Here is a 138,429-nt window from a genome sequence, read left to right as displayed (position 1 = left end):
AATTCGCGGCGCTTTGCGACGAAACCTGCGTCAAGGGCGGAAGATAAACATGCACCTTCCGTTCAGCATGCTGACACGAAGGAGCTCGCAGTACATCAAAATCCAGGTTTGGGCGAGTTCGTGTATTCATAAGGCCTTCCAACACCAGTTATCATCAGTCAGTCCACACTCGTGCCGTCTTTGTTTTCGTTGCTCCGATCTTTTCGCGCTGCGTTTAGAAAGCCTGCTAGTGGCAAGTAGTCCTCTCTCATTCTGTGGCCATATACAGCAACTGCGCAGGCCGAATTGCAGGGCTGGCCGTATACTACCACTCTACATACACGCAGATGCACCAACAAAGGAATGCGGGGTCGATCGAAGCAGATTACGATGGCACGCACGCAGAAACAAGCACGGTCAGGCACGGACGTGGAGGCTGCGAAGGAATGGAACACTAGTGTTGACGTCACAACAGCGCGGTTTCCGGTCTCCGCTCGCATCGTCAGCATCAGCAGCAGCGCGCGGCATTCGACGGGGGGCGGAGCTACAGCACAATTTTAACCGACGATTATGTCGCTCCTAATTAAAAAAAAGAACTCCCAAATTTTACCTACATGGTTTATAAGGTTCCCGCATCCGTATCTGAGCGTCTTATTGAATTCGACAGACTCTTCAGCTTCCCTTTATAGAGGTACTGTAAGAGCTTATCTCATAGTTCTTGTTTATTTATTTATTTTTTTTTTTGCCTTATTGGTACTAGTTAGTGGCCACAATTGTAGCCCCATATGAGGCATAAATTTCTCAGATTTAAAAGAAAGCATAAATTACACAAACTTTTAATGCAATTAACTTAAAGTGCAACCTAAGTGGAACACTGCTTCTCGCCACAGACTGTGTTTACGACGGTTCCTTCCCATACGAAAATGAGGGAATGTGGTCATGTGATCTCACTCATTTACAGGCGGGTGTGGAGATCAAAGCAGCAATTGATCACCTCATCAAAAGCGCTATATGATAATAGAGGAGCTAAAAGAGGAGCTAATAGAGGAGAGAAGATCGCGGTGCGTTCCGGGACAAGCAACAGCAGATGACTGGCCCATGCTCACCGCGTCGTATTTCGAGAAGCGCAAAGTAAAAGCAGAAACAATGACAGATGCGCTGCTCATCCAGCTTTCGGTGACACAGTCACTGTGTGACTCGCAACAATTGTATACCAGGCTGACCAATAAGTGTGTCAGCAGTATGTGACCCTCTTCCTCCCCTTATTTTTGTGACCATGCAAAGGAACCCTTGTAACTGCCCCCTACGCCTAGAAGCCAAGCTGCATTTGGCGACAGCTAGGATGGCTAGTTAGATAGGATGGATGATGACAATCTTGTGTCAAATAAACTTGGATGACTGACTGATTGATCTTTGTGTCTCATCATTCCTATGCTCTAGTTTTTTTTCTTTTCTCCTGCATTAGGCGCATGTATTGAACTGGTTGCATCAGAAAAGTACATAGTTAACTAATGATTTGTCATATGTTGAAGAAAATCTAGCACCATCCTGTTGCTACGTGGCCAGAAATTATCGTATAAAGCAATAAAATACTAATGTTATAAACTCTCAGAAGGCCAATTATAGCGCTTCAAACAGATTTTTCATTCATTACTTCCTGTCGTTACAAGTTTGAAAACAATTGAAAGCAAAATGCAGAGCGTAGTAGTCGCAATTTGTTGTTTTATTAAAGGAGGGCCAAAGAGGGAATGAAAATGCCGGAGACATAGCAACTTCCTCACTTTTCTCCGAATACTTCAGGTATCTGGTGACTACGAAAAAAATGCAGTGCAAAGAAATGGAAAGGCAAGTTAAGATAGTAGCAATATTGTAAAAAAAGGGAAATAACTACAGAGACAGTACAAAAACGTAATAAACAATGAAAATGCCAAAAATGTTTGAGATTATTGCCGGCTTGAAAAGAAGCAGAAAAAATCTATGTGTATGGTACTTTTTGCAATGGGTGAGCATACAGGATGCCACTTCTTTAAATTAGACAAAATTTTTAGAAACCACCTGTGGCAACAGCATACTTCTAGTTATTGAGCTGCGTTGCTTGCGGTGAACATTACGTGTACGAAACACTGAGATGCATAAATGACCAATTAAAAACCGTCACCACTTTTGAACGAATTACATTACGGCAAATTGCAATTTACGAATGGTAGCGCGATTGCAAGGCATATCCGCTAGGAAATAATTCTGAGGATATGGCACTGGTTTAGATACATGTGCCATCGCACTTGCAGTAAAAATGCACTGCTGTCCCACTTACCTCAAAGAAAATGCCACCTATGCATTGAAGCACAAAAATAAATGGGACGCTCATGTATTTCGTTGCATTCTTTAGGGAATTTATATCTCGACACTGGCCGAAAATTTGTTCCTAGTGGATACGCTTTGGAAACTCACTTGCTACAATTCGTAAATTGAAATACGTGCCCTGAAGTAATTAGATAAAAACCTAATTAGTGAAATTTGCTTAACTGATCACTCATTTTGACTTCTCGTGCAAGTAATTTTTCAGAGAAAGTAATTTCTCTAAGTAGTCTATCTCAAGGAATAGAATTACGTTATCTGCCACAGTTGATTAGAAAAAATTCTGTACATCATAAAAAACATGTACCCGGTAGTCTGTACCAGGAATTCAACGTACAGCATAAAAAGTTCACCAGCATTCGATCTGTCCAAAGTACCCTATATTTACTTCATTTTAAAGCACACTTTTCTCAGAAAAATTAGCAAGAAGGTGTGCGTTCAAATCTAGCACAAACAAAAACTGCAATGCGTAATGTCCAAATCTCAAAGCTTACCTCAAACAGTGTTAAGCCCACCTCAAACAGCCTTGACCAAGGGTGCCTGTGATAAAGATGAAATAAAAGTTATTTTCTTGAGTGCAAACAAATCAAAATAATTCTCTCTTACCATGAAAATATATTGTGAGGGAACAATATAAGGGTATTACAGTTTGTGCTTTTTTTAGTATATGAAAATCTGTGTGCCCATTACGATCAAGAGCACAATGCATATTCTGTGTCAGTCTGAAAACTTAAGGTGCACATCATAATCGAAGGCTCGTTATAATCAAGTAAACATGCAAATTTTTCTCTCAACTATAGGTACTTAGGGCACTGCAATGATCAAAGCAAATTCACAATAAATAAATCCATTTAACACACAGACATATGCACACATACGGGAGCCACAGAGAGGAGAAATACAAAACGACCACGCAGGAAGGACCTGATGGCAAATTAGACGAGACGACACTTCTGCTACAAATTGGGGTATGTCCGAAGAAAGTGAACCAAAGGTCGACTGCAGGAAGTTGGAAGCTTTCACACGGCGAAACTATATCTACATAACTTCACAAAGAAATACATCTCAACCAGGTACTTCTGCTATGATCCTAACTGAATCCAATGGGAATTAGGCAAGATAATTTCATAAAAGCCATTCAAGTTCCAATTATAGTTGCCCTACTATATAATGCATGCATACATGCGTTTTTTCTTTTTGATTCGAAAGCACTGAATGACCCATTGAGTGAAAACAGCCGGCGTCTGTCATCTGGACAAGCGAAAACATTTGGGGTGCGCTTCAGTTCGAAGAGTGGAATGCAATAACATTCAAAGATCCCCGGCTGCTTGTCGCGCTTCCCAGCAACCACAGCTTTCTTGCAGATGCGTGAACGGAAGTACCATCTGGATGTTATTATTGCAAGAAACCAGGCGGGCCGCACCGTTCTATGAGTAATAGAAACGCTGGAAATGGGGTTTGTGTTTGAGGTTACGCATAATAGAATTATTTTGGTTGTGGTATGTAATGATTTTTCTCGAAATGACGACAGACGCCAACGCCGAATTTTTTCCGACACAGGGCCTTTAACGCGATATTGCGTAAGAACGGCACCTAAATTTCTATTGGCAAAGACACCACATCACGAGCGCACCTCGACGGAGCAGAGCGGGCAGGGGAACACCTGCTGCCGCATTAGCGCGCCGGGTGTTGCGTGAGGGGAAAGGGCACCGCCGGGACCACAAGTCACCCTTGCTCTCGGAAGCCTTTGTTATCTGCGTGTTCATTCTCCACGCAGGCTATTCGCAACTTTCACGGCCTATAGGGGGGCACCACCTTAAATCCAACGTGGCTGTCCGAAAGATTAAGAACTAGAGCAGGCAGTGCCGTCCTGCGGTCATCTTGCTCAGTGACATGTTTCGCGTAGTCGAGTTCAAATGTCTCCTCAGTTTACGTGCCCGCAGTCGTCAGCCTGCGTAATAGCTCACATTGGGCGAGCAGAACGCAGCATTCGAAGCCTACTTGAAGGCGAGAAGTCCTAAACGCTGGTCATCTTGTGTGCACGTCAACGTCCGTGACTGTTGAAGGCCTTTGCATGCAAACTTCGCGGCTTCGAAGCAAACCACACGAGCTGTGGTTTCAGTTTTACCGCGACGGTGCTATAAAGACAAGTGACCGTGCTTTTTCTTTGCTATTCTATTAATTCGACCTCTTTGAACTGGTACCATGACCTGAACTTGGATCGCGCTGTTGCGCGATCCAAGTTCTTTACGTCGACGGCATGAAAAGCAGCCTCAGAGCAGCGGTCCGTGAGCGAAAATTTCTTGTCTAGTTATCCCTGCCTGTGTTCACAAAGCTGGATGTTGAACACAAGAAGCAAACAAAAACCCATATATGACCGGTTTTGCGAGCTAATATGATAACCGTTCACCCTTGTACTTTATTTATTGCGCTTTATGCGTGCTGTGCAATCTACAGTCTTGTGGTAGTTTTACAGCCTGCGTATGTTTTACCGCGTCTTGCCTACAGACAGATCAAGCGATACATAGCCTATATTTATCGGTCCGCGGCAATGCTCGCTTCATTCTTCCAGTTAACTTTATCTAAACATATACATGCAAATCAGTTGAGGGTTCGCTACTCGAACACTGCACAGTAGTTTAACGTTTGTTGGACTAGGATTTGTTACCTTACGAGTGCAGTCATGTGCACCTGTGCACACGTTGCAGCCGCGCATCGAAGTGGAAGACGAAGACAAGTACGAGTTCTAGGTCCCTCTACGCCTGCATCACTTTGCTTCGATGCACAAATGAGAAACTCATCTCACTGTTCGAAAATGGTGGAAAGTCAAGCCGGCGTTGCAGAGCACGAACGCATGAGCGAGAACAAGAAATTTTGAAGCAGGTACAAGGCTTCACAGAAAATGTTTGCGCTCCAACATAGCCGCAAAGGCATGAGTGGCAAGAACACAAGCATCAATCATCGTACAACACATTTAAGTTAGGATTGCGCATGATTTCTTTCTCTGCACCTAATATAGTGCTATGCCTGCGTCTTTATAGCGGTACGTCTATTCGAGATTTCAACTGCTCGGAATCGTCACTCATCTGTCATATTCCAAAAAAAGTCCTCCGGCATGAAGTGTGCACTGCAAACCTTGCTTCTGCGATAGCTTTGCCGATCCGCAGCTTAATAATCAATTTCTTCCTCATGGACGCAGCCAGTGGGAATGAGTGAGGGCTCACATCACCTACCGCATAACTTTTGCATTGCAGCACGCAGAAAATACGGTTACTTCTATGTTTGCTCATTCTATGTTAAGCGTCCTTCAGGATCCCACGGGAGCTTCGAACGCGTTAAAACCAACCAAAAATGAAGGAAAAGCGTAGAGAACACCAATATGTTACGCGAACAGGCGGCAGAAAGCAGTGAGTATAATCTTTCGATTGTTTCAGGCCGCTGCCGCACGACGGTGCCACCGTCTGTGAAAGTTGCGAATCGCCTGCGTTGTAACCGTGCCTCGGCATGGCCTCAGTCTATGAGGCCAAATCAAAACTCACCAAGCGTCCCTATTACATTCTACGGCAGTCGGGCAAGTTAGCATTACGTCACGGATCAAAGTGCACCGGCCTTGTGCAAGCTAGGAGGCGTTGGCCAAGCGACTCAACGCGCTCGCTTGACCGCAAGGAGTTCATAAGTTGAAAGACTGCTCAGCGGCGTTCAATTGGACATGAATGCTTTCGCATTCACATCTCCGTCAGAAGTGCTTAGGTGGCCCCGATGGGATTTGTTTTTGTTTTTTTTCCCCAGAAGATATGCATGTAAATTTTAAGTGACCAGTAACGCCAGAAGACGACAACGATGAAGTGCGCACTTGCTTTTGAAAGGCGAACGACTATCGCAATAAAAAAAATAAAGAAAAGAAAAAAAGTGCGTGCGCGAATTAATAGGCACTGGCACTTTTGGCACTCCTCAACTACTTACTATATGTTAATATTTTCCTGCTTCCTTGAGTTTGATATATCGTCGGCAGTTAACCACGGCTGTAGAGACGCGCGACAGACACATACGTTCGATAGGTGTTGCGTCTGTTTAAATTCCACCCCAGTCACATATGCGGCACTTTCGAGCGCGTTCAAATTTCTCGATAGCAATGGCTCGAGTTTGCGAGGAGGACATATCGAGACAGATATGGAATACCGATCGTGCTCGATCGCAATGGCGCACAATCCAGCATCAAGAAAGAAAATACACTGTCTGAGGCTCCATTTTTTTTTTTTTTTGTCGCATACGCAAAAGGGTCGGGAGAATAGAGAAAGAAGCTCTTGAGATCGTGCTCGAAAGCGCGTACGCTACCTTTAGAAACGCGTTCCAGTGCAAAGCTATCCAGGTAATGTTGGGATTTTTTTTTTTTTTTTTTTTCAGAACGCGGTGACGATTTAGTGCCAGCTAGGCGTCTTGGAATGCCTAATAAAACACTTCCGAGCATTGATGCGACGTCCAATAGCGACTAAAACTTCTCGCAGACAGTTTACACCTTAACAAAGAGCGCGTGCATGGACAGCGCACGCACACTAAGACCACGGCGTCAGAGACGCCACGAAACCACGCATTCCCCAGGAGATTACATTTACGTGCGTTCGCGAACAGTTATACTCACTGAATGACGCCATCTAGATATGTAAATATACGGCAAAAGCGATCACCTGGACGATACTTCAGCGTGGCACCGGTGATGGAACACGGAAGGAACACATTATCAAAACTGTCACTGCTTCCATAAAATCAAGTTTCGCGGTAATACCAGAACTTCCTAGATGAATTTTATGGAGCGGGGGAGAGCTGCACCATTGTAAGTACGACAGTCGTGTGAAATAAAAGAACAGCTTACCAAGATATGAATGTTCCTCGATGGTGGACACAGCTCCGAAATGGCGTTCGAACACCAGCAGGGTTACTGCGGCACGGAATGCGTGGGCCCAGGTTCGGTCGAAGCGCGTGCGTCCGTGCGCGTGCATGTTGCGAAGCGACGATGCCGATTGGTTCTTTGCGGCGCGTACAGGTTTCGGTTTTAAAACCTAAGGTTTTTCTTTTTAACAAGTGGCATCTGTTTTCCAAGAAAAATGAAAGCGGTCTTCTGGCGGAGACTAGAGACAAATACGAAGACACTAACACTTTACTAGACTCTTTAAAAAGTTTGCATTCTCTGGGGCTGATCTTGTCTCACAACGATAACCGTCATCTGTCTTTCTTGCGTTGACTTCCTTGAAAACGCTGCGCTCGCTACTTTTCTGTCGAGAATGCTACGTCACGATGATAACGATGCGCTAAACTTGAACAAACACGAACAAAGTCAGCGATGAGCCCTTGAGCTCTGGCGGCTTCCTCGGCCCGCTTGGCGGCCCAGAGTTGGTCTTTGGGGGCATAGCTTAGCATCTCCCAGCGCGTGTGGTTTGAGGCTGCGCCACCGACGCCCCCCCCCCCCCCCCCTCTATCTCTCCAAAGCTATTCATAGCTTGTTCACAGGAGGTATTCAGAGACCTGGATGGGGAAGAGTTGGGGATAAGAGTTAATGGAGAATACTTTAGTAACTTGCGATTCGCTGATGATATATTGCTTTGCTTAGTAACTCAGGGTACCAATGGGCCTCTTGCATTGCCCAGGGATGCTGCGAATGGATGTATGGAAGGTAGGAGCGTCCCCTTTGAAACGGTGTGATGGCAGTTGCCACCATTCTCAGATTTTATTGCGAAAGCAATACTGCTCGAGGTTTCCGCTCTTGGCCGTCGTCCCGGAGAATCCACCATTGACCTTTAGCGTGACCTATGTGTGACGTCATACCAGCTGTGGAAAAGCAGGGCCCCAACTCGGCTCGTCGCGATCGTCCCAGCGATCCTATCCTCCATGTTGCAGCTGCGCGCCGCTGCCGCGAGGGGCGCTCGCTGTACGTGACGTCATGCCAGCTGTGAAAAAGCGCCCCCCCCCCCCCCCTACTCGGCTCGTCGCGATCGTCCCAGCGAATCCTCCACGCGCCGCTGCCGTGGGGGAGGCGCTCGCTCTACGTGACGCAGTTCGTTAGCAGATAGCCGGGAAGATTTGCAAACTCTGGTTAATTACTGTGGAGACGAAGGAGACAGTTTAGGTTTCAGTTTTAATGCAGCTAAGTCCGGTGGGATGTTTTTCAACGATACCACTGATCAGGAGCTTACAATACAAGGCCAAGAAATACCCCGAGTGGCCGAATACAAATATCTCGGGATATGGATAAACAAAGGGCAGATGTACACGGAAAAGCACGAACAGTCTCTAATAGCAAAAGGGCGAAGAGATGCCGGGATAATGAAACATAGGGCATTGTGGGGGTACAACAGGTATGAGGTACTGAGAGGTATTTGGAATGGAGTAATGGTGCCGGGGCTTACTTTCGGGAATGCGGTCCTGTGTTTAAGGGCAGAGGTTCAGTCGAGACTAGAAGTAAATCAGAGAGCTGTGGGAAGGTTAGCACTAGGTGCTCACGGGAAAACCACAAACGAAGGAGTACAGGGGGACATGGGCTGGGCATCGTTCGAAGCACGGGAAGGTCAGAGTAAAATCCTATACGAAAAACATCTGAAGAAATTGGACGATAACAGGTGGGCAGCTAAGGTGTTTAAATACCTATACAGAAAGAGCGTTGACTCACAATGGCGGAAAAGAACTAGGAAGCTAACCAGTAAGCATGCGAGACACGAGGACGAAGAAAGACAGAGCATTAAACGACAGGTTAATAACGCGGAAGGTAAAAATTGGATAAATTCAATGGAAAAGAAACGTAGTGTGGAACTATATCGATACTGGAAACAGCCGATCAGGAAGGAAGCGTTTTATGATAACTCAAGAGGCAGTGCCCTACTCTTTGAAGCTAGATCAGGATGTCTTAGAACGCGGAGCTATAAAAAGAAATATAACGAAGAAGAAGACACATGTACTGTGTGAGGTAAATATGTAGAAACAATGGAACACCTCATACTAAAATGTGATCGAACTATATCGATACTGGAAACAGCCGATCAGGAAGGAAGCGTTTTATGATAACTCAAGAGGCAGTGCCCTACTCTTTGAAGCTAGATCAGGATGTCTTAGAACGCGGAGCTATAAAAAGAAATATAACGAAGAAGAAGACACATGTACTGTGTGAGGTAAATATGTAGAAACAATGGAACACCTCATACTAAAATGTGATCGAACTATATCGATACTGGAAACAGCCGATCAGGAAGGAAGCGTTTTATGATAACTCAAGAGGCAGTGCCCTACTCTTTGAAGCTAGATCAGGATGTCTTAGAACGCGGAGCTATAAAAAGAAATATAACGAAGAAGAAGACACATGTACTGTGTGAGGTAAATATGTAGAAACAATGGAACACCTCATACTAAAATGTGATGGTATCAAGCCCGATGTCGATGCGGCCACAGTCACCCTTCCTGAGGCACTAGGGTTCAGAGATAATAATAGTCATGTAAATAAATATGCGGTGGAAATTAGCAAAAGGCGATTGGAGGATTGGTGGCACAAAAGCAGAGAGGTGACATAAGGTTAAAAGGGTAGGAAGACGTATTTAAAGAAAATCGAGAAATTCAATAACACACAACACAGATAAAAATAAAAGGCAAAATAAAACTCTGAGCATGGTGGCAACTGCCATCGCCCCGTTTTAAAGGGGACACTCCTACCTTCCACCCACCCATCGTCATGCCAGCTGTGGAAAAGCGGCCCCCCAACTCGGCTCGTCGCAGTCATGTCGCAGTCGTCCCAGCGAATCCTCCACGGTATGTCGGATGATGTGTATACAGTGAATCTCCAACGATGTGCTCCAGCTAAGAAGCGGCGGCGTGCGGAAGAACCGGATGAAGAGCGGGAACAACGTTTAGCTAAACGGCGTGCATATTATGCAGCCAGGCGAATGCGTTCAACATCTCTTGATCTGGGTGCATCTACAAGTATCATGCATGCTGACGCGACTGTGGCGACACCTGATCGTTCGACAGCAAGCCTTATGGATGCTTTAAATGGCGACGAGACTGCATCTACACGTTCGATGAGCAGTATGAAACTCTACAACTTGAACAGAAGATTGTTTTCGCAATCCACTAGGCTTAGCTAAGCTAATTTAATTAGCATCTGCCAATTTTTTTATTTTGCCTTTTATGTTTATTTTTATCTGTGTTGTGTGTTATTGAATTTTTCAAATTTCTTTAAATACGTCTTCCTACCCTTTTAACCTTATGTCACCTCTCTGCTTTTGAGCCACCAATCCTCCAATCGCCTTTTGCTAATTTCCACCGCATATTTATTTACATAACTATAATTATCTCTGAACCCTAGGGCCTCAGGAAGGGTGACTGTGGCCGCATCGACATCGGGCTTGATACCATCACATTTTAGTATGAGGTGTTCCATTGTTTCTACATATTTACCTCACACAGTACATGTGTCTTCTTCTTCGTTATATTTCTTTTTATAGCTCCGCGTTCCAAGACATCCTGATCTAGCTTAAAAGAGTAGGGCACTGCCTCTTGAGTTATCATAAAACGCTTCCTTCCTGATCTGCTGTTTCCAGTATCGATATAGTTCCACAGTATGCTTCTTTTCCATTGAATTTATCCAACTTTTAGCTTCCGCGTTTTTAACCTGTCGTTTAATGCTCTGTCTTTCTTCGTCCTCGTGTCTGGCATACTTACTGGTTAGCTTCCTAGTTCTTTTCCGCCATTGTGAGTCAACGCTCTTTCTGTATAGGTATTTAAATACCTTAGCTGCCCACCTGTTATCGTCCAATTTCCTCAGACGTTTTTCGTATAGGATTTTACTCTGCGCTTCCCGTGCTTCGAACGATGCCCAGCCCATATCTCCCTGTACTGCTTCGTTTGTGGCTTTCCCGTGGGCACCTAGTGCTAACCTTCCCACAGCTCTCTGATTTACTTCTAGTCTCGACAGAACCTCTGCCCTTAAACACAGAACCGCATTCCCGAAAGCAAGCGAAAATGGTGCTAAAAACCGCCCTCTGTCTTGAACTGGGTAGTACCAAGCTCGGTCGTCTGCTTCGGAAAGCACGTTTACAATATGTAGCCGCCACTTTCGGTTTTGTTGTACCACGGCTTCCATCTAATATCGGGCGCCAAATATTTTTTTCGGGGGTGGCACTCTGCGTAAAGGCAATAAATAATGCAACGCCGCATACGTGTACGCCGTTCAAGAAATAAGCGGCGAAGTTTTAGCGCGGTGTCAATCGCAAGTGAAGCGAGTCGCCTACGAAGTTGAACTTGAGGTGAGGTTTGCACGCTCCTAGATTCAGGCGCACAAACGCGAGGAAATGCCTGCTATAAATGAATTCACCGCAGCGATTCGCAGACATCATGGGTACGGAACTGCTCGAGCGAACGACGGTACGTCCCGCGACGGCAACAGTCTTTCAGCACGCCGCGATGTACGAATTGCTCGAGCGCACAATCCTACGCGCCGCGACGGCAGCGGTCTTTCGACATGCCGCGAAACGGCGGGCCTCCTGCAATCTTTGTTGACTGCATGCCGCTAGACAAGTGGTTATGCCTGCACTGTAGTAGCGGTCATCTGTCCCTTTAGCAAGTGATAAATAACTGATGCAATGCATACAAGCTCGCAGTAAAGTACGTGCGAATCGCGCTGCAGCGCGAGCTGGTGCGCTGGTCGCTTGATGTAGCTTTTAATGACAGCGATCGAACATCGATGTGCTGCAATCTATACTACCTTGCTGCGCTGCCTCAGCGTGCTGGCTTGAGGTCAAGGATGAGCACATTTAACTCTCTAACCTGTGCTGCTCGTAGTGGGGCAGAAAATTGTCACCGAATAAGCCCGACCATTTGTGTTCATTTGCACGCACCTGGTTACTTCACCACTTCGCACCGATCGAATTGTTAATTGTCGCTGTGGCCGGGTCTCGAATCGTGAATCACCAGCCATGCCTGCTGCTATGTCGGTCTGCTGTCGGGACTGTAGGTGCAAAAGACCGAATTTTAGAACGCAGATAATCAAGCAAGCTTCAAGACAGGCGAAACAGTCAGCATGGCGCGAAGTTTCGCTTACCCAACGCGACGAACTGCAGCTATCCAGCGCGCCCTACGCCCCGCTTCGTGAGGCCTTGAAGGAAAACGGCAGAATCTGATGTTGGGATTCGGTTAGGCTTTCTTGTTCATGGCTGCCTACGACGCAGAAGTAACGACGGTGACGCTTTTTCCAGACTGAGCTAGGTCGCCGATTCCTTCTGCTTCCAGCTTTAAATACGTCCCACGGCACACGAAGAGTCCGTTTTCGTTAAACTATAGGGTGCGGCGAGCTCGCAGCGTGGTCGGCGTGGTCAGTGAGAAGCGACGAGCCTTTTCGCACTCGCAACAGGGCAGTAAAAAGCGCGAATCGACGCAAAGCTCGGGCCAGAAACGTGCTTCTCCACAGCCAGGGCTCAGTACTACCCAAGCTGGTGCTACCCAGATAACGTTTAGCGCGCCGCCACCAGGCGCCGCTACTATACCTCAAACTCCAGCGCAAGACGCCCACATTGCAACGCATGCTCACTGACTTGGAGAGGCAAGGTCGGTCTAAAAATTAATCCGCAGAAAACTAATGTTTAACGGTCTCGGAAGAGAACAGCAGTTTACGATAGGTAGCGAGGCACTGGAAGTGGTAAAGGAATACATCTACTTAGGGCAGGTATAGTGACCGCGGATCCGGATCATGAGACTGAAATAATCAGAAGAATAAGAATGGGATGAGGTGCGTTTGGCAGGCATTCTCAGATCATGAACAGCCCCCCCCCCCCCCATGTTGCCCTTATCCCTCAAAAGAAAAGTGTATAACAGCTGTGTCTTACCAGTACCCACCTACGGGACAGAAACCTGGAGGCTTACGAAAAGGGTTCTACTTAAATTGAGGATGACGCAGCAAGCTATGGAAAAAAGAATGATGGCTGTAACGTTAATGGATAAGAAAAGAGCAGATTGGGTGAGGGAACAAATGCGAGTTAATGATATCTTAGTTGAAATCAAGAAAAAGAAATGGCATGGGCAGGACATGTAATGGGAAGGGAAGATAACCGATGCTCATTAAGGGTTACGGACTGGATTCCAAGAGAAGGGAAGCGTAGCAGGGGGCGGCAGAAAGTTAGGTGGGCGGATGAGATTAAGAAGTTTGCAGGGACAACATGGCCACAATTAGCACATGACCGGGGTAGTTGGAGAAGTATGGGAGAGACCTTCGCCCTGCAGTGGGCGTAGCCAGGCTGATGATGATGACGCCGTGGATGGATGGATGGATATTATGAGCGTCCCCTTTGGAACGGGGCAGTGGGTTGCGCCATCAAGCTCTTGCTACTATACTGCCTAATATCCTACCTAGGTTAAATAATGAAAAAAGAAAAAAAAACACTATGAACTACCACGCCCAAATTTTCTGATCCCCTATTGCGAACTGTGTTTTTGTACGTCTCCGTCTTTTGTCGTTTCCCTACTTTTCTTCCACCAATCCTCCAGTCGCCTCTTACTAATTTATATTGCGAACATGTTTGTTTTAGCACTGCTCCCTCTGAACCCAAGGACAGTGTTGGTCGCGAGCGCCACATGTGACAGGCGGAACCACTGGGCATTACCTCGAGTGGCTTCCCAAATCTTCATCAGGCGTGCGCGCGAATCTCAAAGGCCATTAACCTTAAAGGAGTACTGACACAAACATTTGAAGTCGAGATAACTTGCGAGATCGATTTAGTTGGTCACACACACATCGTCTATAAAATGTCAGCGGCGAATATCGCTTAGAAAATATTTAAAATCAATTTTAAAGTACGTGCGCGCAGCCAACCTCAAGATATAGAGCACCTCGCGAGATTGACATCACGCGGGATTGTAAATAGCCAAGAAAACGCTACGTCATGTGGCTACGTCACGAATTTTCGTTGGCTGCCATGCGGCTTACATGTGCTCTTCTTTGTTGTTGCTTGTTCTAGCTGTTGTACTTGCAGTGGGACGCTCTCCGTGTCGTTGCAACTGCAGTTTTTGTCGTGTCCATCGGGATATTTCCCACACTATCAGCTTGACTGCGCAGCCACAACGTTCAACGCCGATTTGTTGTGTCTTGCCATTGATCGTGGCCGATGCGAGGGTTTTGTTTAGGTTCGTCCTCGCCATCGCCGGCCGCAATATCTGAGTCGCTAAGTGATTGGCCACGTCTAAAGCGCAAGACACATGGTGCGATTTTCCGTGCGATCTGGCGTACGGCGCATCGTGTGCGATTTGCCGCATGCGGCGAGTAGCTCCGCTCAGAACCGGCGCCCCTACGTGGAAGTTCGGAATGTTGCGTAACTTCGAACAGAAAGTGAAAGGAACCGTATTTGCACAGCTATCTTGTTTGAAACAAACGATAACCATATAAACACGTATATGCGAGCACTGTAGACGTGTTTCCGCAAGGCCGCGTTAGCAGTATCGCATCCGTTGACAGCCGCCGATGGCCAGGAGCCGGCAGGCATAGCTCGCAGGGCCATCGAATCCGACACCGGTTGCGCTTGTGACACGATCGCTTGCAGCTCGTATAACGAAGCGCCTATGTTAATCGGTACAACGTGTACACAGTTATGTCACGCTTAAATTGCAGCACATTTGATTTCATTGGCGCCGACAGAAGCGAACGAGCATGCCAGGCGAGCTTGTGATCGCTGGGAGACGATGTAGGCCTAGCGTAAGCCTAACTCGCCGGCCGTCTATCCGGGGCCGAGGGTCCTTGCGATGCGTCCGCAGCTCGTAAAAAATCGCCTAAATTCATCAGCACAATCAATGCCTGAGCATTTATGTTTCTCTTAAGTGAAAATACGGTTAGTTTTCCTGGTGCCGTTAGTAGCGATGAGTAAACACGCCAGTCAGGCGAGCCGCTTCGTGTACAGACGATTGCTGGCACGTCTGCGCTTACCGCGCCCGAGTAGAAATCACGCCAACGATTTACAATTTCGCACGACGTTTTATAACTCGCACTCTTTCGAGGTCACTTTATTCTAGAAGTTATTTCGTTTCAGAAACAAATTGTAGCCGATTTATGTGCAGCCGTCAGCGGCGAAAGAGGCCCGCGTTTCGACCAGGGAGAGAAAAAACAAGACATGATCAGAGCGGCGATGCGCCCGCTCGCCGGCCCGCCCCGCCGGGTGTACCACGTGGCGATGACGTTCACGCTACCGGCGTTGACATTGGCTGCGGTCGTCCGACCGATGCGGCAGTCGCAGGACAATATTCAGCAAGTTGGTCGCGCACGCTGGCTGCGCGTCAGAGCATACGTCATGGCTTTTTGCTAACACGTAACCACATTGTTTACATTCCCGTTTCTCCCGTCTCGTTGCTCTCTGGAACCGAAACTTCGACTCGTCACTACAAAAAAGACTGCAAATAATTACCTGTCGCGCTCTGAAGTAAATGAGGTTTCGTGCCGTGATTACTCGGTCATTAGCAACTTATTAAAGCAGAAAAAAAACACGTGAATTTTTTTTTTTCTATGTCCGTACTCCTTTAATCATAGCTCAGCGTACGTTTCCAGGCACATCTATTCTAGGGACAGGCAATCAGCCTTTAAAATGTGCACCCGAAGGATTGTGCCGACCGCGGTTTCACCGCGGTACCGACCACGTAAACACCCTGCGTTGAGTCACGAGCCGTTGGCACCACATGTCACCCATGATTATAGTGTCGGTGGCGAACGCCACCACTCGATGCTTGTTCACAATTGAGGGCAGGACCATATTGCTCTGAGAGCTCGAGCCATGCCGCAGGAATCTAGTAAAGGAGGCAATATGGTAGATCTCATTCAAGCCAATGCCAAGTGTTGATGAATTTATGCTTCTGTTTTTAGTGCTTTCTCAATCTGTCAAATATTGTAAACTTAATTTTATGTGACTAATTCTTTTCCACTTTCCTAGTTTTGACACGAGTCAGTTTAGTGTGATTACTGGTATTAAAGATTTGTACAGTCATTTCTGCGGTCCTCTGTTGCTTGCGAGAGCTTGCCCGTTCCATGACTTGGTGCCTTACCCCTAACTTCAACAGATGCCTCTGAAATTATTTTCGTTAGGGTCTTATATTCTTTATCTCTACGTTAACATCCTCCTGTTCTGAAGACTCATATTTGGTTAGCACTGGCCTGAATTTTCTTGTTTTATTAGCTCCTACCTGGTCGGCCTGTTTTCATATTGTTCCCTTCTTTCTACCAATCGAGGACAACCCTACACCTAACTACGATCACTGCCCTTTACGCAATCCAACACCTTTACATCCTGCGCAATGTTTCAGTTCAGTAATAAAGATACAGTGTATTTCTTGTTTCCTCATTCTATCCGTTTTATCATGTGAATGCACATCCCTCCTGAATGTTTGTTCTGAATTCAATTCACTGCAAATTATTACACAGCCAAACTGATGTACTTTGTGAAAAGCTACCGTGCTTGACCTTGTATTGACCGCCTGCGCTGGATTCACTAATATTCCTAAACTTGCTCCCACATATAAACCTGCTTACAAATAACTAGTCCGCCTGATACTGGAATACACTTCAACTGTTTGGTTCCCTCACTGCGCATGTGACATTAACCTTTTGGAATCAGTTCAGAAAAAAGAAATCAGATTCACCTACGGTCGCTTTGATCGCAGATTTTCACCTTCATCACATGCTCAAATATTATCATTGCAGACTTTGAAACAAAGGCGCACACGGGAACAAATCATCATTCTTTACAGATCATTCACACGTCATCGGCATTCAGGTACCCTTTCTTTTATATCTCCTAGAGCATGTGCAACACCACAAAGCCATGCACTAAACATTGTTCCTTTCAGGAAACGTATAGATTGTTTTAAATTTTCTTTTTTTTTTAGAGCTCAGCTTTTTTGGCGCCCGTTCCTGCGTTTCGTGTGGCCTTCGCCATTGTGCCTCACTGTTGTCCCTCGCCGTAACCAGCTCTGTAGCTGGGACCAGCGCACTGCTCCAGCTGCGCGCGCTCCTGACGCCATCTCTCGCGCACGGCGCGAGCCTTGCTCTCTTCGCTCCTCCTCCAATGTCAGCCCTGTGACGAGACGTTCATTTGAGGGATCGCCAGTCGTTTGTGCGCAGGCGCGAGTAAGAGCGGGCGCGAGAGAGAAAATCTGGGGGCTTCTGCACCTTGAATACATGACTCTGCCTAGGTACTACGGAGGAGGTTTCTTAGCGCGTATTGCAGGCGTTCGTCCCTAGGAGTTCCGGCATTGCGGAGTGGGGTTGAGTTTGTTTACGCAACGACGCTGGCTGCCGGCGCGGTAAAATGGTGAAGCAGTAGGCACTGACGCCCGATATGGCGACCGCTTTGTCGGGAACACTGTCTCGCCCCTGCTGCACTCGTGCTAGGTCAACCGTGGCGGATCATTGCTTTCTCGCGCCTTACGGCGATGTACCTTGCAAATAACATCACAGATGTTTCTGTGGGAGCAGTAGCGACCGTAGTAGAGCCGGGCCGCATAGATTGAAAATCTAGAAGGCCTTAGCAATCACGGTTGAACGCAAGTAGCTTAACGGTCGCCGGTAACGATCAGTGACTCAGCACCAGCGCCGCAGTCGCGAGAAAGTCTGTCTGACGTACCTTCTGACTGGTGTTGCAGAAGTCGCGTGGCGCGATACTGCTGAACTTAGCGTCACAAGTTGGCGGCTGCAGACGTAATTATATTTATTCAATCGTATTTTTTAAATTGTGACAACGTGTCATTATTTCGCATTATTGGTGGCGCCTCCAGGACACCAAAGCGGTAACGGGGACACCAAAGCTGGAAATTAGGCAGGGCGGCCCTTGGGTTGGGGCCGCGGAGGCCGAACCGTGCCAGGGGGTGTTCGCATAAAAAATTGGCTGTCCGCGATAGCGGGCAGCCGATCTTATACATCCCTGGCATGCGCAGGCCTCGGCGAGCGCCAACCCCGGACCAGTTCGGGTTGGCCTCCCGCTACCCCTTGGGTGCCCTGGAGATCCTGCGCCGCCTGCCTTACTATAATAGGTGCCCTCCTGAGGCCTCCGTTTCCCGGTTACGTGCCCTCCTGGAGCAGTGATTGTAAAAAATCAAAAAAAAAAAACTAAAAAAAAAACTAAACTAAAATAGTCGCAATGACCTTTCGTAACAAAAAGCCACCGCCACATTTTTACAGTGCTAATGGTAGTTACCTGTCCCACGTTAATGACTTCAAATACCTGGGTGTTATTTTTTTTCACATAACTTAAAACGACATGCATGTAATAGGCAAGATACAATGGCACTTGTATTGACATTAAACCAATCTCTTTCTTTTTCTTAGGTTTAGGCAGCCAGCACACTTTGAACAGCCACCTTGACTGCAGATGTGTCACACAAGTCGCCAAGGAAGCATTTGAGGGAAAGCCACAGGGAATGAAAACAGTCACTTCTCCATGTAAATGATGCTCTCTCTCAGATGACTCCTACACCTCACCACGCCAGCGCACCTGCACAAACTCCACCAACAAAGATGCCACAGAGGAATGTGCAGGTCAGAGGCAAGAAGCAATGGCACTGGTGTTGACATTCACGCAACTTCTTTTCCTTAGGCTTAGGCAGCCAGCACACCTCGAACATCCACCTTGACTGCGGGTGTGTCGGCAGATTCCTGGTTGTACATATGCTGATAATAAACTTCAATAAACTTGAGCTTGATAATAAACGTGAAGGCAAATAGGACATTAATGCATTGCTTTCTTTGAATATTTAGTGTACACATACAATGTTACTTTGCACCACTACAGAGCGTATTTTGAAGCTTCCCTCTATGTTTTTCACCTTTATGTACGTGTTCTGTGGCCCTCAATGCCACAGTTCATGTCATAGCAGCTGCCTTGTCTGTGTAGTGCACACTGGATTAAGCTTGCGATATCCACATGTGCAAGAGGCCTATGCTTCTCTGACAAATACAAAATGAGGTTTTACGCACAGTTCTCAGTCTTACTATAACAAATAACACTAAACAATCTCATTGTGGCATTGTTTATTACAGTAATGCATATGACTTATTTTTTATTGACAAGTTGACAACTTCAACTGGTTAATCCGTCATGGGAAGGGATTATATGTACACATATAGAAAAGAAAAAAGAAGGGTGGGTGCGCGCGTGGGGGAGGGGGGATAGGAGTAGATGCGGCAGGAACAAACGTACCAAATGCATGCAATATTAACTTCCTCTAGACCCATTCCTTTAGGGTACCGTAACAAAGCATATTAGGCATACGGTTCATACAACTAACTCTGGTATTATTACATACCTCTGGCAACGCGAGCTATATATGCCATCAATCGCATTCACGACTGCCCCGGATGCCCTCCATATTCTTCTGGTTAATCATGCTCACTGCACCGAGACAAAAGAAAGATCATGGGCACAGGTACCTTTAAAGTATCTCCACCTTGCGAGACACTGCTGTGCATGCCTAGGGAGCTGCCCGTGCAAACATTCCCTGGCACGCACCGGCCTTGGCGACCCCAACCTACGGACTACCATGCTTGGACTTTGATCCACCCACTGTCCCTTTGGTGCCCTGGAGATCCTGCGCAGCCTGCTTTATTATAATCTCAGTTGCCCTCCTGATACTTCCGTTTGTCGGTTACACGTGGTCTCCAGCTAGATCAGTACTTGTAAAGAAACCAACCTACAGTCATGAGAACAAAAGCACACTGCAACAAAACAACCACCCCGCGGGTTCTGCAACATACCGCACCCGTGCGAGGAGAATTATGGAATGCCCAACGAGGGATCTGCCGACCACAACTTCCAACTCCAACGAAGAATCAGCCGAGCAGAGCTCCGGGCTCCTCACACATAACCTCGTTGAGCGACACTTGCAACAGCTGACAGTGCGTGACCGTTGAAAACCACACCGCCGGAAACTTTAACAGGATCATCCTCTGAATGCATAACTGCCACCCGCACAGCCAACACCCGCACCATAGAATAAAGCCCACACACCCCACACACACAGCTGCACGCACACCACATTGCACCATTACAAGCAAGTTGCTATCAGTTGCCAGATTAAATCTGACTACTGTGTTTATCGTCACTCTCAGCCCTTGTCCTTCATGCTGTACGTCGTTTTTACCTTGAATTAGCAAGCAACCACCCTTGTTGATTACTGTCAAGTCTAGCAATTGTCTCGGGAGCTGGCAACGACAACGTAGCAACATGGCGGCGCTCTTGCGCTTCCAGATTTCTATGCATGAACCCACGGAGGAATGAAACAAAATAGGAGAGGCCCTGAAGTAGAGTTTTTGAAGTCGGAAATGCAGCCATGTTAGTGTGCCATCTCGCTTTGCGCCTCCAATCAGCTCGCCGGGAGCAGATAGGCACGAGTTTTGAATTTGCATTGCTACGAGCCGCCGGAAGGGTGTGCTGCCGACGCACGTCAGAAAGCCTACGAAACTTCTGTAAGAGCTTTAGTGAAGCAGACTCGTTCCTGTGTTTTTCCGTGGCATGTTGAAGACTGCGTACACTCGTGCCGTGATTGCTTGAGTGTCTCTGTTGCCGGTTCACATTCACACACACAGACCCAAAACAAAACTGTCTATGTCCAAATGTCCAATGTCCAATGCTCCAAAGTCAGCTTGTATTGCGAACATGATGTGCTGAGAGAAAGGCATGGGAAGAAAGAACTTAGCTCCCTTTTCAGAGGCCTAGAGCAGCAGCAAGAGCTTCAGGAGCATGGTGGCTATGGCAACACTGACATTTGGAGTAAGCAGTCTGTGGTATTTTCGAAGGTTGAAGTCAGGCTGCAGCCGTCCCGATGTAAAAAGCCGTTTTTTCAACATATACAATCATATATATAACGAGGAACAGAAGCCCCTCGTGGCAAATAAAGAAATGAAATGAATAACGAAACTGAATACAACATACTCCCCCCCCTTATCTTTAGTGATTAGTTTTTAGTAAGTATTAGTAAGGAAACCCCAAGGCATGCACACTGTACTTATTTACACATACCGTATTTACTCGATTCTAAGCAACCCCTTTTTTTTACGATCGCGATGCCCAAAGTGAGTGCTTAGATTCGAAAAATCTATAATGACCCCCCCTCCCTCTTTTCGCTGCGATATCACGAGGAGATGGGTGCGAGAAACAACATTTTAATTTGCAAGCATTAAAAAAAAAAAAATCGGTGCAGACAGTAAACCCACCACATGTGTAGGATGCTCAGTCACTATCACTGCCACTCGAGTTCGTCGCACCGCTTGAACCGCTGCTCTCAGTATCCCACAGTAGGTCGTCTTCCGATCCATCGAAGTTGTTTGTGATCGAGCACTTCTTAAATGATTTGACCACAACGTCCACTTGGACCCTCTTCCACGCGTCCGAGATCCACTTTGCGATGGTTTATAGGGACGCTTTCTGCAGCTTTCCCGTCGGCGTCTTCTTCCAGTCAGGGTTTCGCACCCACTCTTCGTACTCCTGTCGGAGATTGGCTTTGAAGGCCTTGTTGACTGAAACGTCGAGGGGTTGCAGCACTGGCGTCATGCCACACGGAATCCCAACCACGTCACTATTGATGTTCCGAAGCTTTGTCTTTACCTCCGGGGTCAGATGGCCGCGAAACGCGTCCAACAGAAGCATCGACCACGTGCCTGCAGGTCCGCCCAGCACTGATTCCAGAGTGAGCAAGCGCGTTTGGCGGCCTTGGCTACGCGCTCTTCCTAACAAATAGGGGGGTGCTTAGATTCGCATGCAAACTTTTTTCCTAACTTTTTCGCGAAAATAGAGGGGGGGTGCTTAGAATCGGGAAAATACGGTATTTACAGAGTATGTATACAACTTCAGACGGCCAACTAGTTGGTCTGGTAGTCTTGGAGCCAGGCCAGTGGCCGGCGCTCTTGGGTCGGCCGCTTTCGACGTCGCCCTGGCGACGATGGCGACGGGCTCGTAGAATGCTGCTGCAGTATGCCAGGAGGCCGTACCTGCATCCTGGGGGAACGCGGCTGTAGCACAGCAGGCTGCAGCACATCAGGGGACCGAGGCTGTGGCGTGGCGAGCTGCAGCGCATCAGGAGATCGCGGCTGTAGATTGGCAGGCTGGCCTGGTTCCCAGGTGCCCCTCTCCGGAACCCTGGAAAGCTTGGACGCATTACATGTACGGCCATCTCCAAGTCGGAAAGAGGCTGCTCCCCTCCTCTTGATCACCTTAGTAGGTCAAGAAAAGGTGCAGTCTCCCTTGAAACGAACAGAAGGTTTTTTGATACGGACAAAGTCACCTACGGCTATCTTCGTCTTCTTGGCGGCTCTCCTTGTGTCCGTGTAGTGCTTGCTGCTCTGCTGTTGACGCCGAACCCTTTGACGAAGTCGCGCCAACTCCTTGGCTGGGTCTTCCGCAAATGCTGGAGCTGAGAAACCCACGGCATCCAGCCTGGTTCGGGGCATTCTACCATGCAGCAGAACTGCTGAGGCGACCCCGGTGGTGGCGTGCAGAGTACAGCGGTAAATGGCAAGGTATTCTGTGGCAGCTTGCTGGAGTAGTCGTCTTTCGAGGAGTGCGACTTGAATGAAGTTTTTCAATGTGCGATTGAAACATTCTATTTGCCCATTGACTTGGGTGTAGTAGACCGAAGAATGTGAAAGACTGATGCTTCCGTTTTGCAGGAAAGTGATGAAATCACGCGAAGTGAACTGAGGTCCATTGTCACAAACGTCTCTTATGGGTAGCCTTCACGGGCAAAAACACTTGTTGAAACGTCTTTCACGGTGCTTGTGGACACTTCGCTGCAAAAATATACCTTCGGCCATTTAGAACGGTAGTCAACAAGTGTTACAGCAAATCTGCTGTTGTAAGCTGCATGCTCCAAAGGCCCAACAATGTCTAGGCCAAGCTTATGCCACGGTCGCTCAGGGCATTCAACAGGTTGCAACGGTGCTGGTGATGTGTTGGCTGACTTATCTGCCTCCAGGCAAATGTGGCAGTTTTTTACTGCCGTTTCCACTTGCTTATCCATTCGTGGCCACCAGAACCGCTCACGCAGTCGCGCCTTCGTGCACGTGATACCCGGATATGCCTCGTGCGTGATGCCAATGATCTGAGCCGTGAGGGAGGACGGAAGGACGAGGCGCTCTGCATGCAGCAGCACGTTATGGACAACAGAAAGTTCTTCCCGAATGGGGTAGAATAGTTTCACCTCTTCTGGTATGGACTTCTTTGGCGGCCAGGACCTCAGCACGAATGACTTGATGGTTTCCAGGCAACTGACGTCGAGGGCAGCCTGCCTGAACTTCTCCTTTGTCACGTAGGCTGGCTGAATGAACGAGAATTTCTTCCTCCTCAACAATCTCTGCCTCCGAGGTAGGTGCTGGCAGCCGAGAAAGTGCATCTACTACAGTGTTTGTGGATCCCCTTGCGGTATTCAACGGTGAAATTGTAGCAAAGCAGTCGTGCACTGCAGCGTGCGATTTGCAGTGGGCGTCTTTCATGTCCTTGTGACGACAGCAAGGACACCAGTGCCTGGTGGTCTGTTCGAATTGTGAAATGGCGACCCCAAAGGTCGTGTGCCATCGCTCACATGCCCAAATACATGCAAGAGCTTCTTGTACACCGACTGAGTATTTTCTCTCCGCAGGCGACAGTGTACGATATGCGAAAGTGACTGTGCAGAGCTCGTGGCCACTTTGTTGCTGCAGGACTGCTCCCAGCCCACAGTCGGACGCGTCGGTCGACACAATAACTGGAAGTGACGGATCAAACATATGGAGGACTGTACTCGACGAACGCATTTCCTTGACCTTCCTGAAACTGCTGTGTGCTTCGACTGACCAGATGAACGGCTCATTTTTGCAAAGTAAGACTATCATAGGCTCGACCACTTGTGTCAAGTGTGGAACAAACTTGGAGTAATATTCTACGAGACCCAGGAATGAACGAAGTGTGCCAGCATCAGTTGGCACTGGTGTGTTAACTATAGAGTCTACCTTCTATGGATGTGGCGAAATACCATGTGCGGTGACCTTGTGCCCTAGAAACGCAAGTTCTGGAACATTGAAGAGGCATTTGTGGTTCAGTTTCAGAACTGCGTTCTTGATATTTTGCAGCACGGTCTTCCAAGTTTGAAAGGTGTTCTTCTGCAGTCTTGCCAAAAATGATGACATCATCACTGTAGAACACGCCAGGGCAGCGGTCAAGGATCGTCACCATCTTCTGAAATGCCCCTGGGGCGGAAACCAACCCAAAGCAAACTTTTCCGTTTTAAAAAACGGAAAAGGCCGTCACAAGTGATGAAAGCTGTCAGATTCCTGCTGTCAGGGTGCAAGAGAACCTGATTTTAAGAGGAAGCCAAGTCAAGTTTTGAGAAGTGTGTAGCGCCTACCAAAGCGTGAAGCAGTTCCTCTGTGTGGGGCCACGGGAAACTGTCTGGAACAATAGCTTAGTTCGGCTCTCGAATATCTACACATATCCTGATGCTACCATCTTTCTTGTCAACAACAACAATGGGGGACACCCATTCAGAAGCATCGATGCATTCAATAATGTCAAGGCTCAGCAACCTCTGAATCTCATTTGATACTGGTGACCGGAAAGAATATGGCAGACGGCGAAGCTTCAAAGTTACAGGCTACCCACCTTGCTGCGTCTTGATGCGATGCGTGAACCCCTTAGCAAGACTCAACTTGGGACTGAAAAGTGAACTGAATTCATGTGCCAAGGCAGGTGGAAGATCTTTGCCACGGGGCTGCGCGCTTGACGGTGTGGAAATGGAACAGGATAGCGGGTCAACGATAGTCGGCAGCGGAGCAACGTACGTGTACAAGCACTTGAGAGCAGAACCCTCAATGCGAAGATTCAAGCCTTTAATGCCGTCAACACCGATCAGACAAGTTCCTCGGTGAACATAAAAACGTAGTGACGCTGTGCAGCCTTTGAACCCAATGTCTGCCTGGAAACAACCTAGCATGGAAATCGGCCGTTGAGATTAGTCAAACAGAGTAACATGCGGAGCATGCAGGAGCGGAACGCTCTGAAAATATTGACTCAACTCTTGCTCTGACATGATTGAAACAGACGACCCTGAATCGACAAGGAATGTCACAGTGAAATTCGCTACTTGCATTTGAATATGAATTCCATTAAGCGCGGAACGTTGCACAGTCAAACCTTGCTCAGCACTGCTAGATGACGAAACATCTTCATGAAATTAAACCTCACGAACCCGGCCTTGCATTTGAGTTCGTTTGCGCTTGCATACCCTTTGAAAGTGGCCCTTGCGACCACAAAACGAACAAGTCTTGCCATGCGCTGGGCACTGCGGCACTGACGCGATGTGGTTTCGCAAGCTGCATCGGAAACAATGTGGTGAACTGCAGCGGCTACTCTGTTCTCGGTTCCATTCAGGAGGTGGTTCCGATGCGGCGCATGTGAGCCGCCCGCACTCCTCGTTAACTTCTGCTGAAAGGTGACTGCCGGCTGTGAATTTCTTTTTTGCGAAGAATGCGAAGATGATTTATGACGCTGCCGCAATGAAATTGCCTCGACCGAAGCGGGAAGTTCCTTTAGCTCTTCAACCGCCTGCTCAAACTGAAGTGCAATTCGAACGGAATTCCGGAATGAAAGTGGAACCCTCGAGCAGTAACCGCTCACGTACGCGAGTGGAAGCTACGCCGACAACGAATTGATCCCGCAGAGTATCATCTTGCGAGGCAAACGAACAATGTGACGCTAGCTCTCGCAGAGCAGCAAGAAAGTCATGAACGGACTCGCCTGTGTTTTGGCTGCGGCGGTGAAAGCGATGACGCTCGATGATAACGTTGCACGACGTCGAAAATTGGTGCCGCAATGCAGCGAGTGCAGAGTCGTATTGCTCAGGAGGGGCCAGGACAGACTTGTCATCGGCGAGTGCTGCGGCACTTGGCGTTGCCGGTGCTGCGGCGCTGGTCCCTGCATGCAGCGTCTGATAAATATGCTGGCCCTCCGCCCCCAAACAATGCAAAAAAATAGCCTTGCGTTGCCCCCACTTGAGTGTGGCGGCTCCGGATAGCAGCAAGTACACGTTGAACATCTGCTCCCACTGCTCCCATGTCAATGACGAGCGTCCGGGTGTCGGAAGGAAAAACGGTGGCGGAGCAAGCCCGGTGAAACTCAAAGTGGGCGGATCCGGATGGTGCAGCGGGGCTGGGGGTATGTTCACGACATCCTCGTCGCCAATGTGGTACTTTCGAAGGTCAAAGTCAGGCTCCAGCCGTCCCGATGTAAAAAGCCGTTTATTCAACATATACAACCATATATATAAAATGAAGAACAGAAGCGCTCCCTGGGGAATAAAGAACTCAAACGAATAACAAAATTGAATACAAAACAGTCCCAGTGTTCCTTTGCGAGAAACAGAAGGTCACTTGGGATGTAGAGGTTGCAGTGGAAGTAGCGGCCAAACGAAGACGCTGCCGAGGTTGATCCCGCAAGCGTTCATTTTGCCGCGCTCCCAACTTTACTGAGGCTGTAGAAGCTTAATTTGGCCCTTCTGCGCCGCTACTACGGCACAATAGAAGGCATCGGCCTATTGCTTGTGGATCATTTAGACTATGTTGACGACATCACGGTTAAGCATGTGGCTGCCAATAAGCAGCAGGCTACACTGCTGCAGTACTTACAGCCAAAGAAATAGATACTTTGTACGAAGTTCATTGATTTGTACAAGCCCTTTACGTGTTTTTTACATGATTTTATTTATCGAATTTGACTACATGGAACTATTTCGCAGGATTCCGGGTTGAGTTCGCTCAAGACCGTCCTGCCATCCCTGTAGAAGCTGTCCAAAGTGACCGTCACCTCCCAGATAGTCTGCCCCTCCCTGGCTTCCACCATGGTGGAAGAGTCAAGGACTTGCATTACTCCTTTCTGCCCGAGAAGATGCAGACTGTAGGCTCCAGAGGGGGGTGGCCAGCTGCAGTGGATTTCCAGTTTATGGTAGCCTGCAAAACATGCGTTTCTATTTTGGCACACATGGAACAGGAACCATGAAATAAGACTAACCGTGAAGAAAAACAATCAGTTTTAAATGGCAGCTTTATATGCCTCTTTCTTCCACACTGCAGATGCTTTCTTGCCAAGTAGAACTCTTCGGTTACTGGATATGTGCCATGGGGTGTGTTGCCCATTCTTCGCCAATCCCCCAGAATGGACATGTGCCACAGTGACGCAAGGGGCGTAGAAGCCTTAAATGCATTTACACATCTGTCACATTCCTCCGTGCGTCCAACCCTCATCAATGTATGCTTTGACGCAAAGAGCCAACAGCTACAGGCATTGAGGCTGTGCATGTGTCATTCACTACCACTGCTACTTTGCCAACTTGAACAAGCTTTGCGACATTTAGGTTCACACACGCGATTGGATGTGCAAATTTTCTTTGAAGACAGATGTGTATGTTCACCTTTTCTCTACGACGCTCCTTTCCGTGGTGCCACCAGTCCAGCTCACCTCTGCTATGCTGGCATGCTGTACTACTGAGGTTCACTGTTCTGCCGAACCACTTGCATAGCTGGATGTGACATTTGTAACAACGTACTACGGTTTTGTACCTACGTACTGCATATCGATCTGGACTAGGTACCAGTCGTGACTTAAGGTACTGACCAATGAGAGTCTAAACACGCTTTAATAACCCTTCCTCCCCTCCCAAAAATAGTCGTAGCACGATCCAAACATGGTTCTCACTGTTACGATATGAAATATGCGAAACAGTATGAAAATATCACAGATCAGGCAATATTGCTCTTATCAATATTGCTCATGTCAATATTGTCTCATTGTTTAGCATCTATTACACCATAGCAAAGTATGAGCATAGTGGCAAGTGGTCATACATGGCTCTCAGCCTCCCCCTTCAGAAAGCAGATACAAAGGGAACATGTGTCTTTCATGCATGGCTTACACCATAGCTTCCCAACACAATTTGAACATGCAAATCTTGCTGTGCAGTTGAAATCACCGTACCTAAGACTTGGAAAGAATGAGATTCGATCAAAATAGGAGCAATGTTCCGAAACAAGGTTCAAAAGTCTATTAGTACCAATGACTTTTCTCGTGTTTTAAAGTGCACATACATGCTTAAAAATCAGCTACAGCTCTATGCAGTGATGCATAACACACATAGTGATCGGGGTTTTCCCATTTCAATTTGTGCTGATAGCAAGAAAATTAAATTCTACTTTCTTTTTCATTAATAATAACCAATTGTGAAATAACAGCTCCATCATAAAAGCCTTGCAGTAAATCAATCGGTAGTAATCACTCTTAACCATTAGACTCTTTTTAGTGCCAAAACAAACATTTTTAAACATTCATTATTGACTCACGCCATGTAAACTTTCTGTGATACTTGAAACTAGGCTAGTTGGTGAGGTTCCATGAATCTCACGCAAGCGTAAGAACAGCAACACAAACACAAAGAAACAAGACTGAACACTTATTTTTGTTCCTCCTTATTCCAAATAATTTTTTTTCATCAGTATGCACTACAACATAAATTCATGTTTTTTCGTGTCCATGTCCTTGTTATCACATGTTACTTCACGAATCATGCACGCTGCCAATGTGTCTTTCTAGCATCGCAATCTCTGACATATAAAAATTCCAGTGTACACTCTTATTCCATTTTGGTGTACTGACTGTCCTCCCCTGCCTGTTTTACAAACCATCTGTATGTTGTAAAATAACATAGTGTGACCAGAAGTCACAAGTGACCTGTCTTATATCACTTACATTGCTGGTGGCAGGACCCAAGGGTAGTGACGGGACGGTTACTAAAACGTAAAAAAATATTAGTGACTGCATGAGGACAGGCAAAGAGGTACGTTCCTTTGCCATGGACACCATAACTTCCTCAGATCAAAAGACAACTAAGCTGTTTAATTGCTTTACAAGTTCAGTTCTCATTACTGACTTGCTATGTTACCAACATGAAAAACCCATTTTTTTGTTTAGTTGAATTACCACACTTAGACGCTGAGCGCATCAGTTCATTTCATTTTTATTCCTTAAAGACCCTGTGACGGAGTACTACATAGGGGGTTCCATCTCCATGCACATGGTGAAAGAAACTGTCAATTCATGTTCTTGTCGTAAAAGCTGCTTTTCTCTGCTTAAACACAGATTTAACATCATGGCTTCTCTCGTCAACTTGCGGTAACCGAAACTTTCTTCACGGGCGCTTTTTATCATCTGTACCCACGCAATGGTCTAGGTAAAGTTAGTCCCAATTCTCAGGAAAACTGATGGCACAAATGACTTAAACCACTTTCACACAGCTCCAGAAGCATCAGACTTTATATCCTGGATGAATATTCCACATAACCTCTTCCGAGCTAATTTTGATTCGAGGTAATGTGCATTAGAAACTACAAGGGGGCTCATGAGGATATCCAAAATCAAGCCGTTCATATTATTCACAATCAATCCTACACTGTCTGTTTCTATACACATCACTGTCTATATGTTACCGTAGTACCTTGTAATTTTATAACGAATTCAACAATAATTCCAATTCTGCAAAAAATGTGGAACAGTGCATGCACTCTCGAAGTTAGCGCTCTTTGGGGCTTATCTTCTCCCAAACCAATAAACACCACCTACCTTGCTTGGCTATTCTTGATGTGTGCCCTTTACTTTCAGATCACAAACGTCAAGCGCCTATTAACAAGCGATAGCATTCTTGAAAGGATAGTAAGCACAGTGTTTAAAGAGCGGAAATCCATGTAAGATGGGTGAGGATTATTGCTTGGGGACAAGATAAGTGCCAGAGAATAGTGAATGGAATAATTGGTATCGATTTATAGTTACTAAAGTGTAAAATACGAACGTAAAGGGAAGACACGAAGCAACATGACTATGCACTGATTATCAACTGATGTTTCTTTATTGGAAAGCGCATTTTATATTGATCGAGGCATGTTTGTTTGACAGTGGCATGATAGCGTGTTATTATGGTGAGCATGTGTGAGAAGAAGCTTGGCATCTCTATAAAATGCTTCTTCCACTAAAGAATCAGCCGAGAGTCAGCGCAAAGTCCTGTCGCTTCTTTTCTTCCCTTCATCTTCGTATTTTGCGCTGTAATAATTATGAAGCCCCAGATGGCATAAATATTTTTGATGTACCACCACGGCATCTAAGTCAGAACATATGCCAAGCTCACCATCTTGCTTGACAGCCAGTATCTTTCAAAGCGAATCTGCTGACGGCCATTTGGAGCAACCGGGTTCTGGAGGCAGACTGCTAGTTCTCGATTTCTGGACGTCGGGAAAGTTGCAGCTTGGAGCACTGCTTGGCCCTCCTTGTCAACTGCCGTGAGACTGTTGTTGACCGTGCAGAGCTATGGCCCAAATAAAAAAATATGCGTTGGAGATAGCTGCTTGTGGTTGTGCAGACAGATATGTATGTAAAGGTGCAACTTTATTGATTTCATTTGATTAATTCTACACCTGTGGGCCTGCTGTGCTGATCGATTGCAGATGTTAATAAAAGGAGGGAAAGGGGGATCTGCAAAAAGGTGACACCACACAAGCAAAGCCTCTATCCATGTTTCAAAAATCAATGTGACAATACCTCGAGGCTGATTCGGCTTTAGAGAAAGAAGCCGAATTGTCATCACAACATTAGGACTCTCATTTTCAAACTTGGATTGAGATATTTCTGTCTTGCCAAGTGTCTCACTCAAATGGGTCCTGTCTCTCAGATTCACAGCTCATTTAAGAAACAGCAAACATATTCACCGACAGATTCAGATTTCCCAGACAGATTTCGGTCAAGGATGTTTACATATATTAAACAAGGACACCAAAACGTTAGGCCTGTATTAAGGTGCCCACACCAGAGGACCTGCCTCACAGGCCATATTATCCAACACAGCTAAAGCTCTCTGATGACTGCAGTTCATCCAGTCATGTAACCTGTCTATACATGGTGTGAAGGGCCAAGGTACAACATGTGGAGACTACTCTAGGCATTTTCATGTCAGATGCTAATGATAGAAAGGAAATGTTAATGTTCACTATGCTGTGTTCACAGTGAGCAGGCAACGCCGAGGTTGCCATGCAAGTAGTCCAGCTATGGGAATTTCACTCAGCTTTACAAGTTACCTTTTACTTTGCAATGCTTTCTATGGAACAACCTACTCCACATCACAACTGCAACATGTGGCCATAAGGTTATCAGTGCACCCTTGTGCTTCCAGCATGCATCATACGTCTTGTTGCAAGCTTAAGCAAAAACTCTGGGCTGCGGCCACTGGTCTCAGAAACGTGCCACTTCATTAGTACGGTGCTAAAGAGGTTCCGATCTACGATGCCTCCCATGTTGCATGAGGCCTAATGTTACATTCAATTAATAGATACCGTACCTTTTCTTCTATATGTGACACACTATTTTTTAGTCGCAAATAGAGCAGTGAGACAACTCGCTCTAGCCTTCATAGCATTCACCTGCTATGTGTGAAATGTGCTGTGTTGTGCAAAGAATTCAGTCGTGGTGTGTGCAAGTAGACTAGGTTCACTCTGTAAAACTTAAAATGGCAACAGAAACGTAGTTTGAACCAAACATTAAACCTTTCCAAAACTTACGCTAGTGTGCCGAGCTTGCCAGGCACTGCAGGGATGTCTTGCTGTGCTGCCCTGGCCTTCAGCAGCAGGCAGAACTCTGAAGGACTCATTTGGTGCGCATTTGAAGGCCTTTCCCCGTGCCGCACAAGGCGGCTGCACACCTCTATCCTCCCTCCAACCATTCCGACCATGTAGTCAATCCGAATGATGTCATTTTCTCTGAGAATGGGAAGTGCAGGGACGTGCTCGGGACATTCACCATTCCACATGAGCGTCGCTAACCATATGTCGTGTTCTGCTTCGATGCCGTCTATAAAGGCATCTAAATCTTCTAGGACAGCACTGTCTTTCAACAGTTTGCTGAATGTCCTGATATTCCTTCTGTTGCAATACGTCATAGGACCATGACGTTGGGTTCAACAGTGGATACATGACCCCTAATCTTGGAGTTGGGGAAGAATGAGCCTTTGATGCCGGACAGTTTCCTTCGTGCAGAGAACTCCTTTGGGTCAAGCAGAAGCTCAGCGATGTCGTTGTCAGACAGAAAGAGCGAGAGAGAGAATGAACATTTTTAATGGGTGAATGCAGCTTTGGAGAGGCGTCCTCATTGCAGAATGCCTTGAGCTCGGGCCGCGTCATAGGCCCTCGCAATCAGCCGTTGCTCATCCTCGAGGTTGGAGCTGGCCAAGGCTCTCTCTTAAAGCTTGTCAGTGGGGTAAGGGTTCGGAGGATTTAATGGTGCCGGTCTGCAACCCCCTACTATGTACCTGAGGGACCTGGGTTCTGTGCAGAAGCGGCATTGCGGAGAGAATTGTGTAGGGGCTATGAGGTGATTTCTGGTTGGGTGGGCGATAGAAAAGCTTCGTCTCCGCTGGAAGTGCTCGGGACGTTCACCATTCCACATGAGCGTCGCTAATCATATGTTGTGTTTTGCTTCGATGGCATCTATAAAGGCATCTAAATCTTCTAGGACAGCACTGCCTTTCAACAGCTCGCTGAATGTCCTGATCTTCCTTCTGTTGCAATATGTCACTGTGTCTGGAACTGGGACCATGGCGTTGGGTTACACAGTGGATACAAGACCCCTAATCTTGGAGCTTGGGAAGAATGAGCCTTTGATGCCGGACAGTTTCCTTCGTGCAGAGAACTCCTTTGGGTCAAGCAGAAGCTCAGCGATATCGTTGTCGGATAGAAAAGCTTCGTCTCCGCTGTGGTTGGCCTGGGAAAGTTAAGCATGTTGCGTTTTGTTGACATTGGTGTCCCACCACTTGGCGTAGCTAGTTGGCTTTGGATTTGGTTGGGCATCAAAGAGAACCTTGTCCCGGACGCTAAATGTCATTCAAACTCTTTTCCGCTGAAGCAGGGACTTTCAATAGAAAAGTAGGAACACTCTATTGTCTTCACCGAATAATATAAATGCGTGGCTTGGATTGACAGTTTCCTTCGTGCAGAGAACTCCTTTGGGTCATGCAAAATCTCAGCGATATTGTTGTCGGATAGAAAAGCTTCGTCTCCGCTGTCGTTGGCCTGGGAAAGTTAAGCACGTTGCGTTTTGTTGACATTGGTGGCCCACCACTTGGCGTAGCTAGTCGGCTTTGGATTTGGTTGGGCATCAAAGAGAACCTTGTCCCGGACGCTAAATGTCATTCAAACTCTTTTCCGGCTGAAGCAGGGACTTTCAATAGAAAAGTAGGAACACTCTATTGTCTTCACCGAATAATATAAATGCGTGGCTTGGATTGACAGTTTCCTTCGTGCAGAGAACTCCTTTGAGTCATGCAGAAGCTCAGCGATATCGTTGTCGGATAGAAAAGCTTCGTCTCCGCTGTCGTTGGCCTGGGAAAGTTGAGCACTTTGCGATTTGATGACATTGGTGGCCCACCACTTGGCGTAGCTAGTCGGCTTTGGATTTGGTTGGGCATCAAAGAGAACCTTGTCCCGGACGCTAAATGTCATTCAAACTCTTTTCCGGCTGAAGCAGGGACTTTCAATAGAAAAGTAGGAACACTCTATTGTCTTCACCGAATAATATAAATGCGTGGCTTGGATTGACAGTTTCCTTCGTGCAGAGAACTCCTTTGAGTCATGCAGAAGCTCAGCAATATCGTTGTCGGATAGAAAAGCTTCGTCTCCGCTGTCGTTGGCCTGGGAAAGTTGAGCACTTTGCGATTTGATGACATTGGTGGCCCACCACTTGGCGTAGCTAGTCGACTTTGGATTCGGTTGGGCATCAAAGAGAACCTTGTCCCCGAGGCTAAATATGTTATTCAAACTCTTTTCTGGCTGAAGCAGGGACTTGCCAATGTTATCAATAGAAAAGTAGGCACACACTATATTGTCTTCACCGAATAATATAAATGCGTGGCTTGGATTGACGGCTTGGATTGAGCCAGGAAGTCCACTTCCGATGCCATCACTACCTGGTTGGTACGCTGCCTGCTTTGTTGCGGGGCTGCTCGTATGTGCAATTTTTCTTAGAAGTTCTATATGAGTGGCCTGATTTGTAGCTCTGTGGCTTGGTGGACCTTTTACTGCATCTAATATGACTACATTGCCTAGCTTGAACCACAACTTTGTTAGGTCATGGTGCCTACTTTTCTTGAAGAATCTCTTGTCAAAAGAAACACTAGCCCGAAGTGGATGTACCAAATTGACAAAACCATAAAGCATTAACAACTTTGAGATGGTGCCTGTGACATTACAGAGCTGAATGGGTCCGTAAGTCACGTCGAGATGTTTCTTGTCAGCCGGACTGTGGCTCTTTGCTTCACTGTTTCTGGTAGATGCGAGAGGTTGTGTGGATGTGTAAACTCTGTTGTCCGAACCGACAACAATCTTGCTGGGAAAATGTCTCGCCACCAACCGTATGGTTTCAGTTTTTGCACCGAACCGGCCCCGGATTGATGGTGGAAGTTGTGATAGGATGCCTTGGAGCCTGGAGAGAGGCATGCCTTTGTCGGCTGTCATGGCATCGTTAAGGTGCTCCAACGTATTGCCCAGCAGTGTCATCATCCTGCGTGGACTTAGCAGCTGGCAGGAGGTTTCAGGTGTGCACTGCAGCAGGAAGAATTGTTTACAATCATGCAACCAATGCCAACAAAAAAGAACATGCATCGAGAAGATCAACTAGGCAGTATATTCCTTAAAAGTTTCATTACCTTCAGCTGTAGCTATCACAGTCAGAATAATTTATTCGTGGTCGCTGAGCCTTAAAGGGAAGCTGAAAGGTTTTCCAGAAAAAATGAGTGAACATCTGTACATAATGGTTTTCAACCCTCCGTATACGAATATCGTATCGAAATTGAGCGAAAGAAAGCGCAAATATATTTTATTTCGACGAAAAGTGCAGCAGCGGACACGCCCAGCTCGCGCATCTCGTTTCCGCCCGTGATTGGTCGGGCGCCTCGTGACGTCAACACTAGTGTTCGTCTGAACCGACCGCTGCCGCTACACATGAAGCGCGACGCCAGGTAGTTTGGTGCTGTTTTTCTGAGACGGTAACGGAAAATTTAGAGAGACTGCGTTTTTCTGAGGAGTTCGGCGTTACTCCCTACACGTACGAGCCGATTGCGAAGAGCCGGCCTCTCGAAGAAGCAAACGATGCTGGTGCGAGCAGTGCTTTCGACGTGAACGAAAGCAAAGTCTTGGGATCTCCTCGTGTTGGAAATGCTCTTTGGTGAGTATGTTTTTTGCAAAGCGATCTAGTGATCTCGCCGATCTTTCGCCGATCTAGTGAGCTCGTTTCCGGTCAAACAACTGTAGTGTTGTGTTCCTACATGCCTCATTGTGGAACGTAAACGGGGATGCGATCGTCGGCATTTGTGCGCTGTCCAAAGCTGTCAGCAATCTACAAAGACTGTTTAAACGCGTGAAAAGCTTCCCGGTTCATGCAGTACGTGTAGTGACCATCTGTGCGCCATCCGCACAATACTCGTCACCGAAGTCGTAAAGGCGGCAAATTCCGTCGGCTACGTGAGACGGTCGGTTTCTCGCTGTGCGCCGGCTTTCCAGCACATGCAAACTCTACATTTGCACTGCGTTATGGTAGCTGCATGCAGGCTGTTTTACAACACACGTGCAAATAGCAAATTCGCGGCGCTTTGCGACGAAACCTGCGTCAAGGGCGGAAGATAAACATGCACCTTCCGTTCAGCATGCTGACACGAAGGAGCTCGCAGTACATCAAAATCCAGGTTTGGGCGAGTTCGTGTATTCATAAGGCCTTCCAACACCAGTTATCATCAGTCAGTCCACACTCGTGCCGTCTTTGTTTTCGTTGCTCCGATCTTTTCGCGCTGCGTTTAGAAAGCCTGCTAGTGGCAAGTAGTCCTCTCTCATTCTGTGGCCATATACAGCAACTGCGCAGGCCGAATTGCAGGGCTGGCCGTATACTACCACTCTACATACACGCAGACGCACCAACAAAGGAATGCGGGGTCGATCGAAGCAGATTACGATGGCACGCACGCAGAAACAAGCACGGTCAGGCACGGACGTGGAGGCTGCGAAGGAATGGAACACTAGTGTTGACGTCACAACAGCGCGGTTTCCGGTCTCCGCTCGCATCGTCAGCATCAGCAGCAGCGCGCGGCATTCGACGGGGGGCGGAGCTACAGCACAATTTTAACCGACGATTATGTCGCTCCTAATTAAAAAAAAGAACTCCCAAATTTTACCTACATGGTTTATAAGGTTCCCGCATCCGTATCTGAGCGTCTTATTGAATTCGACAGACTCTTCAGCTTCCCTTTATAGAGGTACTGTAAGAGCTTATCTCATAGTTCTTGTTTATTTATTTTTTTTTTTTGCCTTATTGGTACTAGTTAGTGGCCACAATTGTAGCCCCATATGAGGCATAAATTTCTCAGATTTAAAAGAAAGCATAAATTACACAAACTTTTAATGCAATTAACTTAAAGTGCAACCTAAGTGGAACACTGCTTCTCGCCACAGACTGTGTTTACGACGGTTCCTTCCCATACGAAAATGAGGGAATGTGGTCATGTGATCTCACTCATTTACAGGCGGGTGTGGAGATCAAAGCAGCAATTGATCACCTCATCAAAAGCGCTATATGATAATAGAGGAGCTAAAAGAGGAGCTAATAGAGGAGAGAAGATCGCGGTGCGTTCCGGGACAAGCAACAGCAGATGACTGGCCCATGCTCACCGCGTCGTATTTCGAGAAGCGCAAAGTAAAAGCAGAAACAATGACAGATGCGCTGCTCATCCAGCTTTCGGTGACACAGTCACTGTGTGACTCGCAACAATTGTATACCAGGCTGACCAATAAGTGTGTCAGCAGTATGTGACCCTCTTCCTCCCCTTATTTTTGTGACCATGCAAAGGAACCCTTGTAACTGCCCCCTACGCCTAGAAGCCAAGCTGCATTTGGCGACAGCTAGGATGGCTAGTTAGATAGGATGGATGATGACAATCTTGTGTCAAATAAACTTGGATGACTGACTGATTGATCTTTGTGTCTCATCATTCCTATGCTCTAGTTTTTTTTCTTTTCTCCTGCATTAGGCGCATGTATTGAACTGGTTGCATCAGAAAAGTACATAGTTAACTAATGATTTGTCATATGTTGAAGGAAATCTAGCACCATCCTGTTGCTACGTGGCCAGAAATTATCGTATAAAGCAATAAAATACTACTGTTATAAACTCTCAGAAGGCCAATTATAGCGCTTCAAACAGATTTTTCATTCATTTCTTCCTGTCGTTACAAGTTTGAAAAGAATTGAAAGCAAAATGCAGAGCGTAGTAGTCGCAATTTGTTGTTTTATTAAAGGAGGGCCAAAGAGGGAATGAAAATGCCGGAGACATAGCAACTTCCTCACTTTTCTCCGAATACTTCAGGTATCTGGTGACTACGAAAAAAATGCAGTGCAAAGAAATGGAAAGGCAAGTTAAGATAGTAGCAATATTGTAAAAAAAGGGAAATAACTACAGAGACAGTACAAAAACGTAATAAACAATGAAAATGCCAAAAATGTTTGAGATTATTGCCGGCTTGAAAAGAAGCAGAAAAAATCTATGTGTATGGTACTTTTTGCAATGGGTGAGCATACAGGATGCCACTTCTTTAAATTAGACAAAATTTTTAGAAACCACCTGTGGCAACAGCATACTTCTAGTTATTGAGCTGCGTTGCTTGCGGTGAACATTACGTGTACGAAACACTGAGATGCATAAATGACCAATTAAAAACCGTCACCACTTTTGAACGAATTACATTACGGCAAATTGCAATTTACGAATGGTAGCGCGATTGCAAGGCATATCCGCTAGGAAATAATTCTGAGGATATGGCACTGGTTTAGATACATGTGCCATCGCACTTGCAGTAAAAATGCACTGCTGTCCCACTTACCTCAAAGAAAATGCCACCTATGCATTGAAGCACAAAAATAAATGGGACGCTCATGTATTTCGTTGCATTCTTTAGGGAATTTATATCTCGACACTGGCCGAAAATTTGTTCCTAGTGGATACGCTTTGGAAACTCACTTGCTACAATTCGTAAATTGAAATACGTGCCCTGAAGTAATTAGATAAAAACCTAATTAGTGAAATTTGCTTAACTGATCACTCATTTTGACTTCTCGTGCAAGTAATTTTTCAGAGAAAGTAATTTCTCTAAGTAGTCTATCTCAAGGAATAGAATTACGTTATCTGCCACAGTTGATTAGAAAAAATTCTGTACATCATAAAAAACATGTACCCGGTAGTCTGTACCAGGAATTCAACGTACAGCATAAAAAGTTCACCAGCATTCGATCTGTCCAAAGTACCCTATATTTACTTCATTTTAAAGCACACTTTTCTCAGAAAAATTAGCAAGAAGGTGTGCGTTCAAATCTAGCACAAACAAAAACTGCAATGCGTAATGTCCAAATCTCAAAGCTTACCTCAAACAGTGTTAAGCCCACCTCAAACAGCCTTGACCAAGGGTGCCTGTGATAAAGATGAAATAAAAGTTATTTTCTTGAGTGCAAACAAATCAAAATAATTCTCTCTTACCATGAAAATATATTGTGAGGGAACAATATAAGGGTATTACAGTTTGTGCTTTTTTTAGTATATGAAAATCTGTGTGCCCATTACGATCAAGAGCACAATGCATATTCTGTGTCAGTCTGAAAACTTAAGGTGCACATCATAATCGAAGGCTCGTTATAATCAAGTAAACATGCAAATTTTTCTCTCAACTATAGGTACTTAGGGCACTGCAATGATCAAAGCAAATTCACAATAAATAAATCCATTTAACACACAGACATATACACACATACGGGAGCCACAGAGAGGAGAAATACAAAACGACCACGCAGGAAGGACCTGATGGCAAATTAGACGAGACGACACTTCTGCTACAAATTGGGGTATGTCCGAAGAAAGTGAACCAAAGGTTGACTGCAGGAAGTTGGAAGCTTTCACACGGCGAAACTATATCTACATAACTTCACAAAGAAATACATCTCAACCAGGTACTTCTGCTATGATCCTAACTGAATCCAATGGGAATTAGGCAAGATAATTTCATAAAAGCCATTCAAGTTCCAATTATAGTTGCCCTACTATATAATGCATGCATACATGCGTTTTTTCTTTTTGATTCGAAAGCACTGAATGACCCATTGAGTGAAAACAGCCGGCGTCTGTCATCTGGACAAGCGAAAACATTTGGGGTGCGCTTCAGTTCGAAGAGTGGAATGCAATAACATTCAAAGATCCCCGGCTGCTTGTCGCGCTTCCCAGCAACCACAGCTTTCTTGCAGATGCGTGAACGGAAGTACCATCTGGATGTTATTATTGCAAGAAACCAGGCGGGCCGCACCGTTCTATGAGTAATAGAAACGCTGGAAATGGGGTTTGTGTTTGAGGTTACGCATAATAGAATTATTTTGGTTGTGGTATGTAATGATTTTTCTCGAAATGACGACCGACGCCAACGCCGAATTTTTTCCGACACAGGGCCTTTAACGCGATATTGCGTAAGAACGGCACCTAAATTTCTATTGGCAAAGACACCACATCACGAGCGCACCTCGACGGAGCAGAGCGGGCAGGGGAACACCTGCTGCCGCATTAGCGCGCCGGGTGTTGCGTGAGGGGAAAGGGCACCGCCGGGACCACAAGTCACCCTTGCTCTCGGAAGCCTTTGTTATCTGCGTGTTCATTCTCCACGCAGGCTATTCGCAACTTTCACGGCCTATAGGGGGGCACCACCTTAAATCCAACGTGGCTGTCCGAAAGATTAAGAACTAGAGCAGGCAGTGCAGTCCTGCGGTCATCTTGCTCAGTGACATGTTTCGCGTAGTCGAGTTCAAATGTCTCCTCAGTTTACGTGCCCGCAGTCGTCAGCCTGCGTAATAGCTCACATTGGGCGAGCAGAACGCAGCATTCGAAGCCTACTTGAAGGCGAGAAGTCCTAAACGCTGGTCATCTTGTGTGCACGTCAACGTCCGTGACTGTTGAAGGCCTTTGCATGCAAACTTCGCGGCTTCGAAGCAAACCACACGAGCTGTGGTTTCAGTTTTACCGCGACGGTGCTATAAAGACAAGTGACCGTGCTTTTTCTTTGCTATTCTATTAATTCGACCTCTTTGAACTGGTACCATGACCTGAACTTGGATCGCGCTGTTGCGCGATCCAAGTTCTTTACGTCGACGGCATGAAAAGCAGCCTCAGAGCAGCGGTCCGTGAGCGAAAATTTCTTGTCTAGTTATCCCTGCCTGTGTTCACAAAGCTGGATGTTGAACACAAGAAGCAAACAAAAACCCATATATGACCGGTTTTGCGAGCTAATATGATAACCGTTCACCCTTGTACTTTATTTATTGCCCTTTATGCGTGCTGTGCAATCTACAGTCTTGTGGTAGTTTTACAGCCTGCGTATGTTTTACCGCGTCTTGCCTACAGACAGATCAAGCGATACATAGCCTATATTTATCGGTCCGCGGCAATGCTCGCTTCATTCTTCCAGTTAACTTTATCTAAACATATACATGCAAATCAGTTGAGGGTTCGCTACTCGAACACTGCACAGTAGTTTAACGTTTGTTGGACTAGGATTTGTTACCTTACGAGTGCAGTCATGTGCACCTGTGCACACGTTGCAGCCGCGCATCGAAGTGGAAGACGACGACAAGTACGAGTTCTAGGTCCCTCTACGCCTGCATCACTTTGCTTCGATGCACAAATGAGAAACTCATCTCACTGTTCGAAAATGGTGGAAAGTCAAGCCGGCGTTGCAGAGCACGAACGCATGAGCGAGAACAAGAAATTTTGAAGCAGGTACAAGGCTTCACAGAAAATGTTTGCGCTCCAACATAGCCGCAAAGGCATGAGTGGCAAGAACACAAGCATCAATCATCGTACAACACATTTAAGTTAGGATTGCGCATGATTTCTTTCTCTGCACCTAATATAGTGCTATGCCTGCGTCTTTATAGCGGTACGTCTATTCGAGATTTCAACTGCTCGGAATCGTCACTCATCTGTCATATTCCAAAAAAAGTCCTCCGGCATGAAGTGTGCACTGCAAACCTTGCTTCTGTGATAGCTTTGCCGATCCGCAGCTTAATAATCAATTTCTTCCTCATGGACGCAGCCAGTGGGAATGAGTGAGGGCTCACATCACCTACCGCATAACTTTTGCATTGCAGCACGCAGAAAATACGGTTACTTCTATGTTTGCTCATTCTATGTTAAGCGTCCTTCAGGATCCCACAGGAGCTTCGAACGCGTTAAAACCAACCAAAAATGAAGGAAAAGCGTAGAGAACACCAATATGTTACGCGAACAGGCGGCAGAAAGCAGTGAGTATAATCTTTCGATTGTTTCAGGCCGCTGCCGCACGACGGTGCCACCGTCTGTGAAAGTTGCGAATCGCCTGCGTTGTAACCGTGCCTCAGCATGGCCTCAGTCTATGAGGCCAAATCAAAACTCACCAAGCGTCCCTATTACATTCTACGGCAGTCGGGCAAGTTAGCATTACGTCACGGATCAAAGTGCACCGGCCTTGTGCAAGCTAGGAGGCGTTGGCCAAGCGACTCAACGCGCTCGCTTGACCGCAAGGAGTTCATAAGTTGAAAGACTGCTCAGCGGCGTTCAATTGGACATGAATGCTTTCGCATTCACATCTCCGTCAGAAGTGCTTAGGTGGCCCCGATGGGATTTGTTTTTGTTTTTTTTCCCCAGAAGATATGCATGTAAATTTTAAGTGACCAGTAACGCCAGAAGACGACAACGATGAAGTGCGCACTTGCTTTTGAAAGGCGAACGACTATCGCAATAAAAAAAATAAAGAAAAGAAAAAAAGTGCGTGCGCGAATTAATAGGCACTGGCACTTTTGGCACTCCTCAACTACTTACTATATGTTAATATTTTCCTGCTTCCTTGAGTTTGATATATCGTCGGCAGTTAACCACGGCTGTAGAGACGCGCGACAGACACATACGTTCGATAGGTGTTGCGTCTGTTTAAATTCCACCCCAGTCACATATGCGGCACTTTCGAGCGCGTTCAAATTTCTCGATAGCAATGGCTCGAGTTTGCGAGGAGGACATATCGAGACAGATATGGAATACCGATCGTGCTCGATCGCAATGGCGCACAATCCAGCATCAAGAAAGAAAATACACTGTCTGAGGCTCCATTTTTTTTTTTTTGTCGCATACGCAAAAGGGTCGGGAGAATAGAGAAAGAAGCTCTTGAGATCGTGCTCGAAAGCGCGTACGCTACCTTTAGAAACGCGTTCCAGTGCAAAGCTATCCAGGTAATGTTGGGATTCTTTTTTTTTTTTTCAGAACGCGGTGACGATTTAGTGCCAGCTAGGCGTCTTGGAATGCCTAATAAAACACTTCCGAGCATTGATGCGACGTCCAATAGCGACTAAAACTTCTCGCAGACAGTTTACACCTTAACAAAGAGCGCGTGCATGGACAGCGCACGCACACTAAGACCACGGCGTCAGAGACGCCACGAAACCACGCATTCCCCAGGAGATTACATTTACGTGCGTTCGCGAACAGTTATACTCACTGAATGACGCCATCTAGATATGTAAATATACGGCAAAAGCGATCACCTGGACGATACTTCAGCGTGGCACCGGTGATGGAACACGGAAGGAACACATTATCAAAACTGTCACTGCTTCCATAAAATCAAGTTTCGCGGTAATACCAGAACTTCCTAGATGAATTTTATGGAGCGGGGGAGAGCTGCACCATTGTAAGTACGACAGTCGTGTGAAATAAAAGAACAGCTTACCAAGATATGAATGTTCCTCGATGGTGGACACAGCTCCGAAATGGCGTTCGAACACCAGCAGGGTTATTGCGGCACGGAATGCGTGGGCCCAGGTTCGGTCGAAGCGCGTGCGTCCGTGCGCGTGCATGTTGCGAAGCGACGATGCCGATTGGTTCTTTGCGGCGCGTACAGGTTTCGGTTTTAAAACCTAAGGTTTTTCTTTTTAACAAGTGGCATCTGTTTTCCAAGAAAAATGAAAGCGGTCTTCTGGCGGAGACTAGAGACAAATACGAAGACACTAACACTTTACTAGACTCTTTAAAAAGTTTGCATTCTCTGGGGCTGATCTTGTCTCACAACGATAACCGTCATCTGTCTTTCTTGCGTTGACTTCCTTGAAAACGCTGCGCTCGCTACTTTTCTGTCGAGAATGCTACGTCACGATGATAACGATGCGCTAAACTTGAACAAACACGAACAAAGTCAGCGATGAGCCCTTGAGCTCTGGCGGCTTCCTCGGCCCGCTTGGCGGCCCAGAGTTGGTCTTTGGGGGCATAGCTTAGCATCTCCCAGCGCGTGTGGTTTGAGGCTGCGCCACCGACGCCCCCCCCCCCCCCCCTCTATCTCTCCAAAGCTATTCATAGCTTGTTTACAGGAGGTATTCAGAGACCTGGATGGGGAAGAGTTGGGGATAAGAGTTAATGGAGAATACTTTAGTAACTTGCGATTCGCTGATGATATTGCTTTGCTTAGTAACTCAGGGTACCAATGGGCCTCTTGCATTGCCCAGGGATGCTGCGAATGGATGTATGGAAGGTAGGAGCGTCCCCTTTGAAACGGTGTGATGGCAGTTGCCACCATTCTCAGATTTTATTGCGAAAGCAATACTGCTCGAGGTTTCCGCTCTTGGCCGTCGTCCGGGAGAATCCACCATTGACCTTTAGCGTGACCTATGTGTGACGTCATACCAGCTGTGGAAAAGCAGGGCCCCAACTCGGCTCGTCGCGATCGTCCCAGCGATCCTATCCTCCATGTTGCAGCTGCGCGCCGCTGCCGCGAGGGGCGCTCGCTGTACGTGACGTCATGCCAGCTGTGAAAAAGCGCCCCCGCCCCCCCTACTCGGCTCGTCGCGATCGTCCCAGCGAATCCTCCACGCGCCGCTGCCGTGGGGGAGGCGCTCGCTCTACGTGACGCAGTTCGTTAGCAGATAGCCGGGAAGATTTGCAAACTCTGGTTAATTACTGTGGAGACGAAGGAGACAGTTTAGGTTTCAGTTTTAATGCAGCTAAGTCCGGTGGGATGTTTTTCAACGATACCACTGATCAGGAGCTTACAATACAAGGCCAAGAAATACCCCGAGTGGCCGAATACAAATATCTCGGGATATGGATAAACAAAGGGCAGATGTACACGGAAAAGCACGAACAGTCTCTAATAGCAAAAGGGCGAAGAGATGCCGGAATAATGAAACATAGGGCATTGTGGGGGTACAACAGGTATGAGGTACTGAGAGGTATTTGGAATGGAGTAATGGTGCCGGGGCTTACTTTCGGGAATGCGGTCCTGTGTTTAAGGGCAGAGGTTCAGTCGAGACTAGAAGTAAATCAGAGAGCTGTGGGAAGGTTAGCACTAGGTGCTCACGGGAAAACCACAAACGAAGGAGTACAGGGGGACATGGGCTGGGCATCGTTCGAAGCACGGGAAGGTCAGAGTAAAATCCTATACGAAAAACATCTGAAGAAATTGGACGATAACAGGTGGGCAGCTAAGGTGTTTAAATACCTATACAGAAAGAGCGTTGACTCACAATGGCGGAAAAGAACTAGGAAGCTAACCAGTAAGCATGCGAGACACGAGGACGAAGAAAGACAGAGCATTAAACGACAGGTTAATAACGCGGAAGGTAAAAATTGGATAAATTCAATGGAAAAGAAACGTAGTGTGGAACTATATCGATACTGGAAACAGCCGATCAGGAAGGAAGCGTTTTATGATAACTCAAGAGGCAGTGCCCTACTCTTTGAAGCTAGATCAGGATGTCTTAGAACGCGGAGCTATAAAAAGAAATATAACGAAGAAGAAGACACATGTACTGTGTGAGGTAAATATGTAGAAACAATGGAACACCTCATACTAAAATGTGATGGTATCAAGCCCGATGTCGATGCGGCCACAGTCACCCTTCCTGAGGCACTAGGGTTCAGAGATAATAATAGTCATGTAAATAAATATGCGGTGGAAATTAGCAAAAGGCGATTGGAGGATTGGTGGCACAAAAGCAGAGAGGTGACATAAGGTTAAAAGGGTAGGAAGACGTATTTAAAGAAAATCGAGAAATTCAATAACACACAACACAGATAAAAATAAAAGGCAAAATAAAACTCTGAGCATGGTGGCAACTGCCATCGCCCCGTTTCAAAGGGGACACTCCTACCTTCCACCCACCCATCGTCATGCCAGCTGTGGAAAAGCGGCCCCCCAACTCGGCTCGTCGCAGTCATGTCGCAGTCGTCCCAGCGAATCCTCCACGGTATGTCGGATGATGTGTATACAGTGAATCTCCAACGATGTGCTCCAGCTAAGAAGCGGCGGCGTGCGGAAGAACCGGATGAAGAGCGGGAACAACGTTTAGCTAAACGGCGTGCATATTATGCAGCCAGGCGAATGCGTTCAACATCTCTTGATCTGGGTGCATCTACAAGTATCATGCATGCTGACGCGACTGTGGCGACACCTGATCGTTCGACAGCAAGCCTTATGGATGCTTTAAATGGCGACGAGACTGCATCTACACGTTCGATGAGCAGTATGAAACTCTACAACTTGAACAGAAGATTGTTTTCGCAATCCACTAGGCTTAGCTAAGCTAATTTAATTAGCATCTGCCAATTTTTTTATTTTGCCTTTTATGTTTATTTTTATCTGTGTTGTGTGTTATTGAATTTTTCAAATTTCTTTAAATACGTCTTCCTACCCTTTTAACCTTATGTCACCTCTCTGCTTTTGAGCCACCAATCCTCCAATCGCCTTTTGCTAATTTCCACCGCATATTTATTTACATAACTATAATTATCTCTGAACCCTAGGGCCTCAGGAAGGGTGACTGTGGCCGCATCGACATCGGGCTTGATACCATCACATTTTAGTATGAGGTGTTCCATTGTTTCTACATATTTACCTCACACAGTACATGTGTCTTCTTCTTCGTTATATTTCTTTTTATAGCTCCGCGTTCCAAGACATCCTGATCTAGCTTAAAAGAGTAGGGCACTGCCTCTTGAGTTATCATAAAACGCTTCCTTCCTGATCTGCTGTTTCCAGTATCGATATAGTTCCACAGTATGCTTCTTTTCCATTGAATTTATCCAACTTTTAGCTTCCGCGTTTTTAACCTGTCGTTTAATGCTCTGTCTTTCTTCGTCCTCGTGTCTGGCATACTTACTGGTTAGCTTCCTAGTTCTTTTCCGCCATTGTGAGTCAACGCTCTTTCTGTATAGGTATTTAAATACCTTAGCTGCCCACCTGTTATCGTCCAATTTCCTCAGACGTTTTTCGTATAGGATTTTACTCTGCGCTTCCCGTGCTTCGAACGATGCCCAGCCCATATCTCCCTGTACTGCTTCGTTTGTGGCTTTCCCGTGGGCACCTAGTGCTAACCTTCCCACAGCTCTCTGATTTACTTCTAGTCTCGACAGAACCTCTGCCCTTAAACACAGAACCGCATTCCCGAAAGCAAGCGAAAATGGTGCTAAAAAGCGCCCTTTGTCTTGAACTGGGTAGTACCAAGCTCGGTCGTCTGCTTCGGAAAGCACGTTTACAATATGGAGCCGCCACTTTCGGTTTTGTTGTACCACGGCTTCCATCTAATATCGGGCGCCAAATATTTTTTTCGGGGGTGGCACGCTGCGTAAAGGCAATAAATAATGCAACGCCGCATACGTGTACGCCGTTCAAGAAATAAGCGGCGAAGTTTTAGCGCGGTGTCAATCGCAAGTGAAGCGAGTCGCCTACGAAGTTGAACTTGAGGTGAGGTTTGCACGCTCCTAGATTCAGGCGCACAAACGCGAGGAAATGCCTGCTATAAATGAATTCACCGCAGCGATTCGCAGACATCATGGGTACGGAACTGCTCGAGCGAACGACGGTACGTCCCGCGACGGCAACAGTCTTTCAGCACGCCGCGATGTACGAATTGCTCGAGCGCACAATCCTACGCGCCGCGACGGCAGCGGTCTTTCGACATGCCGCGAAACGGCGGGCCTCCTGCAATCTTTGTTGACTGCATGCCGCTAGACAAGTGGTTATGCCTGCACTGTAGTAGCGGTCATCTGTCCCTTTAGCAAGTGATAAATAACTGATGCAATGCATACAAGCTCGCAGTAAAGTACGTGCGAATCGCGCTGCAGCGCGAGCTGGTGCGCTGGTCGCTTGATGTAGCTTTTAATGACAGCGATCGAACATCGATGTGCTGCAATCTATACTACCTTGCTGCGCTGCCTCAGCGTGCTGGCTTGAGGTCAAGGATGAGCACATTTAACTCTCTAACCTGTGCTGCTCGTAGTGGGGCAGAAAATTGTCACCGAATCAGCCCGACCATTTGTGTTCATTTGCACGCACCTGGTTACTTCACCACTTCGCACCGATCGAATTGTTAATTGTCGCTGTGGCCGGGTCTCGAATCGTGAATCACCAGCCATGCCTGCTGCTATGTCGGTCTGCTGTCGGGACTGTAGGTGCAAAAGACCGAATTTTAGAACGCAGATAATCAAGCAAGCTTCAAGACAGGCGAAACAGTCAGCATGGCGCGAAGTTTCGCTTACCCAACGCGACGAACTGCAGCTATCCAGCGCGCCCCACGCCCCGCTTCGTGAGGCCTTGAAGGAAACGGCAGAATCTGATGTTGGGATTCGGTTAGGCTTTCTTGTTCATGGCTGCCTACGACGCAGAAGTAACGACGGTGACGCTTTTTCCAGACTGAGCTAGGTCGCCGATTCCTTCTGCTTCCAGCTTTAAATACGTCCCACGGCACACGAAGAGTCCGTTTTCGTTAAACTATAGGCTGCGGCGAGCTCGCAGCGTGGTCGGCGTGGTCAGTGAGAAGCGACGAGCCTTTTCGCACTCGCAACAGGGCAGTAAAAAGCGCGAATCGACGCAAAGCTCGGGCTAGAAACGTGCTTCTCCACAGCCAGGGCTCAGTACTACCCAAGCTGGTGCTACCCAGATAACGTTTCGCGCGCCGCCACCAGGCGCCGCTACTATTGGCCTCGAGCTCCACCACTGGAAAAGCTGGCGCCACCGTCGGCGTGACGTGCTAGGAGGGATCACGTGGACATAGCGGCTGCGTCGGCTGCTTTGGGCGCGCCGAAGCGAGCTGAAAACGAGTTTAAATTCCCTCGTACGCTGCGGTCCTCATTTAGTGGCGAAATTTTCCCGCTTCGAGTGTCTCCTTTACAACGCTTCAAAGCACTACAATAAGTAGCGGCTGCCTTTGAAGGCGCGCAACATGGTAGGCTACTGCTCGGTGCCGCAGGGCCGGACGCACGTAACGGAGGCCGGCGTCAGCCTTATTCACACGTAGCCGCAGGACAAGAAGCTGCGTGAAGCTTGGCTCGCGAAACATAAAAACGGCAAACAGTCATCGGCTACAACTCAGGTATGCAGCAAGCACAGACGCGATGAAGATTTCTGCTACGGCGCCCGGTCTGCGATGTTCTGTAAACGCGCACTGAGACGCTCGCCCGAGTCCGCTGCCCGACTAATGTCATGACGGTTTGGTCTATGAACTTGTCGATGCTATAGATACTGGCAAGTTCACTGGAGTGGAAAGGGAGCGGTAAGAAGCACACATTAAAAAAAAGCATGGCATATGGTCATGTTTGTGTTATGAATTAATGCACTGGATTACAAAAAAAGAAGCAGCGGGAAATCGCACGCTGAGAACACCGATAAACATACAGTGCGACGCAACTCGAGAAATAATATTGAAACGACCAAGAATCTAGAAGAAAAAAAAAGATTGAATCGTCGCGAAGGCACATCAGTCTCCGTAGGCGTCGAAGTCTCTACAATGAAATTATTTTTGAACAGCTCAGATAGCGCCCACGCAACAATGGTTGCTTGTATACTGTCAAATGCTCACATTCTGCGGCCTAAAGCTCATGGCACGTTGCGAAAACGCGCACGCGGCGAAAGCGAAACAGTGCGCGGACAAGCATGCAGACGCGCAGTCGGTCGCTGCGAATCTGTGCGATCGCTTCATTGAGGCTTCATTCTATTACGCTCTATTTAGTTATACAAACACTACAAGAACATATTTCACATATTTTGCTCTCAGCGTTTACCTAGCTTTCACACAAGAAGCCGGTTCGGGAGACTCCATCGCGGCGACCGCGCGCAATGGCGTTCACTGTACGTATTCGGTAAAGAGATAGCGTCTGTAGACCATTCTGTGCTTTCTGCTTGCCTAAGATTATTAGTTAGACAATAACAAACTTCTCTCGTTTCGAAAGTACTTACAGAAATGTCTGGGAGAGCTCCCGCGTGGTGTTTTAAGTGAGCGCTGACAGCAAAACCTTTGAGGAGCGCGCCACGTGATCCCTCGTACTACGGCAGCGAGGCGCTTCCGATAGAGGGCGACTCCGTAACTCCTCGCCGCCAATACCTCAAACTCCAGCGCAAGACGCCCACATTGCAACGCATGCTCACTGACTTGGAGAGGCAAGGTCGGTCTAAAAATTAATCCGCAGAAAACTAATGTTTAACGGTCTCGGAAGAGAACAGCAGTTTACGATAGGTAGCGAGGCACTGGAAGTGGTAAAGGAATACATCTACTTAGGGCAGGTAGTGACCGCGGATCCGGATCATGAGACTGAAATAATCAGAAGAATAAGAATGGGATGAGGTGCGTTTGGCAGGCATTCTCAGATCATGAACAGCCCCCCCCCCCATGTTGCCCTTATCCCTCAAAAGAAAAGTGTATAACAGCTGTGTCTTACCAGTACCCACCTACGGGACAGAAACCTGGAGGCTTACGAAAAGGGTTCTACTTAAATTGAGGATGACGCAGCAAGCTATGGAAAAAAGAATGATGGCTGTAACGTTAATGGATAAGAAAAGAGCAGATTGGGTGAGGGAACAAATGCGAGTTAATGATATCTTAGTTGAAATCAAGAAAAAGAAATGGCATGGGCAGGACATGTAATGGGAAGGGAAGATAACCGATGCTCATTAAGGGTTACGGACTGGATTCCAAGAGAAGGGAAGCGTAGCAGGGGGCGGCAGAAAGTTAGGTGGGCGGATGAGATTAAGAAGTTTGCAGGGACAACATGGCCACAATTAGCACATGACCGGGGCAGTTGGAGAAGTATGGGAGAGACCTTTGCCCTGCAGTGGGCGTAGCCAGGCTGATGATGATGACGCCGTGGATGGATGGATGGATATTATGAGCGTCCCCTTTGGAACGGGGCGGTGGGTTGCGCCATCAAGCTCTTGCTACTATACTGCCTAATATCCTACCTAGGTTAAATAATGAAAAAAGAAAAAAAAAACACTATGAACTACCACGCCCAAATTTTCTGATCCCCTATTGCGAACTGTGTTTTTGTACGTCTCCGTCTTTTGTCGTTTCCCTACTTTTCTTCCACCAATCCTCCAGTCGCCTCTTACTAATTTATATTGCGAACATGTTTGTTTTAGCACTGCTCCCTCTGAACCCAAGGACAGTGTTGGTCGCGAGCGCCACATGTGACAGGCGGAACCACTGGGCATTACCTCGTGTGGCTTCCGAAATCTTCATCAGGCGTGCGCGCGAATCTCAAAGGCCATTAACCTTAAAGGAGTACTGACACAAACATTTGAAGTCGAGATAACTTGCGAGATCGATTTAGTTGGTCACACACACATCGTCTATAAAATGTCAGCGGCGAATATCGCTTAGAAAATATTTAAAATCAATTTTAAAGTACGTGCGCGCAGCCAACCTCAAGATAGAGCACCTCGCGAGATTGACATCACGCGGGATTGTAAATAGCCAAGAAAACGCTACGTCATGTGGCTACGTCACGAATTTTCGTTGGCTGCCATGCGGCTTACATGTGCTCTTCTCTGTTGTTGCTTGTTCTAGCTGTTGTACTTGCAGTGGGACGCTCTCCGTGTCGTTGCAACTGCAGTTTTTGTCGTGTCCATCGGGATATTTCCCACACTATCAGCTTGACTGCGCAGCCACAACGTTCAACGCCGATTTGTTGTGTCTTGCCATTGATCGTGGCCGATGCGAGGGTTTTGTTTAGGTTCGTCCTCGCCATCGCCGGCCGCAATATCTGAGTCGCTAAGTGATTGGCCACGTCTAATGGTGCGATTTTCCGTGCGATCTGGCGTACGGCGCATCGTGTGCGATTTGCCGCATGCGGCGAGTAGCTCCGCCCAGAACCGGCGCCCCTACGTGGAAGTTCGGAATGTTGCGTAACTTCGAACAGAAAGTGAAAGGAACCGTATTTGCACAGCTATCTTGTTTGAAACAAACGATAACCATATAAACACGTATATGCGAGCACTGTAGACGTGTTTCCGCAAGGCCGCGTTAGCAGTATCGGATCCGTTGACAGCCGCCGATGGCCAGGAGCCGGCAGGCATAGCTCGCAGGGCCATCGAATCCGACACCGGTTGCGCTTGTGACACGATCGCTTGCAGCTCGTATAACGAAGCGCCTATGTTAATCGGTACAACGTGTACACAGTTATGTCACGCTTAAATTGCAGCACATTTGATTTCATTGGCGCCGACAGAAGCGAACGAGCATGCCAGGCGAGCTTGTGATCGCTGGGAGACGATGTAGGCCTAGCGTAAGCCTAACTCGCCGGCCGTCTATCCGGGGCCGAGGGTCCTTGCGATGCGTCCGCAGCTCGTAAAAAATCGCCTAAATTCATCAGCACAATCAATGCCTGAGCATTTATGTTTCTCTTAAGTGAAAATACGGTTAGTTTTCCTGGTGCCGTTAGTAGCGATGAGTAAACACGCCAGTCAGGCGAGCCGCTTCGTGTACAGACGATTGCTGGCACGTCTGCGCTTACCGCGCCCGAGTAGAAATCACGCCAACGATTTACAATTTCGCACAACGTTTTATAACTCGCACTCTTTCGAGGTCACTTTATTCTAGAAGTTATTTCGTTTCAGAAACAAATTGTAGCCGATTTATGTGCAGCCGTCAGGGCGAAAGAGGCCCGCGTTTCGACCAGGGAGAGAAAAAACAAGACATGATCAGAGCGGCGAGGCGCCCGCTCGCCGGCCCGCCCCGCCGGGTGTACCACGTGGCGATGACGTTCACGCTACCGGCGTTGTCATTGGCTGCGGTCGTCCGACCGATGCGGCAGTCGCAGGACAATATTCAGCAAGTTGGTCGCGCACGCTGGCTGCGCGTCAGAGCATACGTCATGGCTTTTTGCTAACACGTAACCACATTGTTTACATTCCCGTTTCTCCCGTCTCGTTGCTCTCTGGAACCGAAACTTCGACTCGTCACTACAAAAAAGACTGCAAATAATTACCTGTCGCGCTCTGAAGTAAATGAGGTTTCGTGCCGTGATTACTCGGTCATTAGCAACTTATTAAAGCAGAAAAAAAACACGTGAATTTTTTTTTTTGTGTCCGTACTCCTTTAATCATAGCTCAGCGTACGTTTCCAGGCACATCTATTCTAGGGACAGGCAATCAGCCTTTAAAATGTGCACCCGAAGGATTGTGCCGACCGCGGTTTCACCGCGGTACCGACCACGTAAACACCCTGCGTTGAGTCACGAGCCGTTGGCACCACATGTCACCCATGATTATAGTGTCGGTGGCGAACGCCACCACTCGATGCTTGTTCACAATTGAGGGCAGGACCATATTGCTCTGAGAGCTCGAGCCATGCCGCAGGAATCTAGTAAAGGAGGCAATATGGTAGATCTCATTCAAGCCAATGCCAAGTGTTGATGAATTTATGCTTCTGTTTTTAGTGCTTTCTCAATCTGTCAAATATTGTAAACTTAATTTTATGTGACTAATTCTTTTCCACTTTCCTAGTTTTGACACGAGTCAGTTTAGTGTGATTACTGGTATTAAAGATTTGTACAGTCATTTCTGCGGTCCTCTGTTGCTTGCGAGAGCTTGCCCGTTCCATGACTTGGTGCCTTACCCCTAACTTCAACAGATGCCTCTGAAATTATTTTCGTTAGGGTCTTATATTCTTTATCTCTACGTTAACATCTTCCTGTTCTGAAGACTCATATTTGTTTAGCACTGGCCTGAATTTTCTTGTTTTATTAGCTCCTACCTGGTCGGCCTGTTTTCATATTGTTCCCTTCTTTCTACCAATCGAGGACAACCCTACACCTAACTACGATCACTGCCCTTTACGCAATCCAACACCTTTACATCCTGCGCAATGTTTCAGTTCAGTAATAAAGATACAGTGTATTTCTTGTTTCCTCATTCTATCCGTTTTATCATGTGAATGCACATCCCTCCTGAATGTTTGTTCTGAATTCAATTCACTGCAAATTATTACACAGCCAAACTGATGTACTTTGTGAAAAGCTACCGTGCTTGACCTTGTATTGACCGCCTGCGCTGGATTCACTAATATTCCTAAACTTGCTCCCACATATAAACCTGCTTACAAATAACTAGTCCGCCTGATACTGGAATACACTTCAACTGTTTGGTTCCCTCACTGCGCATGTGACATTAACCTTTTGGAATCAGTTCAGAAAAAAGAAATCAGATTCACCTACGGTCGCTTTGATCGCAGATTTTCACCTTCATCACATGCTCAAATCTTATCATTGCAGACTTTGAAACAAAGGCGCACACGGGAACAAATCATCATTCTTTACAGATCATTCACACGTCATCGGCATTCAGGTACCCTTTCTTTTATATCTCCTAGAGCATGTGCAACACCACAAAGCCATGCACTAAACATTGTTCCTTTCAGGAAACGTATAGATTGCTTTAAATTTTCTTTTTTTTTAGAGTTCAGTTTTTTTGGCGCCCGTTCCTGCGTTTCGTGTGGCCGTCGCCATTGTGCCTCACTGTTGTCCCTCGCCGTAACCAGCTCTGTAGCTGGGACCAGCGCACTGCTCCAGCTGCGCGCGCTCCTGACGCCATCTCTCGCGCACGGCGCGAGCCTTGCTCTCTTCGCTCCTCCTCCAATGTCAGCCCTGTGACGAGACATTCATTTGAGGGATCGCCAGTCGTTTGTGCGCAGGCGCGAGTAAGAGCGGGCGCGAGAGAGAAAATCTGGGGGCTTCTGCTCCTTGAATACATGACTCTGCCTAGGTACTACGGAGGAGGTTTCTTAGCGCGTATTGCAGGCGTTCGTCCCTAGGAGTTCCGGCATTGCGGAGAGGGGTTGAGTTTGTTTACGCAACGACGCTGGCTGCCGGCGCGGTAAAATGGTGAAGCAGTAGGCACTGACGCCCGATATGGCGACCGCTTTGTCGGGAACACTGTCTCGCCCCTGCTGCACTCGTGCTAGGTCAACCGTGGCGGATCATTGCTTTCTCGCGCCTTACGGCGATGTACCTTGCAAATAACATCACAGATGTTTCTGTGGGAGCAGTAGCGACCGTAGTAGAGCCGGGCCGCATAGATTGAAAATCTAGAAGGCCTTAGCAATCACGGTTGAACGCAAGTAGCTTAACGGTCGCCGGTAACGATCAGTGACTCAGCACCAGCGCCGCAGGCGCGAGAAAGTCTGTCTGACGTACCTTCTGACTGGTGTTGCAGAAGTCGCGTGGCGCGATACTGCTGAACTTAGCGTCACAAGTTGGTGGCTGCAGACGTAATTATATTTATTCAATCGTATTTTTTAAATTGTGACAACGTGTCATTATTTCGCATTATTGGTGGCGCCTCCAGGACACCAAAGCGGTAACGGGGACACCAAAGCTGGAAATTAGGCAGGGCGGCCCTTGGGTTGGGGCCGCGGAGGCCGAACCGTGCCAGGGGGTGTTCGCATAAAAAATTGGCTGTTCGCGATAGCGGGCAGCCGATCTTATACATCCCTGGCATGCGCAGGCCTCGGCGAGCGCCAACCCCGGACCAGTTCGGGTTGGCCTCCCGCTACCCCTTGGGTGCCCTGGAGATCCTGCGCCGCCTGCCTTACTATAATAGGTGCCCTCCTGAGGCCTCCGTTTCCCGGTTACGTGCCCTCCTGGAGCAGTGATTGTAAAAAATCCAATCTATCGTCGCGACCAAAAAAGCGACCCACGACTTATACAACACCGGTCAGAACCTCTCCCCTTCAGACACAGTGATCACCATATGGCTGCCCACTGCCTCACCGCGCGGGCAGCCAGCGGCGGAGCGTAAACTAGACCGCACTCCGCAACGCCGGCGGATCTAGGGGACAAACGCACACAACACGCGCATAGAAACCACCTCCTTAGTGCCTATAGACCGTTTTTTCGTAGGCGCCGCCATATTGCGAACGCAGTGGTGCCGCCTATGAGCAGCGCCATACTGGCTTGGGTGAAAGCGGTCTTTTGCATGGCAGGTATACGCTTGGCGGCAGTTTCTAGCGTTTGTTTTCGCGGTCGTGCGGTCTGTTTAGTATGACGTGCGTCTTCTACGTAGTAAACGGTTCTGTGAGACGTGCTGAAGTGGTTTAAGGCATCATGGCCGGAATTTCTGCTGGTGTTGAGGTGGACAGAACACGCAACGCGATGTGTGCGCGCATATTCGAGTCTGCAATCAGCCTCGGAGATGAATTGTGTATTTCTGAATGTTCCAGTCACTAATGTGACCTTAGTGCAGTATTATCCTCTATTTCTAAGCTGCGGAAACATACGCGACGATCATAACAGCGTGATCGTGGGTACCGTTCTGCTACGATAGGAGCTGTGATGTTATACTTTGGTAAGCGTTCAAACTGTTCGCTGCACGTTACATTGCGTGACTACTTGGTTCGATGGGTGAGGTTTCCGCACCTGAATAAAATAGTTTTGGCAAGTGATAGCAGCATACCTTACAGTCTGAAGTACGCTTGTCCAGCAAAGGGACTGTTTACGAACTGCGCGAGCGTCCTAGTGGTAAGTGCTGGATCACATATATCTTTGTTCTATATACCGCATGGTCCAAGCATACTGCATCAGCGGTTATATATTTATGAACGTTGTGCGGCGTGACTATGCGAGGCCCTATTGCGGCGTTAGCCCGTTTTCTCTTGCTTTTTCGAGAAAGAGGATTATAACCGAATTTCTTTTTCGGTTGTGTTTGTTCCGTTCACTACGACGCACTCACACGCATTACGGAAATTTTGTCCTCAGAAATAGGCATCGCATTCTTTTTATTCGATCCTTCATATATTATGGCTGTATGCAGGCAAAAAAGGCAATGCCGAAGCGCACAGCTTACATATGTACCGTGCTGGTTCACAAACCGCAGTGATCGCTGTGTTGAGCAGCGCCATCGGCCTCATGCAGGAAGGCTAGCGTAGACGTATGGTAATTTGAAGCCTACTAGACTTGAAATGCGCGAGAACGATGCCGGTGCATCACAAATATTTGATTGCGCCTGCCGCTTAGATGTTTCGTGGTTGCCTTAGGTTGGCCGTGCACGAGCACGCGCTCTTATGTTTATGCTTTGCTCCCTACGCCAAGCGATCAGATATTGAGCACATTTACCATTCCATGCTGCTAATACAGAGACACCGGGTTTCTTTGTTGAATTAAAACCGATATAAGTAAAATAGTTAACAACACATACACACACCGCGACTGATAATGTGCGTACACCGCGGCTTATAAAACGCGTCACATTTCTGCGCTCCCAAAAGATATTTCCGCCTACTGTAGTTACCGATGCACCGAAAGGCTTCCCTGACGACCTTATATGAACGGACACGGCGTAAATTTCACAAAATACCATCTAAAACCTCTCAAAATCGCTCCGCAGCACGCGACAGCAATACTTTCAAGCAGCGCCGCGCCGGATCGCCCAAGCCAGAGAGGAGGAAAGGCTCTCCGCGCGCCTTATCCTCCTCGCCCGATGAAACGGTCTATAGGCAGCGTCATGTATTCAAGGAGCAAAAGCCCACAGATTTTCTCTCTCGCGCCCGCTCTTACTCGCGCCTGCGTACAAACGACTGGCGATCCCTCAAATGAACGTCTCGTGCCTGCCAAAGCCGACTGATCACACTGATAACAAAAGCCCCTTAATAACGCAGCCGAAGCGCCGCTCTGACCACGCACGAAATGCGAAAAGCAATTTAATAGGCACAGAATGTTTCGAAATTCCGCGGCTTTGCTGGCATCGCATAGAAAGAGTGCGCGCGAAGGCATATTTCGCGCAATAAACTTGCTTCGGACCAAAGCCAAATTAAAGTGAGCGTTTTATTATTTAGTGAGCGAAGGCAAAACCGATGCGTTTAAGAAAGTAAATATACCACTTCTAAATCAGCCGAATTGGCAATCAGGATGTCTGCACACAAAAAAAAAAGTCATCAGATTTCAGTGTGTCATTATCATCTATGAATTTGTAAGCTCCGTTGAACACCAGCCTACATGACGTGTTCGAATAGGTCTCCTTTTGCAGCTACGCAGTACAGTGTCCATTTTATCACATCTTCAGAGGCTTTCTTGATGACCCGCGCCGGAATTCTACGGCAGACATCCGTTATCCTTGCCTTGAACTACTCTAACGTCCAAAGAAATCCAAGAAAAAAAATCCAAAGAAATCTGAAATTTGAAAGAAAGAAATCGAGTGTAGAGAGGTCCGGTGACATAGCCGGCCAATTTACAGGCCCGTTCCTTCAAATCTATCGCGCACGAAAAGTCGCATCCCGCCAGTTTCGTGCTCGGCTGCTGCTGTGTGCGGGTGCCATATCTTGCTGCTACCACAGAAGTGGAAGACGTGACAGCGGGACTTCGCTGAGAAACTCATCCACCACTCTTTCAAAGATTTCATTCACGTAACGCTGACCAATGAGTGTGTGATCAAGATGGGACAGACCACTGGTACTGGTGCCGATTGCGCTTTACCCAGTGTAGATTGGAGTCACCCCAATAGTGTGCATTATGCAAATTTATCTACGCGTTTCTGCGAAAATTGGCTTCATCTGAGCACATAATATTGTTTAAAAAGTGCGGTGATTCATCGGCTCTTGTGAGGACCCAATTCGAGAAATCTTGACGATATACAGGTGCCTATTTTCTAAGCATTGGTGTTGGTTAAGGTGGTACGAGTTAAAGGCCGCCATTTATAATCCTCCAGACTGATGACTTGGAAATTCGTACCTGGGCGGCCATGTAGCACACGCTCGCCAGAGGGTTTCAGACCATAAATGCTATAGAACATCCGTGCGTAGGCTATGGGACTCACAAATGGAGTCATCCGCCTCTGTTTCTTGAAGCTGCCGGTTTGTCTCCAAATCCACGGCCAAATCCACGTCTCCGTGGCGTCCTCTGGAATAAAAATGTAGATCTTAAAGGCTATGCTTTTTCGGTTTGAAAGTGGCGGAAGCGATTTCAAGAGCCCCAAAACACGTCATAAACATATAGCCTTTTGGACATCACCTGTATCCATCAAATTTAAGCAGAAGGAGAACAAGCTTCGCGCGGAAGTTTACAGCAGCTAGTCGCGCATCGCGGAAACAGCAGGTACACAGTCTCTGGGAAGGCAGAAGTAGGTATACTATAGTCGGATACAACTAAAGTCTGCAGTGAAGCCCCGCCCACGCCCTGATTACCGCACACCACTGTTCCTCCGCGAGGCTGCAAATAGTTTGTACTTCAGACTTTCCCTGTTACCTAAATAAGGCGATAACCTCAAAAATAAAATTATAAGCGCGTAACTTTGTACGTTCTCATTCGTCTATTATAGCCTAACGGTGAAAGCCTAACTGTTTATAGAACTGAAATAAAACGCTTGCTTCGCTGCAACTATTTATTGTAGAGTTTCACTTCAGATGGCGCAGCAAAGTTTCACGAGTAAAACGAGGTCAGCAGTGAAATGAACTATATTGGCCTCGAGCTCCACCACTGGAAAAGCTGGCGCCACCGTCGACGTGACGTGCTAGGAGGGATCACGTGGACATAGCGGCCGCGTCGGCTGCTTCGGGAGCGCCGAAGCGAGCTGAAAACGAGTTTGAATTCCCTTGTATGCTGCGGTCTTCATTTAGTGGCGAAATTTTCCCGCTTCGAGTGTCTCCTTTACAACGCTTGGACGCACTAGAATAGGTAACGGCTGCCTTTGAAGGCGCACAACATGGTAGGCTACTGCTCGGTGCCGCAGGGCCGTACGCACGTAACGGAGGCCGGTGTCAGCCTTATTCACACGTAGCCGCAGGACAAGAAGCTGCGTGAAGCTTGGCTTACGAAACATAAAACCGGCAAACAGTCATTGGCTACATCTCGGGTATGCAGCAAGCACAGACGCGAGGAAGATTTCCGCTACGGCGCCCGGTCTGCGATGTTCTGAAGACGCGCACTGAGACGCTCGCCCGAGTCTGCTGCACGACTATAATGTCATGACGGTTTGGTCTATCAACTTGTCGATGTTACAGATACTGGCAAGTTCGGTGGAGTGGAAAGGCAGCGGTAAGAAGCACATTTAAAAAAAGCATGGCATATGGTCATGTTTGTGTTATGAATTAATACACTGGATTACAAATAAGAAGCAGCGGGAAATCGCACGCTGAGAACACCGATAAACATATACAGTGCGGCGGAACTCGAGAAATAATATTGAAACGTCCAATAATTTAGAAGAAAAAAAAAGACTGAATCGTCGCGACGGCACATCACAGTCCCCGTAGGCGTCGAAGTCTCTACAATGAAATTATTTTTTAACAGCTCGGATAGCGCCGACGCAACAATGGTTGCTTGTATACTGTCAAATGCTCACATTCTGCGGCCTAAAGCTCATGGCACGGTGCGAAAACGCGCACGCGGCGAAACCGAAACAGTGCGCGGACAAGCATGCAGACGCGCAGTCGGTCGCTGTGAATCTGTGCGATCGCTGCATTGAGGCTTCATTCTATTACGCTCCATTTAGTTATACAAATACTATAAGAGCATACTTCACATAGTTTGCTCTCAGCGTTTACCTATCTTTCACGCAAGAAGCCGGTTCGGGAGACTCCATCGCGGCGACCGCGCGCAGTGGCGTTCACTGTACGTATTCGGTAAAGAGATAGCGTCTGTAAACGATTGTGTGCTTTCAGTTTGCCCAAGATTATTATTTAGACAGTAAACAACTTCTCTCGTTCCGAAAGTACTTACAGAAATGTCCGGGAGAGCTCACGTGTGGTGTTTTAGTGAGCGCTGACAGCAAAACCTATGAGGAGCGCGCCGCGCGATCCCTCATACTACGCCAGCGAAGCGCTTCCGATAGATGGCGACTCTGTAACTCCTCGCCGCCAATATCGCGCACTTTTGAAGAGTGAAATGCTCAGACTCCCTACACTTTGTCCGTATCTGTTGCACACCTCATCGCTTCTGCCGACGAAAAGACTCTTCAAGAACGGCAGACGCTCCGGAGGTATCAAGTACCACGCCATTTTGAAATGGTCGCATCACGACGATTTTATTTGCTTCTGTGATTGGCTGGCGGAGTAACGACCCCGCGCGGTCCGTGTGCCTTGGTTGTTAACTGCTGCTCCTACTATGGGTGACCGAGGAAGGTGCACACAAAATGACATTAAAATAAACGTGCTTGGCTACTTAATTGGGAGCGGACTTCAAGACGCAATAGGTCGACATTCTGTGAATAAGTTTGCGCGCCACATCTCTTCCTGTAGGGCGAAGAGAAACCTCGATAAATTTCGGTGGAATATTATAGCCCACTAAATTAAACAATGTGTATGATTATCAAAGACGTAATAAGGGGGCAGGGGGAGGGCTTCCCGCCCACGTTACCTCTCCTCACACACATTCCTAAAGCGTCGCCAAATCAATATTGAGACTTGACAGCTATTTCATCGATCAACATTTTGCTGCCTCTGTCACTCCTTTTTGGATGGCGGTAGTTATCGGCATCTCCAGGGGTTTGAAGGGCAGTTTTCTCATCGATTCAGTGCCCGCGTGATTAACTCGAGATGCGTTCAGTTGACACCATCTATTCAACGGTCACGCGCATCGCTGTTGCTTCGTTAGTTCAACCTTCTTTGTATAGACTGATCCTGGGACCAGAAAAGGGATTCGGTTCGTAGATCAGCTCGTCTGTATGCTCGTGGAACGAGTTGCGGCCGGAGAAAACGCCAGTTGCGTTTAACTTTTCCTTTTGCTTCATTATTTCCTTGAGTGACGGCTCGGTGTGACGTTGGCAGCTGGTTACCCACCATATACCCACGATATGGGTTAGATAAGGTGGAAAATAAAATCATGCGAAACAGCAACCATCGTCAAACCCTGCAAAAACCGTTAAACCCGTAAGGAATATGACTGTCGCCCGTTACCTCGTCCAGTTTATTTGTAATTGTACAGCACTTTCCGTGCAAAATTGCCAACTGGAAACAAGAGTCGCAAGGACTTGAGAAATTAAGCGATCTACTAAGGGAGAGAGCCAAGGCAATAGCCAAACAGGATGGCAAAGAAGAAATTACCAAATTTAACGGTTATTTGTGAAAATCTTTACAGATCAATACATTTTTATTTAAAAAGGAAGTAGAGAAAACGCCGCCAGAACTGGAGAACAATTCCGTGTGTTTTGAATGACGCTTCTACCAGCGCTGTATAAAGGTGGGGGGGGGAGGGGCTAAGGGGGGCTGCAGCCCAGGGCCTCACCTCGGACAGTAGGAGAAGGGGGCCCATTTATTCTAACCTGCTTAGTATAGCGAACCATGGGCAACGGAACTTCGAGCGACATGTATGAAGCGAGAAAGCCAGAACGAGCAGACGGGGCCCTCCACCTAATGTAACAGCATGCGTTTAGCCTGATCATTTGGGGAGAGCTTCTCGAGCTGCAAAAACAGGAATCCCCCGCCACCACGGCGGGGCCCTCTTTCTTACGAAGCGAGGTGCGTTTGCTTGGAAGAGTTTTCGTGGTCTACTGTCAGTCCGTCTGTCCAGTGCTGTCTGGAGAGGAGGGGCAAGGGGGAAACACCTAAAACATGTAATGTGGGATGAGGACCTAAATATCCCTTGCCCCTCGTCACCATCACGCCACCCTCCACCTCTCAAATAGTTCCGCCGCTGTCCTTCTCATAGAAAGGATGTGCTTTAGTACCCAACAGTGTCACCCATTCGAATTTTCTTGTGATGTGACCGTGATGGTAAATTGGGCGGGGGCGGATGAGTCCGATAGCAGATGATGATGAGTCTGATGGCAGAGTCTAGGCAGGAAAGGAAAGAAGACGTCACACGTGCTTTTGTCCGCGTGCCGTGGGGCATGGAATGCTCACTGTTCGGGCTAGGCTTGTGGAAGAGTGAAGGGGCAAGTTGGAGAGCTGGACACAAAGGCCTGTCTCCAGGGCCTATTCCTGCCTAATGGCTGCGTACCCTCGCGCGCGCTCTACGGGAAAAGTAAGTCAGATTGGCCGCCGAACTTTCCAGAAAGAAGTAGAAAAAGATGACTCAGAGGCGACGGAGGGCGCGTAACTTCGCCCGCGCTAGGAGTCGCCCTCTCCCCTTCGTTCTCGCTCACGGCGTCGACGGGGCGAAAAAAAAAAATCGCGAACCTCCCAGAACAGACGATTGCTCCTAGCCAATAGGAAGACGAGACCGGAACGGGAGAAGGAGTTAGTTTGTACGTAGAAGGAGGGAATTTGTACAAGGAACTCTATACGTATGTGAACGCCCGCTTTGGCGCTATAGGCCTCGTGCACCGCCTATAGAGGCTAGAGTTACTGTATATGCTACCGTAGGTAGCAGAGTTGCGCGTAGGTCCGCCATCTTGCCTGAGAAGCAACCAAGTCTATGCGGCGAAGCCGCACTCTGTTTTTGCAGGCGACATGCCTAGCATATCGTCGATCGACCGTGGGCGCTTTTGCATCGCTTGTGCATCGCTTGTGCACCGCTTTTCCGCCTAATCGCAAACAAAGCGCATCGAAACAGCTGGCTGGATTAGATTGTGAAGAAAAAGGCGCTGCCTTTTTTAGCGCGCGGCGTAAGATGCAGCGCGTATATTAGTTTTTTTTTTTTTTACTTGCGTTCACCTGAGCACTTTCTCCACCCTAATAACGTATGGGCACTCGCGTGTCTAGGATAGATTGTGTATCCTGTATACGCCGATCAGATGCAGCATTCGTGAACCGCGACGGTAACGATTAGATCGCACCGAATAAACTTAGGGAATATGGTGATGTTATATTATAGATTCCGGAAATCCTACAAAAAGTTTCGTGCGAAAAAGCTACTTCACGAGGTAGTATAAGGTTCGAAATAACAGCGTATTAAAAACTGGACAAACTTTAGTAATTGAGGTAAACAATCAGATACTTTAATAACTTTCCTTCGCTTGAATACTGCTTGGCACTCAGGTTTTGTTTCCACAGAGATAAATACGCTACTAAGAGCAGTGCAGTGCTCTTTTAGCATTTAAACAGTAACAAAAAGCACCGAGCCGCAACTACCTCTTTTTTGGCAATAAAATCACAATGCGAATTTCAGAGAAAAAAAACAAAAACACTAGTGTATGCCCGTGCAAATATTTTGATATAGTGAGCTTTATATCAAGTAGTGCTCTTTTGCAAAGGGAACTGTACTAAATATAAAGAGGCCCATACTTGCTTATGTGCCATAGCTCTCAACATGTAGCCAGTCTAAAATATTACTGGTGAATCAATGACCAACCATTGATATTTCGACTCTGGTACCCCACTAGATATTGTGGAGGAATATATCCATCTACCAGCAAGCAATGGATATCAGCTACACCTGCAAGTGTGATTTCATTATGTGCCTTTTCACTGCAGGGATTCCAAAAGTAGCCTTCTGTGGGAGTGCGGCGAAAGTTTTTCTCACAGGATTGACATAGCTACATTATAGGGAATAATTCAAAACACAGTTAGGCCCTTACCGTATGTTAAATGACGATCATTCATTCCTCTTGCATCCTGCTTCACATAAGCTGTAGTAGATTAAATATATTTACTTAGTAGTAACCTCTTTCATATTCAGAAACAACTTGAGCAGTGCATAATCATGAAAATATGAGCTGGCTTTTTTACGACACTTCTGTGAAAGCAGTGTGGTGCGTCACATGCAGAAAACTGGTAATTCCAGCTAAATCTTCTGTATTACTCTACGTGCTTCCATTATTTAAAAAAAAAATCCAGACTTGCAGTAGCTTTTATGACAGCTGTGAATTTTTTAGCACAGCCCAAAAAGCGCGTAGCTGTTAGTCAAGCAATTTCATCTCATACACACTTGACGCAATAGGCAGTTGACTGAACATTTGTTTTTTCAGGTGTCTTTACCTGAACACCCTTCACTAGTTTTACAAAGGAAGAAAAACAATTACTGCAGTAAGGTGTCACGACGCAGGCCGACGAAACAAACGTGAGATGCGCTGCGCACGTTGCGTTGTTGCTGCGCAGCTAGCACGCACGTGGACAGCGAACGGCAAGATCATGGTGGCTAGAAGGGAGAGGTGACGCCAGCGCCGGCATATCCGCCGAGAAAATGCGATCCTCTCGTTCATGCGCTGCCGCAAAGGCCGGTGGCCTTCTAGCCACCATAGCAAGATCGGCCGGATTGGATTTGAATTTGGCTGGCGATAACTTGTGTCAATCCAGTTCGCTGCAGCGGCGGCGTCGGGCAATACAAAAATTGTCCCGAACATCTGCTTCTCCGCAATGCACGGTTGCTTGGCTACCACGTGATGACGTTCTGCCAATAGAGGCGCTAGCGGCGTGATAAAACAGACGCGCAACTCTGCTACCTGCGGTAGCACATACAGTAACTCTAATAGAGGCGCCACTGATAGCCACCTAGCGGGCGCTTCCAACAATACGCGCGGGAGCAGTAGCAGACGACAACGCTTTGCAGCAAGGGTGACTGAAGTTCGCGGCTGCGATTTGTCCTTTGTTCGGGCGCTAGGCTGCTTCTTCTGCGGTGACAGCTGTAGGGAAGACGCAGACCTCTGTGGGAGCGGGTATGAACAAGATGTTACCGGTGTTTGGGGCAACATGGTCCACACACGCGCCAGGTGCGTCTCGCAGACAGACGCCATGAAGACCATTTACATGAAGTGGAGCTCATGTAAACTAGCCGACAAATTTTGTTGACTAATGCGATGTCTCGACCGTGTTTTTTTTTAATTCTACCCTTGCCGTAATGCTGCTTCTGTACCTCAATAATAAGCACCCGTCGTTAGTGCAGGCTTAGATAACAAATCCGCACGGTGCGACGTCTGCATATGCCGTTGTGATTTTTCTGCCGATGAATACATGTGACGCCGCCGAATAAGTGTAGTGAAAGTCGCCTGAAGAAGAATAATTGCGAATTTATTGATAGAAACGCGTACACTATAGTCAACGAAGCCACCAAACGCACGGGTTAATAAAAGCGCGTGTTAGCGCTGTACCGCCGATGAACTGCCGTTCGCGCTGCAGTTTTTGCAATCTTAAATTCCCTAAGGGAGCTGCTTGGAAACGTACAAAGTTATAGTCTAACGTTGCAGTACTTTTTTTAAATGTTACTAGAGAGAGGTGCCACATGATATATTTAAAGGCAGAGCAGCGCCAGTCAAATTAGATACAGCGCTGGCGGCAAGGCCGGGTTTAGTCCTATGCGGCGTAAGCATAATAAGAAATTATTTAGTTGAGTAAAAAACTCACTTGCAAGAAGCGACTACGTTGTGAAACAAACAAATCACTCGGCGTGTTAAGTCTGCTCAGACAGCATCAAGGTGTGATGACTTACCAAACGTGACGCGAACTATTCAGCGAAAAATGGATCAGCGAAAAATGGAACAAAATACCATATGCAGCAACTATTAGCAATTCTCGCCCTGAGCTACCTATTTTCTAAACACATTTCCCAAAAAACCACGATATCTAAGATGCCCTTGGGCGAAATGAATAAAGCTGTTAAAGAAGCACTTGCTTGGTGTCATTCCGATAAGACACAGCGCGATTTATACCCTTTACAAACGAGGCAGGGTGAAAACCTCGCAGCTCAAAAGAATCAAGAGTTATGCATGAAGCAACTAGCAACAGTTAAACATGTGCGAAGCTACGCATAAAATAGATGTAAAAACATGAAGCGCGCGACAGCTGGTGCGAGGATTTACCGGGCCACATAAAACTAACAATTTCAGTTCTTGCAAACTTCTGTAGCTTTAACATACAACACAATGCGCTCATGCAGTCGTGCTGCCTAGCTAGCCCAACGCGGTAAAGAAGCGGAAAACAATATAAGCGGCAAACGGCATTCCGAACTTTACCGAAATGCCTTTAAACCACATGCTGCACTGCAGAAGGACTTCGTCGCTTACGCGTCTAACTACAATCGAGGAAAAAAATAATAATAAAGAAACGAAGCGACGAAGGAGAGGATGAGAACAAGAAATTTCGCGCCGAAGCGACGATCCATTGCCACCGTTGCTCCTGCTGATGAGGCTTTGCGGGGAATAATTAGAACCCTATCGCCGGCACGTTTTCGCCGGTATTTGAGCCCCCCACCCTGCAACAATTCTTCTTCGACATTCTTCGGAAGCTTTGGCCATCCCACACATGCGAAGGGTGTTGCCTATTTTGCTCTCAAAACACAAACAAGACGGAGAAGCACTATCAGCGACGCAACAAACTACGGCGTGCTACGGCGCGCGGCTCGCTCCTCTCCCGTGCGTTCCGCGCAAGGCCGCCACCAGTGGTGCGGCCATCGGCGTGCACGCCGCCTATAGTAACAGACAGACGCGGCGCGCGTCTATAAAAGCAAGTTGATCGCGGGCTGCGATTCAGCCCCGAGCCGCCAGTTAAGCTTGCATAAGCCCGCCCGCTGAGGCGCTCCCGGGGGACGCACCACTCTCGGCCAGCCACGGACCATCCAGGAAGTGTGCGCCAGTAATCGGAACGGCCACCGTTGGTCACCTGCGGTCGCGTCGGACTGACGAAGTGCCCGGTGAACAATTAGCATCAATTCATGCGAAAATTCTCGGTCAAACATCACAGTGGTGCGTCTAAACGAAAGGCGAAGTTAGAAAGACAAGAGCGTGAAAAGAAGCTACCAAAGATGTCAAAGTACCTTCTGAGTGCAGCTTCCGCGGAGCAGTAGGTAGCTCCACCCATAGTCCGTGTCAAACTCCCAATAGTACCGACTGTGCTTCTGTGGAGGACTTGCCAACTCCATCACCACGGTTTCCTGGCAAGAAGCAAGGATTGACTCATCTTGGTTGTCTGGATACTATGAAAACGGTGCCAAACTCGGTCGTCCATATTTCTGAGCAACCGACGCTAACCGAGCCCTGTGCTGTTCCTGAGTCGGACACGTCTATGCTACTCGGCCGGGCCCCTGCCACAGAGCTCCAGGTGTCCGGTCCGCTACGCCCGATTTCTAGTACTGATGAACAACAGGTGCCAAACCTCCCCGATGAGCCCCCTTCTACTGACGAGCGCCAGGAAACAACACTTCAAGAACCGACTCACTTGTTTCCTGTCAGTTTGGCTCCAAATAATCATGTTCCCACCCACAAAGTGTGCCTCGAGAGGACGAATGAGACGGCTCCTCGTTGCGGCAACAGAGAAGTACAGACACCCCCGCAGCAAGAGGTACGTTGCGAGATTCTCCGAAGTGACCCTGAAAAGTGGCCGGACGTTATTACTGACAGCTTTCGGAGTGTATGCCTTGAGAAAGGGCCACTGTATTTTCAAAATAGGGCAGAAACTTTTCCGCCTTCCCAAAGGCAATACGAAACTCAGAAACGCTATATGTCACCTTATCTTTTCGTGCGAAAGGCTGTAAATGGGGAGGCGTACGAGCGACACTGGTTAATGTACTCGGAGTCCAAAGGTTCCGTTTACTGTTTCATGTGCAAACTATTTTCGATTTCAAGCATCCCCAGTCCTTTCACCACGCACCGCTTTTCTGATTGGAAAAGAACAGAAGGTTTGCGCACATGAAAATAGCGTCGAGCAGCGGAACTACGTGGCAGCATGGCTCACCCGCTCTAACCCGAGCAGCACAATTGACAAGGAGTTGGTTAAGCATCTTGTCACTGAGACCGCTTACTGGACAGAGGTGTTCAAGCGCGTAATCGTTGTAGTTAAGCTTATAGCTGACCGTAACTTGGCGTTTAGGGGCAGTGAGATTTTTGGTTCACCGAGAAATGGCAATTATATGGGCGTGCTTGAGGCCACTGCCAAGTTTGATCCCTTTCTAGAGGAGCACATTAAACGCTACGGGAACAAAGGAAAAGGTAACCCATCATATCTGTCAAAAACAATTTTTGATGAATTTATCGAGCATATGGCGAAGGCTGTCAAAGAACGCCTCGTCGACGAAGTGACACGCGAAAAATACTTCTTTAATTGTTCATTCGACTCCAGACCTTAGTCACGTTGATCAGCTATCAGTTGTTTTACGATACTATTTAAATGGGAAAGTGTAAGAACGCTTTCTTGGATTTGTTCCTTTTGGATCGCATACCGGCTTGAATCTTTTCGATATCGTGATGTCCCTCTTGACGACCAATGGCATCTCAATTGATGATTGTAGGGGCCAAGCTTATGAGAATGCGAGTAATATGTGGGGAAAATACAAGCGACTGCAAGCTCAAATCAAACACCTGAACGAATTGGCAGTCTACGTCCCGTGTGCTGGTCATTCAATGAACTTACTTGGCGCGTGTAGCGTTGACAGTAACCTTGAGACAGTCGAATTTTTAACTGTAATTCCGAGACTATATGTGTTCTTTGCTGCCTCACCTAAGCAATGGAGGTATCTTTTGGACAGCATGGGCGGAACTGGCCAGCAGCTTATTTGAATAGTCTCTCTTAGACCAGCTGGTCAAGACACGCTGAATCATGTAAGGCCATTCTGAAAATTTTCAATGCAGTCTTTCGTTGCCTTGAAGTTATATCAAAGAACGAGTAAGAAAACAGTGACACTAGGAACGAAGCGCACTCTCTCTTCAAGAAAATGACAAAACTAGAGACTGCATTCATGACGATTTTCTGGAGTGAAATCTTGGAGCGCTTTGACAAAACGACCATAGCATTTCAGAAACCAGGCCTAGACATTTGAACTGCTGTAGACCTGCTGAGCTCTCTCGAAGGCTTTGTTAGTTCTTTGCGACCTCTCTTTGATACCTTCGAAGAGAGAGCACGCACGCTAAGTACTAATCAAGGTTATCACGATGAGGGCAAACGCATCGTTTTTCAGTAAGCACCCGGACGGAAAAAGCGATAGTGCGAAACAAGGTAGAAAAAAGTTTATGGTAGAGACCTACAATGTTGTACTTGACAGTCTAGGCTCTGCTTTGCGAGTGCGGAAGACTGCCTACACTGAACTCTGCGAAATGTTCGGATTCTTAAAATTGCTGACAGAAGTTGGGAGCGAGGCGTCTCTGGACCAGCAGGCTGAGAAGTTGGTGAAAACCTAGAAAAATGATTTGGAGCCAGCATTTTTCGCTGAAATCGTTCAGTTTGCGAACTTTCTGCGCAATTCTGTGTGCCAGGACACGAGTCCCCTGCGAATAATGAAGTTGCTGCACGAAAGAAAGCTTACTGATGTGTTTCCGAACATTTCTATTGCTTTGCGAATGTACTTAAGCATACCCGTGGCTAACTGTGAGACAGAGCGATCGTTTTCCAAGTTGTCGCTGATAAAAAATCGCCTTCGTTCGAGCCTCCTTGACAACAAAGTGAACTCGCTTGCTATCATGTCCATTGAAAGTGACCTCCTCCGCGATCTATGCTTCGAACAGACTATATCTGATTTCGCCAAAGCGAAGGCGCGAAAGATGCCATTTTAAAAGAGGACTGGTTGCGCTATACATGAATAGTTCCAATAAGTTCGTTGTGTGGCCTCTCAGCCTCCATGTTACCAATGAAACGCTCAGCAGTGTTATTCAAGATATGCAAATCTTGGTTGTTCGCCTCTTGTTTGTTCTTCTTGTGATATTTAGCGTGTTTATAAAGAACTGCAGTTTTGTTGTTTCTGATAGTGCCACGTTTATAAGGCGTCGTCCTTGCATGTCTTACCTTTAACGAAAATATTTTCAAATAATGTTTTGTAATTACAGTTGGAAATTTTCATCTGTATTCTAGTGCATTTTTATGGTGTTTGCATTGCCTTAAGTATTGTATATATCTATTGCATATTTACAGAGTAACGCGTATAACGATTACTGCAGACTGATGCTTGAATTATAATAAAGAATGTTTTGGATACAACCATGCGTCTCCTCACGGGATTAAACTTAGTGATGCAAACAAAGCCTAGCTTCAGAAGGATCGACATCTGAGCTGTGTTGTCTTTTCTACGTTCTTGTTCGTCTTGAGTGCACTAATATCTTTACCTTAAAGCCTAGCTTTTGCTGAAAACAGAATGCAGATTAATCACAAAGTGAACATATGTGTTGGTGTTTACAACAGCACAAATTTCGAGCAAGTATTGTTGTTTTCCTTATAATAATAACAATAATAATAGTCCCGTTGATCGCACTTCCTTCTTTTTAATTTGGTGGAATTAAAATGAAACATGGCATATTTCTAGCAGCGTAGCAGGAGACGGGGGGGGGGCAGTATAGGAAAAGGTGGCCTGCATACGAAATAGAACAAGGCCCCGATTTTTCTTAATCCCGCCCTGGCTTCTACAGTTATCAGTCGAGCCGCCTGACGTAGCCACTTCTCTACCGTAATTATGTGGGTGTTTTTCTAACCTTCCGCGGTAGGCGCAGTACGTCTAGAATCTGATGCGTCCTGCGCTCTACGAGGTTGTACGGGACTGGCGGCCACGCATCGTTACGCAACTTCCCAAATAACAGTAAGAGTAGGTATTGGCACTTGGTAGAGCAGTAAACGAGGGATCCAAACGAACCGTGGTTGTCCTGTAAATATATATTTCTCTAAATTCTCCAGAGATAATTATTAAAACACCACTAGAAATCTTTATTTTAGACTTTCGCTTGTTTACTTGTTCTTGAGAGTGTTCTTCGTGCGCTTCTTTCCTGCGCGAGTCCATTTGATGTGGTTCCTTGTTTGCCAAGTAAAGAAGAGGTATCTCACAGGCGTACCTGTGAGATACACCTTATTTCATTTCTGTTTTGCGTGTTTACGCGTCTTTATGACGAATGGTGGGTATTATTCACATATGTACTAGTAAAGGTAACCCCCCTAATTTGCATAGAAAGGTTACCTTGGGTTGCACGCCCCCCCTCCCCCCCCCCCAAATTATATACTGGGTACGTGCCACCCGCCGTGGTTGCTCAGTGGCTATGGTGTTGGGCTGCTGAGCACGAGGTCGCGGGATCGAATCCCGGCCACGGCGGCCGCATTTCGATGGGGGCGAAATGCGAAAACACCCGTGTGCTTAGATTTAGGTGCACGTTAAAGAACCCCGGGTGGTCACAATTTCCGGAGTCCTCCACTACGGCGTGCCTCATAATAAGAAAGTGGTTTTGGCACGTAAAACCCCAAATATCATCATGGGTACGTGCCCGATCATTATATGCGCGTGCGTTAACCTGCAATTTTTTTTACACTATGGTCTGGCAACCGCCATAATGTCTAATGCATATCCACTGGAAACCACCCCCTGCCATATATTAACCTTCAGCAGCAAGATATTAATAGAATTGATGCCCTCATCCGGAAGGCGACAAAGTTGGCCCTTCGGCATTCGGTTTACCTCCTTGACAGGGGATGCTATAACACCGTCGCTAAACTAGCAAATATTCATCGTCGTTGAAAAAGGATTTTGCCTACAGCACACACGAGAAGGCCTATAAGTCGTGCGCCGCATCGGCTGTCAACCATCAGCTTGGCCTACTCTGAATGTGCGCCCCCGAAACAACTCCACTCTTTCTCATAGTAACACTGCGACACCATATGAATCCCGAAAGAGAGAACGAGAGAGGACGCCCACGGGTTGCCTACTTCAAGAAGTATACAGTAAGATACTCCTTCACGCCGATGCTAGCGTTGGGACCCAGAGCTCTGACATAGCAGTCGTGAATAAAGACCCCTAAAGTGCACAGACGGAGGAATACTCCCAGGTATAGATCCCACCTTAGCGCAGCTCACAGCCGTCGCTAACAAACACATGCCCCCTTGCAACTCAGCCCCTCCAAGAATTATATTTACCGACTATATGGCGGCGTGCAGGAAATTGGTGCAGAACGATGTCCCTGGCCGTAGGTCCAGTTATGCAGAGGCACGTACAGGGTCCTCTAGGAATCGTCTGGATACCTTGTAATGACGGGATCGCCGTGAAATGAAAGAGCTCAATAGCTTGTCTGCGAGGTTTTCAACCACGTGCGACATTCCACGACTAGCCCAGGTGATAAGATCGGTTCCCCTGCTTCAACGGCAGACCTTGAGGCTAGACGCAAGTTCCCCAAGCTCAACAAAGCGCTCACCCGGGAATAGGTTCTACTCATTCGTCAAGCCCAGACTGAAACACTCCCTACGCCAGTGCGAATATGCACTTCCTCTGCGGTAACTTGCCCGAAGGCCCCCTTGTTACAATCGGCCTTCGGGGGCTAACGATCTTCGGAGAAGCGACCCCCGAACCCTTCCCAGCCCGCTGCGACGACTCGCTTTGTAAAGACAACAATGCGTCCCCTCAACAGCCCAACGGCGCCGACATGTCTAGGCACGTTGAGCGGGCCCAGTATTGTTAGTGGATTCGCTGTCGCCTTCACGGCTTGCATGGAGCGAGAGAACTCCTGGAAAAGGATGTTTTGCGGTGCTTTCTCACGGGCGCTAGAAGTCGTCACAGTCAATGGACAGATGCGGCGGCAACTGACTCCTGGGTCAGCTCTGGGATCAAGAGGCGCTTGCTTGGTTCAAATCCTCTGTCTACGAGAACCCTCTCACTTCGGTGTGTTCAGTGTAACCAAAGAGCGGAAGTGAGTGTGTGAACCCTCCACCTTAAAGGCGGGTCGACTACGATGACTTCGGTCGCTCGCATTGGTCGAAGGTTGAAAGGCAGTTTTCCCTCACCTAAAGATCTAGGGAGGACAGAGTGTTTTTAAGCAGCTGTTGTCGGCTGTTTGGTGTGCATTCTCTTTCAGTCCTGCTAGACTGATGAAATGTAACGTTCTCCACACTTCATGTACATATCATAAATAAATCCCATATTGCTCGTTCTCGATGAGAACAAGTCCCTCCCTTCAATAACGTCCTCAGCGTGGATGAGTCGGACGGCGGCATGGGCTAGCTACCATTTATTTCATGCCCGACCTCAACCCTTACAACTGGCTGGCAGCGACGTGGTGCTGTTTCTGTGGTGAGTGCTTCGTTCTTGCTTTGACTCTCTAGGCTTCATTTTGTGGTTGTTCAGTTTAGAACATTAGGGAAGCTGGATTGTTGATTGTTAGCTAGGTTGTGTTTACCTAGGTACGTTTAGCGAGCAGGACCAAAGGAGTACAGCAGCAATCATGGAGTTAAGGACACTGCTTAGAGACGAATTGTTGATTGTTGGTGAGGAATTGGGTCTAGAAGTACGCAGGCAAATGCTAAAATTGGAAATATTGCAGCTGGTTTCCGAACAGGCCAGTGAGGAGGACATTGAAATTGGGTTATATAGAGAAACGGGACAGAGAAAGAGAACGGGAAAGAGAGAAACGGGACAGAGAGAGAGATAAGAACGGGACAGAGAGGAACGCGAGAAAGATCGCGAGTTAAGAAAAATGCAACTTGAACTTGAAAGCAAACGTTTGGAGTTGTCTCAAGGAAGTGAAGGAAGTGAAGGGGCTCTGGGACGATCAAGTGAGGCAGAATCATACCGCATGGACAGGCTGTTAAAGCCATTTGAGGTCGGGAACAATATAGGCTTGTTCCTAGGAAATATTGAAAGCACTTGCGAGAAGATGAACTTCGGTACGAGTATATGGCCGCAGCGGTTGTTGTCTATGTTGCCCTGTGAGGCTGCGGAACTAATCGCCAGACTCAATGCGCAAGATGCAGATGATTATGCGAAGGTTAAGGCTAGTCTTTTTAAGAAGTACCGCCTTTCAGCCGAAGCTTTTCGGCAAAGGTTTAGAAGCACGGGCAAGACGGAGAGCGAAGGATATCCGGAGTTTGCATATGGCTTAAAGGTCAACCCAGTTGAGTGGCTGAAAAGAGCGGAAGCGTACGAGAGCAGAGACAGGATCATTGAATGCATGTGTCTAGATCAGTTTTACAAAAGCATCCCCAATCTGTGAAGCTGTGGGTGCAAGACAGAGGAAATGTAAACACTGTGGAAAGGACGGCTGAATTAGCCGAAGAGAACGCAACGCGTACCCTTCGCTGAACGCCGAGCACGGAAATTGGGACGGTCGAAATCGACTGCGGAAACCATTTCCGTTCATAAATGGTTTAGACTAGACGACCGGAGCCTGTAGACATGGAGGAAAAGCCCTCAGAAAAAAGCGAGGAGAAATCAAACGGGGAAATCATACAAAAAGAGCAGAAAAGAAACCTTTTAGACCCAACAGCTGCTATAAGTGCCACAAACTCGGACATATCGCTGTAAACTGCCGGAAGCCTAGCGTAGTTTTCGCCTACGTGGATGAAAAAGGCGAGAATATGGAACTTTTAAGCCCATATCATCACGACCTACGAGATAATGGCAAACCATGCTGGATGCTGCGAGGCAGTTCCGCCACTATGCACATTGTCCATCCGCCTTACGTGACGGTGGATGACTTCACGGGAGAAGTAGCATGGATCAAACAGGTTGTAGAAGAACACAGCGTGTGTCTATCCATGGCCAAACTCAACATCAGTGGACCGTTCGGGGAGCTCGTGACCGAGGCTGCAGTTTCCAAATTCTCGTCGCTGCAGTACCCTTACATTTTTTCGAATCGGTCGGATCATTTACTGCGTGACAACGGGCTTAAACTGGGAGAGGGCATAGTACAGGCGTTGACGCGACGCCAAGCTCGAAAAATCGCGTCGCTTTCGGCTGAAAATGCAAAAGCTACTCCAGCGGAAGTAGTAAAAGAAGTAACTTCAGTAACCGAATCCGAGCTAGGCTCGAGGGACGAAAAAACGGTTGAGGAAATCCTGCCAGCTGACCAGCTCAATGAGAGTATATCACTAGGTTGTCAAAGTTCGCGCCTGCAGGGAGAGCCAAGTGACGCGCTCGCAAGCGAGACAGGGTCGTTACTATCTCCGGCCTCAAAGAACTTTGATCGGCTCTTACGTGTGGACAGAGAGTCACTGGCAGCCGAGCAAAAGAATGACGACAGCTTAGCTAAACTGCATCACACAGCTAAAAAAAGGCATTGCTAGGCGCAACGTGACAATACAATTGAGAGAGGAGGACTGTTGTATCGGCACTACAGAGACCGAAAGAGTAGGATTTTAGATCAGTTAGTCGTACCTACTAAGTACAGGAAGGACCTTTTGAGTCTTTGTCATGGAAATGGGTGGTCTGGCCACCTAGGCATAAACAAATCAAAGGAAAGATTGCTTATGGAATACTAATGGCCTGGCTGTTTCAATGACGAAGAAAATTTTGTAAGATCATGCGACGCCTGATCATGCGACACTACTTGCACAAAAGATTGAGATGTAAAATCGAATAATTAATAAGAATTCACTAATGAAGTTTTGTAATAATTACATTATGGTTCATATTGCAATTTACGAATTGTAGCCGTGGAGTTCGCAAGGCAAATCCACTTGGAACACATTTTCAAGATGACACCAATTTAGAGATATAAACCCCCGAAATTTGCGGAGAAATGCATTGGCGTTCCCATTACTTGTGTGCTCTAGTGAATGAAGCGAAGTTTTGTTAACAAATTAACTGGAACGCCAATGCATTTCTCCGCAAAGTTCGGGAATTTAGATCTCGAAACTGGTGCCATCTTGAATATTTGTTCCAAGTGGATCTACCTTGCGAAGTCCACGGCTAGAATTTGTAAATTGCAATATGGGTCATAATGTAATTATTACAAAACTTCATTATTGAATTCTTATTAATTATTCGATTTTGCATCCAATCTTATGTGCAATTATTGTTTGCCGCTTCGAGTAGACCAGCTCATGAACTAGAATTGTGATATCTGCCACAGGCAACCTTTAAAGATTTTTGAAAGTGTTCGCTGAAACACCCCGCATATAAACTGGTGCATGACAACTGGGGACACCCTGTACAGCGTCAACGGCACTCCACACGTGCAGAATTCAAGTTCGGTTCGGGCGCTTTTGTGTGGAGGGCCCTTAGCACACGCAAACTTTGGGCGCGCTCAGAAGCCACTCGGCAAGGCCTGATACGTGCCTGGTGCGCGCACGCGCAAGCATAAGCTCTACGTGCCACTACAGGAAGCCCCCCCCCCCCCCCCCCTCATCCTCGACTCTCCGCGAAGTGCCTGTAGTTCTATTCGCGTAAGCGAAAACCTTGAAGTCAACGTTGTCGGATGACATACGCATACAGTATAGTACGGTGCACACGTGTGCACTGAGACGCGATAAGCTGCTGCGCATTTGAACGCGTCGCAAAACAGATTATTCTCTCACGTAGAAACTGGAATAGCCCGCGGCGAACATTCCCCATGTTTATGCGCGAAAATGTAATCCAGGTGGGACATCCACGAGCGTATCCTTAATTAGGTACCTTTAATTAGGTATCCAAGCGAGACCCCTCGTACACGTATTCCGAGTACGAATCACCGGACACGGGATTTGCATTTGCCCCACGGACGACGTGTTTTCACAAGGGATGCGCAAAAGGTTCCGTAGTTTACAGCGACGCCTCCGACAAGCCTGCAGCGCGTGCCAACAGTGCAAGGCGCCCGATGACGGCTCCCAGCCGAGGGTGCGGCATGAATCCCGCGGTATATGCCGAGAAGCGTCGGCGGCTGCGGCAGCGACCTGGCTCTCATCGTGCGGCAGACGAGAGCGTACGGCAGTCCACGCCAGGTGCCCCCGTACTCTCGTCTTCCGGTTCGTCACTTGTCCCCGACGAAAGGGCGTTAGGCGACGCGGCAGAGTGGTGCGGATGCTTGCCCTTCTCGGTGCAGGTCTTGTCGCCGCTACGGCATGTCGCCCGTGCGACAGCGCGGAGCCCATAGCGGCAGCGATGCCGTCAACGCAGTCAGGTGCTTCGCTGTGGCAGGTGCGCAGTGTGACGTCGACTTACTCGCGAAGCTTCACGCAGTATAAACTCACAAAGCAAACATAACGGAGACATCCCAGAAATCATCGTGCAGACGTCATCACAGGAATACTGGCATTTACGCAAGCAATGGAACTCTCGCTTATCTGCGGCCGCATATATCATCTCGTCATATACGGGGTCACCGTATATGACGAGATGATATGCGGTTTCCGGAATTTTGAAAATCACCTGTGGCAGATAGCGTAATTCCTGTCCTTGAGCTGTATTATTCAGCGAGGCGGACATTACTGGCGAGGGAAATCAAAACGCATGTTCAACAAACTAAATTCACAATGAATCACGTTACGGCACACATGTTGCAATTTAATAATTGTGGCCGCTGAGTCTGCAAGACGCATTCACTCGAAATGAACCTCCAGGATGACACCGGTTCCAAGATATTATACCGAAAGAATGGAACGAAATACGCGAGCGTTCCAGTCATTTTTGTGTTTTAATGCTCAAAAGAGCGTTTTGTTAAAAAACAAAGCGGAACAGCAATGCATTCTTACGGCGAGTAATGGCGCATATCTCGAAACTGGTGTCATTCTGGAAATTCATTCCAAAAGGATAAGCCTTGCAAACTCACCGGCTACACTACGTAAATTTCGATATGTGCCGTGACGCTATTAATTAGGATGTTAATTAGCGCTACGTCCTTCGATTTCTCGTACAAGTCTGAATAACCTAGCTCAAGGACTAGAGTTATGTGCAACAGGTGTGCGTGGGGTATGAGTGTGTGTAGGGGAGGGGGGGGGGAGGAGAGGTGAGGAGACCAAAACAACAAAAGAAAACGGACTGGTTTCGTGGAGCTCTTCGTGCATTTTCTCGCTAGGTGAGCGTGTCCGAACACTTCACAAGTCAGTAGTTAAATTGACGCAACTGTAAAATGTCTTACGGGTTTATGGTGACAGTTGTCCCAACTATTGTTGAGTTACTCTTACGAAATCGTAACGTCTGTTGGTAACTCACAGCGATTCCCCTTATTTTTATTCCTCCTTGGAAAAAGGACAGAGGAAACACTTGAAATGCTTCAAACATCATTGGTGGAGGATGCACACGAATTTCTGAGTGGCTTGATCGGTTCCAGGAAGACAAATGAGCGTTAAATATAATCCTGATTTGCCCTACCTTCCACCAGTCACACCTACGAGATGGTCTGAAAAATTCGGCAAGAAGCGACAGTCGTGGCTACACAAATGACAAGATTTGAGAAGCTGCCGAAATTAGTTGGAGCTCCTGTGAGTGCAATTATACAAGATGCCGCGAAGCTTGTTCACCGTCTGCTTACAGAGAACAGAAAAACAAAATTAAGAACAGTCGTACGATCTTGTGCCAGTATTTAAAAAAAAGATCACCTCGAAAGTAACCCAGACCTCCTTATAAAGAACCTCACGGGTTATAATATCTGGTGCTATGGGTATGACCCCAAAACCAACCATGTTCTTCACCGAGACGACTATATATATACATATATATATACACACCTTTTTTTTCCCTTCTCGTCCGCCGGCCCCTTTGTTTGGGCATCGCTCGAACTTGAGATCTTCTACGGTGTAACGTACCTACGACGAGGACGTACCTTGCGTTGATCCTTTTATGAGCGCTCAGCCGAAGAGCGGCGCCTAGTGCTCGTGCGTGGGAGTACTATGCTAAGCCGCACTTATTGGGGCTCAAGCCGATGGAGGTTGCCCTGGCTCTCGCGAGAAGGCAGATTGGTCATCGCGAGAGTACGCAGTATAGACGAGGGGATGCCTTTAGCGGCGTATAGCGGGGAACCATCCTACTGAAGCGACGTGTAAACGGCGTACTTTCTGTATTTTTCCCTTTACTGGGGAGTCCTTTTGCTTCCTGCGTCACTCCAAGACCGGTCTTATGTGCAGTGTTAGGTGTCCCCGGAGGCGAATAAACCTGCAGCGCTCGGCACCCTTTGCAGGCTGAGCGCGCACGCAGCGGCGCTATATTGCACTAGCGTGCTAGATTACGCGAAGCGACGGCTGAGGCGGCCTTAAGGCTCGCTATGCCCGAACTCGCGGTAGTTGGTGTGGGATGCTAGACACCACAGAGTCCACTATGAAGCTCAGCACTTGGTTGTTACTGGAGCTCGGAGAAAACACTCCCAGAATGGGGAATGAAAAGAAGAAAAAAATCGTCCCTGGGTGAGTTCTTGGCATCAGCGTCCGAATCGGTCATCGCTCTAGAGAAGCGCCGGTTCAAATAGTCGGCAAACATGCGCAGGAGCGTTAAGATGACAAATCAAATACTGACACCCAGGTTTTCCGGTCTGAACATGCGCCTCCGCAAGGCTGCTGCGTGGCACGACCGAGGGCGTTCTATATATAGTTACAAATTTGGCGTGTCTCGTAAATTTTACTAACTGCGTGCAAATCGGTACTTAAAAAAAAGGAAAAAGCAACTGAATTACTGTATTATGGAGTAAAAAAAGTTATCCATCAATTATAAAACTAGCAAACAATTTTATTGAGTACCAGTAATTATTTGCATGTAATTCGTTACGTACAAGTCTGATGTTCACGTTAAGTGAGCAACGTTGCTGCAACTACGGAATCACTGGTTAAGAACACGAAAAACAAAGGCACAACAAACAATGCCCAACACGAGGTCGGTATGAAGGGAGAAGGGAAATGCACGCATTCCGCACTTTCTTTTTCTCTCCCTTCGCCGCCATCCTTTTCTTTCATAGGCGATTGCCGGAATGACATTTCCTTTGCGACAGGAAGTACGGCAACCGTAAACCCCGCGTCGACTTCTCACGGCGCGCAGCCCGTGGGAAGGCGTCTGGCGCCGGTCACGAGAACCGACGGGAAAGGTCAGAAACACCCATACTGTGCCTTTGGGGACGTTTTGCGAGCCTGTGCCAGCGTTACTCTGATTCTGTATAGAATCGGCAATAACTTTTCGACGAATTGTCTTTAGGAAACGGCAGCGGAAGCAACGACTTCGCAAAGAAGAAATCAGCAGTCGTGTCGTCTGTGTTCCCTCTCTCGCTGCCACTGTGCGACGCCACGGCATTTGGTGAATGAAAAGAGAAAAAAAAAATGTCATCCACCCACAGGCGTGGCACATGCATGGCACCAACTCGACGCGTGCCGTTCCAGTCTTTTCAGTCGTACTGACCTAAACCGATCCGACCGCGTTTAAACTCATTTCGCCAAGCATGTTCGAACCGACCCACCCGGGCTGAACAAAACCCGCCCGAACGCCGCAATGATCCGATCCTGTTGGCGTCAACGTACACCAGATGACGGAACTTAAATCGGACATACCAACACGACCAGATTTTGTTAGGCTCATGTAAACCAAGAACCCCTCAATTTCGCTGACCACTGCCTACCGTCTTCTAGCTGATGTACGGCCGTTAAGAAAAACAGCAGGACCTTAACACTCAGTTACATTTCTTCTTCAGTCTCTTCGTAAAATATGATCGTTAGCTTTTCATAGTTAGGCTATGTCGCGTACATGCATCGATCATTCGAGTGTGCAGGCCCGGATGCACATTGTGCGAATGCAGCGTCGTCGACTCCAGAAGGCGCAGCACTCGCACGGTTCCCGTTTCGCCGCAGAAGCGCGACGGCGTCTCGACTTGCAGTCGCAAGCGGGCTTATCTGCGCAGGCTCCCACTCCATTGTCCAAGAACTGGCACCACGTACGGACGTGCGCGCGACGCGCAGTCGGTGGCACATTGGCGACCAGGGACGAGCCTTGGATCCGGACTCTCCGAACGCGGCATCCAGTTTTTACCGACAGAACCCTTCTCATCATATTTCGAAGACCTGAAGACGGCGGGTTCGCATGGACAATTCTTTTTTTTCACTGCGCCTCGCAGCTAACGACGTCAGGACGCCAGAATGAACGCGAGAAGCTGCTCTCCTTCCTTATACAATGCGGTCAGCAGCTACCAACAGAGCGCCCGCGTCATGGTTCAATCGTAAGAGAACGCAAGCTCGGTTTGGACTACGCCACGATTTATACAAGGTCGATAGGAGCTTTCACGTGCGTCCTCCTGGCGAGGTACCGCGGTGTCGAGAAGAATCCCCGAAGAGTGTAGCTCTGGCTCCGTTGACCGCGCCCTGCCAGGTCCGTCAACGTCATCTCCCCGCCGCATCGCAAGTGGCGCCGCCCCACTATTTTCGACCGTTGCTGCCACTGGAAGTCGCGCCTCGAGTCGAACTCGTTTTGTGTTGTGTGGTGAACTTGGAACTTTGGATGTGACTGCTCAGCAAACAGACGACATTGGCACAAGAAATCGAGTAACCAAGCAATAGGGTCAGCGCTTACGCTGGCAAGCGGACCTCCAGGTTCGACCACATATCGCACAAGTACGCAGAGTGGTAAAGGTAAGCCACGATGGTATCAGTCGCAGTGCTTTGGCTGTAATGGATTAGAAGAAACTAGGTGACATTAAGAGCGATCCGCTACCGCTTTGAGAGGCCCCTAGCGGCAATGTGCGCAGATAGACCCTTGCTGGCGGGCATGGAGGAAGTAAAGAAACTATAGGAGGTAGCATTACCTCACGCGGCCAGACTTTACAAGTCAGCTCTCCGTCAAGCCATCCCCTTCGATTTTCTCTCTCCCGCTTTTTCAAAAGTAGGCCCAGCATGCGACCCTGCGCTCGGCGACATGGAGGGAAGAAAAATACTAGGCGGGAGCATGACGCTAGCCAGCTAACCTTCGCAGTTCTCTCCCCGCTTTCCACGGGAGAGTCGTGGGAAACGCCGTACGTAGCTTGGTCAGTGGTATACGTTTGAGTACCGCGGGCCGCTATACAGTTGCCGTCGCTTTCATCCAGCCGGTGCTGCTCGCTTTCTGTTCGCCGTATTTGATGCCTTTAGATACCCCTTGCCGTCACGTGCTTGGCTGCTTTTCCAGTTATTACTACTTTTTTATTATTACTAGGTTTCAAGATTGTGACGTGATGCACCCTCCTTATTTATTATTATTTTTTTTTTCTCCGCGTTCGGCGGTCTGGGCACATTGTTTGCTTTCGGGCTTGTTTTAATCGATGCGCACTTCTTGGAACACTTTGCTAACCGCTCTGTGTCCATTTTCTCGCGATGAGCTCGAGCAACTTCGGTTGCTTCTTGTAACGCGTACACTGATTCGTTGCAAGTGCGGCAACCGCCACATTACTGTCGCACCTGTTGTATTTTCGGAAGAGCGCGCGCTGAGGCGGATGAGAGCGGCGGTGGGAAATATTAAAATCTACCAGAACATTATCATGTGTTGTACTGACTTTTTCTAGCTTCAAGTGTATCAAGTCGCGCGCCTTCTTGGTCCTTCCTCCATGCCGGTGGCCACCACATCGTACTTCACATTTCGGTGCGCGCGAAAGCACAGCGCCGTTTAGGAAGCGAAATTTGCAGCTGCTGCGGCGCTACGCCGCTACCTCACATGCTGAGCCTTAGAAGCTGCAGCAGCTGGAGGTTCGGACCAACGTACGCAATCAATGTACGCAAGTCTCCCTATATATGACGTTTTAGAAGAAGAAAAACAGGCCTAAAGTGAATGCACGCTATTGGCGCTGCGTAGAGAAGAAACGAATGGCTAGTGCGCATGCGCAGTGTCGTCGACCTCAGTTCATTGGGTAGGTTAAGCAACTTGCGTCCACCAATTCAACAGCTCTAATAATAATGTTCAACCCATAGCTATTGCCCAGCTGGCACTCACCGGCTAGTTACACCAAAGACACCAAAGGCATTTGGGGCAGATTTTTCCCTCACAGGTGGAGGAGCACCCGACGGGATGTGGCCTATGCTCGGCTTTCTGCCCTTTGCACAGAACACCTACGTTCCCAGATTTGGTTCTACCGATACCCACGCATCACAGGAGTGAGAGGTAAGAGGCACGGGCGGTGGGAAGAGAGAACGGTGATATGCAGGGCTTCAACTCGAAGAGGCCTGCACAGCTTTGACTTTTTGTTGCGTCTTGTTTACTTTATCCTTCTTTTTCTTTCTTTTATTTTGCGTGTGAACAGTATATGTATACGGGGCCGAATACCCAACAGCGCCCCTTTCTCCTATTCGATACGCCAGCGAACTTCGAATGACACGTACGCTGTCAAGAAGACCGCAGGAGCATTAGCGCGTCACTCAAGGTGAGCAAAGGCAACACGCCCTGCTTCCGACGGATGCAAGCACCACGCTGCTCAGCTATAAGCCAAGTAGCCGCGTTGTTACCAAGCGCCCTTCACACACACAGCAAGAAAAACGATCGCACAAGTTCCAGTGACGCGGGCAGCGCACGATCAAAGATTTTTTTTTTTTATTAATCGAGACTGGCGCGGTTTAAAGGAAGCTGCAGCAGATGCACGTTTGATTAAAATGAATCACGGGCTACATTAAAAAAAAAGCGAACTACGGGACGTGGTTATAATAATTATATATACGTAGATGTCCAGTGAGCGAATCGACGCACAAGAACCCAATAAGTTTGGTACTGATGTCACCCAAAGGAGCCTCCAAATGGCGAGTTTCGGAATCAAATACGAATATTCCAAGCAAATGACCTTCGAATATGTAACCGAACCCCGAATATTCTCATACTTCTATACAAAGTCCGATATGAAAATTGCGAGTCCATTTGGTAAACAAACGGCTTATTTACTTGTAACATGCGTGTAATGCGGTTCACGACTCAACGTTTCATGCCAGCTGAGGAGCGTGTAAGTGATGAAAAACTGCTTTCAGTCATTTGCCGCATCATGACCATGACAGGAATGAAACGTCATCACGCAGACGCACGTACAGCGTCGTGTTCCTCGAAAAGCAGATAATAGGTTTGATACTAACGCACTGCACATTGGTTTATTGAGACGAAAACAGGGGCACACCGTTCCTGGAAATAAAGCAGCACTCTGTCCTGTGGTTCTTTTTCTGTGTCCTGTGTCGCGCCGTTTGAAGCTGCGGTTTATAAGATGTGCCAACCTGCCCAAATTAAAGCGTTGTTAAACGTACCGAGACCACAGGCTGCGTACGGTAAGACTGCCCAAAAAACAATTTCATAAAAGCAGCTTTGCAGGTTGCCTAACAGCGAGAAAGAAAAAGAGTTAGATGCTAGCCCTGCAAGCCACTCTTACTGAATGACCGGAAATTACTGGGCACAACTTATCTATGACTTGCGTTCGTTAAAGGGGTCCTGAAATACATTTTGGGCATAGAAAGAAAACGTTGCCGATTCCGGTCTGTCGTAGAGGCTGCTGTGAACGTGTGGGCCAAACATTACTGCACATCATGCAGCACGGAATTTACAGTCTCCCGCAAAACAGAGCGAAACATCGCAATTGATCTCGCTCCTACAATGTCGTCACGCAGCATCATGGAAAGCAGCTGGACCCACCAACAATACTGGCTGATTTCGTGCTCGCGTGAGCATTCTCAGTAGTGCATAATTGCTAATTTTTAGTTAAACGAACGAAAAATATACAGGGTGTCCCAGCTAACTTTAGCCACAGCTTAAAAATATGCGAATGTCACGTAGCTGGACAGAACCAAAGTAATGCTGTTTGTTGTCGCGTGGAGATAGTATATATATTTTTTCAGTCTGCCTAATTCGATAATTAGTCTGCATTCCTTAATCAACTTCTCAAACATTACAATTAGACGAAAAGCGTCAATGAGAAAATTGTAGCGCAACACGAAAATCTCTCGATACAGCTTTCTGTTGCTCAATACGTACCACATAAGTGTTTTTCCGAGCGTGAAAGAAGTCCGCGAATGCACGCAAAGTGCCTCGTGCGGCCAGTCGCGCGGCAATTTTGCGTGCATTCGCGCGCTTCTTTCACACTCAGAAAAACACTTCTATGTAGCACGTATTGAACAATAAAGAGTTGTATCGGGACTTTTTCATGTCGCCCTACAATTTTCTCATTGACACTTTTCATCTAATTATAATATTTGATAAGTTGAGTAGTTAGTTAAAAGTAATTATCTAATTAAGGGGAATGAAAAAAAAAACAATTCGAGTGTCTCCAAGCGACAGCAAACAACGTTACCTTGGTTCTGTCCAGCTTCTATATTTGTGCATATTCTTAAACTGTGGTTAAAGTTAGCTGGGGCACCCTGTATGCGTGGGATCTCAAGATGACAGAAAATGTCCACCTTTGAACACGACGGAAGAATATCTTCCACCGTGCCTTCGAACCACGCGTAGCCTCCCGCGATACCAGCGGCGTGCTGCGCAGCGTGGTCTGCCGCCGCCGCCACGGGGTGTCGCGACGAGCGTAGCCGCGACACTCAACTTTTGCTCTGGGCTCTTTTCTCGTGGCTTCTCCGCTGTGCAGCTTCCAGCGCGCTAGCGGAGACGAAGGGAGAAGGCCGGGTATATGTGCGATAAAAGTTCGAAACATTTTTGCGGCATGACATTCGTGAGACGACGTCCTTTTAGTGACAGCGTTCCATGATTAGTTAGAGTATTGTCTAAGTGCCCCTTTAATTAAAGAACTGGCTGCATGCGAGTTACAAACGCGGCTCTCCTGCAGCAGAATCATTGGGAAGAGACCCTACACTTTCGTTGGGTTTTCTCTTTCAAAACTCTTATTAACACATGTTGCGGTCTCTTGTGTTCGACAATCTCGAATGGTCAGTCCTCGAATCGAATACAAATCGAATACGAATCGGATAACACATGCTATTAGAGTGCTGTTCGAGATTTCCAATATTCGCACACGCCTATCATATCGTTTTATTTGATGCTTCGTTGCGTTGATACGTATATAGTACATTTGCTGGGAAGCATAAATGCTCACAGTTGCCAAGACCGATCAGAGTACTCATAAGCACACTTGACAAAACCCCCACCAAGATACCCATACGCGTCTGGTTAATTGAATCTTTCTCTCTCTGTTATTTTTTTTTTTTCGTGCTTCCTTTCGCCAAACTACGCAGATACTCTCCTGTCTCAGATCAAGACGGAATTCGTCCGAACTCATGCATCGTAATACACTGCATCAACATTTTTTTGGGCTGACAATCGGAGAGGCAGGGGAAGGGAAACAAACTGCACCTCAATGTTTTTGTAGCATTAAAACTAAACAATCAATCTGCTTGAAGTATAAGTACACCGAATGCCTTGCTTTGCTCAAAGTGCTGCTTGGTACTTAGATTTGGGCAATCCATTGAGAATGCTAATAGCTGGTAGACAATATTTCAGTACTTAATATACCTTCCTGGAGACCTCAGCATCACAGATCATAACATTGGGCAAACGGTGGGAAACAGCTGCCACAAATTATTGCCGGGCCACCATTAAAAAAGTACAAGAAATCAGAAGTAATGCTTTCTAATAACCGATGGTCCACAAGAGCGTAACAGAACGAACGCTGAAAAAAGGCAAACGCAGCCATGGGCGGCAGAGGATAGATAAGGCTGTGTGAAAAAATTAGGGACTCCAACTGGCACAGGATGGAAACGGCTCACGCAAGACACGGATAACTTGAGATAGCTGGGGGAAGCCTTCGTCACAGCAGTGACCGATGATGATAAAATTGCACTGCTGCAACGTTAACCGCCTTTCCGATCAATTTGATGAAGCTTCATCTTACACTAAGTGCAATGAAAGACGCGTTCAGCGCGCCCTATAATGCATCGCCTGTTGGAGCTAAAAAAAAAAAACATGCGGCCGTATGGTTGCGTGTATCTCGACTCGCAGCTACAGCAATTGTACGTCAGCCTCAGTGGGGCCTTCGCGATTAACTTTTATGTATATCTTGGAAACATCCAATTCAGCGGGCGCGCCAAACAGCACAGCAGCAGCAGCAGCGCGACATCTCAGCCAAGGAGGAAACAGAGTGCAGGAAGGACTGTGACAAACCAGCCGCGCTGCTCGGACCCGGGCCTTCTTCGCGATTCTTTCTAAACTATATAAAAGCTTGGGCTGAGTTGCTACGGGCGTTATTTTCTCCCATAAACTCGCGTTCCCAGAATAGGCTTCAGTATTTTCGCAAATGCTGCGCCGGCATAAAATTCTTGACTGCATGAGCCTTTCCGATGCCACTGCTCCTCCAAATGAAGAGACAACGAGACACTAGAGCAAGAAGAGCGTCTGGGAATTGTCTGATCATGTTTATAGACGAACAGCCCAAATGTTCTGCGCGTTTCATTGGAATTTCAGACTTCGATCGTGAGACCTTCGTCGACGGAATACCTACGACTCCCGTCACAGCAGGGACGCGTGTGATTTGACGACACGTCCCCGCCACTTAGTGCATAACGAAACGCAGCGAACAGTTCCCGCTAATCAAAGACAAAATACAAGATCCGTACCTTAGGTCAGATCACAGCGCTTTCGTGATAACGTGCATCGAGTGGCCTGCAACCGCGATTCACATACCGCTGGAGTCTGTTTGCGCCCCCGAGTCCCAGACAAACCCCCGCGCACCGCCGTCAACATCCGGACCATTACTTCCGGTTTTGTCGCCGATGGCGCCCTCTATGCGAGATGCACACAAATTTTTATAAGGACTTGATATTGACTCAAAGCTCGGAGCAGTCCACTATCTTTGAGGCCATGGTTTAGCAGTCGGCGCTCTCGACTCCTAGTGGTAACGCCTTCGCTACAGGGTTTCCAATTTTAGCTCCGTCAGCTCAATACATTCAGTGCATAGAGCACGGGGTCACGCTAAAGCCAGGGGGCCAAGATAAAGCCAGTGCAACACCATCCGGACCTTTTCCGGGTCTCAAACCACAGTCGCTCTGCAATGTCATCTGATAAATCCACAAAGACTGCACCCGCTTACGACATCGCTAAGTAAACGATTAAGTTAAAGGAAAAATGTGAACTTAGCAGCAACGTGAATGGAACATGCAGTCACATTATCATATCACGACAAGTGCCCGTGACAGCGTGATTTTGTCGCTGTGACGGCGACAAAATGCATTAATGCAACTTCGTCGTGTTGTCTCATTTACTCGGCTGAGTAAAACTGTACGCGTGAAAGCTTACGCATGACTACTTTATGGGCAGCTTGCTCCACAGCTAAACTGGTGACAAGCTTTCAGAGTAACAGCTAAAATATATAAAGAATAACACTGGTGAATGAACATTTTCACAGGCCACACGAATCAGGCCGCCATGAACTATGGCAGCCGAACAGCGCAGGCTCACGCCAGCGTGAGATACGCGTCGACTGCTAGCGTCGTCTGCTAGTGGGCCCACGCCACCTCTGATAAGGACTGGGCCGAGAAATTCACCGTGCTTCACCGTGGATCACCGGAATGACGCTGGTGCGACACATACGTGTAGTGCTGCCCTAAATGAGCTAAGTGTTCTACAACAAAAGGCACATGAAAGCATCCAAAGGGTAGTACATTTAAAGCCTGCTGAAGCCACTTGCATTTAAAGCCACTTGCAGGAAACGCAACTTCCAAGTCGTCGTTTTCGTTGAACTGTTAGCTACAAAGCATGCGGTCCCTGCAGTGAACACTAGCTCAGCTGCATTGGCGTAACGAATACCGGCGAAATTTTCCGCACAAAAACACATGAGAACGCTTCCATATAGAACCTCGACTACCATGAATGTGGCTCACGAATGTTGACCACAATGAGCAAAGACACACTAACTATTGCTATTCGCAAAATTAAATCAAATAATAATAATAGTGTTACACTTTCAAACATTTTCTTGAAATAACCAAACAAAATATTAAACTCTTAGTGGCTATTGTAAATTAAGTAGTACACAAAATCCAGGCAACTATGTACAATAAGCAACTAGAAAAGTCAGCATACAATGTACTTATGTAAGTTAATTTTACGTAATAATTATGGATTATATACTCTACAAAACAGTAATTAAATAAAATAATAATTTAGTGTTAAAACAAGTTGGTTTGTATTGTTATATGCACAAAAACCTGGCAACAACTCAATGTTTGTCAAAGTCTGGCTACTAAACCAAGTTATCTGTTTTCACCGCAAATGCAACAAGCTAATAATCAACGTTGGAGTTATTTTTTCCTTTATATTTTGTTGTGTAGTCAAATAAACTAATACAAACTTTTCTGTTTGCAGGAGTATAGAAATTTGTTTTGCTTTCAGAATACTGGCCACAATGACAGTCATACACAAAAATTAGGCAACACTGCACACTTTATTGTTCAGTGCTGGCAATACACTTACGGCTTCCTTGGTCACTAATAGTCTCAAAAATCAATTCAAGAACTTTTTTTTGTTTTACAAAATTTTTATTTCTTTACTGGTTGAAAAAACGCCCACTTCTAGCTATTACATTTCCGATATTTACAGCATGGCTTTCGGATCTCGCTAGCACAGGAGACACTTGGAGAGGTGAAGAAAAGAGGAGCAAAGCAATAATAAGAAAACAAAACTTGTCGTACATAAAGTTAAAAAAAATTAGAAGAAGTCATTAAAAGCGTGGGAAAAGTAATATTCACGTGATCTGTGACGTAAAACGCGGGTGTTTTGAAAACAAAGAGTTGTCGGATCCCTCGCACTGCGCTAATCGATGTAAGCGAAGCAATGTATGCTGTTTGCTTTGATTGACGATAATTAGCTGTGATGTTGGCTGCGAATGTGTAAGTTCTGCAAGGTTTAGTCCAATACGAGAGTGGTGAGTTGATGTAAAACGTTACCTTGCGTGCACCTCTGCTGTTTGTCTGCGTAGTCCACAGAACACACAGAGAGACGTGTTTGCTTGAGGCGTTGGTGTGCGTCAGTGTTCATAACTTCTGAGAGTTTAGCATCATCATTTCCTCACATGGCGCATCGCATCGTGACAGAAGTGTTAAACTTGCACTGATCAATTACGGGGTCGTACGTAATTCAATTATTATGATTGTATGCATACGTTGTATACATACATTCGCGGTCTGCGCTACGTTTCTCGACGCTACTTTAGGGCCTGGGTGATCTCGACGCTTTGGAGCCATTGTGCTGGCTCGTGTTAACGTGCTCCTTCTGCATACGTGGCCAGCAGGCTGTTAAGACGCCAGCTCCAACGCTCTCTTCAGACTGTGGACGATTGTGATGTTTACACTATCAGAGCCCAGCACGCGACCTACCCCAGCATAGCAACTGCGCTTTTGTCGCACAGGAAAGCAAGTACAGCAGGTGCAACGCGCACAAACTATGAAGCGGCGGCGCCAGCCGTAATGAGCGGAGGCGATCGCCAACTGGTGGCGCTGCAAGAAACACAGCCGCACGCGCGGCGAGACCAAGAGGCACAGCAAGCTTCGCTTTAATAGCGCGCAGAAGAATACCAACTTGCTCCGTGCGTGAAGCATGCGAACTTCGTAGCGACCTGTACGACTAAGTCATATGTTCTGCTGCATGAAACTAAATAAATAACATAGATGACTATACATGAGTCCGTAAAGCTGTTGTGGATTTTGATATGAGTTCGGCAAGAGCGGTCGCCCTACAGTGTACGTGCTTGTGTGTGTGTGTGTGTGTGTGTGTGTGTGTGTGTGTGTGTGTGTGTGTGTGTTTGTGTGTGTGTGTGTGTGCGTGGGTGCGTGCGTGCGTGCGTGCGCGAGGAAAACTGTGTTTCCTATACCACGCGCTTTTAGTGTTTGCAACGTTTTGCGACTCGATAACGAGAGCTCTGCCCCTTGTCTCTGTTAAGATTTCTTGCGCGTTAAAAAATATGTGTTTGAAAAGCAATCGCACTTCCGCGGTGTGGAAGGAACTTTATACCTAATATAAAAGTTTAAGTGAAAATGAAAAATATTCGGGACCACTTTTGCGACTGTCCTCAGCTAAACATGCCCAGCTGGCCATACCACTAGGCTGATGCAACGTTCATGAACACGGGAAGGATTTCAGATAGCATACGTAATTAGTGATCAGTGCAAGAAATAGGTTCCCTCGACTAGACTTTAAGAGGAACCCGGGCCCAGTGGCGTAGCAACAGGGGGGGCCGGGGGGCCGTGGGCCCTGGGTGCAAGGGGGCCAGTGGGGGGGGGGGGTGTCATATACGTCTGAAGACACCCCTCTTTCCGCCAGCTACACCCGCTGAGGGGGGGGGGGGAGAAGGGTGACAAAGAAGACCTATGGGCCCCGGGTGCCAGACGACCTAGCTACGCCACTGCCCGGGCCCAACTCCGACGCGGCCTATTCAAATACATGCAAAGCGCAGAAACGCTTTTCTGAGACAACCCCAGGACCGATTTCAATGAAATTTGTTGCATTTGAGAGAGAAAGGTAAATTATAGTGTCTATTGGAAGCGGAATTTCTATTTAGGGCCTGAATTTTGTTAAAATAAATTTCAAAGATTCGGAAGTGCGAAAAAATATAGAAGCACGAAGTTTACAAACCAACAGCACTGCAGCAAGAACAGGTATCGCGGTTCTGTAAACGGAATCCATTAGATCATTCAAAGCGGACAAATACTAGATGTCAATTTATATATTGCACGAAATTGTTACGTTGTGTACAAAGGTTCTGCAAAAGTTGTATGTGCATATTACTGGATTTCTTTAGATTCATGTGTAACATGTCAATTTTGTCCGCTTTAGATGTACTATGCGAAGCAATTCAGAGAATTGTGATATCATTTTTCATTGCTGCGTCACAGAGTTGTAAACTTGATAGTTTCGTATTCTGAAATTTTGAGATTTCTGCCAATCTTTATAAAAAATTGAAGAGCTAAATCAAAAATTCGAAACCAACAGTCACTAGATTTCAAAGTTTTCTTTCAAATGCAACAAACCGCGTCACATTTTATGCAGTGGTTGCCGAGAAAAACGAATTCTTCTTTTACATGTATTTAGATAGCAGCACCCGAGCTAGAGCTTCCTCCTAAAATTCAGAGCCGTTTCACAATGTGAAGATGGAAGACCAGCCAAGCTGTGTTGCTCAGTAGCTATATTAAGTTTTATAGGCTGGTCATGCTATATTGTTTGAATAAAGGCACAAACACAGAATATCGTTGTTTGTTCCGTCTTTTTTTATTTCTTTTTTGCACTTTTTGTTTCTCTTACTTCATTTTTCTATTTCTTATTATTTTTTTATTTTTGTACATAAACATTGACGTTCCGACACGCATCGTCATATAATAGCGTTCGGGCTACAGGGTCCTTCGCTCCGGCGCATTGTTTTTGTCAACAGCATAACGTTTGTTTCGTCTTTTTTTGTATTTCGTAATTTTTATTTTTTCATTTGATATATTTTTGTTTTCTTTTCCTTCTCTTTTTTGTTCTTATTTTTGCACTTTTTAATTATCTTTTACCTTATATATATGTGTGTATATATAATGCTACTCTATGTAAGAATTGGATGTTCGTTGATGATCGTTGCTATGTGTCTTTATGCTGTTCATGGTCAGTCAGCGACTTTTGTATACATCGTAGTACTGCGTTGCTTTGTATTTACTGTTGTTGCCCCCCCCCCCCCTATGTAATGCCTGCCGGGCCCTTTAGGGTATTTGAATAAATAAATATTGAATAAATTTAAACATATACTGACATTTCGACAAGCATCGAGCCCATAGAGGTATGTGCCATTGAGCTTGGACACCTTCTGCACAATCACAAGAATCGGCTCCCATGATGGTTTGTTCTTGTCAACGTCACTGACACATTTTTTTTTCCAGATCCCAGCCACAGACAGCGTCCCCGTAAAAATAAACTTGCTGTACGCGCTCTCGCGCGCTAGCTACCGCAGCGACGGTGGTACGAATACGGATGCAGGAGCCCTGAAAACTCAAGCTCATTTCATGGCTAAATAGAGGCAAAAAAGACACAACACACAATCCGAGTCACTGTTCTTTACTACAACAAAAAGAATGAATTCACAATTGAATGTGAGTGTGATTTTTTCTATTTTATTATTAGAACGAGACACATCGTTGGGATGACTATACATGAGTGCCAAAATAGGCTCGATTTGATCACGTAAAATAAAATATAGCAAAATGTTTATGCAGTACTAGGTTTAGTTGTCTTGGGTGGGTATAATATAAAATTTTAATTAACATCGGCGATGATCATTTTGTTTGAAACGTCTCTAAAATGTGCCAAATTTGACAACTTTTCGCAGATTTGCCCTTTTGGGGATTTTGCAACGAAATAAATACGTGGCTTTGTTGCATACTTATCTCTTCAGCTTGCGATAAAATTTATGAATATTTGTCAGACATATATTTCAGCTTCATCGCCTTAGCTAAAATGCCACCGCCCCCCCCCCCACCTAAAAAAAATCCTGATTTCGTGTTTAGTCAGAGGAAGTTGCTCAAGATCCAAAGTTAGGCAATTATTCAAGAACATACTGCGGGTGACATGAATTGAACTTCGCGTGGGCCAATAATACTAGTGGTGTAGAATCTCCGAATAACGTTTGGCGGGGTACAATACGTTAATTTGATAAGCCTTCTAATTTGTAAAATCTGCAAGCCGTTAAAAAAATTATGAGGTTTTACATGCCAAAACCACTTTCTGATTATGGGGAACGCCGTAGTGGAGGACTCCGGAAATTTCGACCACCTGGTGTTCTTTAACGTGCACCTAAATCTAAGTACACGGGTGTTTTCGCCCCCGTCGAAATGCGGCCGCCGTGGCCTTGATTCGATCCCGCGAGTTCGTGCTCAGCAGCCTAACACCATAGCCACTGAGCAACCATGGCGGGTCTTAAAACGCCCTTTCCCACCTTTAGTGAAATAAGAATATTTTTTAAAAAGAAATCCGTGCTAAGTTTTGCAAAACGATGGTTCATTCCTTTCTATAGAGGCATTTTCCCACCTCATAAAAAATTTGATGAAAACTAAAAATAGTCGGGACCCCCCCCAGTCTGTCATTATCTGAACCACCCAGCTGTCTTGAATGCGACAGTATAGTTTATTTGCCTCATGACAGGCGTCCGCCTGGCTGCCCACACGCGCCTTTTCGCCAGCTTTTTTACCGCAACGGCCACACGGAAGAACTCGCCGACTTTGCTTCACCGCTTCCTACAACTTAAAATTAAATTCGGATGTTTTACGCGCCACAACCGCGATCTGGTTATGTCATGCCGTAGAGGGGGAGGGGGGGAGGGGGTCTCCGGAATAATTTTGACCTGGGGTTCGTTAATCGACGTGAACTCAATGCAGTGTATGCGAGCGTGTCTGCATTCCGCTCCTATCGGAATGCGGCCGCCGCAGCCGGGACCGAACCGCGACCTCGAGCTGAGAAGCGAGACGCCATAGCCACTGGGCTACCCCGGCGGGCTTTCTACGCCTTTATCCATGGATGAAATCTCCATGTGTACTAGACAGATCCAGCATGCGCACTCATGTGCGTGTCCTAAAGTTTCTTTATGGAGGCGTGTCAATCGGAATGTAAGAAAAAAATCATGAGCCATTCCACTCTGTGAAGGCGGATGACCAGTGAAGCTGTTTAAGCACACGGGACAAATGTGACACAGAACTTTGAACAAAAAGGTACGAACTCATTTAGCGTGATTTTTTTATATACATTCGCGTGGACGACGGGACCGCCACCCCGAGGAGCCGGAGGAAACTGGACACGCGTGACGCTTCGACGGAACCGCCACTACGCGAGAGCGGAAGGAAAGGAGATACGCAATCGCTTGGAACGCCGACAAAGAGAGGGCAGTGAGAACGTAGACACGGCCGACGCGGGTCAAAGTGCAGTATCTCGTCTTACCAGCTTAATATCTCATACGGGTTCTGTTTGGACACAAGATATTAAACTCATGGGAGTGCAAGTTGCAAGTTGGTGAAGCTCCGCCGTGGGTCGGCCCGGTATTGCCCTATCTCCGGAATCGGGCCACGGTTTTTGCACACGCACACCAAAAATGAATGGAACCCTAGCGTTAAACAGCGTCGCTGTAGAAAATAAATACAAAATAAAAGAAAATACAAACTAAGACGGGCTGCGTAGGCTGCAAAATAAGACGGGCTGTAGTCCCCCGCTACACGTGCCGACTACCTGAGCACTACAGCGACTGCACTGCGCGGTGGAGCGGTGGCACGAAACTATGCTGAGCGAGGTTCAGGGACGAACAATTAGCATCTCTCCTAAAACAAGAATAAAAATGAGGTAACGGTGGAAATGTAATGCTAGCAAAAATGGCCTATCTAATGCACTCTGTGTTGTATGGCTGAATAAACGTACACTCGCCAACTGAAAAAATAATATTCAAAACACGGATTCACGTTTCGGCGCCCAATACGGGTGCCTTGTTCACAATGAGCGAATGCATGGTGGTCTTTAAGATATATGCGTCGGAAGACGTAATGCGCTTGCGTACAACTCAGGGAGGGCTCCCCGTGTCCGGTTTATCGTGTTAGTAGTAGATTGTATGCAGAATGATTCAAGGAGCAATCGGGATGGTAATTTTTTCCCTCTTTCGATGATAGAAGCCGAATTACAGTTAATACTGTGTCCAGTCTTTTCGTGGTGCTCTGCCAGGGCGCTGGAGACCGTGTGTCCTTTGGCTACATCATTGCGATGCTGCTGTAGCCTTCTTTTAAAGTTCCCCGTCTCGCCTACGTAGCACGCATGGCAGTCCTGGCAAGGAATATTGTAGATGACGCCCGGAAACTTTTCTTTTTCGAGGCGGTCTTTCACTCGGACGAGTTGTTGTTTTAGCTTGCTTGAAGGGACGTGGCAGATTTGTACATCATAATCTATGAAAATTCTTGATAATGACTCGCTCACGCCTCGTGCATAGGGGAGAGACGCCCGTTTTCTTGTTCTCATCGGCCTTACAGGGGGTTCAGCTGCACGCTTTTTTTCAGTCTTTATAATCTGGCCGGGGTAGCCATTGCTGACCAAATCCTGCGCCACTCTCTTCAACTCAGCTCTGCGTGCGTCAGTAGTCGAGCATAATCGGAATGCACGGGTGAACAATGTGGAGGCAACAGATCGTTTTTGTCCTAACGGGGTGGGCCGAATCAAAGTGGAGATATTTCCCTGTGTGTGTAGGCTTTCGGTAAACACTCGTGGAAAGGCCGGATGCAGTGCGCATGACTTCAACGTCAAGGAAGGCCAAGCGACCACTAACTTCTTCTTCAACGGTGAATTCTATTGTGCTTTGGAATGAGTTCAGGTGCTGCAGAAAAGGTACGACATCTTCGCGGCGGATAATAGAAAAACAGTCGTCGACATACCGCAGGAACAATTTTGGGGTGGGCTGAAACGTCGTGAGGGCTTTATCTTCAAGGGCTTCCAAAGCAATGTTGGCACATGAGACTGACGCCGATGCTCCCATTGCCGTTCCAAAGACCTGCCTGTAGAATGATCCATTAAATGAAAAATATGTGTTGCGTAAGCAAAAATCCAAGAGGCGGCACACGTCGTCGACTTCGAATGGGGTGCGCAAAGGCAGAGATGTGTCGTTTTGTAATGCTGTTCGGCAGCAGTCAACAGCATAATTCACAGGTATGCGTGTGAACATAGACTTGACGTCAAAGGAAACCATGACGTCTTCGCTCCCTAAAGTCACGTTCCTGACCTTGTCGACAAAATCAGCGGAGTCCTTTACGTATGTCGGCGTTCGTCCAATGAGGGGTCGGAGCACACCATGAAGATAGGCAGAGAGACGGTGCAACGGCGAGCGAGTGTAGTCTACTATAGGCCGCAGCGGGACATTAGGTTTGTGAACCTTAGGCAGGCCGTATATTGCAGGAGCTGAGCCGTTGTGGCACAGCAGCTGGTTGTACAGATGCTTCTTTTCGGGAGGCACAAACTTGAAAACGTCAGTCAGTAGCTTCTGAAGTTCTGACGCGGTCTTTTTTGTGGGGTCCCGGTTGACCTTTGAATACGTGGTCAGGTCCTGTAGATGTTCCGTCATCTTTGAAACGTAGTCATCCCGATTCATGACAACCGCGGCATTCCCCTTGTCCGCAGGCAAGATGACAATGGCTTTGTTATTTTGCAGTCTTTTCATGGCTACTTTATCGAGGTGGCTGATACTTGAGGTCCTAGCATTACGAAGCTTTGAAAGAGCGCCAACAGCGCGGGTACGTGCTTCGTTTTGCAGAGACGGCTTGACATGGCGTACTGCCTCCTCAACTGCACAAGCCATTTTTCGCATACTTGGCGTGGTACCAATGTTGAAATTCAGGCCGCGGTTTAGTAGATGAAGCTCTGCGGTATCAAGGTCATGCGACGACAAGTTGTAAACACCAGCTTGGTTGTCAGGGGCCGGACTTTTCTCCAGCAGAGACGAAAACTTCTTTTCTTGGCACCTTTCTCTTTTCTGTCGAGTCGCCGTAGCTGCTCCGTTAGAGTAGAGTAAAATCTTGTGGAATTCCGTGGGAACGGTGCGCTCAAGCGTGCGTTGGCTAAAGAAAACATCGTTCTCCAAGCGCTTTATGGTTGCCTTCGTTTCAAGGATGCGTGCTTGTAAAAGGAGCTTCTCGCAGCGTGAGATAGCATGCTTTTCAAACGGGGTACGAACCAAGACGGGTAGGTGAAGCGACTTCGGGATGATGCTGTGGGTTTTTACAGCGGAGGTTGAATTGCAGGTGGCATTGAAAAGATGCCAACTTCGACTTGAGGGACGCAAACTGTCGAATCTTCGTACGGCGGACCGTCCATGCTTTTCGCGAAGGGCAATGAAGTCTAGGGTTTGACGAAAACTCGTCTGGCGAGGAAATAACATGGCTGAATAAACGTACACTCGCCAACTGAAAAAATGCAGTTGAGAAAAATGTGCAGTTGAGGAGGCAGTACGCCATGACAAGCCGTCTCTGCAAAACGAAGCACGTACCCGCGCTGTTGGGGCTCTTTCAAAGCTTCGTAATGCTAGGACCTCAAGTATCAGCCACCTCGATAAAGTAGCCATGAAAAGACTGCAAAATAACAAAGCCATTGTCATCTTGCCTGCGGACAAGGGGAATGCCGCGGTTGTCATGAATCGGGATGACTACGTTTCAAAGATGACGGAACATCAACAGGACCTGACCACGTATTCAAAGGTCAACCGGGACCCCACAAAAAAGACCGCGTCAGAACTTCAGAAGCTACTGACTGACGTTTTCAAGTTTGTGCCTCCCGAAAAGAAGCATCTGTACAACCAGCTGCTGTGCCACAACGGCTCAGCTCCTGCAATATACGGCCTGCCTCAGGCTCACAAACCTAATGTCCCGCTGCGGCCTATAGTAGACTACACTCGCTCGCCGTTGCATCGTCTCTCTGCCTATCTTCATGGTGTGCTCCGACCCCTTGTTGGACGAACGCCGACATACGTAAAGGACTCCGCTGATTTTGTCGACAAGGTCAGGAACGTGACTTTAGGGAGCGAAGACGTCATGGTTTCCTTTGACGTCAAGTCTATGTTCACACGCATACCTGTGGATTATGCTGTTGACTGCTGCCGAACAGCATTACAAAACGACACATCTCTGCCTTTGCGCACCCCATTCGAAGTCGACGACGTGTGCCGCCTCTTGGATTTTTGCTTACGCAACACATATTTTTCATTTAATGGATCATTCTACAGGCAGGTCTTTGGAACGGCAATGGGAGCATCGGTGTCAGTCTCATGTGCCAACATTGCTTTGGAAGCCCTTGAAGATAAAGCCCTCACGACGTTTCAGCCCACCCCAAAATTGTTCCTGCGGTATGTCGACGACTGTTTTTCTATTATCCGCCGCGAAGACGTCGTACCTTTTCTGCAGCACCTGAACTCTTTCCAAAGCACAATAGAATTCACCGTTGAAGAAGAAGTTAATGGTCGCTTGGCCTTCCTTGACGTTGAAGTCATGCGCACTGCATCCGGCCTTTCCACGAGTGTTTACCGAAAGCCTACACACACAGGGAAATATCTCCACTTTGATTCGGCCCACCCCGTTAGGACAAAAACGATCTGTTGCCTCCACATTGTTCACCCGTGCATTCCGATTATGCTCGACTACTGACGCACGCAGAGCTGAGTTGAAGAGAGTGGCGCAGGATTTGGTCAGCAATGGCTACCCCGGCCAGATTATAAAGACTGAAAAAAAGCGTGCAGCTGAACCCCCTGTAAGGCCGATGAGAACAAGAAAACGGGCGTCTCTCCCCTATGCACGAGGCGTGAGCGAGTCATTATCAAGAATTTTCATAGATTATGATGTACAAATCTGCCACGTCCCTTCAAGCAAGCTAAAACAACAACTCGTCCGAGTGAAAGACCGCCTCGAAAAAGAAAAGTTTCCGGGCGTCATCTACAAAATTCCTTGCCAGGACTGCCATGCGTGCTACGTAGGCGAGACGGGGAACTTTAAAAGAAGGCTACAGCAGCATCGCAATGATGTAGCCAAAGGACACACGGTCTCCAACGCCCTGGCAGAGCACCACGAAAAGACTGGACACAGTATTAACTGTAATTCGGCTTCTATCATCGAAAGAGGGAAAAAATTACCATCCCGATTGCTCCTTGAATCATTCTGCATACAATCTACTACTAACACGATAAACCGGACACGGGGAGCCCTCCCTGAGTTGTACGCAAGCGCATTACGTCTTCCGACGCATATATAATAAAGACCACCATGCATTCGCTCATTGTGAACAAGGCACCCGTATTGGGCGCCGAAACGTCAATCCGTGTTTTGAATATTATTTTTTCAGTTGGCGAGTGTACGTTTATTCAGCCATGTTATTTCCTCGCCAGACGAGTTTTCGTCAAACCCTAGACTTCTTTGTGTTATATGATGACATGGAACGCCTCATAGCAAAAATCACGGCTGAAAGTGGACGAAAACCGATATTTTGCCATGTTTGTTACATTTTTTCCCGAAAAGCCACAAATACATGGGCGCAAGAGAATTTTCAGAGTAAGGTACAGCTCTAGGACAATCAGGTAAAATAATTACACTGAATTATTCGATAGTAATTTTGCCAATAAAGAGACGGTCAATTTGGCAAAATGTTGCCCAAATTTGCAGCTCCTAAACCTCTTTTTCGGCGGAAGTTGCCAGGAAACACCACTATGGATTGAAGACCACCCTCTGTAGGTTCACCAGACAAAGTTGTGTAGCGTTACGGAACAAAATTATTTCAATATTAATTTTCTTGCAAAACCATGTTTAACGTACTTGAAGCATGCTTTGGAATTATCTCACGCGAGAAGTACCGGTGGCGACTGCAAGCGTAGTTTGAGCTGAAATGCGTCGGCGTGCAGCGTTTCCCACTTGAACTCGACATCGCATTTAGTTAGATGTGTCAGCGGCGTAGCGATGCGTGAAAAGTCCTTGACAAAGCGCCTGTAGCAGGTGCACATGCCAAGAAATCTGCGCACTGCCTTTTTGTCGACGGGCTGCTGGAACTTTGCGATAGCAGCTGTCTCCAGCGGTTCGGGGGGGACTCCAGATTTGCTGATGACGTGTCCCAGCCCTTCGTACGCAAAGCGACACTTTTCCAGTTTCAAAGTTAGTCCGCAGGACTAGAGTGTCTTTAGTACTGTTTCAAGCTTGTGCTGCAAGTGCTCGTCGAAACTTGCAGAAAAAACGACGACGTCATCCAAGTAGGCGAGGCAGGTCTGCCACTTCGACCCTGCTAACACCGTGTCAATCACGCGCTGGATCGTTGCAGGCACCGAGCACAGTCCGAATGGCATGACCTTGAACTCATAGAGGCCGTCTGGCGCGAAGAAGTCAGTCTTTTCGCGATCTCTCTCGTCGACTTCTATTTGCCAGTAGCCAGACTTATGATCCATTATCGAGAAGTATTTACTGTTGCAGAGCCGACTCAATGCGTCGTCTATTCGTGGGAGGGGGTATACGTCCTTCTTCGTGATCTTGTTCAGTCGACGATAATCGACGCAGAAACGTAGGGTTCCGTCCTTTTTCTTCACCAAGAATACAGGAGATGCCCACGGGCTTTTCGACGGCTGGATGATGTCGTCGCGCAGCATTTCGTCGACTTGTTGTCTTATAGCTTCACGTTCTCACGTCGAAACTCGGTAAGGGCTCTGGCGAAGTAGTCGAGCCGACTCTTGGGTTATTATGCGATGATTTTCAACTGGTGTTTGTCAAATCCTCGATGACGTCGAAAAGCAGTCTTTGTAACTTCTGAGCTGTTGCTGCTTAATCATGGGGAGACTTGGATTTATGTCGAAGTCTGGTTCGGGAACTATGGTCGTCACGGTACATGCGGCAGAATCCGAGAGGACAGACGCATTGCTGGTTTCCATAATTTCTTCGATGTACGCAATTGTCGTGCCCTTGTTGATGTGCTTGAACTCCTGGCTGAAGTTTGTCAGCAACACTTTCGCTTTTGACCCGCCGGTTGCTCAGTGGCTATGGTGTTGGGATGCTGAGCACGAGGTCGCGGGATCGAATCCCGGCCACGGCGGCCGCATTTCGATGGGGGCGAAATGCGAAAACACCCGTGCACTTAGATTTAGGTGCACATTAAAGAACCCCAGGTGGTCTAAATTTCCGGAGTCCTCCACTACGGCGTGCCGCATAATCAGAAAGTCGTTTTGGCACGTAAAACCCCATAACTTAATTAACTTTCGCTTTTCCTCCGTGCGGTCGAGCGATCCCTCTTGCGACGCAAATTTCACGGTCTAGCAGTAGATGTTCACCCTCGATGACGCCTTCGACGTCTGCAAGCGTTTCAGTGCCGACGGAAATGACAATGCTGGAGCGGGGCGGGATGCTGACTACATTTTCGAGCAAACTCAAGGCATGGTGACTACGAGAGCTCTCCGGTGGTATCGCTTAATCTTCGGGTAGCGTTATCGACTCCGACTTCAGGTCGATGACTGCGCCGTGTTGGTTCAGGAAGCCCATGCCGAGAATTACATCTCGTGAACACTGTTGGAGGTGCGGTCATTAACGGTAATTCTGGCCATGCAGCTTACAGTCGGTGTTATAAGGTGTCCTCCAGCTGTCCGGATTTGAGGGCCTTCACATACAGTCTTAAGTTTCTTCCACTTGGCGGCCAGGGGTCCGCTCATCACGGAGTAGTAGGCTCCTGTGTCCATTGAGGCAGTGACTGCGTGGCCATAGAGAAGTACCTCGAGGTCGGTGGTTCTTCGTCTTGCGTTGCAGTTAGGTCTTGGCGTCGGATCACGGTTGCGTCGCGCTGACGTGTGGTTGGTACGTTGCGTCGTCAGGGCTTTGGTAGGTGCATTCTTTCCTTGCAGACTTCGTCGGGATGGCGGCGTGTCGTTGTTATGTCGTCGAGATATTTCTTCGCCCCTTCATCGGCGGCGGAGGATCTTCGTTAGTTCGACGAACAGCAACCGCACTTCCATCGATTGCTGCTTTTAGTTTTCTGGACATGGGCTGACGGACTGGCCCCGGGCTGGTGCGGTATATGGACGGCGCTGCGGCGACAGATAGCGGCCTGGTGACGGCGAACGGGACGGTCGTCGAGTACTCCACTGAGTGGCGGCGAAGTAGTTGGCGATTTCACGTGGGCGCTCCCCAAGTTGTTGACGCAGCGCGTTGACGGCGAACCCTCGCAGTCCCAAGTCGCGGTATGGGCATCGGCGGTACACATGGCCGGCTTCCCCGCAATGGTAGCAGAGTGGGCGGTGGTCGGGGACGTGCCAAATGTCTGTCTTCCTCGGGGTGTTTCGCTGGCCGACAGGTGGGCGAGGTCGCGTCGGCGGCAGTGGCGGCGTCTGGCGACGGAATCGCGGCGTCATGGGGGCCCTGGCGCGGGCGCGGAGGGGAAATCTGGCGGCGGGCGACGGCGGCGCATGTCATCGCTTCCGGCTGTGGCGATGGCGGTTGTACTTCAGTAACCACAAGTGGCCGCTGAACCTCTTCTTTGACGATGTCGGCGATTGAGGCCGATTGAGGCTGCGACGTAGGGAAGAGCTTCTGCAGTTCCTCTCGCACGACCGCTGTGATGGTCTCGCGCAGGTCGTCGGTGCCCACTGGTTGAACTTCGGCGTAGTTCGTTGGCAGCGTGCGTCCGTTGAACTGCCTGTTCCTAATTTCGAATGTTTTCTCGATGGTTGTTGGCTCGGAAGCAAATTCAGCGACTGTCTTGGGCGGGTTGCGCATCAATCCGGCGAAGAGCTCTTGCTTGACACCCCTCATCAAGAAGCGAAGTTTTTTCTCTTCTGGCATGTAGGGGTCGACGTGTCTGAACAGGCGAGTCGTCTCCTCCGTGAAGATCGCGATGCTCTCGCTGGGAAGTTGCACTCGGGCTTCTAGCAGAGCTTCAGCCTTTTCCTTGCCCACGACACTCGTAAAAGTCCGCAAGAAGCCATTGCGGAACAGGTCCCATGTTGTGAGGGTCGATTCTCGGTTCTCAAACCACGTTCTGGCGGCGTCTTCTAAGGCGAAGTATAGATGCCGCAGCTTGTCGTCGGAGTTTCAGTTGTTGAATTTGGCGATTCTTTCGTAAGTGTCCAGCCAGGTTTCAGGATCTTCAGTCGATGATCCATGGAAGGTCGGTGGCTCCCTTGGCTGTCGCAGCACGATGGGGGACGCTGGAGCTGCCATTAGGGTTGACTTGGCGACCATCTTCCTGGTCATGCTCCGGGGGCAGTCCTTGCAGCCTGTGGCTACCTAGCTGGTTCTTGGCGACGCTGGCGTTGTCTCTCGCGTTCGAGCTTGAGTCACGGCTTTGTGGGGGCGTCCGGTATATGAACGCAAAGCAACTCCATCAGATGTAACGTTGTAGTGACGGTAACGAACACAGTAGCAATACTGTGAATGGCGAAACTAACATTTATTGGGCGACCCTGTGCCCACAGAAACAGGCTACACTTAAAGCACAACGATAGCGGTACAGACAGTCGGCGATCGTCGAAATCTGATCAGCGGGTCAAGCACGTCGGCTTTTACACATCAGTCATCGATGGTCCCAGAGTAATCGCTGGTGCCCGCGTGTCTTCCCGAAAGTTGTACACCATTCGCGTTGCGCATACATGAAATCAGATTACACAAGGTTCGGTGACAACAGACAGCGGATAGAACCATCGATAACATTCAAGAAACTTCCGATACATGCAGCCGCGTCGTGCGCTGTGCGATAACATTTGTTAGGCGGCGAAACATGTTCACCTCATAAAGATAAATAACTACACGTGTCAATATCAAAGGCACACCGAAACTCTACGGACACATGTACATTCATTTATGTGATTTAGTTAATTTTTTCTTCATTACAGCAACATAAGGCTTTGTTGTTCCGGCCGCTTCGCATGCATGCTTGTACCCACGCAGCGAGTTCGCACTGTTGTGCACATTTTTTTTTCAAACAAGCACCCTCTTTTCTGTCATATACCCACGTCAGATCAAGTGACTTCCATTTAAGCCACGCATCTTATTTTGTTGTGTTTTGATTTGCTTTTTCCTCTCATCATCGCCTCTTTTAACTCCAAGTGAACGCTGGAAACCGCCTCCCGCTAGCACGATGCCGTTTGCGGTGGTTGTCTATATGCCACTTAAAGGATAAAGTCCAGAAGAGACTGAAATAATGAATGTATTTATCTTAACAAATCAAAGAGAAGGAATTAAAATGCCTAAGAAGTTTTAGAGCGCAGCTCTTTGGCGTCCGTTCCTGGGTTTCGCGTCGTCGTCGGCGTTGTCGTCGGCCTCGTAACCAGCTCCGCCCCCCTTTCATCCCCCCAGCGCTAGCAGCGACCGACTGATACCGCTGGATGCCGCTGACGCCGCTAGAGAGTCAAGATAACGTGACTGCATAGAACACCGTCGCCGCCATGCAGAAAGAGGAGGAAAGGGTCCCCCCCCCTGTTCTTGTGTGGCGGATAGGGTGCTCTTCAGTTGCCGACGCGCCGGTTATTTCACGTAGGCCCCGGCACGTCGACGAATACGTGACCACCTTCCCACGGCTAGACCTGGTTCTTAGCGCTGCGGAAGCGAGGGTATCATATTGTTTGTGTCGGCATCGGCGGCGTTGTCCCTGAAACCAACTCCGCAGCTGGGGTTGACTCACTATCGGCGTCAGCGGCATCAGTCAGTCGCTGCTATCTCTTCCCTCCTCCCTTTATCGTGTTGTCCGCTTGCTGCGCGCGCTTCTGCCCCCATCGTTTGCCGCTGGGTGTACACGCCGCCCCCCTCCCCCCTCTTCCTGCGAGTCTCCGGTTGTCAAAGCGCCGGCTCGAACTTAATTCCTTTCTTCGCTCCTCCTCCAATGCAACCCCTGTGCGGTGGCAATCAGAGAGCCAGATCGGTGGCGGCGGATCTGTATATGTGCACCGCCCGAGCCGAAATTGCCGCTGCCGTTCGCCACTGCGAAATTATCTGCCAGTTCTTTCTGAGCCATGAGCGAGACGACCGATGGAAGTCCTCCGTCTGCTGCTGCTGCTGCTGCTGCTAAACGAGCTGCCAGAGCAGAGGCCCAGCGCCGTCGCCGTCAGAATCCAGAGGTGCGTGCCGCCGAAGCAGAAGCTTACCGTCGCCGCCGTCGAGATGATCCAGGAGTACGGGAAATATAAAAAAAAATTCTGTGATAGCGCATACATGTGTTGCTCGATTTCTTTGCCTCAATCTATCGAAAAGGTGAAACAGCTTATTTGCTGCGCTCAAATTTCGCATTAGGAAGTAACGTAATCGTCGGTAATTTTTTTTTCAATTATCGCGATAAATGATAGAAATATAAATGATAAATGTGTCTGACGTCAAAGCAACCAGTTTCTTCATTTCATGCATACTGGAACGCGCCTCCAAGGATACTGAAACAAGGATGCACAGCTAAGACATGCACATACGACGTCGAAAGCTTACGGACCGCGATATCTGAGAAAAAGGTGAATATTTCCGCAGCGCGGCCTTCGGATTTCAGACATCTGCTATAGTACACGCAGACAACATAGTGCTGTACAGTTTTACTGGCTGCGGTCACAAACCGCGCGAAAATTCCACGTTTGCTCAGATACCGTGGTACGCAAACTTTTGACGCCGACTGCGCTCTGATCGGCGAGTCAGTTGGACGTGCTCCTGTAGCGGAAATGACGAGACAGGCGAACAGAAGCGGAAGGTATACGGTGCTGTCTTTTCGACTTATGAAATTGCTCACATCGGTGTCCTCCAGATTGTATAGAAAATACCGACACATGCTCGCAGTACTTTACGTTGTGCGCTCTCCGGGCTCAAGATAACTTTTTCAGCACAACGATAGATGAAACAAACAAGCAAGAAACAAACAAACAAATACACCAAGAGGCCCGCACAACGACGATAGGAGATTACCCAGGCCATTTGTAGAGTAACAAATTAAGCGGAACCTTCCTGAACGGGAACTGTCTAAGATAAGCGTCGCATTATAAGCCGGTCGGCGTGGTGCGGTATGCGTGGTAATGATGCGTGTGGGCGTTATGCCGCATTTAACATCGCCCATAAACTTGGCGCAGTGTTCCCCCTATGTTCCCCCTATGTTCCCAAATTTGACCTCGGTTGTAACTGCAATTATGCCAGGGCAGCGGTGTAAGTTTTGCGCCGGTCGTAAAACACACTAATAGCGCTGCTGGACCACTTGCGTACGTAATCTAATGTAAAAAGACACATTTAACCCACCTATTCGGAACGTTGTCTACACACTACTCATTATGTTCCCCTAATTTTGCCCAAACATGAACAAGGCGCTTTGTTTAGTTCACCAAAGTTACCATGAGAAACAAACTGCGATCCTCGTATATGACGAACAAAAATAGGGAAAAAAAACGAAGGTTCAGTAATTATTTGAAACTTTACATTTAAGCGAGTACGTGATCGTTTCGCTTCACATGGTGCGCCTAGAAGGACGAAAAGTTACGCTGAAAATTCTCGCTAGTTACACGGAAGTTGAAGTTCGTACTTCGCGCAGTTGCTTTAGTAGTATGGGAAACATTTCGAATAACGGTAGTATGACACCTTGGAGCGACTGAATAAGTAACTTTCTCGCAGAAGTTGCAACGGATCCACACAGATTAAACATTTGTCGCTCGGCTCTCAGCACACGGTTCCAACTTCACCGTGATTCATAAACACCGCGATTCACGGAGTTTACCGAGGGAACCAGGAAAAGCAACTGAATGCCTTGTGCAACGTGTGAAAGTTGTGAAAATGCGGGTATTTAGTAAACGTCTTCAAATCACATAAGCAACATACGCTGTTTAAACTTTCCGTATATTTCACCCAAAAAGTGGCCCACATTTTCATAAAAATATCAAATCTCAACTTTTTTCTTCTTCTGCCAGGGAACGTGTGCTAGTGTAACTCTTATGTTGAACTATCCTAAAATTAATACGGACAGACCACGTCAGACGTCCCACATGCTGACAGAAAAAAATTTAAGGCAGCGCTGTTATGGTACTGTAATGGCGCTGCACATTCGACAATGTTTTTTATAACGTTTGACACAAAAACAAAAACACTAAAAAGAAAGCACAAAGACCGCACAGTGCAACAAGCTGCAAAATGATTGGTAACCAACTGGCCCAACTGTCGACATTCCTGAAGGTCGCTTTCACCAACATATGATAAGTGGTGATTGGTGATTACACAATGAAATTAAAGATGCCTTACAGGCCCCCTAGAACCATTGCGTAAGGGAGGAGAGTACAATCAAAGATTATAACATATACAATAACTAGAATACATATGTGAATACGTATACCCCAAAAAAAAACAGAGTAAGAAGTGCGCTAACATACAGTAATATATAGCATTACAATGTGCACAACCAACAAATCGAACGCTTTGGACGTGACAGCTAATTCAGCACTAAACTTTCACACAGTAAACTATAATAGAATTACAGAACGAGCGTGTCATAATTAGGCTATCACAAAGCTGTATTTAACGCGCAGTTGTACATTAACAACGGCAAATCCAATGACAAAAATAATACGTTAGGTTATGTAGAGTTGTTTTAAAAAATCGTTGATAGAAGAAGCCCCCGGACAGTTTCTTGGTCACTCTCATAAACTATGGTGTTAGGAAGGTCGTTCCAAAGGCGAATGGCTCTTGGTAGAGCGGCGTAGTCAAATGAGTTAGTTAGTCTTTCCGTAGATGCGCATAAAATTTAAACGACTGTTGTGACCTGTAATGCGTAGTTTCAAGATGCAGAACTGATGGCGCTGTGTTATGGACGTATTTATGAAATGATAATAGCAGGGGTGTATCACGACGATCATGCGAGGGTTGTAGTGAGAATTCGAGTTTAGTTTGTGTTATGCATTTGTTATAGTCATAACAACGCGAAAGAAAACCCGCAGACCCATTCTGAATAAATTCGAGTTTTAGATCAAATATTTCTGATAGGGAGATCAGACGGATGCAGCGTATTCAAGCTGAGGTCGAACAAACGTTAGGTAAGCTAGTTTACGAACATTTTAGTAGAATTATGTAACTTGCGGCGCATGTACCCTAATGATCTCGAAGATTTGGCGTACATGCATGCAATGTGCGTTGACCCAGAAATAGTCGAAGTTAGGTTAATACCAAGATACTTATATTGAGTATCATGCAATGTACTGATGTTATTTATGCGATAAAAAACGTAGAATTAGTATGCTTGCGTCTAAAAGAGATTATTTTAGATTTAGAAACATTAAGCTTCATTAGCTAAGTGTTACATCAAATAGAAATAAGTTATAGATGTTTTTGAATGATTGTATGATCCTCGGCAGCCTTAATGGAACGATAAAGAATGCATGCAGTCGTCCGCAAGAATGCGCACGTGTGAGGAAATGTTATTCGGTAAGACATTAACGTATATTAGAAATAGTAACGGCCCAATAATTCTTCCTTGTGTTACAACTGCAGTAACGTGTGAAAGAGGAAAGGAAGAATTATTTACTGCTGTGAATTGCTGACGATTAGATACAAAAGTGCGAATCCATGTAAGCGGAACAGAATCTAATATTAGAGTAGACCATTTCAAAATCAAACGGCAATGTGCTACAAAGTGAAACGCTTTTGAAAAGTCTAGAAATGCACAATTACTTTGTAGATCATTTGACATGTTATTATATGAAGTTATTGTTAATTCGAATAATTGGGTCTCACATGAGAAATTTCTCCGAAATCCATGTTGACTAGCAAAGAAAAATGTTCTGGTTTCCAGGTGGCTGTAGATATTTGATGCAATTACATATTCCAGCATTTTGCAGCATATAGATGTTTATTTTCAGCGATTCACAGGCGGCTCTAACATCACTCTGCAGCACAAAAGGAAAAACAATCTGTGCTAGTATAATATCATCATCATCATCATCATCATCATCATCATCAGCCTGGTTACGCCCACTGCAGGGCAAAGGCCTCTCCTATACTTCTCCAACTACCGCGGTCATGTACTAATTGTGGCCATGTTGTCCCTGCAAACTTCTTATTCTCATCCGCCCACCTAACTTTCTGCCGCCCCCTGCTACGCTTCCCTTCCCTTGGAATCCATTCCGTAACTCTTAATGACCATCAGTTATCTTCCCTCCTCATTACGTGTCCTGCCCATGCCCCCCATTTCTTTTTCTTGATTTCAACTAAGACATCATTAACTCGCGTTTGTTCCCTCACCCAATCTGCTCTTTTCTTATCCCTTAACGTTACACCTATCATTCTTCTTTCCATAACTCGTTGCGTCGTCCTCAATTTAAGTAGAACCCTTTTCGTAAGCCTCCAGGTTTCTGCCCTGTACGTGAGTACTGGTAAGACACAGCTGTTATAAACTTTTCTCTTGAGGGATAATGGCAACCTGCTGTTCATGATCTGAGAATGCCTGCCAAACGCACCCCAGCCCATTCTTATTCTTCTGATTATTTCAGTCTCATGATCCGGATCCGCGGTGACTACCTGCCCTAAGTAGGTGTATTCCCTTACCACTTCCAGTGCCTCGCTACCTATCGTAAACTGCTGTTCTCTTCCGAGACTATCAAACATTACTTTAGTTTTCTGCAGATTAATTTTAGACCCACCCTCCGGCTTTGCCTCTCTAGGTCAGTGAGCATGCATTGCAGTTGGTCCCCTGAGTTACTAAGCAAGGCAACATCATCAGCGAATCGCAAGTTACTAAGGTATTCTCCATTAACTCTTATCCCCAATTCTTCCCAATCCAGGTCTCTGAATACCTCCTCTAAACACGCTGTGAATAGCATTGGAGAGATCGTATCTCCCTGCCTGACGCCTTTCTTTATTGGGATTTTGTGGCTTTCTTTATGAAGGACTACGTTGGCTATGGCTACGGCTATGACTGAAAGATATCTATAGCGGCTCCATAGCCACCGTAGTATAATATACGACACTCTTAAACACCTCACAAAGGCAGGCCAAGCGAAGCATGAAATAGCATTCCACTGGATACCAGGACATTGTAACCTTCTTGGAAACAGAGCAGCCGATGACGCAGCACGACAAGCACACCTCAACATGATGTGGTTTCGCTCCCAATATGAAAGAATGAATGACGCTGCATTAGAAGGACAACGTTTTTCAACATGTGTAGAAATGCTAGGTTTGACAAGAATTCTAAGAGCCCGGATTTGTATCATATTGATCCGTTTACTGAATCCAAATTTTCATTGTCATTAGACAGAAATATGGAGACCCTTATTCATCGATATAAAGCTAGGCACTGCTACACAAAACATTTCTTGCATAGGATTGGCCGTGCGGAAACCCCCGAATGTGGTTGTGGATTTGTAGATGAAGATATACATCACCTCCTTCTAGATTACCCACATCACGACACACCAAGACGCCGATTTAAATTAACCCTAATTACATTAGACCGAAGACCTTTCAATTTAAAGAAACTTCGGGGTCGTTGGCCAACAACGGCCTTGCAGAAGAGCGCTTTAAAAGAATTAAAATTTTTTTCTCGAAGACAGCGGCATGGTTGGCCGTTATTAACGCTTCTAAACTTCCTTTCATTTCAATGTCACTGTATATATGTGTGTTTGTGTATTATGTTTCGCTGACTGTTCTGTTGTGACTATATACGATAATGAATTTATACGATGTATATGTGTATACCACCCGCTGACTAGAGAATATAATTTTAGGCGACAGTATTCCTTGTATTTTTGAGACATTTTTCTACTGAACTGTGGAGTCATTTAACTTGTATATTGTATGTATACGATGCATTTCTTGCGTCGTAGTGTTACTGTGAAAACGTTGCTTGACAAGTTCTGGTGATCGTATGAAAAAGGTTATTTGATATGTAATCTTGAACCCTGTGTGTTGTAAGCTAGACTCATTCAAGAGCTTAGGAGTAGCCGGCGCCTTAAATTGTGCGTCAACATTTTATATCATATAAATAAAAAATGATATTGTACGATAGTCTTCCGGTGCGTATTTATTACCTGAATTAACAATGGGTATAATATTTGATATATTCCAGTCTGAGGGCAGCACGCCATTCTCTAATGATTGGCTGAAGGTGTGGGACAGAATTTTACTGACACCATGACGGTGTTTTTTGACAATTTTAGAATTAATGTCGTCGACGTTGATTAGCTTGAGGTTATCTATCAGGCATGTGACGCCTTCAACTGTTACTTCTATAGGTGTCATATATTGTTAGTTTAATTCCGGTACAACCGGCACATCAGACTGATCTTTTGTGGCGAATATAGAAGAAACAGAAGTATTGAGAGTAGAAGCACAGTGAATATCTCAAAGTTTTCCAAAGTTTCCAAAGCTTTTATTTCGTATTTACAGTACATGGTGCATAGCATATTTACAGCAGGAGGCCTAAAAGTGAGACCTGCAAATCTGCAAATATGAATTATTATTATTATTATTATTATTATTATTATTATTATTATTATTATTATTATTATTATTATTATTATTATTATTGTTGTTGTTGTTGTTGTTGTTGTTGTTGTTGTTGTTTAAAGAAATATTATTGCGGCCCTGATCTGGGCTTCTAATGCGCCAGAACTTTCTGGGATTAGATTTTAGAAGAGATGGGGTAAGTCATGAGTGAAGTATTTGGCTGAAGACAGTGTAGAATTGTTCTTTAAAATTTCCTTTTATGTGCGCCAAACTGCTAACGTGCGCAAGCGTTTAGCACTGTCGCAGTGGCGTTTCTTCCTGTTTCTCAGTAAGCGTACGGATCTGGTGAACCATGGGTTAGATTTATCGTTGGTTATCGTAATGAGAGGGACGTACTGGTTAACCAAGCCAGACATTGTATTCCTGAAGAGTATGGAATTCTACTCCACCGACCGACCACCGTGGCCTCCGCCACGGTGGTAGGTCTCCACCACTGTGGGAAAACAATATATCTCATTCGGAATTCATAACGTTGTAACTGGCTTTATTATAATCGTGTATCTTTTAGTAGCATGACTTGTAAATTATGAGGGTACGTTAAGGTTAACTTGCATATATATAGTGGACAGATCCCGCCATAATTAACTTCACGTGCGCTTCTCGCGTCACGCAGAGTTTTTTGGGAATCGATTAATGATATTCCAAAACACAAAATTAGCTTGCTGTATCTAACCTAATGATGGAGGGGGGGGAGGGGTGTCCTGACAAATTATTATAATCAGCCGTAACCAATAATGGCATGCCTTACGGCAAGAAATTGTTGGAAGCGCCCACCAGCTCCGTGGCCACGGCGTTACGCTGCTACGCTCGAGATCGTGTGTTCGATCCCGGCCGCATTCCAACGAAGTCCCCCCCGGAGTACAAAGAAAAAAAAAAAACACGCTTGTACATCGTGTAGTGGACGCACGTTGTAGAAGTAGCCCAGGTAGTCAGATATAAACGGGCGTCCCCTACGGCGTGCCTCAAATCTTATCGTGGTGTTGACATATAAGACCCACGAATTTAATTTAGTTAAATAAATTGCCCCAGAGGAAAACGGCTCTGTCAATAAGCTTATTAAATGGATGTGGCACGCCACTGCCAAGCCAATATTATATATATATATATATATATATATATATATATATATATATATATATATATATATATATATATATATATATATATATATATAACAAGAAGAAAGGGGGTTAACCGAGGGGCCCGATTTTTATTAGTCATATCATCAGAAGCCAACAAACACTGACACCAAGGACAACATAGGGGAAATTACTTGTGCTTAATATATGAAATAAAGAAACGATAAATTTATGGAAATTAAAGTGGATGAAAAAACAACTTGCCGCAGGTGGGAACCGAACCCACAACCTTCGCATTTCGCGTACGATGCTCTACCATTTGAGCTACCGCGGCGCCGTTTTGTCGAGGGCCGCGGCGCCGTATGTCGAGGGTCTCGAATCCGGCAACATTGATGCCTTCAGGTAGCATATGTGGGTTTATTCACCAGTTGCCTTCACCCTAAAAGATCACTTTCTCGTGACGCCTGCGGCAGAAAAGACGTTCCACGTCCGCCGCCAAGGTCTGTGAGTGGTGGCGCTGGCTAGCACTCCCAGGGTTCTACTAGGACACATAAATACCCAAGAAAGCGGATGGGAAAACGGCGCCGCGGTAGCTCAAATGGTAGAGCACCGTACGCGAAATGCGAAGGTTGTGGGTTCGGTTCTCACCTGCGGCATGTTGTTTTTTCATCCACTTTAATTTCCATTAATTTATCGTTTGTGCGCGGACAGACACGCGCACAAACGCGGTGTCTGTCCGCGACGACGATGAGGCATGAACTCGCAAAGGTTCATGGAACGCGTCGTCTGCTCGGCTCTTCCGGTTCGACGGATGACGCTTCCGGTGCGCGATTCTCCGTTCGCGGGGCCGGTCGCGCTTGCTCTCGGAGCACCTTCATCGCAACGCATAGCCCATGCTATTGATTTCTAGGTCCTGCGACGGTCCCATCGATGAGCGACAGTGAAAGCTGAGCATAGGCAGTCATTTTAAACACACACACACACACACACACACACATATATATATATATATATATATATATATATATATATATATATATATATATATAATCGAACTGATCGAACACGTGAATGCGTGCTGTCACCCTTGCGTGCATATATTGGATGACGAGTCACACTTGTTCTCACGTCAAGTCTGCTCTCACGTCAGCGGCAATGTAAGAGTGGTTTAGTAACATTTCAGTCGTGAATATCAGATTTGTTCAAGAATCGGTCGTACAATGATAAATCGCGTTGCACAAGTTTACACAGCTGCTAAGAACCTTGACTTTCCTTGAGAAAAATACCTTCAGCACATTAGTTCTTGCGAACATTTATAGCATTTTACAGGCGACATCTATACATTTTGCGATTCTGTGTACATATGCATCATACATGTGTTGACTCGTAAAATGTTTTGCTGTCCACGTCATTGAAAATATTTCCTAGTAAAATGCGTGATAACAAAAAGCTAACCATGCGGTTGGCTTTCTCTGTTTTAACGTAGTAGCTCTAAGACCAACTTCACCAAAACAGTTGCCACAAAAGCTTCTTACGCATTCGAAGCTATAGTATGCCCCTTGTATTGGGCCGCCTTTTCATATTTGTGTTATCTATATGGAGCGGAAGTATTCGTCGAGTATTCGTCAAGTGCAGTTCGCTTGCCCCACAGGCGCTCGACACGCCTGCCTCTGTCGTATTATACTTCGGACGGCTCTTTAATAATAAAACACTGCAGCTCTTTGTCACCATTAGGCCAGCGCGTCTCTGACCCGGTGCACCTTTCATAAAATATGCGAACAAAATTATGGTCTACGTCCCTTCAATCCTCTCAATAGACCTATCGCCTCCTGCATATCGAGCACCATTTGATTATCGCTATACGAATGTTCTCGCCTATATCGTTCTCTAAGGCATTCGTGCCAAGAACAGACTTGGATTGCAACCACCTGCCTGCCCATAATGAATCCACTGCCAAACCTTGCATATTTACAAAGTGGTGGAAGCGGCGGGTTTGGCCTGCGTTTCCGAGTGGAGTATTGGCCTCGGTTCCGAGATTCGAGTACTCGAATCAGCCTAATGGGACTGAAATTAAATAAGTAAAAAAATATTGTCCCTGACACGAACAGAATTAACCTGAGAATTCGAATGTGGGACTCGTCATCCAAGATAAGCACAAAACTGTGACAGCACGCATAGCTAATTTATGCGTTGAACCGATTAGACAAAAAAAAGATAACTTATAGTTACTGTCTATGCTCAGCTTTCGTTGTCGGTCATCGATACGACCATGCACGCCGTTAATATTCGCCGTTGATCCTCCTCCTAATCCTTCCCAGTTTAATAGCTTGAAGTCGATAGACGCTTCGTATAAAGAGCCGCCAGTTTTCCAAGCATTACGCCTACTCCATCTTTGATTAAATCGATTGTTATTCCATATTCTCCTGCCGTTCCTCCCCGTTTCATGTCTTGCAAGGCCCGTCTGACCTCGTCGCTAGTTATAGGAGGAGTCTCTGCAACCTGTTCATTATTGCTTCGAATGGAGGTATCGTGGCTCTTCTGGGTACTATACAGGTCAGTATAGAATCCTTCCGCTGCTTTTCCTATACCTTCGAGATTGATGATGATAGTACCCTGCTTATCTTTCAGTGCATACATCTTGGATTATCCTATGCCAAGTTTCCTTCTCACTGATTTGAGAGTGGTCCATTTTTTACAGCTTCCTCAGTCTTTCTCACGTGATAATACCGAATATCCCTTACTTTCTCCTTGTTGATCAGTTTTCACAGTTCCGCGAATTCCATCCTATCTCTTGAGTTGGACGCTTTCATTCTTTGTCGTTTCTTTCTTAGGTCCTTCGTTGCTTGAGAGAGTTTACCTACTGGTTGCTTTGGTGCCTTGCCTCTCACTTCAATTGCTGCCTCTGAAGCCAGCCTAGTTACGGTTACATACGGCTCGTCTACACCCTTATTACGTAATGCCTCCATGACTGCTGAGGTTTCGACTGAATCAAACGCTTTCTCGTAATCAATGAAAGCTAAATATAATAGTTAGTTATATTCCGTACATTTCTCTATCACCAGATCGCTAATGTGAATATGGTCTATTGTTGAGCAGCCTTTACGGAATCCTGCCTGGTCCTTTGGTTGACAGAATTCTAAGGTGTTCCTGATTCTATTTGGTATTACCTTAGTACATAGTTTGTAGGCAACTGACAGTAAGCTGATCGGTCTATAATTTTTCAAGTCTTTGGCGTCCCCTCACTTGTGGATTATGATTATGTTCGCGTTCTTCCAAGATTCCGGTACGCTCGAAGTCATGAGGCATTGCGTATACAGGGTGGCCAGTTTTTCTAGAACCATCTCCCCACCATCCTTCAACAAATATGCTGTAACCTGATCCTCCCCAGCTGCCTTCCTCCTTTGCATAGCTCCAAAGGCTTTCTTTACTTCTTCCGGCGTTACTTGTGGGATGTCGAATTCCTCTAGACTATTCCCTCTTCCATTAACTTCGTGGGTGCTTCTGGTACTGTATAAATCTCTATAGAACTCTTCAGTCCCTTGAACTATCTTATCCATATTAGTGATGATATTTCCGGCTTTGCCTCTTAACGCATACATCTGATTCTTGCCTATTCCTAGTTTCTTCTTCGCTGCTTTTAGGCTTCCTCCGTTCTTGAGAGTATGCTCACTTCTAACCATATTATACTTCCTTGTGTCAGCTATCTTACGCTTGTTGATTAACTTGGAAAGTTCTGCCGGTTCTATTCTAGCTGTAGGGTTAGAGGCTTTCGTACATTGGCGTTTCTTAATCATATCTTTCGTCTCCTGCGATAGCTTACCGGTATCCTGTCTAACGAAGTTACCACCGACTTCTATTGCATGCTCCTTAATGATGACCATAAGATTGTCGTTCATTGCTTCAACACTTAGGTCCTCTTTCTGAGTTAAAGCAGAGTGCCGCTTCTGTAGCTTGATCCGGAATTCCTATATTTTCCCTCTTACCGCTAACTAATTGATCGGCTTCTTAAGTAACAGTTTCTTCCGTTCCCTCCTCAAGTCTACGCTAATTCGAGATCTTACCATCCTATGGTCTATGCAGCGCACCTATCTTGTATGATGCCAGGGTTAACGCAGAGCATGAAGTCTATTTCATTTCTAGTCTCCCCATTCGGGCTCCTCCACGTCCAATTTCGTTTATCCCATTTGCGGAAGAAGGTATTCATTATCCGCATATTATTCTGTTCTGAAAACTCTACTAATAATTCTCCTCTGCTATTCCTAGAGCCTATGCCATATTCCCCCACTAACTCGTCTCAGCCTGCTTCTTGCCTACCCTGGCATTGAAGTCGCCCATCAGTATAGTGTATTCTGTTTTGGCTTTACCCATCGCCCATTCCACGTCTTCAGAGAAGCTTTCGACCTCCTGGTCATCGCGACTGGATGTAGGCGCGTGGACCTGTACAACCTTCAATTTGTACCACTTATTAAGTGTCACAACAGGACCTGCCACGCTCTCGTTAATGCTATATAATTCCTGTATGTTACCAGCTATATCCTTATTAATCAGGGATCCGACTCCTAGTTCTGTCTCTCCGCTAAGCCCCGGTAGCACAGGACGTGCCCGATTTTTAGCACTGTATATGCTTCTTTTGTCCTCCTAACCTCACTGAGCCCTATAATATCCCATTTACTGACCGCTAACTCAGAGGGACCCTGTTCGAGGGCGCTTCTTTATGATGTGGTGGGAGCGCAGTCACGTGGTATTCTTCATGTTTCACAGGGTTTACTTATCAGTCGCAAAAATTAGTACGTCGCTGAAAATACCAAAATTAGATGTCCCTTAACTGTGCCTACAGGTGCCTCATTGACACTTTGATAATTACAATAGTAAATCTAGAATCAGATAATTATTTACAATTATCAAATTAAATTTCAGTAATCAAAAAATTACTGGCAGCTACTTCATTGTACTGGAAACAATATGCACTAGGTTTTTTTCGAGTAGCGCATTGTGTTTTTTTTTAAATCTTGGTTCTACTCGTGACGTTCTCTTGACGTACTCGTGACGCCTGTTCCACAGGATGTTCCACATCCGCCGCCAAGGTTTGTGAGTGGTGGCGCTAGCTAACACTCCAAGGGTTAGTTATCGTAGTAACGCATAAATATCCTAGAATGTAGATGGAAAAGCGGTGCCGCCGTAGCTCAATTAGTAGAGCATCGCACGCGTAATTCGAAGACCTGGGATCATTCCCCACCTGCGGCAAGTTGTTTTTTCATCCACTTTCATTTCTTTAATTCAATGATTAAGCAAAAGTAATTGCCCCTGTGTTGTCCTTGGTGTCTTTGTTTGTTGGCTTCGTATGATAAAACTCTGGTAATGACACTTTAGTCCGGAAAACCCTGGAGGGGGCTCGGGCCCCGGAGCCTCCCCCCCCATGTAGTCGGCACCTATGTACGTATTACTGTAATTTCTTAGTCATGGTATTAGCGAGAACAAAAAAAAAGAAATGAAACGAACCCATTTTCATATGAGATAGAAAAACCTTTAACATAGAATATGTCTACGAAAAATGTTAAGTTGTAATTTGTAACTTAATTTTGCTGCCTATTTATTGTTCAGACTACTGTCTAATTCTTTACACTTGTATTAGCGGGAACAAAAAGTACGACCATTTTAATTTGGGCTACGCAAGCTATTAGTAAAGAACGAGAAGAAAGGGGGTTTACATAATGAGAAGCCAATAAAAAAAGACGCCAAGGACAATATAGGGAATATTACTTGCACTTACTAATTGAATTAAACAAATAATAAGTTAATGGCAATGAAAGTGGATGAAAAAACAACTTGCCCCCGATGGGCCCATGTCATCGCATGCGTAATGCGAAGACATGGGATCGTTCCCCACCTGCAGCAAGTTGTTTTTCAGCCACTTTCAATGCCACTAATTTATAATTTCTTTGCTTCAATTAATAAGTACAAGTAATTTCCCCTATGTTGTCCTTGGTGTCTTTGTTGGCTTCACATGACAAGATATTAGTAAACATTCATGAAAAACAGCGTTAGCGGATGAAGTGCGGGCAAAAACTGAAGTGTGTGCGTTGATTGGGGGATGAATGAAAACTGCTAAAGACTCGTTTTCTGTCTGTTTGAAGGCGTTATATGAAACGCTTGCAAATTTTCCCCGGATTACTCCCGATATTGCGGGGGAAAATTCTGAAAATTGCGGCTACCAAAGGCGTCCGGAATTTTATATCTGGAGAACATAGGGGCCATTTTTTGATGATGTTTACCGAAAGTGTGAAGTGTGCAAGCTAATTATGGGCATAAAAATAATTACTGAATGCTCGTTTTCTTCTTCGTTAGGGGCGTGATACCGGGAATTTCAGCGAACACGTTAAAAGTGCTTTTTAAATTGGCTGTGTCTGCAGATAGCACAACTGTAGTGTATGAGCTGGTCTACTCGAAGAGGCGGACATTCCGTGCACAAAAAACTGAAATGCATAACCAGCTAATTAACAAAAATCACGAATTAAGTTTTTACCTAATTACATATTACAATTCCACATTACATATCGCAATTACTTATCACAATTACATATCGCAATTTACAAATTCTGACTGGGGACTTCGCAAGGCGGATCCACTTGAACGAATTCTCAGAAAGACGCCAGTTTCAAAATAATAATTCGCGAACTTTGCGTAGGAATGCATTTTCGTTCCAGTTACTTTTGTGTTTCAATGCATATCATCATCATCATCATCATCAGCCTAGTTACGCCCACTGCAGGGCAAAGGCCTCTCCCATACTTCTCCAACTACCCCGGTCATGTACTAATTGTGGCCATGTTGTCCCTGCAAACGTCTTAATGTCATCCGCCCACCTAACTTTCTGCCGCCCCCTGCTACGCATCCCTTCCCTTGGAATCCAGTCCGTAACCCTTAGTGACCATCGGTTATCTTCCCTCCTCATTACATGTCCGGCCCATGCCCATTTCTTTTTCTTGATTTCAACTAAGATGTCGTTTACCCGCGTTTGTTGCCTCACCCAATCTGCTCTTTTCTTATCCCTTAACGTCACACCCATCATTCTTCTTTCCATAGCTCGTTGCGTCGTCCTCAATTTCAGCAGAACCCTTTTCGTAAGTCTCCAGGTTTCTGCCCCATATGTGAGTACTGGTAACACACAGCTGTTATACACTTTCCTTTTGAGGGATAGTGGCAACTTGCTGTTCATGATTTGAGAATGCCTGCCAAACGCACCCCAGCCCAATCTTATTCTTCTGGTTATTTCAGTCTCATGATCCGGATCCGTGGTCACTACCTGCCCTCAGTAGATGTAGTCACTTACCCCTTCCAGTGCTTCGCTACCTATCGTAAACTGCTGTTCTCTTCCGAGCCTGTTAAACATTACTTTAGTTTTCTGCAGAATAATTTTCAGACCCACCCTTCTGCTTTGCCTCTCCAGGTCAGTGAGCATGCATTGCAATTGGTCTCCTGAGTTACTAAGCAAGGCAATATCATCAGCGAATCGCAAGTTGCTAAGGTATTCTCCATCAACTTTTATCCCCAATTCTTCCCACTCCAGGCCTCTGAATACCTCCTGTAAACATGCTGTGAATAGCATTGGAGATATCGTATCTCCCTGTCTGACGCCTTTCTTTATAGGGATTTTGTTGCTTTCTTTGTGGAGGACTACGGTGGCTGTGGAGCCGCTATAGATATCTTCCAGTATCTTTACATATGGCTCATCTACACCCTGATTCCGTAATGCCTCCATGACTACTGAGGTTTCGACTGAATCAAACGCTTTCTCGTAATCAATGAAAGCTATATATAACGGTTGGTTATATTCTGCACATTTCTCTATCACTTGATTGATAGTGTGAATATGGTCTATTGTTGAGTAGCCTTTACGGAATCCTGCCTGGTCCTTTGGTTGACAGAAGTCTAAGGTGTTCCTGATCCGGCAAAAGTGCCCTGTCGTTCCACTTACTTTCTTAATAAAGCGTCACTTTATGCATTCCTGAAATCAGGAATCAGGAATGCATAAAGTGACGCTTTATTAAGAAAGTAAGTGGAACGACAGGGCACTTTTGCCGCAAGTTTGACGGCGCATATCTCGTAAATGGTGTCGTCCATACAATTATTTTCGAGTGGATATCCCTTGCAGTCTCACCCGCTAGAAATTGTAAATTTTAATATGTGCCGTAAGGTGATTAGTTAAAAATTCCATTAATTAAATTATGTTTACTAGTCGATTATGCATCTTATTTTTTCATTTTTTGCAAGTAATGTCCGCCCCTTCGAGTAGACCAGCTCATGGTCTCGAGTTGTGCTATCTGCCAAAGGCAATTTGTAAAAAAAATTTGAATGTGTTCGCTGAAACGCTCGGTATATGAAGCGCGTGCTTTGTTTGCTCGGTGCCATGGTAGAACTACTAAACGTAGACGCCGAGATTCAATTGGCATGGTGATATGGTTAAGTTGTAGGCGATGTACGATCAATTAAACTGTGCAGCTTTGCAGGAAAATACTATGGGGCAGAGACTTGGAGAGTGACAAAGAAGCTTGAGACCAAGTTAAGGACCGCGCAAAAAGCGATGGAACGAGGAATGCTAGGCATAACGTTAGGAGACAGAAAAAGAGCGGTTTGGATGAGGGAGCAAACGGGTATACCCGATATTCTAATTGACATTAAGATAAAAAAATGAGGCTGGGCAGGTCATGTAATGCGCAGGTTAGACAATAGACAACAGTTGGGCCACTAGGGCTACAGAATGGGTACCAAGAGAAGGGAAACGCGGGCGAGGACGGCAAAAGACTAGGTGGAGCGATGAAATTTGGGAAATTCGCGGGCGCTACAATTGGAATCGGTTGTCGCAGGACAGGGGTAATTTGATATCGCAGAGAGAGGCCTTCGTTCTGCAGTGGACGTAAAATAGGCTGATGAAGAAGATGATGATGATGATGACTCATACAAGCGTTCTAGAGCGTCAGAAGGGTGTTGACGAACCACGCATGTGAAGTTTTCCGGATGTCCTGAAAGAATTGAACGTCTCACATAGTTTCCATTTCGAAGGAATACGGTGATGGGAACTTTATGGGTGATGTGCGAGCAAAGTATCAGAAGCATCGGGCAATCGCGGGTTTTGAAAAGAACTTTTAAAGCGCTTGAAGCCGTTATACAGCTGTTATATACATATTGTTTCCCTGTGTCCTGGGGATCTGAATCCGGCAAAAAGGAACATGCTGTGCGTGGCCAAAGTTTAATGTTTCTGAGGTAATTATGAGCTTTGCAGTTAATTACTGAAGACTCATTTTCACCCTGTTCCCATGATACGAGGTGCGCAGTCGGGTTTCTCGGTGTCCTCGGTGAATTAAAGCATGAGGCACCATGTTTATACTTAGAGGGGATACTGGGCATATTGTTGTGAGTGACGTGTATACGCAAAGTTTAAGGCGTCTGTGTTATCTGCGGCCATTCAGTAAATTACGCATGTAAAGCACGCCAGAGCGTTATAAGGAAAATAAGGAGAACGTTATAACTGATGTGCACGCAAAGTTTAATGTTGGTTAATAAATTACGGCCTTTGATAGCGGGGCCTTTGAGATACCAGCGTAAATAAATAAATAAATAAATAAATACCTAGGCTTAAAACTATAGCATGCACTTACTGCGTGACAGACGATACTTTTGAGCCCTGTTGCAGAGGACCACGCGAAATGAAAAGGTATATACACCCATAGTGATGCACACAACAGCCTTTTATTAATTTCACTTAATAAATAAATAAACATTATACAATTGCTTGAAAGCGTTAAATACAATCTTTCCCAGTGTGCCGAGAGAACTGCATACGGGACACTTAGTTTACATTTGGTGAAAATTGAGGCCACGTTATGGGTAACGAGTGGCGAAAATTTAAAGCTTCCGCTTTATAAATCATTAATTTGCCAGATAACTACTGAATACTCATTTTCATCTTATTTGCCCAGACAACACAATCACATCCGCAGCACATCCTTGGGACATACAATTGACGACGTTTAGCCGTCCTCAGGACGTCCCCACATGAGCCTCAAAAGATCCCTATGAAGTCCTGTTGTATGGCCTCAGCACATCCTCACGACGTTCTCAGAAGAGCATTCGAGGATCTTTTCAGTACACGTTGAAGACATTTTAAAGACCTAAACATTCGCTGCGCCCAGTAAAAATCCGAGATTTTATTAACTAAAGTAAGCTGTTTTCCGTCCACTAAGTCAGAAATTCAGGCTTAAAACTATAGCATGCACTTACTGCTTGACAGACCATACTTTTGAGGCCTGTTGCAGAGGACCACGCGAAATGATAAGGTATATACACTCATAGTGATGCACACAACAGCCTTTTATTAATTTCACTTAATAAAGGTGCATGTCGCACTGACAAGAAAGGTTGAAAGGTTGAAAGAAGCATGGTAAAGTCAGGGGACTTCTCCGCTTGAAATGTCTTTATCCAAAAAAAAAAAAAAACTGAAGCGCGAGAGCCCATAGGAGATACTGAAAGAAATAATAAACAGCACATCGTCAAAAACAACTTACACCCAAATACAGAGAAATGACAAACGAAAGTGTTTATGCTACATACATGGAAGCACTGAAGCACAAAATTATTGCATGAAACACCAAAGCAATTGACTACTGGTGATCTGATGTTGTTCTTTATGGCAAAATCAATCCAGTCAATGTGTGTGTGTTTTTTTTTCATAACGAATATTTTTCACTTTCTTAGCCGGGACAGGATTTAGCAAAAATATTAAGTATACCTGCACCTAGCTTAGAGGCCGACATAGCGCGATATTTGAGTCCGGTCAGTGCTAAATTGTCGGATTGCTTGGACATTTGGAACAATGCTACTGTTGTTAAAAAAAGCGCGAAGAGGTTGAGAGTGATGTTACAGCGGCGTTGAACCATGAAGCGATCGCCAGAAATGCTGAAACCATCACGTTGAAACTGTCTACTTTCGCGACCCGGCATAAAATGTCAAACCTGTGGAGAGAAGCTTTGGTGATTCTATTCTACAGGCGAAGCGATACCGTGAGTTCCAGCACCCGTTCCATCCGACCAAATGAGCTCCATGGCAAAGTCGCGCGAAGCCGTCTGATTCCACTATGTAATTGATGAAGGTTCTGTCTACGTTGTTCGCTTAGTGAAAACATGCGCTTATGCGTCTGTTTCCTCCCCGTAAAAACCTGCGTTTCACTTTCTGTCACCCTGAAAAATATGTGAGAGACTTACCCGCTGTCCGGCTGTCCTGTTTTCCTCCAATGCTGCCCTTGGCTTGGACTGGCCTGGCTTGACTTTTCAAATCGAAAGTGCCAATGTGCCAGACACGACGGTGCCAGCAAGGAAAGAAAATGAGATGGCTTGGTCGCTGACATATCGCAGGATACCTTGCTGGTTCATTCTTTCATTGCCAACCACAAATGCTATCGCCCGCGGGTACTCGCAACGATACAAATTTCAAAAAATGGTGCAATCAAAAACAGTGGTGAGGTATCAAGAGCAGTTGATCAAGGTTTAACTCAACGAAAAAAAAAAGTCAAAATCAAGCTTCACGGAGTAGTAACAATGTCACATGAAGTATAGCACCTAATTTTTCATTCATCAACCGAAACAATCACAAATATTTCAATTTCAGGGGTTTTTTTCTAACATATAACTAAATGTCTTCAAGATGAACTGTAGTGGACGTTCTTTAGATAATCAGACATCCTCAATAAACCCTGCAAAAGATGTTTTCAGGATGAACCCGTGAATGTTGTCCCGAGGATGTACCGAGGACGTCGTAAAACTGTGAGGACGTTTGTGTCATTTGAGGACGTCCTGAGGACGTCGAGTGTTGTCTTGATTCAGGCGTTTTACGAAACGTAGAGTGTAGACCCTCTGTTCTCAGAGAGCTGAGAGTGGCAACTTATGTAACAGCGCGAAAAATAAGGAAGGGACGACGATATAGACCGGGTGAAAAGAGCGCTGATTTCCAACTGTTTATGCTAGGCATATGTACATATACGAAGCGCCAGCAGGAAAGGGGGGGGGGGAAAGGAGAAAGGAAAAGAAAAATAACAATCAGCATGAGTGGCACAAGGTGATATCCCCAAGCTCCTAATCACCAACAACCTAAAAACCTTAGCTCTTCCTTGGTTAATGTAAGTGATCCTTGTGTCGAGGAACAATCCAGCTTTTTTTTTTTTTCTCAGGCACGCATGGCTCGGTACGACGACGCGTAGGCTTATCATCACCTTTACGGCAACGTAAGCTAAGCTTGCCCTGATTACCGTCACTTATATGCTTGTGCTATTTTATGCTGGTGTTTATGCATCTGCCAGTCTGTCCATTGTATTCTGGTCCGAAAGACAACGGCACGCGATGAACGACACCCTCGTCGCAAGAGACAAAATGTTTTTGGTGTTGAATCTTGAAGCCATTGCACGGGTTTGTTTTCTAGCAAAGGACTGAATGTTTTAGCGGAGCCGAAAACAGAACATCAACGCCTACGCGTTTTCCAATCTTCTTCAAGTTATGGGAAGCCTGGTGGATATGCGGAATAACGGCCATTTTCTTGCGTGCAACCAAACCTGCCACATCTTTCTTCTCAGATTGCCCGACTGTTCTCTCTTTTTTTTTTTGCAACAGGCCCTCGGCCCGCATCATACAGCCGTCTATTTTGAAGTGCGAGGCTTTCTTGGATCATATGTTGACAATATTTCGTTATAACATTAGTAAAGCTGTAGTTAACAATGCTACGCTTCACGAGCTTGGAGTGTGCAGATACAGCGGGTAATAAAGCATTTCTTGCTCTTGTTTCATAACCCCAAAATACGTGATCATTAAAAAAAAATTCGTCGTATCACTAAAAACCTAATGGAATTCTTCTCAGGCAGTTCATGCGTCAAAATTAAAGGTGTTAAGTTTCGCTTGAAAATGTCAAGCATGTTTCCAGCTGCTTGATGAAAAACCGCTTTGGCGTTGTCAATGATGATAGAAAGTCGTCTGCAAATCTAAAAACTTGGATTACCTTTATTCCTTCGAGACATTTGTTTATATCCATGTCATGCATCGCTAAAAATAGGTCACTAAGGACAGGGGCAATACATGACCCATTGCAAATTCCGCTTTTTTTTTTTTTGCAGGTAAATACCTTTGTCCCACATGGACAAAGGTAGATCTTAGATACACCTCAAGCAATTCCAAAAAAGCACTAATGAATGCTCCAGAACTGTTTAGAAAGGAAACGGCACTTAACTTGGCAAAGGCATCTTCAACACACAATAGTGTATCTCGCGGTAAAGAGTAAAAAAGATATTTTATATCGATCGAAAAAGGCCGACAATATTCGACAACCTGCATGAAATTTGGGTCTTCAATTTTTAGCGTAGTGAACTTATCTTGTAGGAGTAGACCTAAACATTTCTGCCATGTTTCCTTCTTTGAAATAATCAAACCAAGGGGGCAGCCATCCTTATGTATCTTCGCAGAAAAAAAAGAAACATATCTAAACAAAGTTTTTTTCCTGTCCTGAATTTTTGACGGTCTTGACGGTCTGCACAGTTTTGTTGCTACAAATTTCATTACCATAATTCTTCAAGTAAAACTTTATTCCGCTCAAGGATATTAAGATAATGTGGTAAGATCAAGTGTAACGGTGTATATGTACATGGTGCGACCAAGGGTTATAAAGACCAGGAAGCATGGTGACGTACGTTATAAACAAGTACATCAGGGTCTAATTTATTAGTTCCATGTGCACTTATGCACAGTTCAAAATTAGTAGTTTGTACAGCAGTCTTGTACATGCAGATCATTCTGAAAACATGTAGCGCAGTTATTTTCAGTGTTTTAAGCTTTGTGCAGTATTGTTTAGTATGTGTGTGCCATGTTACATTACCGATAAGTCTGAGAGCCCACTTTTGTGCAAGTAGCAGCTTTGGATTATTCTGTTTATTCGTTGTTCCTCATACAGACAAGCAGTAAGTGATTTTTGGTAAAAAGAACGCATTAGAAATAAGTATTTTCACTCGTGCTAACAGCACATGTCTCAGTCGACATAAGGAACCAATATGTGCATCCCAAGTAAGTGCATCGGAAAAAAACAACACCCAATCATTTAATTCACGACACAACTTCAAATACGTTGTTACGCATAACAAAAGTGAAATTACTACGAACGCTTTTTTTTGCACGGTATATTGCTTTTGTCTTATTAGTGTTCATTTTTTGGCAGTTTTTTGGTGACCACTGACGCAAGTGTTGCCATGCATGGGTAATCATGCTTAGTGGCGCCGGAAACTAACATAGATCAGCTGTGTACGTGACTAGATTAACCGATACGGGGTTGTAGAATATATCAATGACGTATACCAGAAGCAGCAGGGAACCTAGTATACTGTCTTGTGGTACAACGGATATAAGTGGTTTTAATGTTGATTATGAAAAATTGCGAACCACCATTCGTTAGCGATAACTGAGATAAGACTTTATAAGGGCTAAACCAGTTCTTCTGATGCCGTTTCGATTAAGTTTGTGCATTAATAAATGATGGTCGAGCAGATCGAAAGCCACCCCCCCCCCCCCCCATTGGAAAACTTTACATAACTCCCAAGAACCAGTTGTTTTGCCAAACAAATGCTAAAAACTGGAAGGATTGAAATCGGTTTATAATTGGACTTGTCTGGCTAAGAGCCTCCTTTACGTAAAGCAACAGCCTTGGAAATTTACACTTCAAGGGGTAAGGTACCAATGCTCACTGCGAGGTTGTAATGTGGGCTAACACCGGGGCCAAGATATATCAATCACATATTTAAAACGTTTTACTTGAAAGCCATCTTTATCCTCAGATTTACTCCGCCGAATATATTTAAATACTGTCATTATTTCTGTTTCAGTCGCAGGATACACAAACAGGGACTCTAAAGCAAATGGTGCCTGTTAGACGACGCCTGAAGGTGAATCAGATGGGCAGCTAGGAAAGCGTTCTAGTAACATTTACGAATAATTCGTTGAACTCGTTCGAAAGCTGAGTACCGCTTAGAACAAGTCCATCTTTTCGTATTGATGTTATGTTATCCTTTGTTTCGAAAATTGAGAAGCTTATGTAATTCAGCCCACTGAACAGTAGCATTTCGACTGGACGAATGAGAGAAAACATTATTAAAATATTTCAACTTTGCATACCGCAATTCTAAGTTTAATCAGTTTTTATATTTTTTTTGTAAATGAGCAACTTTTCAGCCTCCCGATATTTTAGAAATTGACCGTACATCTTTTTCATTTGTCTTTATTGCTTAGTAGGTCTTGCGTAACGACGGTTCGCCAGAACTTGGTCTACGAGAGCGTAACATTGTTTGTGCGTTGGTTTTACTTTCTTTATCAGCGCTTTGTGTACATCATCAGCGTCATTGGAAGGAAGCACTGCGCTCGAGTCGGTCTAGGAAATTGCCATTCGGAAGAGTTCAGGACTGCTTTGGTGAACTTGTCGACATCGTAACATTGTTTTCAGATTACAGCAGAGTTCTTTAAGCGCTTTTGCTGCTGGCGATTTTGCCTGCTTCAAGAACTTATGTGAATAAGCTTGCTCGAATAAGCAAGCACGCTTCCTGTAAATGGCATTCTGCGCTGCTGTTAAGAGGGTGGCGCAAGTACCATCACAATGTTTTTTTTTTTTTTGCGTGCATTCTTGTAATCGTGCGTGCGCCGCCTTATCTTTCAACAGAACTGAAAAAAGCATTCACGAACGTAATTTCTTTTTTTGTAAAACTTGATGCAACATTCATAAAATCGTAGAATGAGCCAAAATTCGTAAACATAAAAAAAATCGGGAGAGTTGGCAAGTATGGATTTGTGCATTGACGGCTCCCCTGTGGCTTTGCTGTCCCCAGCTTATGTTGGTCCAGCTACTGTCCACTCTTCTACCAACGTTCCTTTATTTTCTTGCCCTTGTGCTACACTTCTGAACCTCGTTCGACTTACCGTTCCAGCCGTAAGACGGAACAGACATTTCGCCCGCAGACACTCCAGCCCTGATCAGCGCTCTCTGCGCACCTAGCTGTCTGTCCGCAAGAGGACGGGCTCCACAACTCGCGGATAGTCCCCAATACCAACTAGTTAGTCTAGGTGGTGTGTTTAGTGCACCGTACGGGCCAGGGCCTGGGCTAGAAGTTGTGGGCCCCGGCCGGGTTCGGGTTTAAAGCCACGGGCCCGGGCCGGACTCGAGCTCGCTCATTAAAGGGCCTATATAAGTCGGGTCTTCGAGCACACACGAACATTATGCATTGTACAGTCCAAGGTATTCTGTGCCATGCTGAAGTGACACGTGCAAAGAGCTGGCTGTTAGCACACCTTAGCAAAGAAAATAAAAAAAAAGAATTCTAGTTTCTGTCTTTTCCACAAAAACGAACTTTGTTTCCGCGTATAAGGTAAATTAAATTACACAGAAAACCGCTCTTCAAACCATATCCCTGTTACTGCTTTTGCGATTGCACTATTGCCACTCTCGATACTGTTATATCACTTTACCGCTAACGCAAGGGGTGTCTCTTTCTGCTTGTGCATCTACTTTATGCTGCATGCTCGCGAATTCGCCTGTTTGTATTCGTACCGGGTGTTTCAGCGAACACTTACAAAAAATATTTTTAAATTGCCTGCGGCACATAGCACAATTCTAGTCCATGAGATGGTCTACTCGAAGAGGCAGACATTACTCATGAGCGCAGTCACTTCGTTTCATTTCGTATTTCGCTGGCTTTCTTTAAACGCCGAAAAAAGAAAAATCACCACGCAGCATGTACGTTGCCACAAAAAATTGAAACTATGGTTTCTGAGCCCCCTCTACAACATAACGATACTCAGTTGGCCCTATAGTGAATAAAAAAATGTTGAATAATTGATATCAGCTTCTTATCTAACTAAGGTGAGCATAAAAATATTTTTAGGAGCGCCACATCAGAGCAAACCATAGGTTCTTGCTTTCACCCAGCTACGGTTAACCACATTTTTTTTTTAAATGCTTGGTTCAAATTACGTGAAATACACCCTGTATAACCTCATCAGCTTCTTTATCTTGATGCAACAAATTATCAACCAAGAGCTTGTTTTATAAATTTGTGTAGTCATTAATGTTTCCAACGTGATGATTTTAAGTGTGATGTGTGGCGAAACTTCGGCGTTTCTGACTTGATAATGACTTCTCGAAATAAATCACCTAACCATTACTTTTTCTTTATTTTAATGCGTTGCACGACGTTCGTAGTCGATTTCCCTGATGCGCTCGGTGTACTAAACAACATACTTTGTTCATATTCTGATGAAAATAAGGGAAATGTTATGGTAATGTAGGCGAGGTGCAAAGTTAAGAACATATATGACAAGCGCATATGCAAGATTCTGCGCTCCGAGCTCAGGCATCAAGAGCGCCTTCACTGCACGACTAGTTACGTGTCATTTGCTTTACCTGTGACCCTTCCTGGAATGCTGCACAAATGTTGCAGTTTCAGGCTTTTGGCAGCTAGGGTGACAGAAACGCCATGGCAAGGGATGCTTCGCAACTTACCGCGATCGTCAGAAAGAATGACTAATACGAAAACTGTCAGGAACATATATAGCTTTGTCTTGCCTGGAGGGGTTAGAAGACGAAACTGAAGCACTGGAGAAGCGACCAAAATTTCGCACCGCGCCTCGCATTAAAGCACACGAGCTCCTGGAAATGAATAGAAGAACAGCAAGAGAGGCCGGCCTAGTATCCACCGAAGGTTGCCTTTCGCAGGGTGTTGAAGGCCTTGTGAAGTCAGGCTACCAACGCCCCCAAAGTGTGGCGATGGGGCAAGTCGTTTCCCACTTCCATGAAATTGGCTTGTGCCTGCTGCAGGCTGACAAGGAAGGCGAACCTGTCGTCCTTGCCCACTCTGAGTTCAAAGATGAGGCGCAACAAACAATTCGCAAGAGCTTCAGGGAAGTCGATGTAAATGGAAAGCCGCGGTTAAGAAGGACTTTTGAGTGCTTGTGTAAGGACTTTAACTTTCTTCAATTGTCAAGTAGCGTAAGCAAATGTCCTATAAACGCGTTCCAAGTATTTCGTTCAGAAAAACCTCAAAACGAGAAGGTTCCTTTCTGTTTTATTGTGAGCAAGAAATTCTCGTAGCAGCCTTGTGCTGGGCCGTTTAGGTTGAAACATTTAAAGCAAGTAAATGTTGCAGATACACCTATGATTAAGAAATTGGGTAAATTCAGTTTTAGAAGAAAAATTGGATTTCAGGATATTTCAAAGCTCAGCCGAAGCAACATCCAAGACGGTCACGCCCCGTAAAGAAGTGTTTGATGAAGCTTGAATTATGGCATTTCGAGGCAAATACTGGGCCCTATGACGTAAAACTATCCGAATCTGTTCTTACTGCATTTCCTGGCGTCACTTTTACGTAACCGCCGATGCAAGCATCGGGCGATGACCCGAAGCGTTGTTTAAATCAGCCAATCAAACGCTCTCCGACGCGCCGCGAACGGCTATTGTTTCGCTACTATATACAAGCACGCGATAGCGCGCGATCAAATCGCGGCCGGGGCGGCCGCATTTCGATGGGGGCAAAATGAAAAAAAAAACAAAAAAAAACCGTCCGTGTCCCGTGCATTGGGGGTATACATTAAATATTCCCTGGCCGTCCAAATTAACCCGGAGTCCACCACTACGGCGTGCCGCATAATCAAATCGCCGTTTTGGCACATAGAACCCAAGAATTCAATTCAATTCAAAAGGACTCCTATATAATTTACAGTAGGTCACTTGTGTTTGATTTCAAAGGGAATAGCATTGCTTACTTTGACACCTTTTTGTTATCTAATTGGCTGACAAGAGGCGAGGAGCACGCAGAACTGGAGAGTGTTTCGGTGGGGCCTAACTATAGCGCAGTAATAGTAGATAACAGGATGAGGAAGGTGGTGCCGGCGGCTGCGGGTGTTATAGCTAACGGGCATGCATGTGGACTTAAATGTTTGTGCATAAATTACAGCCTTTGCGAAAAAAAATTCCTCCATGAAATGCTCAATTAAATGCGTTGCACGGCTGTGTTTCTCTATGCCCCGAAATGGACTCTACTAGACGACGCGTTAGCATCTGGTGAAAATTGGGGGGGGGGGGGGGGGGGGGCGTGTTATGTACCATCTTTAGCGAAACGCTAACGTTTATAAATTAATAAGGAGCTTGGCAAATAATTGCTGAACCGTCGTATTCTCCATATATTCTTGCTATATGTATAACGCCTGCGGAGTCCGCATTGGATAAATGAGTTACCATGTTTATATTCCGTGGGTATAGGGGGGAAAGTTATGGGCGATGTTTAGGCAAAGTTCAAAGTGTGGCGTTCAATTACAGCGCAGAATTTATCCCGTAGTCACAAGGAGAACTATAAGCCACCGGCATCAAATGTGGTGGGTGGGCGAACGTTATGGCCGATACGCATGGGAAGTTAAAAGCGCATGCAGCCTTGCCTGAAAATTCCGTAAAAAAAGTAAGAAGAGCTAGGCAAGTTGGTGCGGTAACACAATGAAACAGCTGTAAATACTAACGCCAAAGAAGAAAAAAAAAGTAAATAAGTGCTCCAAAGCGTTATAGCCGGCGGGGAACGGTAAAAACGCGCGAGTCATATGCGGGCAACGTTTTGAAATGAATGGTTTTTACAAGCAGCTAAAATTCTTAATACGACTGCTGGAAAGAAACAGCTTCTCTGGCAATCGGGCAGTGATTCCGAAAGGTCGCACAAGTCTGCTGCCTTTTATTCTTCTTTCTTTTCCTGTAGAAAAGTTAACCTGCAGACTTTAGTGGTTACTGCGACGGAGTCGTTTTCAACGACGCCCGAAACAGACGTAAATTACACGGGTCTCAACATTATTGCTTCTCTTGCGAGTAGGCAGCGCTACCTGTTCGTTAAGTAACTGTTTAATCATTGACATTTGTCAGTAATGAAAACATTGTCACTTAGGTATACATAGGTCTATAGGAGTTATGCGGCTTATTTTATGCTCTCCGCGGTGGAAATTACGTGCCCGGAATATTCCCCTCATCAATCACGTAATTAACTCAAACTTACTAATTAATCTTGTAGCAACACTTTTGCATCTAGTAGGCAAACCATGCTTATTCGCTAGCAATCTCGTTGCTTCACCACTTTCGAGAAATGCGCCCTGGAAATATGTGTAGAAGTAGACTGGTGTTCTATTTATCATACATCGCGAGTGCATTTTTCGACAGCCTCGATAAACGTGAACTACTAATGCAACTACAACATCTCTAAAGTTCTGGCAGAGCCAAGAAAAATGTTAGTTGCTTTGTAAGCGGCACCTGTTCCGCAGCCTGCAGATATCATACCGTAGCCTATTTTAAACAAAAATGTAGTCTTAAGATGTTGTTTTTCACGAGCTTATATGTTCTGCGTAGACATCGGCACAACCTATTATTATTAATCACAATAAAGAAACACACGCACACACACATATATTACAGGGTGCCCCACGTAGCTTGAGCCAAATTTTAATATATATGCAAATGCCACGTAGCTGGACCGAACCAAGGTAATGGCGCTTGTCGTCGCTTCGAGATACTCAGATTATTTTTCCATTCCACGGAACTAGACAATTAGCCTTAATTAATTAATGAAATTCTTAATTACTATAGTTAGATAAGCTGTGTGAATGAGAAAATTACAGAGTAACATGAAAAACTCCCAATACATCTTTGTGTTGCTCAATACGTGCTGCATAAAAGTGTTTTTCCGAGCGTGAAAGAAGCCCGCGAATACACACAAAGTGCCTTGAGCGGCCAGTCGCGCGGCAATTTTGCGCGTATTCTCAGGCTTCTTTCACGCTCGGAAAAACACTTTAATGTAGCATGTATTGAGCAACAGAAACCTGTGTGAGGAGTTTTTCGTGTTACTCAACAGTTTTCGCATTTACACCCTCGGTTAGACTCCTTTCCTTCTCGTTGATATATATATATCAGTGGCGTAGCCAGAGATTTCCAGCTCGGCCTCCTCCTTATAGAATTTGTCGATAGATCAAATACATTAACAATAACTTCATAGCCGTTGCCAAAGATGCTGAAAACGAATTCTTGAACGCTACGCACTGTCAAGAGAAGCAAAATATGTATTTTTTCGTAAAAGAATATACTCGTATGTCCGAAAAATTGTTCCCAAAATAACTGATATCAATGCTTCCATGTTTTTGTCGATTTAGTAAGTGAAGAAAATATCGCGCGAACTTTAGAACTATATCAGTTCGAAATCAGCAAAGCAGTGCATGCCGCTGATATGATAATGTAAAGGCCCTGAAATTAACAAATTGAGGACAAATATTTTAATGAGACTTTGTCATTCAAGAACCTTGTTGACATTTTTGTACATATGCAATGACCAGGGGAAAATCTCAATGACGCTTTCCTTTGTTCCATTGTATTACGCAGGAGCAGCTTTCACCGGTCGTGTAATGTAATTGCATCGAAATTATAGTCACAACAAAGAGCACATATAAAGAGCAGGAGTTCTGCAAGATATACGAGGGCGAGTCAAATGAAAGTGAGCCAGTGCTTTGACATATGACAAATGGGGTAGTTTATTTAAAAGTAGTCTCCGTGAGCATTTGGACATTTGTTCCACTTACTAACGAGTCGCGTTATTCCCTCCTCATAAAACTCCTTGGGTTGCTGCTTCAAAAATCTGTACCTGACTCTTTCACGTCATCGTCAGACAAGAATCTGGTTCCCTTGAGCTGTTTCTTCAATTGCCCCGAAATGTGGAAGTCGCAAGGCAACAGGTCTGGGCCGTTTCGCACTTGAACTTTGCCAATTTTGTCTTATCCACATTAGCGACGTGGGGACGGGTATTGTCGTGGAGCAAGATGATTCCATTCGACAATTTTCCACGTCGTTTGTTCTTGATTGCGACACGCAGCCGATCCGGCGTTTCACAGTATCGGAAACCATTGATAGTCTCTCCAGGTTAAGCAAATTCGATTAGTAATGGCTCCTGACGATCGAAAAAAAAAAGTAAACAACTTAAATTTCCGGCGGAAATGACGGCCTTTGCTTTCTTAAGGGGTGGTGAATTCGAATGTGGTACCTTCATTGTGCTACCGGATGAGATGAGTCAAGGCAGCACCGAACCTCTCCGTCTTCTGGCGGTGGTTCAAAATCTTGGGCAACCATTGTGCACACAAGAGCCGATAAACGAGATGTTCATGAATTATGGCGTGAGCCGAACCGCGACTGATGTTCATACGCTCTGCCAGTTCATCGATGCTTATGCTCCGTTCTTGTCTAATCAGCTCATCAACCTTTGCCATTGTGTTGGAGGTGATTGCACGGTGGTTTTGGCCCTGTCTTGGATCGTCTTTGCAACTTTCACGTCCTTTGAACCGTTTGCTCCAACGCTTCACAGTGGCCAATGATATACAATGTTCAACGTACAGGCCAGCCATACGGCGAATAATTTCTTTTTGGGAATCACCATCAGCTGTCAAAAACCTCACGACACTACGCTGTTCAACTTTTGGAGAGTCCATTATGTCACGCAATCACATTCAACCCAGTGTATGAGAGCATTAAGAACAATTATCTTTACAACTGCGTGTCACTTTTGTAAATGCGAGATGCTTGTGTGCTACGCGCATGCTTCGCAGATAATGAACCGAACCATTGTTGCGCGGGGTGTGCTGGCTCACTTTCATTTGGCTCGCGCTCGTACATTAGAAATGCGAATATACAATGGAATATACAAATGCGAAGATACAGCTTGATAAAGGGCAAAAAAGTGTCACTGGAAACAAAGTTCAGTGTACGTATACACACAAAACCTTGCAACAGGATATTGAAATATACGTATAAGTCTCCAATAAGTCTACGTATCTAAGAAAAAGTCACAGTATATAATGCGTCAAACAAGGCAAATAAACATGGTGCGCAATCATAGATTCACAAACCACAGAATCCTAAAGCCCGCCCTCCTCCCTCCACTCTCCTGATGTATCGCGCGCGACGGAAGGCGGCGTGCTTCCTCCCCGCTTTTCTCCCTTGCGCACACAAGACTGAGCCACCGTCATCGACTCATCCATTCCACCCCCCACCCCACCCCCCACCCGCCCTACGTTTTCACTCGCACATACAGTATGCGGCGCGCGTTCACGATGTTATCGCCCTTGGACTTTAAAAGGTACATGAGGGCGACGGCAGGAATACGCCTGCAGTGTACATATAATTACTCTCGCAATAATATAGTAGGAGTATCCGGCAACTGAAGCGTCCCATGGCCCATTACTTTCCGCAAAAGAAGTAACAAAATCGTACTTTCACCATGCGGCAATTCACTGCGCCGCAACAATGTCTTTTCTTTGTGTGTGTGGTGCGGGGAGCAACGATATGAAAAAAAAAACGCAAAGGAAGCATGTTGGCTACAATAATAATAATAATATTTGGGGTTTTACGTGCCAAAACCACTTTCTGATTATGAGGCACGCCGTAGTGGAGGACTCCGGAAATTTTGACCACCTGGGGTTCTTTAACGTGCACCTAAATCTAAGCACACGGGTGTTTTCGCATTTCGCCCCCATCGAAATGCGGCCGCCGTGGCCGGGATTCGATCCCGCGACCTCGTGCTCAGCAGCCCAACACCATAGCCACTGAGCAACCACGGCGGGTTGTTGGCTACAATAGAATGCCCACTTTGACACCTAATGTGGCTACCGAAGCAATATCGAAGGAACCGTGAGACGCTTGGTCCACAGAGAACCACACGCACACTGCTCGGTATCCTACACCGGAAAGACGAGACTTTCCGGAGAGGTTGCGCTCAAGCGAACGCGTTGTAATCCGTCGAGTCCCCACAGTGATGGCGGCGAGCGACCATTGTTTCTTCTTCTTGTCTGCTAGCCAGAAAGCGTTCCGAAACTCTGCCAGGCTAAAATCCACTCGGCAGAGAGAAACGAACGCGCACTGAAGTGCGCTGCGCGGTGGTCGGGGCAACACGAGAAAAAGTTTGGAGGACGCTTAAGCTTCGCCTATAAGAGTGGAACGCGATAGCATTCAAAGATCCCTGACAGCTTCTCCCACTTCGCGGCAACTGGAGCGTATGTAACCGTAATGTTTACCGGGAAACGCTGGCCGCGAACGTTATGCACGAAGGCGGGCTTTGTGGTAGAAACCCGGCCTCTTGCGTGGGCCGCGATGGGGCGGAGGCAAGCGCCAGCTGGAGGTATTGCATTGAACCGGGCGCGCTGCTCCATGGCCCCCAATGGCGAACACGCAAATGGCGAACGCCGCGGCCGGTCTGTGAACTGTAGAAACGCTGAAAAAGGGGTTTCTTTGACCTTTCGTCTAAGAAAATTATGTTTTCTCGCTTAGTCAAATTACAATCCGAGAGCTATCATGTCTGTAGGTTGCGTGTAAGTTGTGGTTTACTATTCTTCCACGTATTTAGCTTGAGAAATTCATCATATTTTGGTGGTGAAGCAGCGCACTGACAAGGACAAGGCAAAGACACACAAGAATACACGACACTCGCTGCACGACAATTGTGTGTCTTCGTCTTGTCCTTGTCAGTGCGCTGCTTCACCACCAAGGTATGATGGTGAATCACCAACTCGCCCAACTTTCCACATTATTGAGAAATTCAATTAATTCAGTAAATTCCTTGCGTCACATGGAGGGCCTTGGTATGAGTGGTTCGAAAATATTGTTGCCGAAACGACGTCCGACGCAGGCACCATATGTTCTGCGACACGGGCTGCTTAATGCTGTCGTGTTAAAACGCATGCACTCTGGCTGGCTCTGGCAGCCCTCGGGTAGCGAGAACCAGAAAATTGAAGAGGCTCAATGTGTCTTTGCGAATAAAAGTCAAAGCAGAAAAATAAATAAGAACGTAGTTACCTAGGTAACTACATTCCTATTTGCTGGCTTTAGTGTCTTGACATGGATGTTTTGGCGCAGGTGAAAAGAATGTTGATATACTTTTCGGTGACATGACGGCACAAATGAACCGCCACAACGCTTCGTCACGTCGGATCTCGTTGCGTGATTTGTCAACTTGTCTGATAGTGTGTTGATTTGGCTTGTCTCGTTGTATGGTCCGACGTACTTAAGAAAAGTCAATGCACGTTTGGTTTCAAATGTTTATAAGAACATTAAACCCACAAAGTTACGGAATTGAAAATCTAAAGCATGACTTTGGAAATGTCAATGCACCTTCTGCATGAAAACTTTATGAGA

General features: G+C 46.4%; 1 long non-coding RNA gene and 2 pseudogenes across 1 annotated transcript; 1 reads left to right on the top strand and 2 right to left on the bottom strand.

Annotated features, from left to right (window-relative positions):
• Nucleotides 1-22,195: 22,195 nt before the first annotated feature.
• Nucleotides 22,196-87,822, bottom strand: LOC142574954 (uncharacterized; annotated as a pseudogene).
• On the top strand, nt 74,936-75,811 carry LOC142571291 (uncharacterized; annotated as a pseudogene).
• A 35,697-nt stretch (nt 87,823-123,519) lies between the features above and the next one.
• LOC142571289 (uncharacterized) lies at nt 123,520-124,690 on the bottom strand. Its single transcript, XR_012825837.1, has 2 exons — nt 124,428-124,690; nt 123,520-123,689 (listed from the first exon to the last, which is right to left on the bottom strand). It is a non-coding gene; the product is annotated as an uncharacterized LOC142571289 (long non-coding RNA).
• Between the last annotated feature and the right edge of the window lie 13,739 nt (nt 124,691-138,429).

This window comes from Dermacentor variabilis, chromosome 1, assembly GCF_050947875.1.
Source record: "Dermacentor variabilis isolate Ectoservices chromosome 1, ASM5094787v1, whole genome shotgun sequence".
In the NCBI taxonomy this organism is placed as follows: Eukaryota; Metazoa; Arthropoda; class Arachnida; order Ixodida; family Ixodidae; genus Dermacentor; species Dermacentor variabilis.
The sequence above is the reverse complement of the archived record's forward strand: the minus strand, read 5'-3'. Positions and strand labels throughout refer to the sequence as shown.